Source organism: Anolis carolinensis, chromosome 2, assembly GCF_035594765.1.
Source record: "Anolis carolinensis isolate JA03-04 chromosome 2, rAnoCar3.1.pri, whole genome shotgun sequence".
NCBI lineage: Eukaryota > Metazoa > Chordata > Lepidosauria > Squamata > Dactyloidae > Anolis > Anolis carolinensis.
The window spans coordinates 157394045-157505042 of record NC_085842.1 but is presented as its reverse complement, the minus strand read 5'-3'; the positions used below and the strand labels follow the sequence as shown (position 1 = coordinate 157505042).

Below are 110998 nucleotides of genomic sequence, written 5' to 3'. Positions count from 1 at the left end.
CCAACATCTCTTTGCATGTGTGCTAAAACAACAACAACATAGACATTGGAGAAGGGCAAACTTTGGAAAAAGGACCCCTGCAGCCCTTGCTGGCATCTTTGCTGTAACATAGCCTGTTGTTTTGTGTGTGTAGTCTTAGTAGGAAGTCCCGTATTATACACATGCATACCTTCCAACTGTCTCAATTGGAAAGTCCCGATTTATTATTTGTCAGCCAATGCAAATGCAAAAATCCTAAGAAACAATGGGAGGAAGAACGAATCCTTGGAAATGAACTTTTATATTTACTCTTCCCTTCAATAGAGAAGCTGCACTTGCTCTTTGTTATCTCAAGTACACAGCTCTTCAAATAGTGCTGCACTCAATGCAAAGTTACTCACCATCTCAGATTTCTGTTCCCATAACAAATGACTATTGATCCAACAATAGTACAATCACACAGACAATTACAAAGCAAATTAGTGTGTCCAGGGAACGATGACAAAAAAGAGGGTGCAAATTAGCATCAGAGTTGGATATGCCTATTGCCTTGGGACATTTAGAAATTAGAGGAATATTGAGAAAATATTGCTAGGTAACCTGAAGGGAAGAATTCATTACTCTAACACACAAGACTATGATTAGATGACTTGTGTGTCAGCTTACTCAGCCTGAACTCCAGGCAACAACTGTGAATATAGAAGGATTCTGCTGGGCTCCTAAACTGGGCTTGAGCAGGCAGTCCTTCAAATAACAGACTGCCCTGTGTAATGTTGAACACAGGGCCACCTCACACCTGCACCCATGGGCACACCAACACCCACTACATCTAGTCATGTTACCTACAAGTTGAATGTCACCTTATTGCAGGACTTGGATCTTTGTTAAATCTAATTCAAAGATTTTCCCCAGTAAGACGTGAATATGGAATACCAGGACCAATCAGGTGTCTTATAGATCAGGACAGAATCAAGGAGCCACCAAGAATTGGAAATTGCTTAACTGAGTTGTGTGCCAGTTAAACTTCAGTTCAAATAGAGAAAAGAGCAGAGATTACTCTGACAAAGTTTTTATTACCGGTAAATTAACCACCGAGGAGGTATGTCTTGCCTTCCTCCTTTGAGAACACTAGAACATAGTGCACCATCAGAAAAAAGTAGTGTGCATTATCTGTTATGTACATCAGAGATTTTGTAACAAACCTAACTAAATAACATGGTGTTCCCACAGGGAAACAAATACACACTATTCTAAAGTGTATCAAATTTAGGTACAGTACTTTTAAAAATGTGAACTTGATGTTGCTGGGAAAATAATTTTTCACATATTGATGCTTTCAGTAATATGCTTAGCATATTGAAATGTGTTCTGGAAAGTGTGGTGATTTTAGTGTCAAGGTCTCTTCCTCTCCTTCTGTCAGCATTTAGAAGCTCTAACTGTTCCAATATGTGATGCTCACTAATTTTGAGGGGCTGTGATGGTTTACCATCACAGCATATTGTCCGGTACTAACAATTTATGAGTGATAACTTCCAAATGTAGAGAAATGAATCCAGTATTGTTTCCTTGCCATTAAACAAGGTTAAGTAAGGCTCCGCTGTGTGTTACTAAGCTATCCACAAATACTGGAAAATGTTTAATTTGGTTTACACTAGGAGGATATGTTTGGGGAACATTATATAATAATGTTTTCTGCAGAAAATCAGAAAAGGCTCTTTCTTGTGATAAAGGCATCTCACTGACAGTCGTGTACTTGTTTTGCTAGAGGTGATCCTACAGTATCTGCCTGGAGCTGCTCTCTTGGGTGATTTTGACATATGGACTGAGGACCCTTCTACACTGCCATATAAAATCCAGGTTATCTAGTAGATGCTTATTTTCCCATTGTGTTTGTCATCCTTCTAGCCTTCTTCTCCTGCCTTTTAGATTCTTGTGCCTTTTCCAAAATGGTGAAGAAGGGTTGTAAAATGAATTATTTTGTCCTTGTTTGTGATTAGTGATACAGTTCTGGATCAAGAAACAAATTTGAAATCTAGTCTGAATGCATTTGAACCAGTACCATCCTTTTTTTGCAGGCGAGTGGCAATTCTTGTTCCTTCTTCTTCTTCATTCACTCAGTCATTTCCGACTCTTCGTGACCTCATGAACCAGTCCACGTGAGTTCCCTGTCGGCTGTCGCTGCCCCCAGCTCCTTCAAGGTCAAGGCAATCACTTCAAGGATACAATCCATCCATCTCACCCTTGGTCGGCCTCTCTTCCGTTTTCTTTCCATTTTCCCCAGCATCATGATCTTTTCCAAGCTTTTCTGTCTTCTCATGATGTGGCCAAAATACTTCATCTTTGCCTCTAATATCCTTCCCTCCAGTGAGCAGCCGGGCATTATTTCCTAGAAGATGGACTGGTTGGATCTTTTTGCAGTCCAAGGCACTCTCAGGATTTTCCTCCAGCACCAAAGTTCAAAGGCATCTATCTTCCTTCACTCAGCCTTCCTTGTGGTCCAGCTCTCGTAGCCATAGGTTACCGTGGGGAACACCATTGCTTTAATTATGCGGGCCTTCATTGCCAGTGTGATGTCTCTGCTTTTCACTATTTTATCAAGGTTGGCCATTGCTCTCCTCCCAAATCTTCTGATTTCCTGGCTGCAGTCTGCATCTGCAGTGATCTTCGTGCCTAGAAATATAAAGTCTGTCACTGCCTCCACGTTTTCTCCCTCTATTTGCCAGTTATCAATAGGTGTAGTTGCCATAATCTTGGTTTTCTTGATGTTTAACTGCAGCCCGGTTTTTGCACTTTCTTCTTTCACCTTGGTGATAAGGCTCTTCAGCTCCTCCTCACTTTCAGCCATCAGAGTGGTATCATCTGCATACCTAAGGTTGTTAGTTTCTTGTTCCATAGCAATGTATAATTAGACATAATAGACGGACTCATGCCTATAGTGTTTTAATACCCAAATGTGACATTTTCTGCAGATGTTATAAGAACAACACTCAGGGGGAAAAGAGACATCTTTTTGGATGTCACTTTTTTTGGTCCCTGACCTAACCTGCTTGCCTTCAGTGTGTATCTGGCACTCTTACTCAAGCTCCATATTGGAAAACCACCTAACCAAGCCCTATTTTTGAACTATGACCAGCCTGTTTCTATCAGACTGTTGCTGAACCACTTAACTTTAAGAATTGATGTATTTTTCCCCCAATGCAATCTTTTTCATTTTGTGCTGTACCCGTTTGTGCCATAAAGCATGGGGGAGAGGAAGGAATGTCTTGTTTTCATTCATGTGGAGTAGAGCTAGAGTAGTGTAATGGTTTGATTTAGGACTCGTGAGAAACCAAGGTTCAGATCCCTGCTTAACCACAGAAATCCACTGAGAGGTCTTGGGCAAGCCAGACTCCACCAGCCTCAGCATCCTAGTCTGCTGCCCTGCAGACTAGGACGTGGAACAATGGCTTCAAACTACAGGAAAGGAGATTCCACCTGAACATCAGGAAGAACTTCCTCGCTGTGAGGGCTGTTCGGCAGTGAAACTCCCTGCCCCGGACTGTGGTGGAGGCTCCTTTCTTGGAGGTTTTTAAGCAGAGGCTGGATGGCCATCTGTCGGGGGTGCTTTGAATGCGATTTCCTGCTTCTTGGCAGGGGGTTGGACCAGATGGCCCATGAGGTCTCTTCCAACTCTACTATTCTATGATTCTGTGATTCTATGAGGACAATAATGACTCCTTCAACAAATTATTTCTTAAATAGGTTCACCTTTGGGTCCCTTTCCATTAGAAACAAGCCAGAGAGCAGGATGACTAGGACCCAGAACAATGGCTTCAAACTACAGGAAGGGAGAAACACCTGGGGACCCACAGCTTGAGAACCACTGTGCTACATGGATCAATATTCAATTTCATTTAGGGAAGTTTCTTCTAACCCAGATAATGCAGCCTTAATTTGAATAATTTTCTCAGTCTCCCTCCTCTTGAGTCTCATACACCAACCATGTAGGCAGATCCTAGAGTCTTGAAGATGAGCATTGAGTACTGATACCACAGAATTTGCATACAGAACATGTTATGCTTCATTTCCCATTGTCTGGGAGCACAGGCAAGGATAAGGAAAACTTGACACAGACCACATTTTCTTTCTCGCTTTTATTTGCTACAAGATGTTACAGTGGTGGCGGCTATGAGAGGCACAGGTGCCAGAAAGACACTCTTACACTAAAGCCTGCTAGAGTAAAAGCATAAGGCGGAGCCTCGCTTTGGCATGGAAGGCAGCAATGGCTGGGCTCCTTACAGGCACATGCAGTCGTCTGTCCCCCCAAATGATGACATGCAGTTCTGGGGTGAGCAGAGACAGATTCAATGAGGTGGTGGTTTGCTGTGTCAAACACATTTGCTACAGTTCTAAGTGTAAAAATAAGCCATTAAAAAGAACAACTCTTTGTAAATAGACCACAATAAATGTAGATGGGGACTGTTTTTATTTTTTGGCTTCTTCAAAAATGTGAGAGCAAGTGTACATGAGCAAAAAAGAAGAGGGAAATTAGATTTCCTGTGAGCTGGGGTTTTTTTTACAAAAAGAATTTGCCTCATTGGCAAAATCTGTGTACAGTTGAAGTTCAGAAAGGATGGCAAGGAAATGATTTTCATGGGGGAAGTCCATAAATCCTGTGCTCCAGATCTCAACATCTAAAAATGCAGACAAGAACTACAGTTATTAGGAGGCATATTTCAGGATTTAGCTTCCTGAGAATTTATCCCCATGATTTAAAAAGAAAAATCATGAAAGCAGTATGATTCTTTCTCATAGCAACACTGTAAACAACAATTCTCCACAAAAGCCAAATCCCAACATTCAGCTGCCAGAAAAAACAGGGGAAGAGATTCATGCTGCTCACATGCTTTATGGAAGGTGTCCTCAGCAAAAGCTCAGCACAAGGGAGAATTGCATTAGCATGAAGGCAAGGCAAAGAAAGCCGCCTTTATTAACGGTACTGATGTGGTGTGTATGTATGAGTGAGTAAGGTGAACACTATTTTAAATAGTGTTCATTCTACTTCTCCTATCCATCCCAAGCTCACATAGCAGTGCAAATGTGCAAGCAGCAATTTCTTGCTCTAAAAATGAGGACAGAGCTCTTTAGTTCTTAATGCATAGGAAAGACCTAGAAGCTCATGTTTGAAGTTCTTCATGCTGCAGCAGAGAAGATGTTAACAGTCATGCTTTCCGTATATGTTCAGTAACTAGGAGCAGGGCTTCTGGTCTTATGTCCCACATCTGATGTCTCCTTCCTTGAAGCAAACCACCTTTGCTCATTGACATCATGTCCATTCATTCCCCCACCACTTTACCATTCAAAATATCAAAGTAGAGTCAAAATGTAATTATTGCAAATTAATCTATGTATAGTTAAATAAATTCTGCATCACTTAAATCTGATTTGGAGCATGGAATCACATTTTCCTTGCTACAGAACAAAGCCTTGAAGATTTTGTGGGGAGGGGTGAGGTGGAGGAGGTTTTTCCACTCCACATGCCCTGTTCTGGGACTGGAGTGCAAGAAGGCACCAAACAAACATTCATTTTAAAAACAGCACTAATAAAAGTGGCACAAATAAAGACATTTCACAGAAGCTCTCTGTCCATCTGGATTTAGCAGCAGACAATGGAATGACACAAGATACTAAACAGACTCAACTTAAAGGAGTTGGGACAAACTAGGAACAGGTTCTGTGTAGCCAGGTGATCCTGAGCTGCTGCTCTTAGGGGACAGGAGTTGCAAAAATACAACATAAAAAAATAGAAAAGAGAGACAGTGCAGCTTGGGGCATCAGGTAAATGCAGAGAGGTCAAAGCCATGGATCCCCAAATGGGATGAGGCAGAGCGCAAATAATTTTTTTAGCTACTTCAGCTCCCACTCTACATCTGTTTTTAATCCTATCATTCAGTACGACTGAATGCCACTGGAGAACCATATTAGCAAGAGAACGAGGACAGCATCCCAACCACTTCTCCCTGGTGAGCAATCCCAGAACAGAGGTTGTATAATGTTCCCTTTCTAGATAAAAACTGGACCACTGACCCTCTTAATGTGTGAAAACCCTTTGCTTTAAAAGGTTATTTATCCTCTGCTACTACTGAGAAAAAAAACGAATTGGTCCCTCCAATGCTTGGCCTCCTTATGCTTCTGTAGCTAATATGTCACACCTTGGGCTCAGTTTACTGCTGGTCTTTTGACCTTCTCCTCCAGTGTCTGCAGAAAGCACCTGGAGGACCTAGGAACATTACCCTCAAGAGAAGGATGAAAAAGGCCCACTTCTTTGGTCAATAAAAAGGCAGCGTGTGGCTTGAAATGTTGAGAGAAGCACAAATGGTGAATGCAGGGGGCAATCTTTCCTGACTTTCCCCTTCCTCCCCGTATCATCTCCTCCAACAAAATTGATCCAGAAGTAACTTCTCTGCTCTAAAGAGCTTTACATGGGAAAAGTTGATTTTTTTAAAAAAACAACAACACTATGATTGCTTAAAAACAAAACACTGAAAAGCCCACCCAGCAGGGGCAGAGGGCGGCGAGCTTGCGACCCTGCAGTGAAAGGTGGCAGCGGGTGGTGGCAGCAGTGCTCATGCCCGCTCTTTAACCCCTTGGATGGATAAGTTTCAAGAAAGGAGGCACCGTGGAGACTAGGAGCTGGCTTTGTCATCTTTTAAGTCGTACCTGTAAGAGAAGGAAAGCACTTTAAGAGCACAAGAAGACGCGGCTTTGTGACTAAGCCTTTGGAGAACTGGTGCAATAAATAGATACAAAAAGATGTGCAATGACTATTGGAATGGCCCTGGCTATGTTTGTGGATCATGTGATTAATTGTATTGGCATTGTTTTAAATGTGTTTTACTTGTTTTACTTGCATTTTGTAACTCTATTTTAAATGTTTATTTTATTGTACACTGTTTTTAAAGGCATCGAATAGTTGTTTATGTTGTAAAGTCGCCCTTCGGGGTTGAGAAAAGCGGGGTAAAAATGCCATAAATAAATAAATAAATCAATCAATAAGACGACTCCTGCTGGGATAGACCAAAGACTTGTCTGGCCCATCACAATTTCCACAGTACGGAACCCCTGGGAAGCACATAAGCAGAGCCTTTCCTTACTTGACCTAAAATATCTCCAGAGGAATTGTTGCCAAGATTAAGGCAACACTGGAAGTAGAATTTCCCAACTGAGGATTCAGTATGTGAAACAACTGGTGAGGTAGTCTAGTTTACATCCTCCAGCTGCCCTGCTTTCCTAACAAACTCTATTCAGAAGAAACTATTACACTCATAAAATGGCCTATCATAAACAAGTCGATTTTCACCATCTTTAGGTCTAGCCACACTGTCTTGACCTGGAACACAAGTAGTCTGATGCTGCAGGTTAACAACCATACTAATACATGGCTTGTCATGCATTTTGCAATCATCTGTTCTAATTGGAGAATTCATGGACTCTTAGTACATTTTTGTTTTGGCGAGATTAACAATTATTTGAGTATCTGATAAAGAACACAGCCCCAAATGTTTTATGAATAAGTACAGTAGAGTCTCACTTATCCAAGCTAAATGGGCCGGCAGAAGCTTGGATAAGCGAATATCTTGGATAATAAGGAGGGATTAAGGAAAAGCCTATTAAACATCAAATTAGGTTATGATTTTACAAATTAAGCACCAAAACATCATGTTATACAACAAATTTGACAGAAAAAGCAGTTCAGTACGCAGTAATGTTATGTTGTAATTATTGTATTTACAAATTTAGCAGCAAAATATCATGATATATTGAAAACATTGATTACAAAAATGGCTTGGATTATCCAGAGGCTTGGATAAGTGAGACTCTACTGTATGTACATCCAACTCAGAAAATCTGGGGATTGTACATTTAGAATGTAACTTTCCAATTTTGGGTTAAGAGTTTATTTTTACAAGCTTCCATGGAAAAGATCAAGTGTGAAAAGAGGAAAATTATGAGTTGCAGCAATATTCCCAACTTTCAGCCCTGGCTTCTGGAATGATCTGTTTTCATATTCAATTCTCAATCCTAACTTTGAATCATGATTTCTCCTCAATATATTATTGTCCGTGAACTTCATGTCTCACAGTACTCTAAGAAAGACTCAAACAAGGACAAGGATCAGTCTACTTTTCCTCAGGGAGGAAAATGGTGTGTGTGTATGCACATATACTGACACATTGTCCAAGCTGACTGGAAGCTATCAGTTCTGGTCTAGTTTGCTGGAACCCGAATGCTATGTCCCGATTCTCCATTGTGTGACCTTACTAGATGGGACACCCTACTCCATATGATCTTCATTTGACGTAATTTATGCATGTTGCCTTTGCCAAAGGCAACTGCACTGCATGCTACTTTCCTTGTCCTAATGAGTCCCTGACTTCCAACTCTCCACCTCAAGAACTTTCTCCAAACTCTCTCGAGCCTTCCTCCCTTAGTGCACTGTGTATAGGCAAAACATGACATGATACAGTACACCGATGGGCCAAGATATTTTCTGCCACGTTTCTGACACAGTAAAGGATAAAAATACAAAGCTGTTCTGGCCATTGCCCAAGTGCACACATTTTCCTGTCCGTTATCCCTGCTCAGGCAGTACTCACCACTGGGCAGCACCCTGTGTCAGGTCCTTCTGTGAGAGATCAATGTGTACCTGGGAAACAAAAAGATTGGGGATTAGTCATGTGCCTCCACCTCTCTTGCAAGGACTCCATTGGCTATTAAAGCTAAACTCTTGGCAATCACCACATCCATCCCCTACCTTTCCAATTGGCTCTCCTCGGGACATAAAAGAGATGCTGTTTTTGATGTAGGCCTCCAGCTTTCTCCGTTGAGCTTCTTCCAATGTTAGGTCCCATTCAAACCTGTTCAACAATGTAATTGTATGAATTTAACTTTTATTTTGTTTTATCATTTGCTCTTTAAAAATGCCAGCTCTCCTAGGTTCTTTGTAGATCCAGGGGGTTTTAAGTTTTAACAAAATAAAAACAAAATAGTAGGTACATTAAGACCTCTGTGTCTTCAGTGAAAAACTGAAGGTATAACCAAATGTCCATAAATTACCTTACTTCTGGCCCTAGCATACCATAAAGTTGCACTGGAAGACCTAAAGAGTCTGAAGCGGTATCTTATCTAGGAATTCGATAAATCTGCCAATGTAACTTTATAGCGACTTCCAGGAGAAGTATACCATCAAATCACCTGGAGGACCCAGCAAATTCCTAGGGTGACCATTTTCTCACTAGGCTTAAGTATTTTTTTCATGTCAGGAGCGACTTGAGAAATTGCAAGTTACTTGAGGTGTGAGAGAATTGGCCGTCTGCAAGGACATTGCCTAGGGGACACCCAGATGTTTGATGTTTTACCATCCTGTGGAAGTCTTCTTTCATATCCCTACATGGGGAGCTGGAGCTGACAGAGGGAGATCACCCGCTCTCCCCAGACTTGAACTGCCGACCTGTCAGTCAGCAGTCCTGTTTTCTGCAGTTATAGGGGTCTTACTTAATCATAGCATCATTTAATACGAATTACCTCACCTGTCCTTAATTTTCTTTCTGCAAGCTAAATAGTTGCAATCACCATAAAAGTGTGACTTGTCCCCTTACTAAATTAATTTATGCTTACAGTTATAACATGGAATCTAATGAATGTTAGCAACTGCAAGTATGTATCTAGAGCAATCAGGAGCAAGGGTAAGCCAGAAACCATCCACTCCCATCTTTCTTCCATCCTATAAACATGCAGTCAGACTTTGGGGGCTTTACCTAATCATTCACTGCAAGACCTTTCTTTGGAGTAGAAGATGCTACTCCGTGTTGTTATTCTGCTCCAATTCTTGATCCTATTCTCCTGCCTCCCACTGCCTCTGTTTTCCTATCAATATATGGTCTGCACAACAACAAAAATAGATGATTTTATTTTATATCTAGCCTTTGCTTCACAGAGCAAGGGAGAAAGGTGTGCCCAGCCAATAAGGCTATATCTTGGTCTTTGCCACTGGACTAATCAGGCTCAGGAGAGAGGATGCGAGAAAGGAAAGAAGGGAGGGAGGGAGGGTTGCAGTTTTTTGGTCAGCTATACAGCATTTCCTCATTCCTCTCATTCTCTTTGTTCAGCGTTTCTTGTTCTTGCCTCACTCATAGAATTATAGAGTTGGAAGAGACCGCGTGGGCCATCCAGTCCAACCCCATTCTGTCAAGAAGCAGGAAAATTGCATTCAAAGAACCCCTGATAGATGGCTATCCATCCTCTGCTTAAAAGCCTACAAAGAAGGAGCCTCCACCACACAGCAGGGCAGAGAGTTCAGCTGCTGAACAGCTCTCCTTAGAGTGAGGAAGTTCTTCCTAATGTTCAGGTGGAATCTTGTTTCCTGTAGTTTGAAGCTGTTGTTCTGCGTCCTAGTCTCCAGGGCAGCAGAAAACAAGCCTGCTCCCTCCTCCCTATGACTTCCCCTCATATCTTGATTCATGGCCCTCATCATGTCTGCTCTCAGTCTTCTCTTCTGCAGGCCAAACATACCCAGCTCTTTAAGCTGCTCCTCATAGGGCTTGTTCTCCAGACCCTTGAGAACTCTTGGCCTTTCCTTTCCAGTCACCCACCCACCAAAGGATTCTTTCTTACTTCTCATTGAACTCTGGGTTAAGAGTCTTCTTCCGTACAGCAGTCTTTCTCTTGGTGACACGGGATTTGTCAGGTAGCAGAATGAGGGAGACATAGGGGTCAGGAATATCCTTGGCACTTGACTTCAGATTCCTGGAATGTGGGAAATGCAGGGGAAAAGGAAGTGAAGCTTAGACATCACAAATAGCAACTCAAGCTGTTTGGGATCTACCAAGGGTAATCTTTCACTAATTAAATACATTCCTTCCACGGCATCAGATGATTTTTAAAAGCCACCTTAAGAGTGGATCTTCTGCACTGCAACATTCAAATACAGGACAGCATTCTTACAGCCTTGGAAAATCAGCTAAACCTCCCTGTTTTGGGATTAAAATATCTGCACTACCAGAAAGTTTCATCATATATCAGCTGAGATCCTACATTTCCCAGCACAGCATAACTTTGCTACTAACTGTCCCCAGGTCTCATGGTTTTCTACTGCGGTTAACTAGGGTCTTAGTGGAGAATGTCATCAGTTTGCACCTGGCTCTGATCCCATATCCCCTACCAGCCAAAGAATGATCATTTTAGGGGGGCAATCATATAAAACCTATGAGCCTGGAGGGGAGGAAGAGGGGTGGAAGAGAATATCCTCTTGCAAAGGGTGGAAGAGAATATCCTCTTCCACAATGTTTTTTTTTAAAACTCTACTGAGGAATGTGAAAAACCCAGCAAGTTGACCAAGAAGTATCTTCTGGTTTTCTAGACAAGCAAATGTAAGCACCAGAGCTTTCACTTTCCCATCCTATTCCCTTGTCCCAAATGAAACCACGTTTTGTTTCTCTAGCCAGTACCTGCAGGCATGTATGATGGCAATGAGTTTGCGGGCATCCATGTTGTACCAGACGGTGAGGTGCAGCTGTCCCAGGGGTGAGTCTGAGAGCTCTAAATTGCTGCAATGCAGAATTACAGACAAGCATAGAGAGACATTAGCAAGGTGTGTGGGTGCGTCATAGTAACATGGAAGGATCTGGGGTGAGGAAAAGATGGGACATTTTTAGACACTTCTTGGTGGCATGGATGGCTAGAGGGAGGAAATGCAATGGCATAAGAGATACTGACGGTAACACACAGATGAAAGGAAAGCACAGTCTTTTCAGAGCTGCTTCAAGAGCATGGAAAGAGAATCCATGGCAAGATTCTATGTTTTCCATGTTGCACCCACAGATGCAGACAGAGATCAATGAGGCGTGTAACTGGGGCAGCAGAATGTCATCAGCCATGAGAAGTTCTTTAGGTAGTTGTAGCTACCTACACAAAACAGCAATGCAAGTTGGTGGGAAAGCAAGGCCATGGAATTTTTTTCCTGCAGCTTAATTTTGCTGCAGAGAGAGGGAGACTTGCTGGTGTTCCCAAAGCCCAGATGAGCATTATGCTTCAAGATGGAGGAGTGCTCACCTTTCAAAGTATTAAATATATTACGTACATAAACAGCAAGCGTTGTCTGTCTCTTTCTGGCAAAAAGCTCCAAGACCACTCATCCGATCTGCATTAACAAGATGTTATTCAGGAGCCCACAGTTGTACTGGCTTTAGTTTCACAGGCTGACCCTAACCCTTTCTAATGCCCCTCCCCGCAAAACAGTTACCCCCCAGCAGGCTGCAAGGGTCCTCTGTGACACTGAAGAAGCTAGATCAATAGAAAAGACAGGGGTTGTAATCACCACTAAAGCCTTCCCTGCCAACACAAAGCCACTGAAAGGTCAGAACAGACTGAAAGCAGCAGGGCTGGCAGAGAGGAGAGAGAGGCCAAGATCCAGGACATCCAATGAGAAGGAGGGAGACACAGACGATTAGGAAGGGGGTTGGATAACCCACTGCCAATCATATAGACACATCCTCTGTTGGCATTAAGTAAACTGTGTATCTAACAGGTACTCAGTATGGCACTGGTGAAGATGGGGAATCAAAATCACTCAGCACCATTTCTGTCACAGGCAATATGTAATAAATGGCCATCATCTCTCTGTTTGGCAAACATAGGTCATGGAGCTGCCTTCTAAAGAAAAGAAGATGGCTCTTCTGCCTGAAGGAAGAAGATAATATCCTCAGCAACAAGATATTGGATTCTGAGTGCTCCAGAAACATGGCATCCTGGCCACTGAAGCACTATGTTAAGGAGAGAGGTGTTTGTCCTGTACAAGGAATGCATAGTTAAACAGGAATAATCAGATTGTGGGGTGGGGTGCTAGCCTTCTGAGATCCACTCTCTGTCTGGCCACACTGGGTTCCATGCTCCGCCAGGGAGCTTTCTCTACCTGTTGGCATGTGGCATGCGCTGGCGCAGCTCTTGCATGGATCTAGAGTCCCCATCCTCCTGGATGTACAGCTCTGTCTCGGAGCCCTTCAGTGAGCTCTCCTCATTGTCTTCACCCATCACAGCATGAAAAGCCTCCACTCCAGAGTGCTGAGAGACCAGAAGCTGTGGAGAGGAGAAAGAGCAAGGTGGTCAGAGTGAATCCACAATAAAGCCTAGGTTGCGTCCTGCCATTCACTTAGAGATATGAAGAACTGAGGTGGGGGGAGGGGGAAAGCGGTGTAATGCTTTTTCTTCAAAATCTAATGTTCCCAAAAATATAAAATATAGATGGTGGAATATTTGCATTTTGAATGATGAACAAAACATTGAAGACAGCAGATGAGATCTTCCACCATCTTCCACCATCAGATATAAGTAGAGATCTTCCACCATCTTCCACCATCAGATATAAGTACAGTAATGGAACTCTGTCATCGTAATTCCTTCTGATGAGGTCATCTCCAAAATAGTTCAGTTTTAGCCTGGCAGCTTTTCTTCCTAAATGTTTTTGGGTACTGGAGGTCAGGGTGATGGAAATAGTGTCTACTGCACTTTTTTGCTGTGGGCATGTTGAGAACAGGCAGCTGGAGAGACCCCACAAGGTTCTACCAAAACCACTTGTCTCTGATGCACCTCGCTTATGGTTGTTCTATTATATTTTGTTATATTGTATTGTTCTGGGCATGGCCCCATGTAAGCCGCCCCGAGTCCCCGTTGGGGAGATGGTGGCGGGGTATAAATAAAGTTTATTATTATTATTATTATTATTATTATTATTATTATTATAATGGTAGAAATGCAGATGTCATTGTCCTGCACCAGGATCTGCAGCTCCTTTAAACCTGCTAATTGAGACACTGGCCAGCTTGAATTGTAGGTTGTTGGGGGTCACGTTTGGCCATTGAGACTATAGATGTGAATGTCCAACAGTTATGGGATCGCAAGTGCAGATTATGATCCCATACCTACCTTCTGAGCAAGATGCCAACCAATGTGATCACATATACCCTGCTTCAAAATAATTTCTATGAATTATGCAAGAGGAAGACTTTTAACCAACCCCTTGTATAGTACCAGATCATCACAATTCCTGGTCTTAATTTTCTTTTCTCTATAGAAAAAAAACCCCATTATATCTTGTTGGAGATGGTGGAGAACTATAGGAAGACAAAATATTTTTCTTGTTTTATAACGTAAGTTGGTTTTTTTTTGCCTGCTCCTCAAACTGGAAAACTGAAAAAGGTTCCTTACAATTCAGGACCTTATAGATCCGTTTGTAACAAATAAGAAGACCCCAAAACTCTATGGTATGCTGGGATCAGAAATCAGATAATATAATTGTGTTTGGTTGTATCCTCAGTTTAGGGGTCTGGCTGGGAACACATCCCCCATGGATATAGGGACCTTGTGTATCTACTAGTAAGTGTATTATGAATTTATTGTACTTTTAATGTAACAAACATGATAATTTTATACCCTGTTTCCCCGAAAATAAGACAGGGTCTTATATTAATTTTTGCTCCCAAAAATGCACTAGGTCTTATTTTCAGGGGATGTCTTATTTTTCCATGAAGAAGAGCTCACATTTATAACAACAAAATGAACATTTATTATATACTGTAAAGTAGTTGTCATCACAAACCAGCATAACCAGACAAGCTATGAATCCTATCAAGAATTTCTTGTTACTACCATTATTTACATGTACAACAATCTATGGTACCTCTTGCAGTTTAGGTTTCACAAGGTTTCCACGCTGATTTCTCTCTATTCTAGTTTCAATGTAGTCATGAATGATGAATAATATAATATACTATAATAATAATATGATAATATAATAATAATATAATGATATACAATATATTAATGAGATAATATAATAATAGGATATAATAATAACAGAATATGATAATAATATGGTATTAATAGGATAATATAATAATGGGATATTATTATTATTATTATATTAACAGAATAGCATAATAATATAATAATAATATGATAATATAATAGAATAATAGTATAGAATATAATGATATAAAATATATTAATAGGATAATATAAAATGGATTATAATAATAACAGAATAATAACATAATATTATGAAAATATAATAGAATAATAATATGATATAATAATAATAGAAAAATATAATATAATGATATAAAATATATTAATAGGATAATATAATAATAGGATATAATAATAGTAACAGATATGATGATAATAATATGGTAATAGAATAATAGTATAAAATAATAAGTTTCATGGCATAGGATAGGAATAAGGATGAGAGGAGAATCCCTATGCGTCCTGTACCTTTAAGAAACAGAAAGAGCAGGACGAGTGGAAAGCCCTCTTCCTTCCCTCCCACTCTCCCTTGCCCTGGCTCCAGGAGCCAATCAGAAGCCTTGGGGGCGAAGGGAGCATGGCCAGGACGGAGCTTTGTCTCCAAAGGAAGGAAGAAATGGCAGTGCAGCAGCAGCCACGGAGGCTGGGGGACAGGCAAGGCAAGGCCAGCAAGCACTTTCTCTCCCTCCTTCCCTCCGGTGTGTATGTATGAGTGCTGCTTCTGCCCTGCAGCCATGCTTCCCAATGGAACTCTGCTGCAGCCTTAGTTGCTAGGTCTTACTTTCAGGGGAGGCCTTATATTTGGCAATCCCCCCAAACCCCTGCTAGGTCTTATTCTTTGGGGAGGTCTTATTTTAGGGGAAACATGGTAGCAAAGCAAGTTATATGTAATGCATTTTTAAGTTCTCAAAGTAACAAAGTGAGTTTCATTCAGTAAAAAATGCTAAAATGGTGCGACTTTTCACAAAAAAATTCTGATGTTTTTCTGAAAAAAATTGTGTGGCAGGAACTGCTTCCTCTTATGGTTACACATTTTTGGGAAATTATACATCTCTACCCTTACCCCAAGCTGTACTCTCATTAGGATCTGGGTGGTAGGGCTGGCATTATTGAGCTGGAACCATTGGTCAAGGACCAGTCCTTCTGCTACCAGTAGTTGTGTCAGTGGGAGGGAGAGCGACCCCAAGACATGCCCGTCATCCTTGACCTGCAGGTGAGAAAATTGTAAGGGAACCGATCTTCCTTCTAGGGTGGAAACAGAAAGACTGAGTCCCATGAAGTAGGGCAGAGCCCAAGCCCTCTTAAATTACACTATGTAACAAGAATTGGTTATAAATGTCATTTCCTAATTGGTTCTTTCATAAAAGCATGGAAAAAGTTTATTAAACTTCAAAAACTTTGTTTGTGAGGGACATCCTGCAGCACATTTTGCTATAGCTTTTCAATGAATATCTCATAGACTTTCAATCAATTTAAAATAGTTTGTGGCAGCCACAAAAATGAAGTTTCTGGAGTAAAACAACTACTTTCAATGTAAGTACTGCACAATTAAATAGGAAATAACACTTTCAAACCAGGAACAGAAATTTTTTCAAAAGATGTTACATAGAGTTATGCAGAGACAGTTCCCTAGTGACATAAAAGAGACATATTGAGGCAGAGGTGGAGAATATCCTGTGCCCTTTCCAAGGACATTCCTCCTTCTCTCTAAGCTACAAGTGTGCAGTTCCCCACAATATCTGACTATACACCATGTTAGATGGAGCGCCTGGGAAAATGAACTACCAAAATTTCTGGAGGACTGAAAGTTGAGAACATCCGTTTAGAGGAAAGACCCCTTCCTTTGCTAATAAATGGATATTTTGCCAGAGGAGGACTTCTTTTCCTGCTTTTTGGTCCTACACTAAAAGAAAGCGAGCAGTAAGTATAACCTACAGTCTTATACCCAGTTTTGGCTAGTCAGGGATTCCTACATCTGCACCACTATCTTACCTACCAGCACGAGGGGAGTACACATGTACAGTCCTTAATCACCACCATTTTCTGTATCTGATGGTCAGGGAAAAGGAAAACCTTGCCAAACACATAGTCTACAAAAGCAAATGTCTTGATAGAAATCCTTTCCTACCCTGCATCCCTCATTCCCAGTTTAGGCTTGCATGCTCAACATCGTGCGCAGTGGTAATGATGACCATAAATATTTATATAATACTGCTGATGTGTGTGTATGCATAAACTTTACCAACTCATTTCTTGGAGAAAAATTACATTTGGAATGGATGTAATGAAGATGTTTTTGTCTTTCCTTTATTTATAGTATTTGCAAGGAAATGCATGAATTTAAAAATGAATAAAAACTGTTACATGAATGGAGCAGAGAAATCATACATGAAGCCCTCATAGTACTAAATAAGCCGGCAGTACAGATTAAGAGTTCATATAACTGTCCATAACTGAGTAATTAATACTTAAAGCAACCCAACTTCACTACAATACAAAAAGTGACCCCAATGCAAACTTATGAGATTGTGGCTAAATCATGCAAAATACCATATGTAATAAGAAGTAGCCTCAGATCTTGGAAGTATTATTTCTCTGAAACCTCATCCTTCAGCATCTTCCTACTGCAGATATGGAGCTATAGTCCAAAAAGTAACTTCACTTAGTTCTAGAACAGTGGTTCTCAACCTGTGGGTTCCCAGGTGTTTTGCCCTACAACTCCCAGAAATCCCAGACAGTTTAACCGCTGTTAGGATTTCTGGAAATTGAAGGCCAAAACATCTGGGGACACTCAGGTTGAGAACCACTGTGCTAGAAGTAGCCCTTTGTCTACTGCTTTGTGGATTAGGTTGCAGCCACTTCACTTGACAGCATCTATAATTCCACTTTTTGCAGGTTCTCTTTGTTTAGCTGGGGGCCAAAATGATGTATTTACCTTGGGTTGGGGGGAAAAGATGGAGAGACAGGAAGACAGACATAGGGTAACAGAGCTCTACCTGCAACTCCAAAGATTCTGCGTGTGGCTTCTTGATAAGGAAGGAGAAAGCTTCATCCCACACTGGGTCAGCTGTCTGTGAGGAGACCTGAGGGCAGAGACAGAGGCCACAGAGGCCAGGGAAAAAACCTTCCACATTTGGAAAATACAAAACAGAAGAAGATACCCTGTTTTAAAGAACAGTTCCTGCTTTCCTCAGGAGGATTTACAAAACTGGTCACACACTAATAAAATGAAGAGCAAGGTCATAACTCAATCTCACTAAGCTTGGGAGAGCCAAGAGTGACCTATCTGGGCCATGTCTGCTCTCAGTTACAAGGATATTTGATTAATATAGTTGCTTTTCACTTTGATATAAAGTTTGTGGGTAGTTCTTATTATTTAACATTTATTTGATTTATCCAGGATTTTTGTTTTTGCTTTTCTGTGAGATTGGCTCTGGAACCACAGTTTCCAGAGCCAATCTCAAACCACTACACCAAACTGGGTCTCATTTATATTGACATATGTCAATACAAGGCCGTTATTTAGAGTCTTTCAATCAAGTACTTTAACATTTCTACCTCACACTCTGTTTCAGAGCTCAGACGTTTTCCTTCAAGATCAACAGTACTTTAGTGTCTTCTACATAGGCCTAAGGTATACAGCCATCAACCAAATATTCAATTTTAGTTCAAGCCAGTTAAATTATTAGCAAACATGGCTTCTACCAAGCTATCCTGGACCCTTTTGTGACTCCATATTTTTCCATCCCCACACCAGCAGCTTTCTATTGCCTTCCTTCCACCTTTGTTCTTGAATCTACAAAGCAGTAATGATCACCTGCTGTAACTTGCACTTTCCCTTGGGTACAAATGCTTTCCTGTGTTCCTTACCTTGGTCTTATAGGAGATGCCACGGACAGAGAGGCTGACAAAAGGACTTGGGGGTTTTGAGCCCTTCCGCATCTGGGAAAGACAGAAAATGAGCACCGTTAGTGTCAATAGGATGCACCTTACAAAGGCAACAATAGGTACTGTCCTCCTAAACACATGTTGGTTCTTGTGGGAGTCTCATGGCTATAAGCCCAATGCTACACAATACAAAAGGAGGGGAGGACCCAGAGGGAAGGATTTGTACAATGAATTGTCACTGGGTGGAGTGGGAAGATTATTGCTTTGGGGGACAATAGTGTAAATGCAGAGTTTTCACTGGGAAAATAATTAGCTTTGTTTTTCCCTCCTCACAATGCAAATAATAGATCTTTCCACCTTGTCTCCGGATACAAATAGGAAAATCTGCTGAACTAACAGGAATCTGAGTCTGTGCTCAGGAGGAGCCCAAGTGTGTAAAGCCCAAAACAATGATCCATGTTCCACCTCTGCTCTTGTTAAAGGAGGGTACTCTTTTTTTAGCCTGTCCAGGTGGAGATCAGTCCTGAATTTGAAGCTCAAATGACCTCTGGTAAAAACAAAGCGAGAAAGCAACTCATAGGATTCAAAGCACCACTCACTGGCAGGTCTGCAGCCCTGTCAAGGAAGACTGAGAGCAGAGCAGATGACAGTTCCTCACTTTTCGGCGTCTGGATCAAGCTGTTCACTATCAACACCTGCACGAAAGGGAACCACAGGACTATGCTTTAGGCATGGCTTTGCATGGTCCACTCACCATTAGTGAGCACTCTACAGAAAATACACTCAAAACTTTGAATGTCTGCATTCATCATATTGTGTAGCCATTCTGTTTGCAAAGAGAGGCATCCACAAGTGGAAACATCCCAGGACACTATTGTTCCCAACATGCTTTAAGGATGTCCATGCAATATTCAGCCCCTTTACAAACGAAGAGTCATCCTCCCTCCACAGGGAATCTTCCTGGTGGCCCCATTACCTGCTCCAGCTCTGCAGCACTGTATGTGGGAGGCAAGCACTCCAGCTTTACGTGGAGCCGCCCTGATTTCACATCCTCCAGGGGAAGCCACTGAAACAGAAAAAGGGGGTCAGATCAGCAGAACTGCAGCCTCCAACTGGCATCCCCAGCCTCCAACCAGGAACAAGGGATGAGGAGTGCCAAAGGTTGATTCATCTTACCTCGTCGACGAACTTGCTACTGAGCACTTGCCTCAAAGGGATCTTGCACCTAAGGGGTTCCAAGTGGTAGAGGTCACTTTTGAGGCAAACACTTTTCTTTCTGATACAAAAACAATTAATTGGGTGCCTTGGATGGAGGGATAATGCTACAAAATCTAATCTTATTCCATCGTGAGTTAGTTCATGATGGATTGTGAGGGGACAGATATTACAGAGGATTTTTTGTTTTCATTTTAAGAAATTAAAATTTAAGAAATACAGTTGGATAGTGATACTCTGGGTAAATTTTGCTTAGGTTTTTTGGATTCTACTGACTGGCTACATCTGGACTCTTGATGGAATTGCCACCCATGTTTTGAGTGTCAACTGCTGTTTCCCCAACCTCCCGATGTTTTGGACTACAACTCCCACCCTCTAAAGTTTTCATGGCCAATGGTGAGGAATCATAAAAGTTGAAGTCTAAAATTTCTGGCCATCAGTAGGGTGGGGAATATTAGGTTCATGGAAGTGTGCAAATCACTTGGAGTTATTTCATTTCCAGTGTGTTCTTGGCTCACATGCTCAGACTTGAAGCCCAGTGAGGCACACCCTGGAATGGATGTTATGGGATTGGCTGAAGAAAAAAGAAATTTGCCAATTCTACCTTCTGGATCTGATAGTCTTATAAGTCTCTGCATTCAACCCTTTAGCACTGTGAAGCCTCTACAGATATCGTAAGACCTGAACCAAAAGCAGAGATTCAGGGACCCAATTCTAGCATGGTGTATGGGGTAGAAGATGAGAAAGAGATCACACTTATAGATGAGCTAGGTGGCAGAGGTGGTATGTGTTCAGTTTTCATGAAAAAATATCACATGTTATATTATGAAAACATAGAGGGGGAACATACACAGAGTGTTTTATGCTACTATTCTGTAAGAAGTAAAATGTACTCAATGGATGCAAAAACATTGAGGACTGAACAAATATATATATATATTAATGTAATTTTCTAATGTATTAGACTACTTATATTTAGACCTTTCCTGTATCACACTGACTCAAAACTAGCATAAAATCAGTGGCTGTGGGACTAGCAAAAATTGATAGGACAGGAATGTTATATCCCTTCCACTCACTGCCTGAAGTATGCTGGCTATCTAAGCATTTTCCCGTTCTAATTTAGGGGCTAAGAGGAGTGCTTTTTCTCTTCTGTTGCATTATTCCTGCTTGTCCCAGACTTACCTTCCTAAGAAGTCATCCTTATCCACATCTTTATCATATAGGTCAAACTCCACTTCCTGTCCTGGGATGTCACTCACAACGACCTGGAGAAATGGGGAAAGTGGGTCACAATACAGACCAAGGAAGAGAATTGGCTAGATTAGGAGTGAAAGCCAAGGGTTCTTCTGTTGTCAGTTCTGCAATATGGCCTAGTGCATTAGGCCAGGAGCGGGTGATGGGGCATGGAGTAGATCTATACTGTGCAGCTATAGCAGTTTGAAGCCACTTTTATTGCCATGGGCCCATTCCATAAAATATTACAAACTGCAGCTTTGTGAATGAATTCTTGGAGTTCTCATTGACAAAGGATATTGAGCAACTTCCCCATCAAATTACAAATTCTTTGGGTTCAACACAAGATAGAGTGACAACAGTAAAGGTGGCACTGGACTCTAATAAACTTTGTAGCACAGATATACTCCTGACCGCCTAGATTCTGTCCTCATGTTTTTGACAGGAGAAAGGATTTATGTTTCACCATTTACTTAATTTATATATAAAAAAAACTTTTGACAGATTAAAAATATGCCATTGATCAAATTGCAGACTAAACGTTGGAAAGCGACTGTTTTTCTATTTTCATTGAGTGGGTGATCAATGAACCCAATTAAGGGGTCCATTAACAGAGTGAGAGAGTGAGAGAGAAAGGAATGCCTTATTGATCTATTACCTGTTGCTGAGGCCTAAGGCAAATAATGTTATGCTGGCAGTCAACTAACAACTATTGAAGATACAACTGATACAAATGTATTTGGTTTTCACTTGACATTGTCTAAATTATAGAATTGTGTGTACAAATCCTGAGGATTTCAAGTAACAAGACCTAAATCACCATGGGACAAAAGTTGAAATATATACATTTGGAAGTACAGAAGGAGGAAGGGGCAGTAACCTCCTTTTCTGAATAGCAGCTGAATACTACAGATGGACACTGCATTCATATAGAAGTGTGCAAATCACTTGGACACCTCACTCTTTTTTTAAAAAGTAGGGTTAGTTGATCACTGTTTGGAAGAGTTTAAGGTTAGAGGGAAAGATATGTTGTTTTATAATAGATTTAGGCAACAGCACAGTTTCCAAATGTTTCATCTGGGCTGTAAGAGAAATGCCCAGTGATTTCTAAATGTTCACATTTGTTGTTTATTTGTTCAGTCGCTTCCGACTCTTTGTGACCTCATGGACCAGCCCATGCCACAACTTCCTGTCGGCCAAAGGTTCACATACATACTATTATATATTCATACATGGAAGTAGTAAGTGAAAATGAAATACTTGGAGCCACACGTGACCACATGTTCCATACAGAAATAAAGTATATTCTTAAACAGATCATATTTGGGGTTTCCACAATCTGTGCCCTTCCAGATACTTTCTGTAGCACAATTAACCAGAACCATACTTTGCTGTGCAAGCATCCAGTGCCCACTTCTATTGGAAGAACAATACAGAAGTGGGTGATCATCCACATTGTGCATTAGGAATGGTATCAGTCCTGTTTTAAAACAGAATCATTTATTCAAGATTAGGCAAGATGTGGGTCTTTGAATAAAATGGCAGCAAAAGTGTCAGCAGCCATGGCTAGTACAGTTCAGTATCCCATATCTTGAATCCTCTGAAATCCAAAATTGTTCATAAAGTGGCTAAGATGGCGATACCTTTGCTTTCTGATGGGTCAGGGTACAAAAAATTGTTTCAAGGACAAAATTATTTAACATACTGTATATAAAACAACTTTGACACTATGTGTAAAAGACACATTGGAAACATAAATGAATTTTGCGTTTAGACTTGGGTTGCATTTCAAAGATTTCATATACGGTATATATGTATGCAAATACTCTAGAAGAGCTGGGCTTGATAACGGAGTACACTCTCACCTCGTAGATTTCACTCCAGCGCGGGTTCAGGTCCTCCTTGATGACGCGGCTGCGGAACTTCTGTCCCCCCAAACGCACTTTGACATATGGATCCGACTTGCCCTTGATCATCCCACCCATGAAGTTATCCTTGGCAATGAGATTCTCAGCTTCCAGCAGATGAATGCGAATTACACTCTGAAAGCAGAATTAGATGTCAAGTGGTTTATAAAGTTTGCTTGGCAGATCTTCCACCACCGCCACCCTCATCCAGTGCAATGGGATTCTCTATCTGAGGTGCCCAAACAAAACTAGGACAAACAACTATAATCTGGATAACTATTCTAATGGAGCATTCCGTTACATGTCATTTGTGCCTTGTCCACATCTTGATCCTGATGGTATATTGTTTCTTATTTTTTCCCGTCTGTTATTTATTTGTATTTGTTCTTGAAATTCAAATAAATATTAATTACAAAGAATTTTATGTTATTGCATTTTAGCTTTCATAGCTCCAGCCTATGGAATCCTGTGGATTATACATTGGGGAGGCACTAGATGTCTCCAGATGAGAATTACAAGTACTGTCCCCCAAAAAATGCATATCGCATGATCCCACAGAATGGAATCATGGCAGTCAAAGTGAACACAAAGCTATAATTTTATACTGTGAAAGGACTCCAAGTTTAATCTTTATCATCATAATCCAACAGTTTTCAGTAGAAGAGCAAATCAGGTGGGTCGGAGAATGGAGACTTAACTGATAACTGGAGTATATAGTATACAGGCTTGAACAACCCCATAGAGATTAAACCTATCAAAGTCCGCTAGCTATGATGATTCTATATAATGCTACCATTAAATAAAATGTATTGGGGGCAACAATGGAGGAGAGTTACTGCCCTTATATTCTGCTTGTAAGCTTCTCAGAGGCAACTAGATGGCCTTTGTGGGAAAATGGAGACTGATCTAAATACAGTAGAGTCTCGCTTATCCAACGTAAACGGGCTGTCAGAACGTTGGATAAGCGAATATGTTGGATAATAAGGAGAGATTAAGGAAAAGCCTATTAAACATCAAATTAGGTTATGATTTTACAAATTAAGCACCAAAACATCATGTTTAACAATAAATTTGACAGAAAAAGTAGTTCAATATGCAGTAATGCTATGTAGTAATTACTGTATTTATGAATTTAGCACCAAAATATCACAATGTATTGAAAACATTGACTACAAAAATGTGTTGGATAATCCAGAACCTTGGATAAGCGAGTGTTGGATAAGTGAGACTCTACTGTAGATGGACTCAGGAGAGCCAACCAGATTGCCTGCATGAAGCGTATGTACTTATTTTTCATGACAGTAAAACTATTTATGTTTCCATGGCAGGCGGAGGTAGGTTATGTGAGGATCACTGTCACTGGGACCACTGAATAAACAAAATATCTGGAAATGGTCAATGGTTAATGTTAACAAAAGGTTATCTACTGGGGGAGGGAGACCCTGGAAGACTGTTTAGTGAGTGCTTCCAATCCCACTGGTTTTTCCTAAATGATTTGTAATGGCTTTCATTTGTACAATTGCTTTGTACTTTGCTGTCAATTTCTGCATAAGGTATTTGGTTATTTAGATCTTTAAAGGCTGTAGAACAGAATAAAAACAAAATTCAGTCTGCTCCTGAGTTTGGTTATGATAGCCCCCTCTCATTATTCTGCACTGGGGTGGAGAAATACAAGGTCGCAGGGCTACATCCTGTCTTATGTGGCTCCCTGGAGGGCCATGCCCACTTGCTATGACCTTTCCACCTATTGTACAGGCCCCCTCCTCACTCAAAAGGATTGAAATCCCTCTCCTAAGGGAGCAGTTCTCTATATGCATGAGGGAAATTTCAGGTAACATCAGCTTCCTGGAGGGGATTGTCCTTACCTCAGTGCCAAACTCGGCATCCGGACTGGCTTTGGTGGGGCGAGGAGGCTGGTCAACGCTGCTGCCCAAATTGGCACTCTCAATGACATCCAGTTGTCCTGGGGGACATGGTCGGGTCTTGATGCAAACTTCAGGAGCATCCAGATATAAGATCTACAAAAACAATAACATACATACAAGGAGGAGCGGGTCTTTCTTCAGGGCCTCTGTGATACACACATGTTCTGCCCCATACCAAATCTTATTTGGAACATACTGATGTGAGGCTATTTCAGTTCTACCCAATACTGAAATGGAGAAGAATGCCACCAAAAAGGGAGAAATTATCAGAAATATTACAAATTAACTAGGTATTTTTAATTACAAAAATGTGAGTCAAGCACTGAAAGGGTTAAATAAGCTAGCCTGAGGAGAGTGAGTAGGCTGAAGTGTGTTACAGTTAGTGGACCAAGTCTTGTGTCCTCCTGAGGTGTGTGAGAATGCCTCAGCATGAAGAAGGCCTAGTGTGAGGAAGCCTCAGTGTGAGAAAGCCTGGTCTGTAAAGTTTCATGTGGGAAGCCCCTGTGTGAGAAGCTTCGGTGAGAAAGAAGCCCAGCGTGGAAGCAAAGATGGAAGTATAAAGAATCTGCGTTATGGAAACCTTGTTTTTGTAAATATGTGCAAGCATACTATTTTGCTATAAAGAAAAGCCTCTTAAGGAAGAGATAACATTGGTTTGCGTGTTTTTGTTCTTTTTATCACTTTTGGCTACTGGTGCTACGTCACGCTGCTGCTAATAAGTTACTCTGCTGTCCATTTGTGACGAGAGTCTTTTGTTAATAAGCCCACTCGCCCAACAGAAAAAACAACTAAAGTCAACCAACACTTTCTGAAATTCCCTTATACACAACCATTAAAGGAAGAGGGGACCTCTTTGGTTTCCACATTGGCAAACCTATCACCATCTGCCCTTCAAAAGGCAAGCCAGGGGTTCATATTCTCTGAAATTTCTTTACCCGCATAACAACTTTCATGTAGATGCGGCTGTTGGGTCCAGAGTTCTCCAGCTGGAACCACTGGTCGAGGGTCAAATCATCAGCGTTCAAAAGACGGGACAGATGGATTGTGAGAGAGCCCAAGGTGGTCTGGCGGTTGTCATCTTTGACCTGCAGGGAGGAGAAATAGGGGTAAAAAGAAGAGTTGTTTTTATTTCCCAAATGGCAAGAAGGTGGAAGGTAAATGCAGAAAGGGTGGCAAAGTTTACCTGTATATCGATGTCTTCTGCAGTTGGGTCTTGCAGGAAAAATCGGAAGGCATCATCCCAGATGGGAGAGACGGTGTTGTAAACAACCTGGCAGAGAAAGGGAGGGGAGATATGGGAGCAGAAATACCCTCTAAGGCAAGGACAGAAATACCTAGGACCCATCCAAGATATCAAACTGACTGAAGCTGCATTAGTCCAAAGAAAGGGCAGGGAGCACTGCGGATCCCATCCATCACAGCTCCAGACGTAATTTTGGCTGAGAACACCTCCAGTGAACAAATTTAATTCTAAGGCTTTTACTGTCAAAAGGACTAAGAATAGCAGTCTCAAATCATCACCATTTCCACCTATCCATCTTGCTTACAATACAGTTCTCCCTGTGGAATTAATCACTTTATTGGCTATATGTTAAAGAAAGAAAAGGGATCTGAAAATCTGGCAAGTACCTTACAGACTCTATGATTCTATATCTACCAAAAATACTGAAATGGTGGAGGAGCCTGGTAGGCACCATTCAGAGCCAAGAATGAACCAGTCCAAGCCCTTACCTTGCTCTCCCGGGTGACATCGTGGACAGAGAGCTGCACCATAGGGTTGGGCTCTTTGCTGGATTTCTTCAGCTGAAGGGAGAGAAAGTATTGCTTTACTCATTACTAAAATTAATATCCTGACTTGGAGATTTCCATGCCACATATAAAAGCCAACTGGCGCCTGACTCCTCAACTTTGGTGATGGGACAGTGTTCTTCAACTGCACCACTTAGGAACAAGATGTGTGGCACCTAGTTTTCTCTTCCGATTCCTTCCTACTGTTGCTTCTCAGTGTTGATCACTCAAGGCAAATATGAAATGACAGGGCCAGCTCTGACGTATGAACATGGGCTTTGTCAGCTTGTGGAGGAGAAAGCAGCTGAGGTGCCACTTTTGGCCTCCTGGGCCACCAGCTGTTACCTTTTTGATCCCCACAGCTGTTACTCTGCTTAAGTGCTGTGGGTGCTGATGGTGCTATAAAGAGTAAAAGCCTCTCAGACATCACTTTCTGTTTACATGTTTGGACAACAAGGAAACCCAGAAACACATTCTTATAATCCTCTCATAACTGTGAAGAATATCCTCTACCAAGGCCCAAACATATTCTGAAAGTGGGTAAGTACTGCTATTAAGAGATCAAGAGACTTGTGACTGTATCTCTTAAAGTAACATATAGTTTAATACATAAAATCATTCCATATGATGGAAGGAATATATTACAGTATGTGTTGTTGTTCATCAAATGTGAAAATAAGTGACATTTTTCATGGCTGGGAGAGGAAAATAACTCCAACAAATTTGGTGTCCATCAATGTTGCAAAAATGACTAGAGCAACGGTCGTCAAACTACGGCCCGTGGGCCACATGCAGCCTGCCAAAAACATTTATCCGGCCTGCCGGGTGTTCTTGCTGCCGCTGCCTGTCCTGTGGGTTTGTCCCCATGGTGGCGGAATTTGTCCCCATGGCGGTGGCGTCCTCCTCCTCTGCTGAGGAAAGTGCGTGCAGCGCAAAGGAGAAGGAGGGAAAGGCTTGCCCTGCACACACCTTTCCCGCCGCTGAGGAAAGTGCGCATGGGGCGAGGGAGGAAAGAAAGGCACATGCTTTTCCTGCCTCCTCACTCGGCCCATACGTGTGCCTTTCCTGTCTCCCCCCTCACTTGGCCATCGAGGAAAATGTGTGCGGGGTAGGCGGGAAAGGCGCACAAAGGCAGAAGGGGGTTGGACTAGATGGCCCAAGGGGTCTCTTCCAACCCTCTTTATTATTTTTATGATGATGATAATAATTATTATTATGATTAACATTGAGGCTGGGTGGCCATCTGTCAAGGGTGCTTTGATTATGTTTTGGTGCACAAAAGCAATAGGGGGTTGGACTAGAGGGACCAAAGGGTCTCTTCCAACCCTCGTTATTATTTTTATGATGATAAAATGATGATGATGATTATTATTATTATTAACACCGAGACTGCATTTGTTACCGTTTTATTTTTTTACTTCAAAATAATATATGCGAAGTGCTTAGGAATTTGTTAATAGTTTTTTAAAAAAACTATAGTCCAACCCTCCAACGGTTTGAGGGACAGTGAACTGGCCCCCTGTTTAAAAAGTTTGAGGACCTCTGGGCTAGAGAGATGTTTTGATATTGAACAAAATAAGAAATTCAAACTCTGATCTACCTCAACCAAATATGGCTACAAGAAGAGACAATTCGAGGTTTCAATAAATCTATTTTAAAATTAAAAGACCGCCCTTCATTCCAAGGAGAATGCCAAATTTAAAAACTGAGCATTAGTGCAATAAAACAAAATTTAAACAAAACAAAAACAGAAGAACCAATAACCATAAAATGATAATCTGCAGGAAACACAAAACTGTATTTTAAAATATAAAATTGTTCCATTTTTAAAAATGCCTATGAAACTAAAAAAGGTTTTTGGCTGCCTACCAAAAATCACAGAGCTGGGAAAAAGTAACGCTTGGAAGGGCACTGGGGCACCACTCCAGAAAAAGGTACGTTCTATATTGATTATTATAGGTGTATTTCTCTTAAAGGAAGTACGGAGAGAAAGAAGGGCCCTTTCTGATGTTATTTCATGGGAAGGTGGAGATCTTCAAGCAAAAGGTTTCTTCTAAGCACTTACTGGGAGTTCTTGTGCTCTATCCAGATAGACAACCAGTATGGCAGCTGACGGGGGCTCTGGCTTGGTGGAGAGAGTTTTGTTCCACTGAAGAACCTTCAAGTAGAAAATAAAATATAATAATTCAGCTCCAACATTTCTTCCCAAGATATCTGTCTATCATTCTGTAGGCTGTCTCCCCAGACAACTACAAAACAATTGTGGTTTACAACTCAAAATGAATCTTCACCAAAATGTATTGTTTATCTTTCTAGTTATCTGCCCATTTAAGCCCAGGCTATATCATCCCTACCATAATGTCTTCAAACCCAGCTTCTTAGTGAAAATCCCTGAGCCTCCAGTGATGCAATTAAACCCTTGTGCCGGCAAGACTGCTGACTGACAGGTCAGCAATTTGAATCCAGGGAGAGTGGATGAGCTCTCTCTATCAGCTCCAGCTTTCCATGCAGAGACATGAGAGTAGCCTCCCACAAAGATGGTAAAAACATCAAACATCCGAGTGTCCCCTAGGGCAATGTTCTTGCAGACGGCCAATTCCCTCACACCAGAAGCAACTTGCAGTTTCTCAAGTTGCTCTTGACATGAAAAAAAAGTGAAAATCACAATTGCCTCATGGGAATTGAACTATATTCACATCAGGATTCTGCAGTCTGTTCAGTGACAGTTTCCTCCCACCATGTTCACTTTCAGAAGAAATCAGTCTTTGAAAAAACACTTCACAGAAAGAATTGTGGAGGGCACTAAACTATCCCAGTGGGTTTTGTTGTCTCCACTTTAAAGAGAACTCTCATATTCTTGTTGCGAAGGAACTCTTTCTATGAACATGCAGAAGTAATGCTAATCAGAGTAGATGACACTGGACATGATTTGTTTGCATGAGGAGCAGTGACCCTTCTGCAGCCCACTTCGCAGAAAGTGCCCTGGACTCTCCAGTTTCCACCACCACAAATGACAGCACTCACCTGATCCAGCTTGGAGGTATCAGACATAAGTGTGTGCCACTCCAGGCGCAAATGCACACGTGCCCGGCCACCATCTTGCAATGGGAACCACTGCCATGGAAGAGAAAGTGAAAGAGAATGAAGGACATGGAGCCAATCTGCCAATTTTAACAGATATGTCTATTATCTTGATTATCCCGCATCCTTGGGCACCTTCTCTTTTCAATTTCCTATCTGGGTTGTACCTAGTTCTCTCACTGTTAGGGTCATTTTAGACTGGTTGGATTCTGCCATTTGGTTTTGTGATACTTTTTTTTTTCGCTTTACTTTTATTTTTCGAATGTGCATACGCATTTATATGGCTATCTTAATTTCAACACACCATTTAAACACATGACCATACATCAATTAAAGTGTATTTAAGCAGTGTTTTGCATACATTTCAAGTCCACATTTTAAAAATGTGCTCATGTTTGGCCAACATTCATAGTTGGAAAATTCTGGACTGCAAGTTGCATCTGTCCTGAGGACACTCCAGGAATGGCCTGCATGGTGAAGTTCATTAAAAATCGTTTGTCAAAAGCCAATTCTTCACACATTCAGAAACTGGAAGGTCCTTCTCCCTTTTAAGCCATGAGTTTTCCTCTAGCCATATAGTCCAGCAAGGTCAGACAACAGCTTTTCTATTTTAAATTTGGTTCCCTCTGTCATTCATAATTGAGTCCACATCCCACTCCACCTGATATTATCCTCAGGACACTTCACCATACCACTACAAATTGCCATTCTTCATTGGACAAGTCATAGATACTTTTTCTAGACTTAAGAAATGCCAGCCTTGTACTTATTTCAGTGCTCACCTCTTCTAGCACACGGGCCTGCATCACTTCCCCAAAGTCTAGCTTCATCCTGAGAAAAGAAAGAAAATGACATTTTTATATTGACTGGTGAACAACACTGAGGTGTTGCAGATCAAATTACCTTTGTCTAGACTAGGCATGGGCAAACTTCGGCCCTCCAAGTGTTTAGAACTTCAACTCTCACAATTCCTAATAGCCTACCGGCTGTTAGGAATTGTGGGAGTTGAAGTCCAAAACACCTGGAGGGTCGAATTTTGCCCATGCCTAGTCTATACAAAGGAGCACCCAATGACATGGCGGGTTAAACTGCTGAGCTGCTGAACTTGCTGACCTAAAGATTCGAATCCAGGGAGTGGAGTGAGCTCCCACTGTTAGTCCCAGCTTCTGCCAACCTAGCAGTTTGAAAACATGCAAATGTGAGTAGATCAATAGGTACCGCTCCATGCAGTCATGCCAGCCACATGACCTTGGAGGCGTCTATGGACAACGCTGGCTCTTCGGCTTAGAAATGAAGATGAGCACCAATCCTCAGAGTCAGACACAACTAGACTTAATGTCAGGGAAAAAACTTTATCTACTAGTCTAGACAATCTCTCCAGGTGCCAGTTCACTACAACAATCTAACCTTCAGAGTTGGAGATGAAGCCACTGACCCTGAGACTGGGGCCTGAACTGTCCGGACTCCATCATTGGTCTCACTTCAACCTCTCCGCACCAGAAAAAAAAGCACACAACTCGGTCTCCCAGTTCCTTATCCAACTAGTTCTCACTCCTCTGCTAAGAGATGGGAACAGGACCAGTTGCTCACCTGCCCAAGAAGTCATCTTGGTCGGGATCCTTGTCAAAGAGCTCCACCTCCAGCTCCTGCCCAGGCACCTCGTGTACAATGAACTGTGGGGATAGTGAGGTGGGGGTCAGAGCAGACAGCGCCTACTGTGTAGGCCAGTGGGGCCCTCTTCAGACAGAGAAAGGAAAGGAGTGAGAGTTGTGCTGCATGAAGAGGTAAAGCTAAGCCAGGAGAGAAGGACAGAAAGGAGGCGAGCATCTCCCTAAAGATCCGCACTGAAACGTTTCCAGTTTAGTCGGCAGCCAATTACCTCATACATCTCATTCCACTTGGGGTTGAGGTTTTCGTCAATGACTTTGCTGGTGAAGACCTGGGTTCCCACACGCACAACGGCATATGGGTCTGACTTGCCCTCAATCATCCCCTTGATGTACTTATCCTTGGATTGCAGGTCCTTAGCCTCCATTAAATACACACGAACAATGCCCTGGAAGGGAGAAAACGGAAGGTGCCTCATGTATAGGGTTCAAACCTCTGAGGCAACACCTGTCCCTCTCACAGAAAAAATGTCTTGCCTTACCCTCGGAATTGGGGAGCGGAGCTGAGCTGCTTCGTGGAGATCAGGGACCAGGGGGATGAGCAAGCGGTTGGGGAGGACCAAGAAAGAGGCAATGGAGTCCATGATCATGGTGTCAGACAGTGAGCTGCGGAGAAAAGTCTACCGTTTTATTGTACAATATCCTCCATTCTGTCACACCATTTATCTCCTCTGAAATGATGCCATCCCAGAACTACTTCTGTTGCAACCACACATCCTTCCAATCCCCCAGAAACGACTCCCAGACCTACTTCTTGAGTCACAGCAGTTCAAGTGGTGTCGGAATGCATTCCTTCCACAGTGAACTCTTCCCTTGAACAAAGTTTCTCTTCCCATTATTATTATATTTATTTATACCTCACTCCCCTCTCTGGTTGGGGCACAAAGAGGCTAACAACTTAAAAAGGGATATATGTTAATCAAAAACATTTAACATGTAAATATTAAAATAGAATTAAACCAATTCAGTTTAGTTAAATTAACTGACCCTTCAGATTCTCTCTATAGAATTCCCCCAAACAGAAATGACACAAATCTCAAAATGCTCAAGAGGTCTGCTTAGGTTATTCAGGTAATAAACAGAACATCTCAAGTATTTTGTTTCACTTGTGAATTTCACTAAGCATGATTATGTTTTTGCTTGTTTTATCAAATTTCCCCACCTGTGTCCCCATTACTCAGCAACTATGTCACCTTCATTAAAGGAAACCCAAATAGTAAAATGAGGCATTGTAGCCTCTTTATGAGTCTATTCCACGTTAATACTCCATCTTTCTTCTCACTGTAGTACATTGAGGAAGCATGTCCCTCTCTGACCCTCTCTGAAGGCCCTACAAAAATTTTAAGGCAACTCAAGAAACATGTACCTCAGTCCAGGGATGTCCAAAAGGTTGGTCATTCCAGTCCAGTTAATGTCCAGAGTCTGAGAGGAAAGGAATAAGGTTCAGAAGTTAAACCAGTCACAGAACATTGTATAGGAATTGGTAGTTGAGACTGGAGTGGGGAAATTGATCAGGGCTGAAGATGCCATATAACTCTTCTCTCAACATATTGTACTTGGCTCCTATGGGGCCTGATCAGGAAGTTGGACTAGTTTACTCTTGTGGCCCAATTCTATGATAACTTTATTTGGGGAATTTGTAGCTACGTAATTTAATGAAATGCATGGAAGTTTCTTTAATCAGTTTTGATAAGGGACTTTTTGCAAGTTGCAAAATTAAAAGTTTGAATGAAACTGCTTCACATCAGCATTTGTTGTTCAAGTGTAGGTTACTGTGACAGAACACTTACTGGCCGGCGAATGAAGAACATGGTGAGCGCTCCTACAATTGGGACATTGCCAATGAGGGGCTCCAGGATCACACGCAACATGCCATGCAACTGAAAAAAAAAGGAACACATTGAGATCCAGTTCACAGTCAACAGGATTTTCATTCCCCTTCTTTGAATCAAGCCCAGGATCCAACTGCAATTTAGCCCAATGCTCTAGCGATGCAGCTCCCAATGACAAGCAGCAGAGGGCAATCTCTCACACCCCACTTAGCACAAGGCAAGCTTAAGTCTCATTTCGGGAACTGTGTGGAGTCGAGGGGATTTGTTATGACTCATGGCGTTTATGCAAGGAAAGGATACCAATAAAAGTATCCACTCAATGATCAAATATGTGTGGCACGACTTTTATCTTCCCCTCCATGTGGTCACCAAGCCTTTGAATGTGAAATGTTTGGCCACATATCACGATTTCAGGCTTTGCAGTGATTCATCTTACCTGCATGCCTTTCACCCCAGCCTTACAGAAAAACTTCTTCACTTCCACGTCAATCTGGACATCACCTGCATAGCTGTTATCCAAAGAGCACAACAAGAAAACAAAGGAACCCAGATTAGTAAGAGTGAACAAACATGAGCCTGAGGTAAAGGTGGGCAACTGTGGAAGAGCAGGGGACCACATTAGCCTCCCAGGAGACCTTGGAGAGCAACAGCCCCTCCTGCTTGCTCCTACAAAGAAGAAAGAATAAATGCCCCAAACCCTAGATGCGCTCTAGAGGACATTCCCCCCATTTTTTGGGTCATTTTAGGCACATGAGAGGCTTATTTTTAAAAATCAGGAAGTGAATACAAGTTAGTTGCTATTCATGTCCTGTTTTTTTTTTAAGATTTCTATTGGGCCTAAATTAGTCTAGGTGGAGCCAAAACATATTGAAAATGCCTCCCATCCTCCCTAAGGGGCATTTTGGGGGCAAACAATAATGTGAAAGTTTTTTGTGAAAAAGCTGGTTGATCCCAGGAGGATCCAGGAGGCCTCTAAATATGGAGAAGTGGCCTCCACTTATGCCCCCAGATGGCATTTTGCAAAAATAAATGAGATGAAACAAAATCCAGACCTCCTAGACAGCTCATAATAACCACTCTCTCTCTCACACACACACCATGCAGCCTGCAGGGAACATTTAAGCCACTCCTGTTGTAAAAGACCAGTTCTCTCTTAACACTTACCCATTTGAGGTGCTTTCTAAAGGACTGCTGATGTTGAGGTTGAAAACATTATCGTAATTTAAACAACAGCTCCTGCCTGAATGATTCTGGGAGTTGTAGCCCCTAACATCGCTTTTGCAAGGTCTGGTATGTTCTCCTGACCCATCCCAACCCCATCTGAGGGAGCAGACATTTGTCATGCCCACGTACCGTGGGATACCATGAATCTCTGTTCTGCTCATAGAGAGGAAGTTTGCATGCCTCAAGGCTGCCTCATGGAGGCTCATTCAATGGCCTTCTTTCTCCTTCTAATCAACCTGTCTCTTTCAAAAGAAGGCCACCTAATAAATGTCCAAACTGGGCTGTCCCAGAGGAAAAGAAATTGTCTTTCCCATTGCAATGCAGATCAGAGATCTTGGTGCAGAACAAAATTTGCCCTCAGGGAATGTGCTCTTCCAAGAAAAGGTGCAGTCCACACCCAACCACCATAATACAACTTGTCAATGTGACAAATACTTTGCTATTCTTGCAGTAACAAACACTCCATTTTCATTAGCTCTGGTTATTGACACACTGGAACGTGTCCAGAGAAGGCCAACCAACATGGTGAAAGATTTGGAGGCACAGCCCTAAAAGGAGTGGCCTAGGGAGCTGGGTGTGTTTAGCTTGGAGAAGAAACAGTTAGGATATGATGTGATACTAGTGTTTAAATAATTGTAAAGATGTCATACAGAGGACAGAGAAGGCTTATTTTATGCTGTAGAAGCAATGGATTCAAATTGCAGTAAAGGAGATTCCACCTAAACATTATGAAGAACTTCCTGTTGGTAGGAACGGTTCAGCAGTGGAAAAAACTGCCTTGAAGCGTGATGGGGGTCTTCTTCTCCAAGGACCTTTAAGCACACTGGACAGTCATTTGCAAGGAGTGCTTTGATTGTGTAGCAAAACCGGTTGGATTCAATGGTCCTTGAGGTCTCTTCCAACTCTGTGATTATATGTTCCGAAAATGAAGTTAATACAACAGTATAGAAAATAATAATATTCACCTGATATTTAGATCCAGCAAAATTTGCTTTTTGTTCAGGCCAGTGTGGACCTTAACTCCAATGACTCTGAGGGGCTGTAAGTAGAAGAAACATATGGTAATTACTGGAACACCTTTTTCAAAAGTGTTTGGCATTACTTCCCACCCTCTTTGCCATTTTCCTCAGTGTGTTTGGACAACTAAGTCATTGGCTATGTATGCATGATTTCATTTGACTTTGATAACTATTTGGTTCCTGTCCAGTTCATGGCTGGACAGGAACCAAAAAGTTTGATAATTATTTGAATCCTGTCCAGTCACCTCTGAGCGGGTCAGTCAATGTGAGAAAAGATGCTCTCCCTGTCTGGAATATAGGTTGCTAGTTAGGGCAACTATTAAACAGCCATTAAACAATAAATTGATAGCTGTATCAGTGAGATGCTAACACAGTCCATTTCTATGTTCATTACAAACTTCATTCTCTGTGTGTATGAAAAAGCCAGGAAAAGGTAAGGAAAAGGTCTTCTTTTTCATTCATACAGAAGGACTGTGGTATGACAGCTATAAGATGTAAGTCTGCTCATTAGCAGAGTTTGGAAAATATACTTTTTTGGATTACAACCCCCAGCTAATATAGAGTTGTAATTTTAAAAAGTTTTTCCCCCCAGAAAGAATAAATCAAACCAGAGAAAACAAAGCAACACAGCAATCCTTAGAAGAGGGGGAGGAGTAAATTAGCAAGCAATTTACAATCTTAAAGCCCTGCTGGCTTCTTTTGGTTAGGGTCACAAGACCTTAGTCCATGGCAGTGGTTCCCAACCTGTGGCCCATGAACCACCAGTACTCCCCAAGAACTAAAATATGGTCTGCAGCTTCACCGTTACTACAGCGTTGCAACGAGAGCGATTGGTCTCGCAGAAACCTCTTTTAGTGCCGAGGCAATGGGGATGTTGGGAGGGGAGAGGCCGATTACCCACGAAAGCCTCCTGACTGCTGCTTCTCCTCCTCCTCCCTCCCCCTCAGCGGAGCCATTCCATGTGGCATATGGAAGCAGGGGCACCTTGATGTCTTCGTTTTTAGACATGTTCCTAGGGTTATTTGGGGTGCTGATTCAGAAAATTGCATTAGATAGACCACACCAGCTCTAGATTATCAACTATGGATTTCTGTGGGTGAGCAGATGGCGACTACTGGATGGTATATGTTCTATCTCAGAAACTAGAGCTGATGTGGTCTATCCAATGTAATTTTCTGAATCAGCACTCCAAATAACGAAACTGAATCTAAAGTTGAATAAAAACTCATTTGTAACCCTTTTGGTAATAATGTTGGAGAGAGGTCCCTGATCAAAGTGGTTCCCGGTCAAGTGGTCCCTGGTCAAAAAAAGGTTGGGAACCACTGGTCTATGTGATTTGTGTGTTTGTTTGCTTGTGTATATTTGTTTCTGCCTTCAATGGGGAGAGAACTAAATACACCAGCTCTAAACTGGTATCATTAACAGACTTGATCTTTGAATAGGGAAGGGATGCTCTGGATCTAAATGTAAGGCTATCCCTGACAAGTTCACAGGACAACTTGTTTCTGTAGCCTCCAGCCTGTGGAAACACTACTGGTGATACTCCAAATGCCTACAAAGATTTTCACAGGAGCTGTAGTGTAATGTCTCTATAGGAAGGCAGCTTTAACCTCTGTATTGTACCAACTAATTTCTATAGCAAAATTCTACATAAGCCACCATTCCTTGATGAATGTATTTTACAGTGATTATCCAATTTTTCAACTTCTAAGAACAGAAGATCAAGACATCAAACCTAAGGGTGTTATAAAACCACCATTCAAATATAGTAGTCAAGAGGAAGAAATAAGGAATTTTATAAGAGCTACCCAAGTCTAGACATTGGCTGTACTGTTCAGGGGAATCAGAGCTTTTGAAAATATTCTCAACCACTGGATCCTAGTCAGTGTCCAGAAGACATTTAACAAAACAAAATACAACTGCATTGAAAAATACAAAACAAAATACAACTGCATTAAGAGAAAGCTACTATATAAATGCAGTACATTAGTGAGTAATTGCTTTTGACATGAAATAAATAAATTAGTGAGTAATAAACAAAACATGGAGTTTTTGTTCAGAACTAAATTTGAGAGCAAAATTGCAGATATGTGGGATTTTATGTAGCCTTACAACTAATGTGGAAACAGGAGGAGCATAAATGAGATAATGATTATATGTCTAAACTAAAAGAGGAGGATGTGAGATTGTGGCTCTCGGTCCATTAATATAGGATCACCACAACCTGAGGAACAAAAATAATCATTATGCAGCAAAATTGTAAAATTCAATAAAACTAATTGTACTTTCTGCAGTGATTCAAAATGTGCTGGTAGCATTATAAAAGAAAAGAATGAACGTAGAGAAAATCTGCAAGAAAAGCAAACACAAATGCTGATATTACTGATAGTATCTCAATAGGTGAAAATCAGAATCGACCCACAGCTCAAGAAAAAGCCTTCAATGTTGTAACGGGATTTCAAGTCATTTCCAACTTAGGGGGACCCTAAAATGACCCTATCATGGAGTTTTCTTGGCAAGATGTATTCATAATGGGTTTGCATTTGCCTTCTTCTGAGACTGTGGCTTGCCCAAGGTCTTCTAAGTGGGTTTCCATGGCTAAGCAGGGATTCAAACCTCGGCCTCCAGAGTTGTGATCTAATGATCAAACCGTACCACACACTGGCTCTCAAACTTCTTTAATGCTGGTAGTAAAAACACATCCAAAATGGAAGAAGTCCACATCACAGCTTTTTCTTAGTTAGCAAACAATTTCATTCAATGTATAGAAGAAGCTCATTAGACTGGCAAACTTCCACTAGACTGTCAGTCTTAACAGTAGTAAGCTAGTTTAGTAGCCCAGGCTATGTGGAATCCATTTGTTTTCCCTCCAAGGAGGGGGATGGCTGATGACTCCCACTGTTTTCCAGGTCTAATCTAAGGTTTGTTACCACCTCTTAATATTTCTTGCCTTCGAAAACCCTATTAAATTCAGGGAGTTGCCATAAGTCAACAGGCAACTTGAAGGCACATGAGCACACAATGTAACACAGCTTTAGGGAAGGTTGGTAATTATCATGTAGAGAATTACAAAGCCATGGTAAGTTTGAGAAGGATGAACATTGACTATTACTGAGGCTAAACACAATGTGCTTATTCCAAGGGTTTCTTGTTTTGAATGAATACTTTTTTGTTGACCATTACCTTCTCTCCCATGTCAATTTTAGAAAAGGTGAAAGTCTGCAGATGGGTGTTGGAGGCCCGGATGCTTGGGGCAATGTTTTCCACCAGTAACTTCTCCATGTATTGGCCAAAGAATGGCCAGGCCTGGGCCAGAATCTACCACACAGAAAAAGAAGTAAGGTGCTGTTGTTAGTGCTGTCATCCAGCCACGGCTGGGGAGAAACAGTTGGCGTAGGTGCACCCCTTCTCACCTTGTTGAGCCATTCAGCTTTCTCAACATCTGGGAAGCTGACCTAGAAAGAAATATAAATATTGATTAGCTTCAAGGTTGTGGGCTCCTGAACACAATAGGAACCCTCCTGTCCCAATTCTCCATCTCCTTCTCATGCACACATGACTCCTTAATCATTCATGCTATATCTGGAAAAGGGCAAGATAAAAATACAGCAAATAAAATCAATATTCTTACAAAATGTGTACAGCAAAATCAGCTGGAATTTTCCTTTTATCAACGATTTTGCTACATAGGACAGCCTTTCTCAACTTAGTGTCTTCCTTGTGCTTGTTGGGAACGACTGAATACATAACATAACACTTCCAGAGGGTACTAGGGTAGGTAAAGGTTTTCCCCTGACATTAAGTCCAGTTGTGTCCGACTCTGGGGGTTGGTGCTCATTTCCATTTCTAAGCCGAAGAGCCAGCATTGTCCATAGACACCTCCAAGGTCATGTGGCCAGCATGACTGCATGGAGCACTGTTACCTTCCCACCGGAGTGGTACCAATTGATCTACTCACATTTGCATGTTTTTGAACTGCTAGGTTGGCAGAAGCTGGAGCTAACAGAGTGTGCTCATTCCACTTCCTGGATTCAAACCTGCGATCTTTTGGTCCAGAGGGTACTAGGCTGATTTAAATTAGGAATAGATGTCTTGTAAAGGAAGGAAATATTTTCTAGACCAGTGGTTCTCAACCTGTGGGTTCCCAGGAGTTTTGGCCTACAACTCCTAGAAATCCCAGTTTATGAGCTGTTAGAATTTCTGGGAGCTGAAGGCCAAAACATCTAGGGGCCCACAGGTTAAGAACCACTCTTCTAGACTGAGGGTCAATTTCAATTCCAGCAATACACTTGGGGTCCCCAATTCAGGGCTGAGCAGGGCCAAAGTCAAAAGGGCAGAACCAAAAATAAGGACATAGTTTAACCTAAAGTTCTCATTGCCACTTATGAAGCGTTAGGAGAGGCAAGACAACTTTTTAGAATGTGGGAAAAACCTTTTAAACCTGGCAAAATACCAAATAACTGTGTCACGGGGAGTTAGCGGCTCTGGAGGATCCTAAAGGATCAAGATTTGAGCTTCCCTGCCCTGATATACACTGGCAAGAGGGTCCAAAGCTTCCCAAAATCCCCAGTACTTTTGTGCTGTTGCTTTTTAAAGCCACTTTTTAAAGAACTTAGCGGTGGGTGTGGGATGGGGAGTTTTTAGCAGCTTGTTCCACATTTGTCATGCCTTTCCAATACTGTCAGCATCCCTTTGTTGCTTCACACTTTGGAAAGTCATACACCTCTAAGTAAACGATGCTCTTGGGAAAACATTATCATAAAGGTTGCAATTCAACATATACAAGCTACTGGAGGGGAAATCTCACTGGAGTTAGTGAGGCTTACTTTTAAATAGATAAACAGAGAGAGAACTGTATGCCTTGCAATGTCTTGCAATTTTGGATTGCACTATCTTGTTCAGCTTCTTTTAGCAAACACAACCCAAATAGCTCCAGGTGCAAAGGGCTGGCCTTGCTCAAATTCATAAGACCTTCTCCAAACACGCAGAGTTCAGGACCCACAGAACAACCAGCAAGGCTATCAGGGAGTGATAAAGCGGAACAAATGGCTGGAATGGGAGGCTGAATGCCAAGCGAGTCCGCACTGCTTAGTCACTCATTGTCCATCAGTGGATCAGCTGCCTGGTGAAGCAGCTTTCTTAATCTGCTGCCTGATAACTGAGATGGGAGGGGAGGAAGGGGGAGGCAAGAGATGCAACTTGGGGGATGACTGGTGACATGAGAAAAGCAGCTGATCTTCAGATTCCCAAGCCACAGGGTTTTTTTTAAACTTAGAGCCAACACCCTTCTTGTTCCCCAGCAAAAGACTGCTACGGTTGAGGTTGAACAGTTCACAGGCTCATATGCACAGAAAGATGCTCCTGAGAAGCTACTGTACAATTGTGATTCTAAGTGTGATTATGTATGCATGCAAGCATGTGTGTGTATGGATAAGAAGATGGTGGTACATTACAAAAATAAGAGTTGTCCATAGAGAAAAATGTGAGGAACCCATGATTTCTGGCAGAATATAAATGGGTAGCTTGAGGGCACTTTCTTTTTCTTGCTCCTCCATAAGAACGTTAAGCCATGGCTTGGATCAGCACCACCACACAATGATAGGAGAGAACCAAAACGTCCCTAAGTTGGTTTTGCTTGCAAATTGCCCTTACATTTATGGCCTTAATGTGGAGAAAAAACTCAATCAGGATCAACCGAGAGTCTTCCTCTCTTTTTAACCTCATGAATGGAAAAAACAAAATGGATATATGCATAGGCTTAAAGTCTCTCCTACTTTTTAATGGTGGTTTCTTTCTTACACAAGGCGTTCAGATTTCCCAGTAGCTGTGGCTGGGCTTTAAAACAAATCTGCGTGGCTGGCCAGCCAGTTGGCCTGCCTGCCTCTCTACCTTACAGATTTCTCCACCAAGGCATACGGGAGAGGGCTGATGCCTTGGTAGGATAGTCCTGATTTGATCTGTTCTGCTAGAACTGTCGCTTGTGCATGCCAACTGTCTCTCTGCTCCTCTTTTCATTGAACACAGGTCTGAAATTAAACTGGTCTGGCGAGCCTTCCATTTTTAAGACGCCTCTACAATTGTTGCAATGTTTGATCCATATATATATATATATATATATATATATATATATATATATATATATATAAAATCTGAAGTGTTCAAACCAGACTTGCTACTTGGGAAAAGTGCAAAACAGCCCAAGTGACATATATAAAAAAACAAACCAAGAAGCAATCAAAGAGTTAACTCAATTTCATCTTGATTTTCACCCCCCTGTGCCTTCCCTCTTAGGTTAGGTTTAGAGATGTAAAACAGTGTGGATACAGGCATATGAAGTACCAGAAGCAGCTTGCGGTATATTCTCAATTCACTTCTGACACAATTTTTAAAAAGTAGATTACTGAGAATTTCACTTATGTCGTAATCTCATAAATTGCATGGCACAAAGTCAGTCAGGAATAACCCCATTTCCACACAGGGAAGGCTTGCTCTGAGTAGACATGACTAAGATTTTGGCTATTCACCCAAACTGTTTTTCTTTACTCTGAAAATGCAGTGTTTCGGAAACAACTCCCAATTCACAGTGGTTTATGCTGCACAGAAGAATCTGGCGCTTTTACAAAGAGCACGTATATGTTATTCTGGGATGCATTAATTGAAGGATCACAAGACAAAGAGAAAATGTAACCATTTTGCAGAACCTGATACCAACACATCTGAAAGAGGCAAGATTATGGGAAATGGTACTGATGAGTTTATAGGAGAAGGGTGAAAATATTGACTTCATTAGAAGAAGAACTTGCTTGTATGCAAACACAAATCATACACACATAGAATGGTGCATAATATTCTGTGTTATACAGACAGTCCCTAAGTTACAAACATCCGACTTACAAAATGACTCATAGTTAAGAACAGAGGTGAGATAACAGAAAGTGAGAGAAATCTACCCCTCGGAAGGGAAATTCACTTCCAAAAGAGTTGTCATGGAGAAAAAATACCTCTACAGAAGCTTTATTACCGATCCTTGTTTCCACAACAAGCCAAATTTTCCAAAATCCAATTATCACAGGGACAGAAAGTGAGGTGAAATCATCTGAACAGGGGCACAAGCAGCAAAACAAGCACCACAGGGGTGTTAACTCTACCCTATGTTATCCAAAATGCTCTCTCTCTCAATCTCTCTGGATTGGAGTATTTGGATGGAGTTCCACTTAATAAATGTTTCAACTTACATAAGTCAGCTTAAGAACAAATCTATAGAACCTACCTTGTTTGCAACTTCGGGACTGCCTGTATATTCTTCAATTAAGCAATCTAGATTATATTCTTCAGTGTGCGTATATTGCTTTAAATCATCTGATGATTTATGCCGGCCCTATGAATTTTGTGGGGGCTTTCAAGACAAGGAATATATACAGAGGTAGTTTTTCCCAGTTCCTTACTCTGAAATATAATCTTTGAAACAAAACAATCCCTGCCCTATGTATTCAAATTGAAGAAAAACTAAAACCAGGATTGTATATTGTGCATGGATGATGCCCTATGTGGGGGTTTCCTTGGCCTTTGGGACCCACATTGAGACCCTCAAAGGCCCTGGCACTCTTGCCATTTTTTTAAAAATCCTAAAGTCATGTTGCAACTTTTTAAAAGATTCTAGGATGCCAAAGCACTCATTTGTGATGTTGTGTAGTGGGTGTGTCCTACCAAAACAAATCTCCAAAATACAGCCTCTGGACTTTGAGGATGTGACTACCACTGGTTAAATACATGGGGAAATAGCTGGAATCCTTTCTGTGTACATTTTATTCCATATGCAGTTGCAGGGTTTTGGTTTTTTTTTTGTTCTTGTGCAATGGATATAGTTGTATTAAGTGGTGTTCCACAAGCATAACCATTTTGCATGATCCTAAATCCTATTGTTAGTTGTGTCTAGACTAGAGTTGAACTGATGAATCCTGATGAATAATGTGTTGACTCGCCATTCAACAACTGATTCAATGGGCCTACTCCAGTAACAGGATTCCAATCATGCAGCTGCACGTACGCTAGCATGCCAGTGCATGCTAGCATACTACTTTATTCACTTGAATTGAAGAAAAGCCATTCGGCTTTCATGTCCAACGGGAAAATAAACAGGCGCACTAGCAGATACTCAATTGATGGTACAATGTAGACATGCAGAAGCGCAGTGTAGTGCAACTCATACATGGATGACACAAGGCTCGTGTTAGCTCCCAAAAACATCTTCTTGATGTAATCTTAAAATGCCAGAGTGCAGATCAACAGGGACTTTAGTATATTGTGTGTAAGAGAAGATGGAGCCCTGGGAAGACCAAAACAGCCCTGTAGGATCAAATCAAAGGACTATCTAGACCAGCATTTTGTTCTCAACCAGTTGCCCCAAGATAAAGCCTCCAAAGATGAATGTGAAGGAAACTGCACCCTCCTCCTGATGTTCCCCACAACAGACAGAGGAATATTAACCCCAATACTGAGGGCAATATATAGCCATCACTACAAAAAGCCATTGATCACATTACTCATCATCCACTTGTTTAAGCTCCTATTAGAGCTGTTTCAGTCGGTGATTTACATCTACTTGTGGTGGCAAAATCCCAAAATTTAGTGATGAAACCTTGGGTAATTGAATAGGCCCTTGGTATCTGCTGGGGTTTGGTTCTAAGACCCCCCCCCCTCTGTGGGTAACAAAATATATGGATGCTCAAATTCTTTTATATGCAATGGTGCAGTAAAACTGTTTCCATATTGTAAAATGACAACATCAGTGTTTGTTTTTTGGATTGTGTTTTAATGTTTTCAAACCATGAATGGTTGAATCAATGAATGCAGAATCTGTGGATATGGAGCACCGATTGTACCATGTGCCATTCCCCAATCCTATCACTTGTCCATAGGGCTTGTCTCTTTATTATTTGACCTTCATGCCTCTGAATCACACTGCCGGCTTCCATTTTTAAAAGCCCAGTTTAAAAAATAACAACGAAACCTTGGCAGCAGAACAAATTCTTGGCACGGAATGTGGGTCACCTTGGTGCAGATACTGGGATGAGAAAGGGACTTCTTTTTTGGCTCAGGAAGCTCAAATCTCTGTCTATGGTTTATGTAAAAATACTCGTTCCAGGAAAGATGATCAAGCAGGTGGATGCTAACTTTTTACTTCCACACACTTGAGAAAGGACACTGCAAAAAGGCAACACTGGAAGCTTTCATGCTCATGGTCAAACATCCTAGTTAATGAACAAAGTTTTAGGGACTACAATTTTGATATCCACTCAGTTAAGAGGGTTGTTGACCTTGCTTAAAATGGAGTGGCATCTGGAAGTCATTAAGTCCAAAAAGTAACTTTTTAGGGTCTGGGTTAATCATAACAGCATCTGGCTGGTGGGAAATGTGGTATTTCTATTTATGCAACACATACATGGAGGTGGAGCCCCTGGTGGCGCAGTGCGTTAAACCACTGAGCTGCTGAACTCAGCAGTTCGAATCCAGGGAGTGGGGTGAGCTGCTGCTGTTAGCCCCAGCTTCTGCCACCCTAGCAGTTTGAAAACATGCAAATGTGAGTAGATCAATAGCTACCACTCCAGCGGGAAGGTAACGGCGCTCCATGCAGTCATGCCAGCCACATGATCTTGGAGGTGTCTATGGCGTCTCTTTGGCTTAGAAATGGAGATGAGCACCAACCCCCAGACGCAGACACAACAAGTTAATGTAAGGGGAAAACCTTTATCTTTACCTATACATGGAGAATGGGGGGAACTGACTGAAAAGAAAACAATTAAGACTGGTTTGAGGAGATAGACACTACTAGGAATGGAAGAAAAAATGTAGGTGTAGGAAGATGGCACTGACAAGATGTGAAGTGTAGGAAGCCTGGCAGCTGCTCTCTGGCAAGGCGTCTGGCACCTGTTCCCCACTCGGTGACGCTTCTGCATTCTGGTGCCATACCTGGTTTCTTGCAGCTGACTTCCTGCAGTTAAACTGCTATGGCAACAAACAAATACAATGATGCCTGAGTGCAGATGGCAAAGCAACCGCAGGCCCTTACAGTTTAATCAGAAGTCCAAAACCAGTCAAAATGAAACCAACGAACACTCCCTCCACACTTCATTGGGCTAGATTTCTTTGGTTTTAGAGCCAATTCTAGATTACAGTTTGATCTGCCTGCTACTATATGTGGGATATGTTCCGAGATGCCTGTGGAAACCCAAAATTATGGATAATCGTGAACCCTATATTTTTACTGTAGTTAGGCCAGTAGTGTATCACAGAATCACATTGAAGGGCCTAGAAATGCCCACAAATGTTTCCAGGGGGAGATTTTTTTTGGAGTGTGGAAATGGTGAATATTGGATCTATGGTTAAGAGAGTTTATTGCATATTATAAGAACAACATTTATTTATAGTATCAAAGATAAAGACAACAAAACACAACACTATAAATATGCATAAACTCCCCAACAGCAACTGTCCATCTCAGCATATTTTAGGTCAGTGTTTCTCAACCTGTGGGTCCCCAGATGTTTTGGCCTCCAACTCCCAGAAATCCCAGCCAGTTTACCAGCTGTTAGGATTTCTAGGAGTTGAAGGCCACAACATCCGGGGACCCACAGGTTAAGAACCACTGTTTTAGGTGAACTAGGTTTTACAGCTGTACAGAGGCAAGTAAATATACAGTAGAGTCTCACTTATCCAACATAAACAGGCCGGCAGAACGCTGGATAAGTGAATATGTTGGATAATAAGAAGGGATTCAGGAAAAGCCGATTAAACATCAAATTAGGTAATGATTATACAAATTATGCACCAAACATCATGTTATACAACAAATTTGACAGAAAAAGTAGTTCAATGCTCAGTAACGCTATGTCGTAATTACTGTATTTACAAATTTAGCACCAAAATATCACAATGAATTTAAAACATTGACTACAAAAACATTGACGACTAAAAGGCAGACTGCGTTGGATAATCCAGAATACTGGATAAGCGACTGTTGGATAAGTGAGATTCTACTGTAATATGAAATAATTACTGTGGTAATCCAGTCCAACCCAATTCTGCCATGGAGGACACAATCCAAGCACGCCCAACAGATGGCCACCCAGCCTCTCAATAATAATAAATAATAATAATAATAATATCATACAATCATAAGGTTAGGAGACACCCCTAAGGATCATCCAGTTCAACTTCCTTCTACCATGTAGGACGACACAAACCAAGCACTCCTGACAGATGGCCATCCAAGATCTGCACAGTAATAATACAAATCGAATCATAGAATCAGACAGTTAGGAGAGACCCCTAAAGGCCATCCAGTCCAACCCAACTCTGCCATTGGATGATACAATCCAAGCACTCCCAACAGATGGCCGGCCAGCCTGTCAATAAGAATAAGAATAAGAATATCATACAATCCTAAGGTTAGCAGATACCCCCTAAGGATCATCCAGTTCAACTTCCTTATATCATGCAGGAGGACACAATCCAACCACTCCTGACAGATGGCCATCCAATATCTGCACAATAATAATACACATCGAATCATAGCATCAGACAGTTAGGAGACACCCCTAAAGACCATCCAGTCCAACCCAATTCTGCCATGCAGGACACAATCCAAGCACTCCCAACAGATGGCCACCCAGCCTCTCAATACTAATACTAATACTACTAATAATAATAACAACATCATCATACAATCCTAAGGTTTGGAGTGATCCCTAAGGATCATCCAGATCAACTTCCTTCTACCATGCAGGAGGACACAATCCAAGCATTCCTGACAGATGGCCATCCAGCCTCTACATAATAATGATGATGATGAAAATAATAATAATAATAATAATAATAATAGAAGCATAGAATCCAAGACTTTGGAGAGACCCCTATCCAGCCCAACCCTTTCTACTATGCAGCAAGACACAATCCAAGCATTCACAACACATGGACAACGTATAAATACTGTACAATACTACACAGGGACACAGACCCCCTCTACCCTCACCACTTTCATAGTACACAAACAACCAAATGCATACTAAACATAAAGACAACCATACAACAGACATTCAATACCACCACTACCTCAACAATTTCTCACCAACACCACCAGACAACGCCACAGCAACGCGTGGCTGGGCACAGCTAGTTTTATATAAAATGGAAAAATCAGGGTTTGTTGTTGGGAATAATTTTATAAATATTTTCAAGCTGTGAATGGTTGAATCCATAGATGTAGAATTTGTAGGCATGAAGGGCTGGCTATATTTTGGGGACAGATTTCAGCACTTGGATTATGGCTCTTCATTGTTAACACCAGTTTCAAACCCAGTCTTTCAACTCTGACTTGGTAGAAAAGGAGAAGCTATGCTTTCTGAATTCAGGTGAAACAGCAATGTTTCTGCCCAAGTAAGGCCCTAGTGCAGTGGTTCTCAACCTGGGGTCCCCAGATGTTTTTGACCTACAACTCTCAGAAATCTAAGCCAGTTTACCAGCTGTTAGGATTTCTGAGAGTTGAAGGCCAAAAACATCTGGGGAGCCCAGGTTGAGAACAACTGCCCTGGTGAGTCTAGCCAAGTCTGTAGGATTTTAGGGGAGGTTTGCAAACACCAAAGCTGCATTTCCATATCTCAACAAAGGCAGAAATGTTCAGAATGCTTTTTTTCAACTTACAATGTGCAGGGAACACGCTATGATTTTAAAGGTCCAGAGGTTTCAAGGAATTATCCAGTTTTTAATGTCTAAAAATATTGGATAGCCTCTTGACGCCACAAGAGTAACTGATGCTGGTTATGTGCTACCCACAAGCCATCTTTTGCCCACTCGCAGTCTACTCACTTATAGGAAGAACCAAGTGGGAGCAAAGAAGCAACTATATTTGTTTAAAGATAGTAAGTCAATTCTGACTTCAGATTTTGAGCAAACACAGCTGTTCAGACTCAACACATTTTTTGTCCAGTGATCTTAAAATTTATATTTAAAAGGTCAGAATCAAAACTGAGGAAAAAGTAGGAACATAGAGCTTGGGGTCCCCACTCCAACTTTGAACAGAGATTATACAGTTTCTTGAGTTGCTTACTGATCTCTAAAACAAAAACTTGGGAAACGGAGAAAGCAGTAGAGTGGGTGGGGGAATCATATGAATGCATGCTTTTCTGTTTCACAAGCCAGAGAGGTTGTCTTGCTCCATGGAAGAACACAGCCTTCCTATTTCAAAAGTCCTGCATTGTGAATTAAATTCCTCGAAGAGCTCCACAAAAACTCTTCATCTAAAAAGGTATCCATTTCATAATCTAGAAGGCCACAGTTTTGCCACATTACTGCACAATGGGGAAGACTGCAACCTGGGCTTAGAGAAAGAGTCCCTTTCATCCATCCAGAGACAGTGGCCTTTCTCTGTTACAAAGAAGAGCCTCTAAATGTGTCAACAGACTGGCCAATACCGCAGACAACAGCCACTCCAGAGGTTTGTCTTGTTCCCTGTAATGATAGGAAAGAACATGCAGGGCAGAAGCCATTAACAGACTCCTCTGTCCTTAAAGAGACAAAAGGAGGCTCTGTTCCACAAGTGGAACAAGGCAGTGGGGGTTGCATACAAGGCAAACTGAAAAGATCACAGCCACCAGTGCTCCCAACTGTGATCCAGGGAGGCAGCTGGGCTCCAGATTTTCAGGCTGTTACCCTGACACCTTTCTTATTCAGACCCATAAAAGCAAGGAAAGAAAACCACAAAAATCCCCTAAGCCAGGGAGGCAGTCTCTTCCGAGCAGCTGCTTTGTTTCCTCTCTTCTCAGGAAAACCATCAAGGCAGAGGGAGAAGGAAAGGAGGGGGAATGTGCAACCAAGGACAGAAAAATTGTTTATAGCATGGTCTGTTAGTTAACCGCCAAGGGCAGAGGATAAAGACTCAGATCTAAAGCAAAATCTGTGTCACTGCTCAAATTCTTCTTGTGCAATCCTAGGGGGGGTCTACACATAAGTAAGCCCACTGTGTTTACTCCCCAACTGAGCATGTTCCATTTTTGTTTCTTACTATCAAGCTGCTCCTTGCTGGTTGCTTATTCACTTGGTCATCTGCAGAAGGTTTACCAACTCTTGCTTATAAAAGGTGAGAACCAGTATGGTTCACTGGGGGGAGTGTTGGACTAGGGCTCTAGGAGACACTGCCCAGTTGTGGAAATACCCTGGGTGACCTTGGCCAAGTCACACTCTCTCAGCTTCAGAGGAAGACAAGAGCTTACTCCCCTGAACAAATTCTGACAACACCCCTCCCCATTACAGGTTCACCCTAAGGTTGCTGTAAACCAAGGTATGATATGAAGATACACAACAACCTTATAACACTGTCTCTTCTTTTTGCTATGTGGTCAAAAAGGTGAAAACTGAATACAGGAGGGACAAGCAATTATTTCTCACAATCTCACAAGGAGCCTCCGTGGCCTTGGGGATAAAAGCCTCGTGACTTGAAGGTTGGGTTGCTGACCTGAAGGCTGCCAGGTTCGAATCCCACCCGGGGAGAGCGCGGATGAGCTCCCTCTATCAGCTCCAGCTCCATGCGGGGACATGAGAGAAGCCTCCCACAAGGATGGTAAAAACATCAAAACATCCGGGCGTCCCCTGGGCAACGTCCTTGCAGACGGCCAATTTTCTCACCCCAGAAGCAACTCTGGTTGCTCCTGACATGAAAAAAAAAATCTCACAGCACTGGCTCCGCTGGTAAAGACTGATGGGAACTACAGGACAAATAAATAAAATCTAAACCACCCCATTGCCAGTTTACAAAATCCATAAGAAGGAGACAGATAATATTGGAAATAGGATTGTGTGGGTGATTATGAAATTATGTGAAAGCAAGGGAAAGAACAGCTGAAGGCTGAAGATTGCAAAATGGTTATTTTTAGAGATATGTACAAATATTGATAAAGCTGGGAGAGAGAGATAAATGGGTTGGAATGGCAAGAGTTGAACAAAATGTGCTTACATTAGCCTTGAGTACAGAGGAGGCAGGATTACGACTGGTGCTTGGGACACAATTCCCCTGTGCACACCTCACTGAAATGGAGCAAAACTTATAAACAGCCATCCCAAGGAAGCTTCACTCATCTCAAGAAGAAAGCAGGAAGTTTCTCCAAGGACTGTGCATCCCTGACTATAAAAACAACCATTGTATTAAGTGCTGTGGAAAGGTTGTTTAGATTTATCACACCTCCTGTTCTCTACCTCCAACACAGGAAAAAGCTCTCTATCAATGGATTCAGTATACACAGCTTGAAAATCCCGCCTACCAAACAAATATTGATTTTGCCATTTATATAAGACACACTACTTTTACTATTCCATTGTGTATAATAAGGGATTTGAGAATTTACAAACTCTGGTAGTCTATGTGGGTTCCTGGAATCACACCCCAGATACCAAGAGGTCATTGTATAATATTAAATCTCAGGGATATGATGCAATTTAGTGGTTACTGTGGCAAGGGACAGAGTGCAACATCACAGCTGCAAATGCATACCCTGGATTTATGTGCTTTTGACTGTTATATATTCATGTTTATGTGCCATGTGTCATAATCACTCATGTCATGCAACTATGACAGCAGCAAGAATATCCCTGTGGGCAAAAGGATTAGGTAATTCCAACTGGATGGTCCCCTACGAGGGTCTTCCTCCAGGGACAAATCAAGAATGGGCAATTTGGAAGTCCCTGAATAGACTCAGAAGTGGAGTTGGCAGATTCAAAGACAACCTGGCAAAATGGTACTACCTAGAAGAATCCTCCACCTTGTGCAATTGTGGAGCAGAACAAACAACTCAACACCTGTATGCTTGCCCTCAATGCCCTGCCTCATGCACAGAGGAAGAACTGTTTAAAGCTACAGAAGATGCAGTCACTGTTGCTCGTTTTTGGTCTAAAATTATTTAGTTGCTTGTGCTCCCTTATTTTATCAGTTTTGTACTTATTTATTTATGCAATGCTTTTGACACAAAATAAAAAAAGACCCCCCTGGTACTGACATATAGCACATGGCCAAAAGGGGCGAAAGGATGCTAGAAGGGCAAATGAACCAGCCATAAAGATCAATTGCCCTGATGTAGGGGAATGGGATTTTGATATGCAGGAAAGGGCTAGCATCAGAGGATTTCAGTGTTTTATGACATTGTAGGTAAAGTCCTTAACCCTAACCCTACATCCTCCAGGAAATAATGTCCAACTGCTCACTGGAGGGAAGGATACTAGAGGCAAAGATGAAGTATTTTGGCCACATCATGAGAAGACAGGAAAGCTTGGAAAAGATCATGATGATGGGGAAAATGGAAGGAAAAAGGAAGAGAGGCCGACCAAGGGCAAGATGGATGGACGGTATCCTTGAAGTGACCGGCATGAACTTGAAGGAACTGGGGGCAGCGATGGCCGACAGGGAGCTCTGGCGTGGACTGGTCCATGAGGTCACAAAGAGTCAGAAATGACTATGTGATTGAGCAGCAGCAGGTAAAGTCCTATATATAGAATAATAGAATCAGAAAGTTGGAAGAGACCTTGTGGGTCATCCAGTCCAACCCCCTGCCAAGAAGCAGGAAAATCACATTCAAATATGGGCTGTAGTACAAGACTCTTGTATTCCGAACAATAAAGACATATGGTATCTTCAGCCCCTATGCGTCTTGGAGTATTATTTCGAGAGAAGACTAAATCCATAACAACACAGGAGAAGCAAAGGGCCATTACACTATATAGGGAATGTGTTAGTCCCCAATCTCCACTCACTGGGCAACCACTGCTGCAAATGACAGGGCTCTGTTCCCCAGTTGCTTAGGAAGCAGTGGCATCCTCATATGTGAGTGATCTCTAGCACAAGACAGAACAGCAATAGATACTCTGTTTCTTTCCTGTTGCAGTAGGGATCATTCCTGGGTGGGGATAGAAACAGAACCATATACCTCCTGAGCAGCAGGGGAACAGACCCCTGTTGCTCAAAGTGACTGCTGCTCAGTAAGTGGGTGGTTCTGGGATTCCATACATAGCACTGTAAGTGTGGTGATTACACATGAACAAATGCTTAACAAGATGAAATCTAGACCGTATTCCCAAATATTCCAATACAATGGGCTGGTTGAGCTTACATCTGCTACATTATCTCAGCCTGATCTATCTCAGTATTATTATTGTGAGACTATAGTTTGGACAAGGAAGAACCCTGAAACACAGCTTTCGCTCACAGGATTGGAATGCAACTAAGAAAACAGTGCATTCCATAGTTTTCCCCCCATTATGCATCACTGTTGCAACAGAAGGGGAAGAAACAACTGTAGAAACTAAAAATCCTGGCAAAGGAAATGATTTTGGGGTGATCTTTTGCCTTCCCCCACACGTTCAATCCCTGAAGAAAGTGTAGCCCCATCCCATAGAATTGGGCTGACTTTGGCTCTGCAAGCAGAATACTTAATTGTTTGGAAGCAAACAACCACATAAAATCAGAAGCCGGCATCACAAATCAGTTAATCCTGGGATAATAACCTCTATACACAGTTCTGATCTGTATGTGTGTCCCTGGCTAAGTCAGAGTCTGGAGTGAGTTTAGCAAGAAGTTATCAGGTCATAGACAGATCAAAGATTTTTGACTGCTTCTAATTCCCTCTATGACATTTACTTAATAGAAACACAAGCAGGATTATCACCCCTGAGGGAAATTCACAGTTCTCTGGCGGCATTCTGTAATAGACTTAATTGTCAGGGATCCAAATCATAAGTCCTGCCAGGCATTACTAGATTGCGACTCCAAGCATTTCTCACCCAGCTCTGTGGGTTGGGTTGACTGTTGCCATTCACCTTTCATTCAGAGGAAGAGCCCTCCAGGTGTTGTTGAACTCCAACAACCAGCATCTCTCACCACTGCCTATGCTGGGTATGGCAAATGGGAAGGTTACAAATTGCTCATCCCACTTTACTACAACTGAGGTATCTTCAAGATAGGAAACCAAGTATATTGATTCTAGTTACTGCAAATCACAGCTAAGACATCTCAAGTTTATCTCAAGACATACAATTGAACGTGAATGATGCCCAGGGCAGAATTCATACTTGGATTTTAAAGGAAGCCATGGGGAAATATTTCAGTTGGGAGGCGCAACCTATCTCAGTCACTCTGCAAGCATGGGTAATATCTGAATCTCCAAATGGCACAAATCCTGGTGTCCAAAATCCCTCGTGCCAGTCCCATAAAAAGCTTTAATTTCCTGCTTTTTCCTGGAGAAATTCTGCTTTTTCAAGGCAAACTAAGAACCATCACTTTCTAGAGCCGCTCCAGTGGAAAGGAATTACAAGAAAAGAGCCTAGACAAAAATGAAACGCAGAAAGGGAGTTTTTGGTAATTGCAGAGCACTTGATTAATTTAATGCACAATTTCAATCAGGCCTTGGATTGAGGCCTAAAGTACACAGAGAAAGAAGGATGGAAGGAAGGGCCATCTGTTCCTGAGAAAGGAAACTAAGCAATCCTGGAACAAAAGCCAGCAGGTTGAAAAGGGACCAGGCCAAGGGACTATTGCAAACAGAGTCTGGGCACCTTACAACAAATCTCAGGTCGCACACTTTAGAGGGAAATCTGTATCAGAGAAAAACCTGGTTTGCTGGATAGCTTGCTCATTATTGTTCTTCTCATTGAGAAAACTCTAGGAAGTTTCCAAATATCTCAGGGTTCCTTCTATGATACTTTTGGATGTGTGAGAAAGGTGCAACAATATATCATCAGTAGGAGGATCTAAGAAAGGTTCAGTATGAGGGTCCAGGCACTGGAGGCAAACAGAGCTTCCCCATATCTGTCAGTGAAGGGCCTCTGCTGGTCTGAGACCCCTTTTGAGGAAAAATAAGCACTATGGAAAAGCAAGCCAACACTATTAACTGACCTCCTCTTGTGGGCAACCAACCAGCTTGTGAGGGTTAGATAAATGCAGCATCCATGTGTAAAATGTACAGAGATACACAAAAGCCACTGCCCCCTCTGCCCCGCTCTTTTAGCTTTGCCTCAAGACTGTTTAAACGAAGCATGTAAGTGGGGAAAGGAGTGCCAGGAAGCAAATACAGTCCAGGTCCCCTTCCAAACCTGCCAGGCTTGTTCTAGGAGGACTAGATTGACTGTCAAAGTGTTTGCTTTCCTAAATGAGGAAAACAAATTGAACACACAGAGGGCTATGGCAAAGTTTCTCTCTTGGAAAAACTTGGCTGGGATTCAAGGCTTCTAACCAGCTTCTTAAAATCCTGAATCAACTGCCGGTCTCATGGTCTCATCATTGCCCTGGGCAAGTGCCATTGTTCAAAGCTGGCTCAGGGTAACATGGCAAGAGTAAGGACCCAGAAGTCATACAAAGAACAATTCATGTGTATTTGGAGAGGAGTGAGAGTTAGTGTCTGGGCTTGTGTTGCTCCCTGCTACAGATATAGGTAAAGGTAAAGGTTTTTCCCTGACATAAAGTCTAGTCGTGTCCAACTCTGAGGGTTGGTGCTCGTCTCCATTTCTAAGCTGAAGAGCCAGCTTTGTCCATAGACACCTCCAAGGTCATGTGGCTGGCATGACTGCATGGAGTGCCATTACCTTCCCACCAGAGCAGTACATATTAATGTACTCACATTTGCATGTTTTTGAACTGCTAGGTTGGCAGAAGCTGCAGCTAACAGCGGGAGCTCACCCTGCTCCCTGGATTTGAACCGCTGACCTTTCGGTAAGCAAGTTCAGCAGCTCAGCAGTTTAATCCACTGCGTCACCGGGGGCTCCGCTATAGATATACCTGGATGAAAAGACGTTGATGTTTTTTATCGAGGGCACTGAATTGTTGCCAACACTGTGAACTGCCCTGAGTCATCTTTGGGGTTGAGAAGGGTGTTATATAAATACTGCAAATAAATAAATAAAAGAGGCACAACAACTATGCCACAGTTACACACACAAAAAAGCCACACATACTCCTCACCAAGCCTGAGGCTTCAGCTGCAAAGCAACAATAGGAAACACCAGACATGAAGTGTGTATGGGTGGATGGACCTGGACAACGAATGAAATCAACAGTCACAAAACCGTCAAACAGTGAAAGAAATGAGAAGCTTGCCACTGCCTGCTTTCTCATATCAAAAATGATTTGCCTGGTTTGTTGGTGGCTGCCTACTGAATCATACTGTTATAGTGGCACACAGAACCCTTTTAATGTTTCAGGCTTTTAAACATTAAACTAGTGTTTTTCCTGCCATCACAAAGCAGCCAACCTCATAAGACTCCTTGGAGGACTATTTTACTCCATCATCCTGTTCTAAGGAAAGTCTGTGTGTTTAAATGGTTTTCCACTGCTGTGGATTTCAAAAACGTAGCCGTGTTAGACTTTTGCAGAGTACCAATGTGTGAGTGGGATGAAATGTAAAAAGGAGCATTTTTCTGGATCCTGTTCTTTATAGCTAGGATGTCTTTTGCTGACCCTGACCAGCAACTGAGCTAGCTCAAGAGGAGAAATGTTGATTTATACACACGCACTAAGCAATGAATCTACGTACAAACCTCCTCATAACCTGCCTCAACCCAAGACTGCAGTTACTCATCAAGTCATGCATAATTCTTTATCTCTCTCTTTTTTTAAAAAAAAAAAGGAGTAAGTTTTGCATCCCTTCATATAGTAGCTTACTTCAGCCTATTATAATAGTTCGTCTTTACCCTGGGGTCACAAGGTGTATGTCATATTTTAATGTTTTATGAAGACTGCAAATTGAAGCACTTTTAAGATTGAGTATCTGAGCTGTTTTTAGAAGGCACATATTAAACATGTCAGCCAAAAAAATCCAAGAAGCAATCCCCTATGGAAGGATGTGGATATCTATTTTCATTGCTTTTGTTTAATTGTGTCATGATGCCAGGAAATTAAGGCAAGTGTTTTGTGTGTGTTAAAGCTCAATCTAAATGCTGAAGCATCTCACTCAAAAAGGGTTCAAAACAGCAAGAAAGATGCTAGACTGGCTTATATTTAGAAGCTCCCTTGTATGGTGTGCTCCAACATTTACACCCACTAATCTTAATCATTTGGCTGCAAAATGAACAGAGGCAACAGCGTTTCCTCTGCAAAAGAAAATAGAGTGGGTTGTAGGCTGTGAGTCAGACAGAAGCATTCCCAAAATACCACTGTCGTTAGACTTGAGAGAGAGAAAGGTTACCAGCCATTGTCGTTCTTATATTTTGAGGCCTTTCGACTGCAGAGGTTTTGCCTTCCCCATTATATCTCTATATATAAAAAAGTGATGGAATCCTGGCGAATGACAAAACAACAAAACTACAGGCCCCCCAACCTCGAAATTTGACAACACAACCCATCATCTAGGTTGATACAAAAAAAGAAAAGAAAAATAAAGTCCTAATTAGAGGGGAAAGGAATAATTGTTTTTATCCAATTGCTGCCATTTAGAAGGCTAAGCTCTGCCCACTTGGTCTCCTAGCAACCAACTCAGCCCAGGGAACAGGCACAGTTAGGCCTCTTCCACACTGCCTATAAAATACAGATTGTCAAATTTTATTATATGGCAGTGTAGACTCAAAGCCCTTCCACAGAGCTATATAACCCATTTATAATCTTATATTATCTACTTTGAACTGGATTATATTGACTCCACACTGCCATATAACCCACTTCAGTCTGCATTTTATCCAGCTGGGTAGAAGGGGCCTCATATAATTCAGTTCTAACTAGATAATATAAGATTATAAATATACAGTAGAGTCTCACTTATCCAACATAAACAGGCCGGCAGAACGTTGGATAAGTGAATATGTTGGATAATAAGAAGGGATTCAGGAAACGCCGATTAAACATCAAATTAGGTCATCATTATACAAATTAAGCATCAAACATCATGTTATACAACAAATTTGACAGAAAAAGTAGTTCCATGTGCAGTAATGCTATGCAGTAATTACTGTATTTACAAATTTACCACCAAAATATCACAATGAATTTAAAACACTGACTACAAAAACATTGACTACTTAAAGGCAGACTGCGTTGGATAATCCAGAACATTGGATAAGTGAATGTTGGATAAGTGAGATTCTACTGTAATATGAAATAATTACTGTGATACAATAATTCAGAACAATATAATCTCTAAAACCAGGACAGTAAATAAAGAGCAACACTCTGAAAGCAGGAAAATTGAAAATTCCACAAAGGAAACAATCAGGGCCAGCTAACACCTCCCAACAAAAAATTCACTCAGGGAAGAAACAGCCAGGCTTTAAAGCTGCAAGGCCATTACATGCTAATCATTTTCCCTAATTACAGCATTCATTCAGGTTTGAATTGGGGGAGCGGACAGAGCCCCCACTGTTAGCCCCAGCTTCTGCCAACCCTAAAGTTCAAAAACATGCAAATGAGAGTAGATGAATAGGTACTCCTTCGGCGGGAAGGTAACAGCGCTCCATGCAGTCATGCCACATGACCTTGGAGGAGTCTACGGACAACGCCAACTCTTCGGCTTAGAAATGGAGATGACCACCAACCCCCGAAGTCAGACACGACTCAACTTAATGTCAGGGGAAAACCTTTACCCTTTACCTTAACTACCAATTCCTCAGTACAGTAGAGTCTCACTTATCCAACGTTCTGGATTATCCAACGTTCTGGATTATCCAACGCATTCTTGTAGTCAATGATTTCAAAAGATTGTGATATTTTGGTGCTAAATTCGTAAATACAGTAATTACTACATAGCATTACTGCGTATTGAACTACTTTTTCTATCAAATTTGTTGTATAACATGATGTTTTGGTGCTTAATTTGTAAAACCATAACCTAATTTAATGTTTAATAGGCTTTTCCTTAATCCCTCCTTATTATCCAACACATTCACTTATCCAACGTTCTGCCGGCCCGTTTATGTTGGATAAGTGAGACTCTACTGTACTTTATTTCCCATACCACCGTACTTCACCATAGCAACGCGTGGCCGGGCACAGCTAGTATTTTTTTAAAATCCTACAGGAACTTCAATTGCCAGCTTATAGTCAGATTGGTTCAAGCCATATACTTTATTGGTTAATAACAATAGCATACAGTCAATCTGGGAGGAACTTTTTTATTGCAAACTTGGGAAGGAAATGAGAAAGCTGGCTCCATTTCATCCTTTCACACAGTTTTCTCATATACATGCAAAATAGGTAAAGGTAATATAGCCTTTAGCCAGACAAGTCTATAAACAACACAGCAAGTTTTTAGGGGATCTGCTTGTAAAACTGTGTTATTCTTAATATAGATGTTTTCGATATTATAATTGCCCATCCACTTCTATGGCTTTCATTACTTGCATCCTGCTGGCCTCAGGTGAGGAACCACGGCCTACGTCATGCCCGGTTCCTGAAGATAGGGCTGCCATTTGAACATTCACAGAACAGTCTCGCCCTCAAGGGGTGAGCTGGGGGCCTGTTTGGGAAGCGGGCATGCCATGTACTTCTCTTTCGCCAGCTGCTTTTCTTCCTTCCTTTGCTGGGGGAAACAGCCACTTGTGACACTCAGGAAGAGGAGGATCTGACCCCATGCATCACTTCACTTACCCTTCAGATTCCAGCTCCTTTCTCTTCCTGCCTGCTGCATGGGGCAAGTTTCTCAAATTCTTCCATGTGCCTTCTGTTCTACTTGATATCTCCATTCCTTCATCCCAGTGAAAGAGCTAATTGTGGCATGCAGGAAGAGGAAAAGGACTGGGATCTGCAGGGTAAATGAGGTGGTGTGCAGAGCCAGCTCCTTCTCATCTTCTCCTTGGGATCATGATAGGTTGTTTGCTCACAGTGGTGGTGCCCAATTTCCCTGCCAGAGATATGTGTTTCCCCCCCACTTTCACTGGAAGGAGCTGCACTCATAAATAAACCCCATGAAAGTGAACAGACAGCTACATTGCTGTTTAAGGGAGAAGGGGGCAACTACAATGACAGGAACAACAAGGGACCTCTTTCACAACATCTGAAAAACCAAAGGAAATTTTAAGCCATGAATGGGGATACCCTACAACCAGCAGGGGAACACATTACCAAGTACCACTAAATTAATTTTATTATTTACTATATTTATATTGTGTCTTTCTCACCCAGAGAGGACTCAAGGCAGCCTTACAACAGGCAGCAATTTGATGCCACATAACAATAAACAATTGCAATTAAAACCAAACAATTAAAACATGAATGATTAAAAAAAACAATTAAAATCATGCCAACTGAAACCATAATCCATGGCCGTTTCATTTGTCAAGCACATTGTTTGTCAAGCACTTATTGCGTTGCTCCAATGACTTGTCAAAAGCTTGGTTCCAGAGCCATGTCTTAAGTTTTTTCCTGGAGGTCAGGAGAGAAGGGACTGATCTGACCTCTTTGGGCAGGGGGTTCCATAGCTGAGGGGCCACCACTGAGAAGGCCCTGTCTCTTGTCCCCACCAATTGCGTCTGAGGAGGAGGTGGGATTGAGAGCAGGGCCTCCCCACATGATCTTAATCTCCAAGATGGTTCACAGAAAAAAAATACATTTGGACAGGTAAGCTGGGCTGGAACCATTTAGGGCTTTATAGGCCAAACCCAGCACTTTGAATTGTGCTCAGTAGCAGACTGAGAACCAGTGGAGCTGGCCAGTAGAAACAATATATGCAAGAATACTATAAAAAGAGGAATTGGGTTCCATGTAGCACAGTGGTTCTAAGCCTGTGGATCCCCAGGTGTTTTGGTCGACAACTTCCAGAAATCTTAGCCAGTTTACCAGCTGTTAGGATTTCTGGGAGTTGAAGGCCAAAACATTGGGGGGATCCACAGGTTGAGAAACACTGGCGTAGTAGGAAAGGAGGAAGGTTGCATTGCAATGAAGGAAGCCACCACCTTGAGTCTGCAAGGCCTGAGCAGTTGGTTGATGAGAATTCTCATTCATAGAGCTGCCATAAGTCAAAGTAGAATTAACTGCAGTTAACAACAAAGGCCCCCGATAGCACAGTGGATTAAACTGCTGAGCTGTTGAACTTGCTGACTGAAAGGTCGTTGGTTCAAATCCAGGGAGCAGGGTGAGCTCCCATTGTTAGTCCCAGCTTCTGCCAACCTAGCAGTTTGAAAACATGCAAATGTGAGTACAGCGCTCCATGCAGTCATGCCAGCCACATAACCTTGGAGGTGTCTAAGGACAATGCCGGCTCTTTGGTTTAGAAATTGAGATGAGCACCAACCTCCAGAGTCGGACACGACTAGACTTAATGTCAGGGGGAAACCTTTACCTTTACCTACTAACAACAAAGATAGAAGGCAGTAGGAAATGACAAAGGCTATGTTACAAGTGTGTGGACTCAATCAAAGAACCACTACTCTGAGTTTGCAAGAACTCATTCATAAAGTCTCCATAGGTGTAACTCAACCTGAAGACAAATAACAACAATATCAAAAAGTCTACATCTATTATATTATATTTTTAAATCCTATGTTACATCTATACAATATTGTAAACTACTTGGATATTGTACCTATGAGACCGCATATAATGATAACAAAGTAATATACAGATAAGCACTTTAACAGGTAATAAAACTCAGAACGTCCCATAAAACATCCAGACCTTTGCTGCCAAGGCTGTTGAGGAAACACTTAAGATTTTCTGTGTTTACTTAGACAAGAGAGATTACTGTATTTCTTTGATTCTAAGATGCACTTTTTCCCTATATAAACATCTCTTAAAATGGGGTGCATCACAGAATTACAAGTGCTTTTTATATATACAATTAAAGCTTTTTTATTGGTGGTACTAAAATTAGTACCACTTAGAATTGAAGAAATATGGTGTTTTCCCCTTGAACTAAACCCAGAGGCAAATTATGGGCATTTTAACCATAAATGTAATTTAATTGTTTAAACTTGTGTACCACCTGATTTTTAATTGAATCTGGTTTTTGATATAAGCTGCCTTGGGCACTTGTGTTGGTAAGATAAATAATTGCACATATGCATACATTACTGTATCCTTGTTACACTAAAAAAGGACAACTAAGCTATCTGCATACAAGAGAATCACATACATTGTGAGCGGAGCTGCTCTGGATATGGACTCCTGACTAGTGCTGAGCAGTCCCAGAACAGTGAGTCATACAGATAATTTACTGTACAGCCTTTTTCTAGAGCAAGGGAGAAGGAAGATGAGTAGTTCTGCTGCATTTTTTGCACTGGGCCACAGTCATGTCCACTGTAAAACTGCTTTTCCCCAGAAGACAATGAGAGAGCAATGAATCATGCCGACAAACACAAAGAAAACAGACCTACTGTTGGCGTCTGTTTTTACGTTAACGTGCAATTATATATCTCCCAGCACACTAGAGATCTTGCAAAACGAACTGTGATATATATATATATATATATATATATATATATATATATATATGGCTTGATCGATCCACGAAAAATTTGATTCTAAACTCGTTTCAAAACTAGAGGGGGGCAGCTTTTCGTTTCTGATGGTATTTCCGAATTTGGCCCCCCAAAAAATTCGAAATTAACGAAAATTCGTTATTTTCTAAATTAATTCGTTAATGGCGGACGCGCATGCGCAATTCCCAAAAACAGCACAGAGGGAGAGGACTTTACAGGACTCTCCCACCCTCATTTTTTGAGTGATCTTCTTCCAACTTGGTACAGTGGTAGAACACATTTAACACTGATAGCTCACCAAAATTTGGAACGTTTCCCTTATCCTCTGATTTTTGGCGAATTTTCATAGCTTTTATAATAAACCATTTTTTAATAATTGCAGAAATCTGTTCCTGGTTTGAAAGTCTTATTTCCTGTTAAATTGGGTTGTCTTTACTGTGAAAGTCATTGTTCTACTTCAGAAACTTTGTTTTTGTGGCTGAAACTTTGTTAAATTGGTGTGTGTGTGATATATACTGTATATATATATATATAGTCCCTGCATGTGTGTGTGTGTGTGTGTGTGTGTGTGTGTGTGGGTGTGTGTGTATAGGTAAAGGTATCCCTTGACGTTAAGTTCAGTCATGTCTGACTCTGGGGGTTGGTGCTCATCTCCATTTCTAAGCCCAAGAGCCAGTGTTGTCCATAGACACCTCCAAGGTCATGTGGCCGGCATGACTACATGGAGTGCCATTACCTTCCCGCCAGAGTGGTACCTATTGATCTACTCACATTGGCATGTTTTCAAGCTGCTAGGTTGGCAGAAGCTGGAGCTAACAGCGGGCACTCACTCTGCTCCCGGGATTTGAACCTGGGACCTTTCGGTCTGCAAGTTCAGCAGCTCAGTGCTTTAACACACTTCGCCATCGGGGCTCATGTATATATAATATACATACACATACACACAATGTGGAGAATATGTGGAAAGGTAGGTAGATAAGTTGGGAGCCACAGCGAAGGCACCTTCCTGGGAGCAAGGTCTAATAATAATAATAATAATAATAATAATAATAATAATAATAATAAAAAATCCCTTACAATATCCAAGATGGCTCACTGCTACAGAATCTTGGGAGGTTTAGTTTGATATGGTACCATTATTGGCAGAGAAAGCTAAGCTGTAGGAGTTGAAATCCAATCATTTATCCTCCCTATAGAATCAATTTTATATGTATTTTTAGCTACAGAAAAGCTAAAATCAGGACAGTAAAAGAACAACACCCAGAAAATGGGAATTCCAGACAGGAAACAATCAGGGCCAGCTAATACCTCCCAACAAAGGATTCCCCCAGGTAGGAAGCAGCCAGGCTTTGAAGCTGCAAGGCTATTCAATGCTAATCAAGGTGACCAATTGCAACATTCACACTTGCCTCCCACAGACAAGAGTTCTTTCTCCCACCCTGGACCTTCCACAGATATATAAACCCCACTTGCCTAGCTTCGCACAGACGTCAAAACCTCACCGCCGGGCCCCTCTCTGTCTCTCTCGGTCTCTCCATTCCCGGCTCCATCCGCCGCCTTCCCGCCTCACAGAGAGACACCAGGCCTGAGCTGAGGCGAGGCGGCGGCGGCCATTTCCCCCCTCCGTCTTCCTCCTCCTCCTCGGCCTCCTTCCCCCTCGCCCCCTCCCATTGGCTGAGCCCGTGACGCCCCTTTTGCTGAGGGGCAAAAGGAAAGGGCCTGAATGGTGGGAGTTTGGGTGATTTGCAAAAGCTTTTTTTTCCTAACGAAAAAAACGACGACATAACGAAAAACGGCCTCTCGCGATTCGAAACCGCGATATCCAGACGTGTGGACAACCAATGCTTCAAAATTGCTTCAAAACAAACGAAAATAACGAATTAATAACGGTTAACGGGGAAAACGAATTATTTGAGCAAGCCTAATATATATATATATGCTTCTCAGATTCTGTAACGTCAGTAACATAGGCTCAAGAAGCTTTGTCTTGAATCAGACAGGTGTGACTTACTTTTTAAAAATCTAGCTAAATTGATCATTTTGAATGCACCACACTAATCCCAGCTCAGAGAATGGGTACAAATCAAAGAAAGGATGCAGTCATCTCTGCAGAGAAGTTTGCTGCCTGTTACCAGACGAAATGCCAATGCAGAAAATTCAGTGCACATTAGTAGGGCGTGCTGCGATTTGCTTCCTGGAGAGCATCTTTTGTCAGTGCCAACCGGAAGGTTATCTCCAGATCCTCCCCAGCAAGATTATTCAAGACCACATCCTCTGTTTCTGATACATAGACTCCCAACATATCAAATGCAGCTGATTTGATCTTATCGGAACCCCAACAGGCAGTTTCCTTTGTGCTGCAAAACTTCTAATGAGACTCAGTGGTCTCCCCTCCCTTTCCAAACACTGCTGGGGAGAAGCTTGAGCTCATTAAGCCTGAAAAGACACAGATTATTTTGCATCCTCTTTACAGAAAGAAGCTTCCCAACAGCAGCTGGAGGGCTGTAAATCCACTGATTCAATGGGTCTGATGTAGGGGAGACTAACAACAGGGTTTGGGCAGGATAAAGCAAAGCCTAAGCACACAGGAGAAGGTATAAAACAGTCTTACCTAGCCCAACACCTCAGATGTGTTGGACTGACACACAACAGCCAACATGGGGTTTGGTCACACTAGTCAGGGATGATGGGATTATAGTACAACAGGCCAGTTTGTTGAAAGCTGGTATAACATTTATTCTAATTGAGAACAGTCATTCCAAGATTCCACATGCTAAAACTGAACCCAGCAAAAGAAGCTGACCAAGAGCAGCAGTTCGAGCTTTGGGAATCTGTGAGCAAACTCCAGAGTCTGATGTCACTAGTGCAACAAATAAGCAAAGGAAAATTCTCCATTTATGGCATGCTAGGAACACACTATTTTCCAAAGCTGTGTGCCTGCCTTGGTCTTTGCCACATAACATACACACACAGACAACACTCCAAAGTGGAAGGAGAAGGAACTACTTTCGTCTTGAAAATAAGTCTGCAGACATCTATGTTTATGTATCTATTTTAACGGGGTTCATTTTAGTCTTCTGATAAAATATCCTGTCTGAAATATTAAGAATCACACCATTACAGTCCTGACTGGTATACCCCCAAGCAGTAGTCACTACCAACATCACTAATAACAAAATAGGGGAGGGGGGAGTTTATAGATTTTAGGACTTTTTAGTGTCTTTGTCTTCACTGTCACTGTTTGACAACTCTTTCACCATTATCCTTGTCTTCCTATGCCATTCCATAAAATGCAGATATTTGCATACACTGACATTCACTGAGAATTCACTTCAAGGACAAAAACTTCTGAAGCACTTAGAACATGGCCTTCCTTCCAAACAAAGGTCACTGTTCAAGTGGACCAATCTATCCCATCCTTTTTCACATTGCACCCTCAGCAAGATATTAAAATAGATCCATCAGGGCACAGTGGCTTGAAAGTGTCAGCATCAGCAACTCCACTTTGCTTGTCCATCTAAGCCCTTGGGGTTATGAAATCCCAATGGAGAGCATTTAGTGTGCTTCCATGGCTCTGTGTATGCCACAATTCTGAACTTTTAAGAAGTTGGGAGAATGTTACCAGTTACAAACAGATAACACATTTCATTTTTTAAAAGTGAGTAATCAAACAATGTCAGCTAAAGTATTTGTATCCAAAGAGATCAGGGATTTAGAACTCTTGGTCTTTCCCATGATAGGCAGAAACAAACTAAACAAAGGACATAATTTGGGCAGTCTGCAGATTTTTGCTCTCCTAGCTTTGGCAGAGAGGGGAAGAAGCCACTTTACCCTGAACCATGCTACTCTGGGTCAATCAGAACCATGAGTTACCCTCCTTACATTTGTGAACTTAAATGCAAGAAAGAGAAGAAGCTGCTGGAAGCTCATCTGTCACTCTTTGATTACAGATTACGGAGAATTTGCGTACACATATCCTGCAGTGATTGTAGACCAGGTATGGGCAAACTTCGGCCCTCCAGTTGTTTTGGACTTCAACTCCCACAATTCCTAACAGCCAGCAGGCTGTTAGGAATTGTGGGAGTTGATGTCCAAAGCACCTGGAGGGCCAAAGTTTGCCCATGCCTGCTGTAGACTATTACAACCCTAAGGAATCAGCCCTCTCCTTTGTTATGCAACAGGTTAATAGTTGCACTGGGTTGTGAAGGGAAGGATTCATTTCTTCCATTTGCTGCTGCAGGGCAAGTAATGTTGGTCCATGTGAGAGTGCTGCCCTTTGTGGAAGTCAATTAAAAAGGCTATTCTCAGAGATGGGAGTCAGGTGATCCTGTAGATGTGGTCAATCTGCAACTCCTAGTACTTCTCACAACTGGCTATGCTGTCAAGGATTGCTGGTAGTTGCAACCCAACAACATCTGGAGGCCTGCAGTTCCCATCTCCATGCCACAGCCAGTGAGTTTCTGTATCATCCTTAAAGTACTAAATATAATTTTTGATAGGGTCTAAACACTAGCACCAGCTCCTATCTGATCTTTGAAGATAAGCAGGATCAGTCCTGGTTAATACTTGGATGGGATATCACTTTCAATTAATAATGACTGTTTATATCAAAGGTTTCCCTGCTTAAGTTTTAATAATGCTGTATTTACTTGGCTTTACCTGGTCCTAGTTATGCAAATGCCAGTCCATGCAGTATCTTATGTAGTATTTTACGGGAGTATCTCGTCATTTATATATGTAGCATTTTAATGATTTATATAGGATTTTAATTCTGTATTTTATATTGTATTTAATAATCTGGTTTTCATGTATTTATTTGCTTGCCTTTTATGCAAAAGACCTATGGTCTAAGAACTGAATAAACTTGACAAGACTAATGAATACCAGGTACTATAGGGCACTGCTTCTTAAAACTGTGGGTTCCAACCCCAAATGGGTTCCTCTTAGCTCAATGTTAGGGTCACAAAAAATTTCACAAAAGAGGTTTCTGAATGCCACTCATTTATACAAAAGTCTGTTAGCAACAACATGCAGTGGACCCTGCAGAAAATGCTTCAACTGTACTTCACAAAAAAGAAAATCATCCTATTTAGCAGGCATTACAAACGTTAATTTATTACACTATGTAACACAATTTTTGTTCCTGGGTTATAAATGTCATTTCCTAATTGGTTCTACCATAAAACATTGAAAAAGTTTCTTAAACTGCAAAAAGTTCTCTTTGTGGTTTGCCCAAAAGGCTAAAAATAGCAGCCACAAAAACAAAGTTTCTGGAGTATAACAACTACTTCCAAAGTAAGTACCGCACAATTAAACAGGAAATAACACTTTCAAACCAAGAATATAATTTTTTTTTCAGATTTTGTTACATAGTACTATCAGTAAATGTTTGGTTTAGATTACCTGCTTTATTTATCTTTATACCTATAGTCATGCTCAAAATTCTCAAGCTAAAAGGGGTTGCGAATAAGAAACCTACAATAGACTACATTTTAGAGGAAGGAAATAGCAAAATCACCTCTGAATATTTCTTGCCTAAGAAAAGACTACGAAATTGGTGAGTTTGTTATAGGTCAACAGGCCTGAAAAAATGCGTACACTCACAATTTTGTGTCAGTAACAAGATACTGGGTAAAAAGCACAGTGTGGAAATGAGACGATGTCAACAGATATCCTGTCTGCTTACACACCTCTGGTCTTGACCTTAAGTTAATTTACTCCACCTCTGACACAGAAGGGAAATCTGACCATTGGCAAACACTTCAAGTGATGCTGCTAAATGTAAGATTTGAAACCATCTATATATATAAAAGAGTGATGGCATCACGGCAATTCACAAAACAACAAAAGTACAGGCCCCCCAACCTCAAAATTTGACAACACAACCCATCATCCACGCCTCAAGGTTGATACAACAAAAAGAAAAGAAAAATAAAGTCCTAATTAGAGGGAGAGCAATAATTTTTTTTATCCAATTGCTGCCAGTTTAGAGGGCTAATCTCTGCCCACTAGGTTGCCTAGCAACCAAGGGACAGCCAGGTTTCAGTTAGGGGACAGGCAGATTTAGGCCTCACTTAGGCTTCTTCCACAGATTATCTAATTTGCACTGGATTATATGGCAGTGTAGACTCAAGGCCTTTCAACACAGCTATATAACCCATTTATAATCTTATATTATCTGCTTTGCACTGGATTATCTTGACTCCGCACTACCATATAATCCATTTCAGTGTGCATTTTATTCAGCTGTGAAGAAGGAGCCTCATATAATCCAGTTCTGAGCAGATAATATAAGATGAGAAATATACAGTAGAGTCTCACTTATCCAACGTAAACAGGCCGGCAGGATAAGTGAATATGTTGGATAATAAGAAGGGATTCAGGAAAAGCCAATTAAACATCAAATTAGGTAATCGTTATACAAATTAAGCACCAAAACATCATATTATACAACAAATTTGACAGAAAAAGTAGTTCCATGTGCAGTAATGCTATGTAGTATTTACAGTAGAGTCTCACTTATCCAACACTCGCTTATCCAACGTTCTGGATTATCCAACGCATTTTTGTAGTCAATGCTTTCAATATATCGTGATATTTTGGTGCTAAATTCATAAATACAGTAATTACTATATAGCATTACTGTGTACTGAACTACTTTTTCTGACAAATTTGTTGTCTAACATGATGTTTTGGTGCTTAATTTGTAAAATCATAACTTAATTTGATGTTTAATAGGGTTATCCTTAATTCCTCATTATCCAACATATTCGCTTATCCAACGTTCTGCCGGCCCGTTTATGTTGGATAAGTGAGACTCTACTGTACTGTATTTACAAATTTACCACTAAAATATCACAATGAATTTAAAACACTGACTACAAAAACATTGATCATGAAAAGGCAGACTGCGTTGGATAATCCAGAACAGCGAATGTTGGATAAGTGAGATTCTTCTTTAATATGAAATAATTACTGGGATAGAATAATGCAAAACAATATAATCTCTAAAACCAGGACAGTAAATAAACAGGGGAATTCCACACAGGAAACAATCAGGGCCAGCTAACACCTCCCAACAAAGTATTCCCATCATCAAAGTCGGGCAAATCCTGTTTTCTCAGGGCCACAGACAGTAGAAGCACATATAATATCGCAAACAACATCACTCTGAAAACAAGGGAATTCCAGACAGGAAACAATCAGGGCCAGCTAACACCTCCCAACAAAGTATTCCCATCATCAAAGTCTGGCAAATCCTCTGTTTTCTCAGGGCCACAGACAGTAGAAGCACATAAAATATCGCAAACAACACCACTCTGAAAACAAGGGAATTCCAGACAGGAAACAATCAGGGCCAGCTAACACCTCCCAACAAAAAATTCACTCAGGGAGGAAACAGCCAGGCTTTAAAGCTGCAAGGCCATTACATCCTAATCATTTTTCCTAATTGCAGCATTCATACTTGCCTCCAACAGACAAAAAAACCCAATCAGAAATATTGTATATTCACAACCTTTAGGAAATAATATCCCCTGATGGCGCAGCGTGTTAAAGTGCTGAGCTGCTGAACTTCTGGACCGAAAGGCCACAGGTTTGAATTGGGGGAGCGGAGAGAGCCCCCACTGTTAGCTCCAGCTTCTGCCAACCCAGAAGTTCGAAAACATGCAAATGTGAGTGCATCAATAGGTACTGCTCCGGCGGGAAGGTAACGCCGCTCCATGTAGTCATCCCACATGACCTTGGAGGAGTCTACGGACAACGCCGGCTCTTCGGCTTAGAAATGGAGATGAGCACCAACCCCCAGAGTCAGACATGACTGGACTTAATGTCAGGGGAAAACCTTTACCCTTGACCTTAACTACCACCAATTCCTCAATACTTTATTTCCCATACCACCAGACTTCGCCACAGCAACGCGTGGCCGGGCACAGCTAGTCCTATATAAAAATGACTTGTCCAGGGATTAAAATCTCCGTGTTGTACGTGTGAGGTCAATACACCATGTTGTGACATGGGAAAGCGCCTTCTTGGCCATGGCACCCCAAATGTGGAATGATCTTCCCTTGGAGGTTCAACTGGTTCCAATACTCATATCACTTAGGTGCCAATTTAACACCTGGCTGCTTACCAAAGCCTTTGGATCTCATTAATTCAAACCAAAGATTATTATACAGTGGGTCCTTGGTATTGCTGCAGTTTGGTTCCAGTACTCCCCTTGGACACAGAACTCTGTGGGCACTCAAGTCCCATTATATAAAACTCAAGGTTTGCTTTTTTATTTTCTAGCTGTGTTTGAATCCATGGATATGAACAGCCAAGCCTACATAATTATAAAACTTCAAAAATACAAAAATCTGTTTTAACTCATTGCATTGTTTCATACATTTTCAGTGTATATAAATTACCTTATTGTTTTTAGACAGTTTAACCTGTTTTAAGGCTATTGTAAGCCACCCTGAGATCTCTTGCTATGGATTAGTGTATAAACATTTAAATGAATGAGTAAATGAATAAATTAAAAAGTTCAGTTGTAACGCTCTCGATTCCTTATCAGCCCAGAAGAACCAGTGGAATGCAGCTCAAGGCAACAATAAATACAAGGGAGAAAATGTCTGTGAAATATTTGACTATTACATCACCTGAAAATATTACTTTTTTGACCACAAATTTCAGAATTCTACCGCCAACATGATCACCATTAAGGAACTTAAAGCTACAATATGTATTCATAGAATTATAGAGCTGGAAGAGACCTTGTGCGCCATCTAGTCCAATCCCCTCACAAGGAAGGAAAATTGCATTCAGAGCACTCCCGATAGATGGTCATCTAGCCTCTGCTTACAAGCCTCCAAAGAAGGAGCCTCCATCACACTCCAGGGCAGAGAGTTCCACTGCTGAACAGCTCTCACAGTCAGGAAGTTCTTCCCAATGTTCAGGTAGACCTTTCCTGTAGTTTGAAGCCATTGTTCCATGTCCTAGTTTCCAGGGCAGGAGAAAACAAGCTTGCTCCCTGTAAACATGTGTCAGCAGCAAAGACGGATTAAATCCCACCTTCTTGCTCTACTATTTAGGGCAAAGGGCATCTAAGTGTCCATACATCTGTCACCCTTTAAGATACCATAAGACTCTTCACTGTTTTTTTCCACAACAGATTATATCTTCCCCCTCTAGATGTTATTTAGGGTGATTTATAAGCACATTTTCCATTTCATATCCTAGGTATTTGCAGCTGTGATGGGGAAGGGGGGGGGCATAAATGCCATAAAGTTTAGCAAGACAATCAAATGTTTAGATGTTATAGAGGAGGAGCTTTGAAATAAGTCTGGGGTTGTTGTTTTTATTTGCCCATGCCATTGCTAAAAGGGATAGCTAGACACAAAAGAGTGTAATCCTTCAGATCCCCAAGGATTCTCCTCGCCCTTTGATAGCAACACAGAGCTTGCAAACAGCACACAGGTTTCGGTTCCATTAAATCGAATATGACTCCATATTCTCATTTCACAGCAAGCACTGGCGGGTTCAGCCAGCACATTCCATCAACTCTCATTTATTAGCTAATTGCCCCGGGGAGATAGGAGTTTGCGCCAGAAGATATAAGAGATCTGAAATACCAGCTTGGCACATCCAAATTATCATAAAAAAGCAGCAATCCTCACGAAGGAAATGATAACCTACAAAACGAGATTAGGTATGCGGAAGCCAAATTACAGGCACACTGCTGGTGATACTATTTTCAGGCCTCAATATGCCGCACATCAACCAAAGTGCTCCCTTAAAAATGAAGGGAGGATCCCTTCCTTGAATGCGCTGACTACCAGCTAGCCATCGTCACCTTCCATTGCCCTGGAGCATTTTGCTTTCAGGCAGCAAACATTGAGACCGGGCTAATGTTCTGTCATCACATCCAAACAGTGTATCCGTATCCACAAGGGAAAAGTTCCTGAAATTACTATCAAAATAGAAAACCTTGGATAATAGCAAACTCTACTGAAATGAATAACCTCCGCCAGACATTATTACAGAGTCACCCCGGAGAACCTAGACTCTATAGTAATTTCCATAGTGAGAATATCAACTGCCTGGAGGAACTAGAAAATTCATATACAGGACATATTTTGATCCTCTCTTTTGTAGATGAAATATTTGTCCTCTTTTCCTTGTTCACATGCACTGCAAAAGCGAAGAGAAGCCAAATAAGGGAAGAGAAGGACATAGAGCCCAGCAATGACACAGCAACAGAGTCCTATGAAACCTTAAAGCAGAGTTTTCCAAACATTTTATATTGACAACACACATGTTAGGCATGCATCATTTTGTGACACGGTAATTCAGTTTTGCTAACAAACCAGAGGTTAAGCCAACCCTTTGTAAAAGATATGGATGCATACATAAACTGTAATAATAAAATGTATGGGGATACAAGGAGCCCCCAATGGCACAGTGGGTTAAACTGCTGGGCTGCTGAACTTGCTGACCCAAAGATCAAAGGTTTGAATCTGGGGAACAGGGTGAGCTCCTGCTGTTAGCCCCAGCTTCTGCCAACCTAGCAGTTCGAAAACATGCAAATGTGAGAAGATCAATAGGTACCGCTCCGGCGGGAAGGTAGCGGCGCTCCATGCAGTCATGCCGGCCACATGACCTTGGAGGTGTCTACGGACAATGCCGGCTCTTCGGCCTAGAAATGGAGATGAGCACCAACCCCCAGAGTTGGACACAAATAGACTTAATGTCAGGGGGAAACCTTTACCTTTACCAATAGGGACACAACATTGCTTCGTGAAAACCTTTCATAGAATAGTAGAGTTGGAAGAGACCTCATGGGCCATCCAGTCCAACCCCCTGCCAAGAAGCATTTCATTTATATATTTAAAAATATACGACTGTAAAATAACATACATTTGCAAATGCTATCATTTCTTGTAATGTTCATGCAACACATTGGCACACTGCAGCCGAAACACCAAGGTGTCACAGAACACACCTTGGAAAGCTCTACCTTAAAGACAACCAATTTTTATCTGCTACCACAGATAAACAGGGCTAATCCTATGGAAACTGGTAGGAAATGCTGGCGATGAGGCCAAGGGCAGGAGGAGGAAGGCGGCATATGTGAGAGAAACTGTACATTGAACAGAGGAAGGACATCCATACATGTTCAGAGGATACAGCAGGGAGAAAAAGAGAAGGGAGATGAAGCAGGAAAGCCAAGTGGAATTCCCTCAAGAGAAACGGGGATCTAAAAGGATATTTTAGGGAGAATAAATCAGAACGTGAAATGGGAGACTTAGCATCCTGGTTGTGAAAAAGCATTGCAGCAATGGCAGGCAAGCAAACACATCAAGAGGGCTCGATACAGGAAGGTAACACAGAGGGATGCTAAATGCAGCTACCACTCTGCAAAAGGGTGTGTTCAGGACAAGCTGCAGCAACCAGCAAGGTGATGTCAGCTCCCTTCTTTGCCCTAGATGTACAAGTACAGCGGTCTTTTGGTGGGGTTTGGTGGTGCCATACACCCCTCATGCAGATACCAAAATCCAAGGACACTCAACTCCCATTGTACGGTACATAATGACATAGAAATGTGACATCCCTGATATAAAATGGCAACATTAAGCTTAGCTTTTTAGAATTTTTTTTGAGGGAGGGAGGTTAATCTAAAAGAATAGCTGAATCCACAGATACTGAATCTTGTGGACAAGGAGAGTTGACTGCACATTCACTCACAGCAGAAAAGGAAAGAAAGTTCCCAATCATGAACTCTGAATTCCCATACAGGCAAAACAGTTAGATTACAAAAGAAGAAAGCAAGGTCTGAATGTAGTCCAGCAGCTTCCAGACCTCCTAAGCAGGCCACCCAGGTTAAGGGTAAAGATTTCTCTACTGCTCCACTCTTGCACTTATACAGTGGATGGGACTCTGGTTAGAGCAGTGGTTCTCAACTTGGGGTCCCCAGATGTTTTTGGCCTACAGTTCCCAAAAATACCAGCCAGTTTACCAGCTGTTAGGATTTCTGGGTGTTGAAGGCCAAAAAACATCTGGGTACCCTAAGTTGAGAACCACTGGGTTAGAAGCTAGATGGACATCTTTTGGGAGTACCTTATTAGTATAGTCCTGCATGGCCAGAGGATTGAACTCACTGGTGCTTGCAGTCCCTTCCACCTCTATGATGATAGCATTGCCTTGTTCTAATCCTCACAACAGTCCTGTAAGGTAGGTCAGAATTATCCTTATTTTGAAAGTGGGTAACCCCGGCGACAGCGTTCCCTCCTTACTATCTAGGGCAAGAGATAAGCAACAGTATGGGAAACCCACATAATAACAAAGCTTACCCACAGACATTGGTATTTCACTCCTTTTCACACAGGTGAAACTCAATAAGGTTTTCCCAAGTCAACTAAGGAAGCCCACAAGGCAACTGTATACTGTCAAGGATGGAGAAATCTGCTTCTTAATCATCATGAAGCATAATGTTACGTAGGCCAATCTGAGATCACTGATGACCACAAATTTGGACATATGGTTGCTAATCTCACTCAAACGGTGTGGTGTGATCAGCCTGAAAGGTGGTGACTTTCATGTTGGAAGAGAGGTGGGATTTGATATGACAGTCATCCCTCCACATGGAGCCCTCAGTGGAGCAATAGGTTAAACCCTTGTGCTGACAGGACTGCTGACTGACAGGTAGGCAGTTCCAATCCGGGGAGAGTGGGTGAGCTCCCTCTGTCAGCTCCAGGTCCCCATGCAGGGACACGAGAGAAGCTTCCCACAGGATGGTAAAACATCAAACATCCGGACATCCCCTGGGAAACGTCCTTGCAGACGGCCAATTCTCTCACACCAGAAGCGACTTGCAGTTTTTCAGGTCGCTCCTGACACACACAAAAAAATCCCTCCAAAATTCTGGTTTTGATTTTTTTTGCAGATTTCATTATTCATGAATTTGATTAAAACATTATCTCAAGTTCTGCTAGTACGACTCTTATGGTCAACTTCCCCCAGTCATGCTTACGGATCCAGATTCTGGAGGTTTCTAGAGAACACCTCTCTAGGAATCTCTAGATCCTCTGTACATCCTCCAATGTGTTTCTATGTTTGGCTTCCAATGAAAGTTAACCAGAGAGTCATGATGGAAAACACTGGAACATAGTCATACTGCCCGGAAAAAGCACAACAACCCTGAAGACACAGACATTCCTGGAGAGGCATTCACACAGGTTAAATAAAACAACAATCCTTTCATCAATATTTTCCCACTTTTACAATGCCCCAAATTGTGTGAACGTGGAGGGAAGACTGTACTAAATAAAGATCCTCCAGGTGACCAGGCAGGAAAACTTTAGGATGGATTTATACTATGATATAATCCAGATTATCAAAGCAGAAAATTCACATTATTTCCTTTGAACTGGATTATATGACACTACATTGCCATGTAAGTCTAAAGAAGATCATCTGGATTTTGTATGGCAGGATAGACCCAGCCTAAGAAGGGAGATTTTAAAATCGGGATTCCTCTCCCACTAACACTAAACATTAGGCACATGACTGGACCTATTTAACTATGAAGGTAGAATTCCACTCCTCTGTCACTTCTCCCAATACTGTAATGCGTGTGTGTCTCCAAATTATCTATAACCTTGGAGCCCCCAGATGGCGTAGTGGACTAAGTGACTTGAAGGTTGGGTTGCTGACCTGAAAGTTGCCAGGTTCGAATCCCACCTGGGGAGAGTGCGGATGAGCTCCCTCTATCAGCTCCAGCTCCATGCGGGGACATGAGAGAAGCCTCCCACAAGGATGGTAAAAACATCAAAACATCCGGGCGTCCCCTGGGCAACGTCCTTGCAGACGGCCAATTCTCTCACTCCAGAAGCAACTTCGGTTGCTCCTGACACACAAAAAAAATAAAAATCTATAACCTTATGGTGATCCCATTAATTTTCATAGGATTTTCTTAGGTAAGGAATAAGTGGTTTTGCCAGTTCCTTCCCCTGAAATGTAGTTTGCAGCACTTGGTGTTTGTCAGTGGCCTCCCACCTTCAACCAGGGCTGACTTTAGCTTCTAAAATCAAAGGAAAACTGGTACTTTGAGAGTATTCAGGCCAATGGAAGCCCCCAGAAAATACCTTTCAGCATTATGTGTTAAGGAAGGATTCCCTCAAACCCACAGTCATTTCCAGCCACATGGTAAGAAAACCAACAAATCCTGAATGGGTGGGAAAACCAGATCTGAGTATTCCTTGCCTATGCATATCCTGAAATCCAAGGGGTTGTCATAAGTCAACAGGTGGCTTGAAGAAGCCAGGGCCAGAGGAGGGGAATTATACCTCATGCCATGCTGCACACCATCAAGGGCCTCATGATCACACTTGACTACTGATCCACTTTAATCCATTTTAAATGCTATAACTGCCTCCTGCAGAATTTTAGGTGAGAAAGGAGCCTTTAAACTGCTCATCCAGAGGAGCCCTGGGCTTCTCTATATTATGAGTCCCAGAATTCTGCAGGAGCAGCGACAGCATTTAAAGTAGATTGAAGTGGATAGATGCTCAAGTCTGATGATGAGGCCCTTAATGTGGATCCAAGACATGCACCAACAAACAACGCTCTGGGTGGCTGTGAGTTTTCTGGACTGTATGGCCATGTTGGAGAAGCATTCTCTCCTGACACATTCAGGGCAGGCGTCCTCAGAGGCTGTGAGGTCTGCTGGAAAATAGGCAAGTGGGGTTTATATATTTGTGGAAGGTCCAGGGTGGTGGAAAGAACTCTTGTCTGTTGGAGGCAAGTGTGAATGTTGCAATTAATCACCTTCCTTAGCATTGAAAAGCCTTGCACCTTCAAGGCCTGGCTGATTCCTACCTGGGGGAATTCGTTGTTGGGAGATGTTAGCTGGCCCTGATTGTTTCTTGACTGGTATTCCTCCATTCTTCTGTTGCTCTTTATTTACTGTTCTGATTTTTTTAAATACTGGTAGCCAGATTTTGTTCATTTTCATGGTTTCCTCCTGTCTGTTGAAATTGTCCACATGCTTGTTGATTTCAATGGCCTCTCTGTGTAGCCTGACATGGTGGTTGTTAATCACCTCTGAACAAAGGATTCCCCTTTGCAGGAAGCAGACAGGCTCTGAAGCTGCAAGGCTATTCAATGCTAATCAAGGTGGCCAGCTGTAACATTCACACTTGCCCCAGACAGACAAGAGTTCTTTCTCCCACCCTGGACATTATTCCACAGATATATAAACCCCCACTTGACTAGTTTCCAACAGACCTCACAACCTCTGAGGACGCCTGCCATAGATGTGGGTGAAACGTCAAGAGAGAGTGCTTCTGGGACATAGCCACACAGCCCTGAAAGCTCACAGAAAGCCTTCGACAACACAGATGGGGAAGATCTAGAATTAATGCCATTTGACACCACTTTTAAGTGCTGTGGCATCTTGGGAGTTATAGTTTGTCAAGGTCTGCCAAAGAGGACTGGTGCTTCACCAGACTACAACCCTCAGGATCCCATGGCACTTGCAGGGATCCTGGACCTCCTTAAAATACAAGTCCCAGAATTCTGCAGGAGGCAGTGGCAGCATTTAAAGTGGATGGAAGTGGGTGGATGTGTTGATGAGGCCCCTAATGTGGATCCAAGACATGCACAAACAAACAACGCTCTGCTCTGGATCCTCCTCCTCCCTTCCCATTTTGCATTAGTTCTGCTAGAGCAGGCATGGGCAAACCTCTGCTCTCCGGGTGTTTTGGACTTCAACTCCCAGCATTCCTGGCCTCAGGCCCCTTCCTTTTCCCCCTCAGCCGCTTAAGCGGCTGAGGGGGAAAAGGAAGGGGCCTGAGGCCAGGAATGCTGGGAGTTGAAGTCCAAACACCTTGAGGGAATAAGTCTGCCCATGGCTGCCCTAGAGCCTCACCCTCGGCGATGTGTCCCCTTCCTTACCCAGGCGGGCAGCTGGCTCTGGCTCTGTCCCAGGCTCCGTCCCAAGGCGGTGGCGCTGACGGCGGCCTCCTCGTCGCCCAAGACCAGCCCGGCGGCGCGGAGGGACTGCTCCTTGCTCCTCCGCCGGCCGCGCCAGCCCAGGTAGAGGGCCACGCCGGCCACCACGAAGCCCACGCTCAGCCCGGCCCGGCCCGCCAGGTACACGGGCAGCAGCCACAGCAGGCGCCGCCCCATCGCACCCAGTGCCGCCAGCGCCTCCGCCGAGCCCAGGCCCCCCGGCAGGCGCCGAGAGACGGGCGCGGGGGGCACCGGATCCGGCGGGGACGGGTCGCCCTCCTTCCCCGGGCTCCCCTCCATAGTCGGGCCGCCCCCCTTCGCCTGGCTCCTCTCCATGGAGGTTCCGCGGAGGCTCAGGCTCTGCGGCGCGGCTCCCGCGGTGGCTGCAGGCGGAGAAGCCGGAGGATTGGGGGAGGAGGGTCTATGGGCGGGGCTAAATCCTTCTCCTTAGCATTGGTGGGCATCCTAAGGGGAGGGGCTGAAGCGCGCCCAAGCCACGCCCCTCCCGCTCTGATTGGACGGAGGGCCTTCTGTGTTGAAACTCACGCGCAGTAACGGACCGAAGAAAGGCCTCGCTATGTTTCGATCCCATTGGTTCTTAACGCGGCGGGATCGGGGGGGAGCCAAACCCCTGTGGGCCAATCAGTAATCTCCCTTTGTTTTTATTGGTCCGCCGGCCCTTTAGTGGGCGGGGCTGAGGCTGGTTTTTGACACTATCTAGCACAGTGCTTCTCAACCTGGGGTCCCTGATGTTTTTGGCCTTCAACTCCCAGAAATCCTAACAGCTGGTAAGCTGGCTGGGATTTCTAGGAGTTTATTTATTCATTTACTACATTTATATCCCTCTCTTCTCACTCCGAAGGGGACTCAGAGCGGCTTACAAATCAAATGAACATACAATATATTATTAGCATAGCAGAATATAAGCATTAAATTACTATATTGTACTATATCATTGTATGGTAATATTATTAGTAATATTACATTTAATATATAATTAATAAGTAAAGGTAAAGGTTTTCCCCTGATGTTAAGTCCAGTGGTGACCGACTCTGGGGGTTGGTGCTTATCTCCATTTCTAAGCCGAAGAGCCAGCGTTGTCCGTAGACACCTCCAAGGTCATGTGGCCGGCATGACTGCATGGAGCGCCGTTACCTTCCTGCCGGAGCAGAACCTATTGATCTACTCACATTTGCATGTTTTTGAACTGCTAGGTTGCCAGGAGCTGGAGCTAACAGCGGGTGCTCATTCCGCTCCCGGGATTTGAACCTGGCACCTTTTAGTCCGCAAGTTCAGCAGCTCAGCGCTTTAACGCTGAGTAATATAATTAATATTACTATATTATATTATTAGTAGTATAATATTGTATTCCATTATAATATTATTATCAACTAGCTGTGCCCGGCCACGCGTTGCTGTGGTGAAGAATGGTGGTATGGGAAATAAAGTATTGAGGAATTGGTGGTAGTTAAGGTCAAGGGTAAACGTTTTCCTCGGACATTAAGCCCAGTCATGTATGATTCTGGGGGTTGGTGCTCATCTCCATTTCTAAGCCGAAGAGCCGTCGTTGTCCGTAGACTCCTCCAAGGTCATGTGGGATGATTGCATGGAGCGGCGTTACCTTCCCACCGGAGCAGTACCTATTGATGCACTCACATTTACATGTTTTTGAACTTCTGGGTTGGCAGAAGCTGGGGCTAACAGTGGGGGCTCTGTCAGTTCCCCCAATTCAAACCTGCGGCCTTTCGGTCCAGAAGTTCAGCAGCTCAGCGCTTTAACATGCTGTGCCATCAGGGGACATTATTTCCTAAAGGTTGTGAATATGCAATATTTCTGATTGTTTTGTTTTTTTTTGTCTGTTGGAGGCAAGTATGAATGCTGCAATTAGGAAAAATGATTAGGATGTAATGGCCTTGCAGATTTAAAGCCTAGCTGTTTCCTCCCTGAGTGATTTGTTTGTTGGGAGGTGTTAGCTGGCCCTGATTGTTTCCTGTCTGGAATTACCTTGTTTTCAGAGTGGTGTTGTTTGCGATATTTTATATGCTTCTACTGTCTGTGGCCCTGAGAAAACAGAGGATTGGCCAGACTTTGATGATGGGAATCCTTTGTTGGGAGGTGTTAGCTGGCCCTGATTGTTTTCTGTGTGGAATTCCCCTATTTTCAGAGTGTTGTTCTTTATTTAGTGTGCTGATTTTAGAGATTGTATTGTTCTGTTTTATTATACCACATTAATTTTTTTATATTCTGATTTTAGTGTTTTTGAATACTTGGAGCCAGATTGTATTCATTTTCACGGTTGACCGCAACACAATAATAATAATAATAATAATAATAGTAAGGATAGTAATGATAGTAATAATAAGGACTTTGGTAATACATAGTGCTTCACTGCCTTCTCAGCTTCCTTTCTGGAAGAATCCTTTCTTGGGAGGTGTTAGCTGGCCCTGATTGTTTCCTTTGTGGAATTTCCAATTTCCTTGCTTTATTTACTTTCTTTATTTCTTTATTACTGTCCTGGTTTTAGAGATTATATTGTTCTGCATTATTCTATCCTAGAAATTATTTCATATCAAAGTAGAATCTCACTTATCCAACATTCGCTTATACAATGTTCTGGATTATCCAACACAGTCTGCCTTTTCATAATCAATGTTTTTGTAGTCAGTGTTTCAAATTCATTGTGATATTTTACTGGTAAATTTGTAAATACAGTACAGTAGAGTCTCACTTATCCAACATAAGTGGGCTGGCAAAATGTTGGATAACCGAATATGTTGGATAATAAGGAGGCGTTAAGGAAAAGCCTATTAAATATCAAATTAGGTTATGATTTTACAAATGAAACACCAAAACATCATGTTAGACAACAAATTTGGCAGAAAAAGTAGTTCAATACGCAGTAATGCTATGTAGCAATTACTGTATTTATGAATTTAGCACCAAAATATCACAATATATTGAAAACATTGACTACAAAAATGCGTTGGATAATCCAGAACGTTGGATAAGCGAGTGTTGGATAAGTGAGACTCTATTGTAATTACTACATAGCATTACTGCGCATGGAACTACCTTTTCTGTCAAATTTGTTGTATAATATGATGTTTTGGTGCTTAATTTGTATAATGATTACCTAATTTGATGTTTAATCAGCTTTTCCTGAATCCCTTCTTATTATCCAATATATTTACTTATCCTGCCAGCCTGTTTATGTTGGATAAGTGAGAGTCTACTGTATATTTCTAATCTTATATTTGCTCAGAACTGGATTATATGAGGCCCTTTCTTCACAGTTGTATAAAATGCACACTGAAGTGGATTATATGGCAGTATGGAGTCAAGATAATCCAGTGCAAAGCAGATAATATAAGATTATAAATGGGTTATATAGCTGTGTGGAAGGACCTTGAGTCTACACTGCCATATAATCCAGTTCAAATCAGATAATCTGTGGAAGAAGTCTAAGTGAGGCCTACATCGGCCTGTCCCCTAACTGAAACCTGGCTGTCCCTTGGTTGCTAGGCAACGAAGTGGGCAGAGATTAGCCCTCTAAACTGGCAGCAATTGGATAAAAACAATTATTCCTCTCCCTCTAATTAGGACTTTATTTTTCTTTTCTTTTTGTTGTATCAACCTTGAGGCGTGGATGATGGGTTGTGTTGTCAAATTTTGAGGTTGGGGGGCCTGTAGTTTTGTTGTTTTGTCCACTGCCCTGATGCCATCACTCTTTTATATATATAGATATTATATGTACCGTGTTTCCCCGAAAATAAGACAGTGTCTTATATTATTTTTTACTCCCAAAGATGTGCTAGGTCTTATTTTCAGGGGATGTCTTATTTTTCCATGAAGAAGAATTCACAATTAATTTTGAACAAAAAAATTAACATTTATTCTATACTGTACAGTAGTTGTCATCACAAACCAACATAACCAAACCAGACAAACTGTGACTCCTGTCACGAATTTCTTGTTACTACCATTATTTCCATATACAACTGGTATCCTGCATGCAATGGTGTTTTGTTTGGCGGGCGCTGGGCATGCTTCCAAACAGAAGCTGTGCTAGGTCTTACTTTCGGGGGAGGCCTTATATTGAGCAATTCAGCAAAACCTCTACTAGGTCTTATTTTTGGGGGATGTCTTATTTTCGGGAAAACAGGGTATATACAATACAATATATACAGTATATACAATATATATGTATATAAAATTAGCATAGCATGTTGCTATGGCACAGGAGACAAGATGGAACTACCTTCCTGGCTCTCAGGTTGGTATGATGTCTTCCTGCCCCCCCCCCCAAAGTTGTAGACCAAAAACATCTGGGGGCCCCAGCTTGAGAACCACTAATCTAGCATGATTTCTGTTCCTGTTAAGATGTTCCTGAACATAATTGTGTTGTTGAAGGCTTTCATGGCCAGAACGCCAATGCCTTAAATCAAGAAATAGTTTTCCAAGATCTACAGATACTCGCAGGAACACATCAGCAAGCAAGAGTCCAAAAGTGGCAAGCTCAAACCCGGAACCTCAATCAGCGACTGATGCCTGGGCACATATAAGACTGGGTGACCTGGAAGGCGCTGAACAGATTGCGCTCTGGCACCATGAGATGCGGAGCCAACCTTAAGAAATGGGGCTACAAAGTGGACATGCGAGTGTGGAGAAGAGCAAACCACAGACCACCTATTACAATGCAGCCTGAGCCCTGCCACATGCACAGTGGAAGACCTTCTTACAGCAACACCACAGGCACTCCAAGTGGCCAACTACTGGTCAAAGGACATTTAGTATCATGCCAATTTTTTTTAATTTGGTTTGTGTTTTCAAATACATTACAACTTGTACCTTCAGTTTGCTTCTGACACAATAAATAAATAAATGGCCGGAATATGGAGCCTACGGTGGTGCAGCGGGTTAAACCCTTGTGCCAGCAGGACTGATGACTTGAAGGTTGGGTTGCTGACATGAAGGTTGGGTTGTTGCTGGTTTGAGTCCAACCCGGGAGAGCGCAGATGAGTTCCTTCTATCACAGTCCAAAACACCTTGAGGGACCAAGTTTGCCCATGCCTACTCTATCAGCTTGAGATCCATGCGGGGACATGAGAAAAGCCTCCCACAAGGATGGTAAAAACATCACAATATCGGGGCGTCCCCTCGACAATGTCCTTGCAGACGGCCAATTCTCTCACGCCAGAAGCGCCTGACACGGAAAAAAAAAAGGCTGGAATAACTGGGTTGTTGTGAGTTTTCCAAGCTATCTGGCCATGTTCCGGAAGCATTCCCTCCTGATGTTTGATAATAATAATAATAACAACAACAACAACTTTATTTTTCTATCCCGCCACCATCTCCCCGCAGGGTCTCGGGGCAGCTAACATGGGTCAAAGGCCCGAAGCAATAAACAAAGTACTACAAATAAAAACACATTACAATGAGTAAAAACACAGTAAAATCGGCATTATGCAAAAACAATACATTAACCATAAAATGTTTCACCCATATCTATGGCAGGCATCCTCAGAGGTTGTGAGGTATATTGGAAAAACTAGGCAAGGGATACAGGCAGCATATTATTTGAGAACGCAGAAATGCTGGACCACTCTCACAACCACCATGTCAGATTACACAGAGAAGCCACTTAAATCTGCAAGTAGGTGGACAATTTTAACAGAAAGGAGGAAACCATGAAAATGAACAAAATCTGGTTACCAGTATTAAAATACTCTAGAATCAGGACAGTAAATAAAAAACACTCAGAAAACAGGGAAATCCCAGACAGGAAACAATCAGGGCCAGCCAATAGCTCCCAGCAAAGGATTTCCCCAGGCCGTAATCAGCCAGGCCTTGAATCTGCAAGGCCATTTAATGCTAATTAAGGCGGCCAATTGCAATATCCACACTTGCCTCCAACGGACAAGGGTTTGTTCTCCCACTCTGAACATTCCACAGTTATATAAACTGCACTTGCCTAGTTTCCAACAGACCTCACAACCTCTACCATATATGTAGGCAAAAAGTCAGGAGAAAATGCTTCTGGAACATGGCAATACAGCCTGGAGAACCCACAGCGATCCAGTTTTTAATCATTGTTAATTTTTAATAAACTTTAATAAATTTTAATAAACTATTTTACAGATCTTAATGTTACTACTTTGATGGTATAATGTCCAACTCCAATATGTTCAAGAGATGAGGAACAGTCAAATAATAATTGTAAGTAACAGTTTAGCTTTTATCAAACCAATAGGCTTTATCCTATTTGCAACTCTGGTTACATTTCTCCCTCTTTCCCATTACCCCCACACATCAGCCACTGTGTCATTTCCTTCTTGCTGCTTGTTTATGTGCACAGCCACTTCCCTGCAGCTCAATTCTCAAGGGGTTGGCATCTCACTTCCTTAATAGATAGCGCTTTGTAAATGCCAGACAATTGGGACATTTAAAGTGCTTCTTCTGCCTTGCTTTTGACTGCATTTGCACTGTAAACATAATGCAGTTTGGTACCACTTTAACTGCCATGGCTCAATGCTATGGAATCCTGAGAGTTATTGTTTGCTGAGGCACCAGCACTCTTTGGCAGAAAAGGCTGAAGACTGGATAAAACTACAACTCCCATGATTCTGTAGCATTGAGCCAAATGGTGTCAAATGGCAATATTGCAGGGTTGCCGTGAGTTTTTCAGGCAATATTTCAGTTTGTAGTTGCTCCCTTTTGTGGAACCACAAAAGCATCCATAGAGGTTTTGCAAAAAAACTTGAAAATCAAATTTAAAATGGATTTAAAAATAAAACCTCACAAGGCCAACTATGTAATTGTGTCTAATGTGAAAGAAGGAAGATGGGGCACAGGTTATCTCTAAACACCTGTTTGCCAATGAAAGTCGTTTTTATCACAACCCAATATCTTAGGCCCATTGAACATGCGCAAAAGCGCATGGAGGATGTTGCATTACACCCCAGATTTAAATATTCCTCTGTTTTGAACATAGAGCCCAATTTCAAAACTACGTAAGTACAAAAATGAAACAATTCCATTCATGTTGTCGAAGGCTTTCATGGCCGGAATCACTGGGTTACTGTGAGTTTTCCAGGCTGTATGGCCATGTTCCAGAAGCATTCTCTATAGCAGGCATCCTCAGAGATTGTGAGGTCTGTTGGAAACTAGGCAAGTGGGATTTATATATACTGTATGTGGAAAGTCCAGGGTGGGAGAAAGAACTCTTGTCTGCTTGAGGCAGATGTTAATGTTGGTCAATTGGTCATCTTGATTAGCATTGAATAGGCTTTCAGCTTCAAGGTCTGGCTGCTCACTGCCTGGGGGAATCCTTTGTTGGGAGATATTAGCTGACCCTGATTGATTCCATAGATTGCCATAGATGCAAGTGAAATGTCAGGAGATAATGCTTCTGGAACATGGCCATATAGTCCGGAAAACTCACAGCAACCCAATTCCATTCATCACATTAGGTGTGTGACCAATATTTCCTTGAACCAAACCAAATGTTTGTGGTTTATATTTGAAATGTATCATCTTTATTTCCAAACATCCTATATTAGATAATACTCAGGCAGTAGTGGAAAGAAGGAAGAAATCTGTGGTTTCACAATGCTTAGCAAAAATCAGGGATAGAGTTAGGGTTCCAGCGGAAAAATATATTTTGAAGGGATCCATGATTGAAAAAGTTTGGGAACTGCTGCCCTAGGTGATAATTGACGGTCACATAACAGTTCACTAATATCAATGCATCATAAAGCCCTTTCTTTAAAAAAAGTTTAAAAGGCTTATGGAATAAAAAAAGGTATTTGATTACTGATGAAACAACAGAAAAGAATGGCCCAGGCAGGTTCATATGGGAGGTCAGATAGCCAAGACCTTAGGCTCTGTAGAGCATAACCAATACTTTGAATTGTTTCTGTAAAAAGATAAGCAGCAAGTGGAGGAAATTTTTTGTGTCAGGAGCAACTTGAGAAACTGCAAGTCAATTCTGGTGTGAGAGAATTGGGCGTCTGCAAGGACATTGCCCAGGGGATGCCCGGATGTTTTACTGTCCTGTGGGAGGCTTCTCTCATGTCCCCGCATGGGAAGCTGGAGCTGACAGACGGGAGCTCCTCCCGCTCCCCAGATTCGAACTGGTCAGCAGTCCTGCTGGCACAAGGGTTTAACCCATTGCACCACTGGGGGCTCCCAGGGGAGGAGCTGAAATGGGACTTGTATGGTCCCTGTCACCTACCTCAGTTAACACTCATGAAAATGGAAGGTCTTTCAATATAAATCCTGTGAATCAGGAACACAAAGAGCCTGTTTCTTCCTATGCAGTTGCATTCAAACTAATGGATTTAGAAGAGTTTAACTTTGCCCGGAGTCAAACTGAAAGCTGAATTTATTGTGGCTGCTTTTTTTCTCCCCAGGCAACTCATATGTGCAAGTTTCATGTAGCTCTTAACAGTAGGAAGATGTTTTCCTGTCCTCTTTCTAAATTAGTTGATTAGATTTCTCATCAGATTATTTTGTTAGAAGCATGTCTGTTTACTGTCTGTGACCAGGCCCTTCCTTTGCTGAGCAGTTACTGCATGATAATCAAATGAACATTTAAAAACATAACTAACAATTAAGACCATCTCATCTTAACTCTTTTATTCCCCTAGTACATACACACATCTCCAAAATGCTTTTCATAAAAAGGATATATTGACAATGCCATTAACAGCAGTCTTCAAATAATCTTAATTTGCTAGCAACAGTAGAGGTAGAGTATCATTTATCCAATATGCTAAGAACTGGAAAATGTTCGGGATACTGGAATTTTTGTCCCCAGATTTTGGAATACCTGTATTTTGCATATATGTGCATAATGAGATATCTCGGACATGGGTCCCAAATTTAAGCATACAATTCATTTATGTTTTACATGCACCATATACCTGAAGGTAATTTTATACAGTATTTTAAACAACGTCTCATGTACACTGAACCATCAGAAAGCCAAGTGGACAATTTTGAAACTTGGAGAATTCTTGAATTCCTGCTAAGTGGTGCTCAACTTGTAAACATCAAATCTGGGTGCATTCATATTAAATAATTCTGGTGTAGTAAAGGTCAAGGTTTCCCCTTGACATTAAGTCTAGTCGTGTCTGACTCTGGGAGTTGGTGCTCATCTCAATTTCTAAGCCGAAGAGCCAGCATGTGGCTGGCATGACTGCATGGAACACCGTTAACTTCTTGCCAAAGCAGTACCTATTGATCTACTCACATTTGCATGTTTTCAAGCTTCTAGGTTGGCAGAAGCTGGGGCAAATAGTGGGAGCTCACCCAGCTCCACAGATTCGAACTTCTGACCTTTCGGTGAGCAAGTTTAGCAATTTAATCCACTGCGCCATCGAGGGCTCCTAATTCTGGTGTATGAAGACCATATTATTGGTCTATTTATCATTGCTTTCTTAGCCTTTGTAACAATGGTGGAAATCTCTCAGTATAAAAAACCACTGGTTTTACTGGCAAGGGTTTGTGGGAGTTCCGCGTCAGGCTTCTTGCAGTCTCTCATTCAACATAAAGTCACCATTACATATTTGTTAATACATTAATGAAATGTAAACTGTTCTGGACATTTATTATTTATAAGATAATTATTAACCTCCTAAACAAACAGATGTATTTTAGTTTTCCCCTAAAGGCACAAGAGGAGACACAAGTGGAATTGTAGTGCTATGACTCTGTTGCCACTCTGAGACCACAGAGTGAAGAGGGGGCAGCCAGGAAGACACAGCTCCATTGTGTCTCATGCACCATCAGTTGGGATTGAGCCCCGGAACTGATGAAAGGACAAGTGGCTAGAAGGTCACAAGGGCTAGCAACCTGAATGACACTGCCGCAAAATTTAATTGCTAAAATACCAAAGTCACTGGAGGGAAGGATATTAGAGGCAAAGATGAAGTACTTTGGCCACATTACGAGAAGACAGGAAAGCTTGGACAAGATTGTGATGCTGGGGAAAATGGAAGGAAAAAGGAAGAGGGGCCGACCAAGGGCAAGATGGATGGATGTTATCCTTAAAGTGACTCTCTTGACCTTGAAAGAGCTGGGGGTGACCACGGCTGACAGGGATCTCTGGTGTGGGCTGGTCCACAAGTTCACAAAGAGTCGGAAGCGACTGATCGAATAAACAACAACAATGACCAAACTCGAAATATTATTCCGAATTTACGCTATTCGACCAGAAATGTAAAAGAATAGCACCAGATCATATATTTTGACAAATGGTAGATTTGTGTGAAGCACAAAAAGTGGATCGACACAAATTGGATAAAGGAATAAAGGATTCTGTTGCATGAAAGGGATCCATCTCAGTTTCTTCCAGAAAAGCTTGCACTGAGCTGCTGTTTATGAGCTACTATTTAGATCAAAACAGATATAATGTACAGTAGAGTCTCACTTATCCAACATAAACGGGCCAGCAGAACGTTGGATAAGCAAATATTTTGGATAATAAGGAGAGGTTAAGGAGAAGCCTATTAAACATCAAATTAGGTTATGATTTTACAAATTAAGCACCAAAACATCATGTTACACAACAAATTTGACAGAAAAAGTAGTTCAATATGCAGTAATGCCATGTAGTAATTACTGTATTTACGAATTTAGCACCAAAATATCACGATGTATTGAAAACATTGACTACAAAAATGTGTTGGATAATCCAGAATGTTGGATAAGCGAGACTCTACTGTACTTGCCTTTTCCCTCTTCCCTATCAATCTCATTTTCCTTTTGTGCTATGCCATTCAGATTGTAAGTCTATTGACAACTTGATTTTATTGATATTATGTAAACTATTCCAAGAGCCTTTTTGACGAATGAACAGGCTACTGGCTCTTGGGATTTCTGACGCACAAAGTCATGAGGACAGGACATATCCTTTTAAAAATAAATTTCAAAGACAGAAGAGACAAAATTGTCAGGAGCCAAACCATATGTCAGTACTGAATTGTGTGTTTGCCTGGAAACATATACAACTTGTCCATTAGCAGAAAAGGAAATAATTTCTAAGCTGTCCAATTCATACTACCCATTTGTGTATTTCTATAGAAGGACTGTTCTTCATTTTGTAAAATAAACATATGAAAAATCTGATTATGCCCACCTCTTTGTTACCAGTCTCCCAGTTGAAAGAAAAAAAATATATCAGGCTAAAATGGAAATAGTCTGGCTGGGCTTTTTACATTATTAAAAACTCAGTCATCATGGATGACAGCTTGTGACTCCATTCTTCTCACCCAATTGCTAATACTGTACCAGTATCACCAAGTTGTAAGAACGATGGCTCCATCTGATGGCAGCAGTGTATATGGCAAATTATAGAATAGGAAGGAAATGAGTGGCATTTATTTTGTATCATTGGCCATGGATTTGGGTAACGTAAGAGTTGTCTACACTGTAGAATTAATGCAGTTTAGCATCACTTTAACTGCCATGGCACAATGCTATAGAATCATGGAAGTTGTGATGCATCAGCACTCTTTAGCAGGGAAGATTAATGACTTTATAAAACCACAACTTCCATGCTTCTATAGCAATGTAGATGTGCCCGAAGACATCTAAATTATGGAGGATAATAGAAATAACAGGACAGGCAGAGTTGGTATCTTCCTTTGCTGTGCTTGGCATGATTAGAAAACCAGGCTCCCATGCCAGATTGCTTGCATACAAGAGTGGAAAGATGATTTTGAAGGTCGTTTCCAAAGTCACATATCTCTATGTACTGCCTATTCCTTCCCAAGGGCTTTGTCTGCCTAATGGTGCATGGGATCCAAACCAAAGCCAATATTTGCAGCTTAGTCCTGCACTGGATCAACTAAATTCACCCAGAGTGAAACTGAAATAGCATACATTCCTAAGGGTGGCTATAAAGGAACAAGGTTCAACTTGGATGGAGGAGGCATGAAAATTGGAGGAAGGGCCATCAAAAATTTGAGATATACAAATGGCACCATATTACAATCAGAAAATGCAAAAACATCGAATGATTATTGAAGAAAGTCAAGGCAGAAAGTGTAAAGGTTTATGGTTCAAAAATAAAGATTGTGGGTGTTTTTACATAACTTTAAAGTAAATGAGGAAGGCACTGAAATAGTTCAAGGTTTTGCATAACTTGACTTAGGCCGCTTTCCCAAAGGGAGATTTCAGGAGACAATCCACTCCCTCCATACCTGCAAAGGTCCAGATTTGCAGGTATCTTTTAAACCTGAAATAAACCTTGATAATCAGGTTTGTTCCAGGCTGAAATGGATTAGCATGAAACATCATCTGCGTGCCTCAGGCTAATCCGCTTCCTATCCCATATTATGGAGCTGTGTAGGTGGGGCCTCAGTCCTGAATCAGAATGAAAATGCAGGAAAGAAATCAGAAGATGACTTGGATGGGAAGCTATGAAGAAGCTAGACAAGATCCTAAAGTATCAAGATGTATCATTGATTACTAGGGTTAGGATGGTCCAAGCCATTGAACTGTCAGTTCCTAAATATGGTTGTGAAAGTTGGACAGGGAAGAGAGCAGATAGGAAGAAAATCAGCATGGGACAAAAGTGTGTCTTAGGGGCCCTTCCACACAGCCATATAACCCATTATATCATGGCAGATAATCCACAATATCTGCTTTGAACTGAGTTGCCAGAGTCCACACTGCCATATAATCCAGTTCAATGCGGATTTTATACAGCTGTGTGGAAGGGGTCTGAGAATCAAAGAAACACAATATTTAAAATGCAGAGTTTTTATCTGGTTTGATGATGGGTACAAATTTCTCTTGAGAATATATTGAAAATGTGATGAATATATTTATTGTAAGTTAATACATGACAGAAAAGAAAACTGGCATTTTGTTTTCCAAATATACAGTTTCTTTGTCAGTGTATTATGCTATGTTTAACATTAAAGATATACAGTACTGATTCAAAACAAAATAAAATCAGTGACTATTCTGAGTTCCAATCTTCGGTACATGTTATTGCTATGATACTACTATAAAAATTAAAATTATAAAACATATTCTGCCTCAAGACAACAAATATATTTTCCATCCAGAGTTAATTATGGAGATCACATTAAACAAATATGTATAACTTTGAACAACATGCCAGTGTGGTGTAAATATTTCGAGTATTGAACTACAAGTCTAGAAAACTAGGTAAAACTGATCAAGTCACACTCTCTCAGCCTCAGATGAAAGCAAAGGCCAACCCTCTCTGATTAAATCCTGCCAAGAAAACAGTATGACAGGGTTGCCATAAGTCAGAAACGACTTGAAGGCACACAACGACATTGGTATAAACAAATACAAATTTAGAAACGGTTTTTAATCATTTAGACAGAATTACAATGCCTTTCATCCAAATGGGGAAGATAATGAATTGCTGACTTGTTTGTGTGTTGTCTTCTGTTCAGAGGTTCACTTTTTTATCTCCTTGCTTTTGATTCTTCACTTTTAAATTAGACTCAGTATGCAACATGAAAGTTATGGAGCCCCCGGTGGCGCAATGGGTTAAACCCTTGTGCCGGCAGGACTGCTGACCGAAAGGTCAGCGTTTCTAATCCGGGAAATGGGGTGTGCTCCCATCTGTCAGCTCCAACTTCCCATGCGGGGACATGAGAGAAGCCTCCCACAGGATGGTAAAACATCTGGACGTCCCCTGGGCAACATCCTGGCAGACGGCCAATTCTCTCACACCAGAAGCGACTTGCAGTTTTTCGAGTCGCTCCTGACACAAAAAACCAAACAAACATGGGAGTTGTAGTTTTAGCTTTCTCTGCCAAGGAGCTACAAGTCCCAGGATTCCTCAGTATTGAGCCATGGCAGTTTAGGAGGTGTCAAATTGCATTAATTCTACAGTGTAGATGCACCCTTCGGCTGGACAGGGTTTCATATTAGGGTTTCCAGATTTCAAGCCTGAAACTTCTCCAGTCCTCTGAGTGAAAAATCTCAGTAAAGGAACACCACTTTGAAAACTATGTACATGCATTCTTTTCCTCATCTGTCAGACCTGTGGTCCTTTAACACTACACAATTATAGTGTGTAGCACCTTAACCTTCCTTCTTGTTTACAAGTTCCACTCAGTGCACTTTGCCCAGCTCATTTTATGTTTTTATAGCTGTGTTTTTCATGTGTTTTATAATGATCGTGATTTTTAATGCCTTTTAAATTTACTTGTGTGTTTTTGTAAAACCGTATACTGTATGCTGGTTTTATATCTGTAAGCTGCCCCGAGTCCCTCTGGGGAGATGGTGGCGGGGTACAAAAATAAAATTATTATTATTATTATTATTATTATTATTATTATAGCTGTCATTGCAGGATCCTGTGGCATCCTGGGGTTTGTACTCTGAGGAAGCACTGGCACTCTCTGGCTAAGAATTATAAATACACAAAACTGCAAATCCTGGAATTCCTTGGGATGAAACCATGGCAGTTCAAGTGGAGCCACAGTTCTTAAATGCTGAAATATTAAATGCAATTGTGGTTGGTGCTTAATGTCTCAGACTTACAGACACTGTCAGAACCTGTCCCCTGAGGCATGACAAGGGGTTCCCTAGGCAAAACCAAGTAGCAGAGGTGTTTTATTCATTTATTTTACCATTTTGGCATAGGGCTCTCAAAAGCAGATAATTGGAACTATCACCATGGGGGCAATGGCTAGGTAAATTATGGCTTCCTCCCTCCTCTTGGAATGCTTTTCATCATGCCACTTGCCAGTTCTGAAGAGATATTTCTAAACTACAAGATCTGCTTTAATTACGAAAATACAGAGACTGCTTTAATTCAAAACTTCTTAAACCAGGGGTCACGTTAATTGAATGTAGAGATGCTGAAAATCTTGACAGCAGTAAAAGGCTTATGAACATCACCTAGTAGCTATTTTAGACATTTCCATGAGTCTGTTAGCAACAATGCGGTGTTTATAGTGGACTATATAGAAAATACTTCAGCTGTACTTCATAAAAAGGAAAATCAGCTTGTGTTCAGGAAGTTTGTAAATGCTGATTTACTATTGGCAAATATTGTGCAAATATTTCTCAGGCGAAAAGGGGTCACAAGTTAAAAAAAATGTAAGAATCCCTGTTCTATCGTTAAAGGCTTTCATGACCAGACTTATTGGGTTGCTGTGAGTTTTCTGGGCCCTGCCATAGATGTGGGTGACACGTCAGGAGAAAATGCTTCTGGAACATGGCCATACAGCCTGGAAATCTCACAGCAACCCAGCCTGCATATAACTCTGGTTATAAAGAGCCATGAAATGGGAGTCATCACTTCACAAGATGGCAATTTCCTGGAGCCATATTTCCAGGATCATAGTATATATTTATACTAGCTGTGCCCGGCCACGCGTTGCTGTGGTGTTGTCTGGTGGTGTTGGTGTGAAATTGTTGAGGTAGTGGTGGTATTGAATGTCTGCTGTATGGTTGTCTTTATGTTTAGTATGCACACTGAAGTGGATTATATGGCAGCGTAGACTCAAGATAATCCAGTTCAAAGCAGATAATATAAGATTCTAAATGGGTTATATAGATGTGGAAGGGCCTTGAGTCTACACTGCCATATAATCCAGTGCAAATTAGATAATCTGTGGAAGAGGCCTAAGTGAGACCTAACTCTGCCTGTCCCCTGGGCTGAGTGGGTTGCTAGGAGACCAAGTGGGTGGAGCTTAGCCTTCAAACTGGCAGCAATTGGATAAAAACTATTATTCCTCTCCCTGTAATTAGGACTTTATTTTTCTTTTCTTTTTGTTGTATCAACCTAGAGCCGTGAATGATGGGTTGTGTTGTCAGACTTTGAGGTTGGGGGGCCTGTAGTTTTGTTGTTTTGTCTGCTGCCCTGATGCCATCACTCTTTTATATATATAGATTTATTTCCTATTTGTGCTATGACTTCTTCCAAAGACTCCCTGAGGATCTTCTATCCTTAGCGCTATCCAAAAACCTATCTAAATGGCTGGGTCCAGGCTGTTTGGAGGACTGTATCTTCCTATAGAAGTCTGCCAGTCTTTTCAGATTTTTGGGAGAGGCCTGGGGCATTAAGTAGGAATAAGGGAGAGGACTGCTTGGCGATAAGTCCCAGGCTTTGGGCCTCTCTCCATAGGGAGGCAGATGGCTCCTTCCTTCTGTCCTTTTGTCAGAAAGTGAATTTTATTCTATTCCAACAAGCATTTACGGGTTGACCTAAATGGGCTTCTAATGGGTGCTGTTTTGTTGATTTTTATCTTTGGTCTTTTAATGTGATTTTTAAATGGTTCTAATTCTATTGCAATTAACTAGGTCATTTAGTTTAATTGCATTTTAAGAACAACTTTTACATCATTTACTGATGTACTTGCATATATATGTTTTCACTTTTGTAAGCTGCCTTGAATTCCATTATTGGGTAAAAGGCAGGACACAAATGAACAAATAAGTAAGGGGGAAAAAGCCATTCCGAGCACGTCTTGTCAGAAAGGAGGACTAAAACCAGTTAATTGGTACAGACTCTCTCCACAGAGCTAGAAGAGATCTGAAGGACATCTTGACTTTCTTTCTAACACGAAGTAGAACTATCCATTTATAACCCCCCCAAAGAATCATATTCCAGTTACTGTGTACAACAACACAGAGGGCAAAAGCATCACAAAAGATTCACTCGTGTGATCCCACAAGACGAAACTGGCCAAGCATCACATTGTTAAGGATCTCGAGACCGTGTGGATTGAAACAAATGGAACAGAAAGAGCAAATGGCACAGATATGTACAATGTCCATGCCAAATGCTACTCCATGGTACCATATTGCCTCCATCCATAAGTGAAATAGATTGGTCCTATAAACACTAAGGATGTCATACAGTTCCTTGCCTGGTGATTACCTTCCTCCCCTAATATGAAGATGAGGGGCCTTGCCCATCTGGAGAAGGCACTTCAGAAGGCATCCTTGGCTGCCACCAAAGTGGCCATCACAGCCTCCAGGTGCTCTTGGGAGATGTAGGCCACCAGACCTCCTTGGTTGGCCCAGCGCTCAGCACCCACAGAGCCCTCCGCTGGCTTGTTGTAGGTCAGTCCAGGGAGCTCTTTGTGTTGCCCTGCCCGCCATGCCTGCAATGACAGCAAAAGATCCACAATGCCCCCACCTAGGGCACGCAAAATCGCATGGGGGCCACAGGAATCCCACTTGAAGGTGCTGCCCTCTGAGAGCACATAGGCATCTGCAAGGCCCAGGGCCACACACAGCATCTTGTACCCAGCCCCAGAGGCAAAGTAGAGCTGCTCCCCATAGAGAGGGGCCAGAGCCTTCTGCAGGGCTGGTTTCTCATTGCTGCTTAGCACCACGCGTGGGGAAGTCCGTAGTGGAGGCTGGCTAAGCGAGCTCAGGTTGGTGCCTTTGTAAGAGATGCCCCAATGATATTTGCTCTGCCACCTGAAAAGGAGAGTGGGAACAGTCCGTTAAAACTTATAAAAAAATGCAAAAAAAACTTTGAAAACCGTGCTGTAGGGTTCCAGGAGCTGTAGATGAAAGCAGTTTTTTTTCAAGTTCTGAAAAACATCACGAAATTAATAGTCCTTAGATGAGAGAGAAATTTGACAGCCACTCTTCCCCATCTCTTGCCAAGTCATTGATTGGGTCAAGGAATTTTGCCATTGTGTAAGACCGCTCTGGGTCCCCCTGGGGGAGAAGAGCGGTATATAAATAAAATAAAATAAAATAAAATAAACAAGTTGATTTACTTACAAATTTCATGTATTCAGCATATACCGTATATACTCGAGTATAAGCCGACCTGAATATAAGCCGAGGCACTTAATTTTACCACAAAAAAACTGGGAAAACTTTGACTCAAGTATAAGCCAAGAGTGGTAAATTTCAGAAATAAAAATAGATACCAATAACATTACATTAATTGAGGCATCAGTAGGTTAAATGTTTTTGAATATTTACATAAAGCTCAAATTTAAGATAAGACTGTCCAACTCTGATTAAATCATTATTCTCATCTTCCTCAATGTAAATGTGCTTATGTATTCTTTTAATAATAATAAGAGTAAAATAATACATGTAATAATAGAGTAAAATAGTAAATGTAATACTAATAATAATAATAAGATCAGAGTGAAATAATAAATGTATTAATAATAAAAATAGAGTAAAATAAATGTAATAGGAGCAACGATAATAGAGAAAAATAATAAACGTACCATATATTCTCGAGTACAAGCTGACCCAAATATAAGCCAACCAGAATCCTCATCTGAGTATAAGCCGAGGGGGGCTTTTTCAGTCTTAAAAAAAGGGCTGAAAAACTAGGCTTATTTATACTCAAATATATACAGTAGGTACATTTCTTATTGGTTGATAGTTTAAAGTCTTCTCTTCAGAGACTCTCTTCAGTCTATTACATTACTGAACATTGCGTGTAGCCAAGTGTGTGCTTGATGGACTTTATGTGTTTGGATGTTCTCTGTAGCTATGTCAGGAGATAAAGAAAGACATCCCATGTGCATGGCAGTAAAAAAAAAAAAGAATAACTTCTTCAAAACTAACATAAGCTAAACTTCACAGTATTAACCTTTGGATCAGGCCAAGATATGTGTCTGCTTGAGGTGCTGCCCCCAATCAAGGTATAAAAGCAATTTAGAAACTCTGGATGATAGTGCAGCCAACTAAAATGAATGACTCCTGCCAGAAGGTACCATAAAATTGTATTGAAGGACCTAGAAAATGCCTTTAAAATATCCCATCTAGCAATCTGCCTGGTTGTTAAAATTTCTATGGTAACTTCTGGGAGAAGAATACTATAAAATAGCCTGGAGGATATATTTTCTCTGATGTGGGAGGGTAAAAGTGTGGGTACCAGTCTCATGGTATGTGGGTTCTCTTGTGTGCACTGTGATGTATTTGTAAATACATATATGAGGAAACTTCTGTGGTGGTAGCATTACCTGTGTGTTTGAGGGTCTTCCTGGAAGAAAGGCTCATTGATGATACCTAGGACAGGTTCCCCTGAGTGACGATCGTACACCCCAATAAGCACCAATGCTGAGCGAAGCCCAGATGGATAGATGCCATCCACGGGCATCACATGGCCCCGCCCACGGATGTACTGATTGGTAGAATCTGGAGAGATAAAAAACCCATGAGATGAAACTTCTTTAACTTGCTGGAGCTCACATCTGGTCTACAATAAATCCTAGGAGGCATCTTTAAAGTAAAAGTGGTGGGTGATGGGAAACCCATCGGCTTGAAAGCCGCAACACTAGAAAAGAAAAGCAAATGGGTGGATCTGGTACAAGGCAGTTTCTGATGGTCAGCAAAAAGGGATTCCTCTCTGAAACTACTGGTCCAATCAAAAAAGGAGATACTGTTTTCCCAGGGCTCCCAAACCTGAAAAACCACAGTACAGTGCTTGAGCTGTTCATAAGGTGGTAGGAAAAATACAGCTCTCCATAGGTTTATGGACTGCAAATCTCAACAACTCTAGCCAGCATAGTCACAGGCAAGGAAGTAGAAATCCAGTAACAGAGAAGGGCGCATGGTTCATGTCCCTGATACTAAAGGTCCAAAGCTCATTCTCTCCCATGAAAGGACTGCCTCACTGAACACCAACAAAAGTGACCACCAAGGGTATAAGTTTTAGGTCATCACAATTCTCTGAGAAGTAAGCTTTTATTCTTCAGACATCTTTTCATTACACTCATCAGTTATACTGTTAGGGTTGAGACTTTTTAAAAATACAATGCAAGTATTCTTCACCTTTTAGAGATATTTTACTGAATGCAGTGGGTGAACAAGAAATCCACAGGAAAGTGAGGAGAAAACATCTGGCCATAATATGAAAGTGCTATCATGACAGCAGACAGCAACAGACTTTACATGCCAATGATCTGATTCAGAGCTTCTTAAACCTTTTTTTCACTTGAGAAATGTTGACATGACCCCAGATATATAAGTATATAAAATAGGTATAAAAACCAAACATTTACTGATAATAAACCAACATTTGCAACACTTGCTAAACAGGCTCATATCCTCTTCTATGAAGTACAGCTGGAGAATTTTCTGCAGAGTCCGCTGGAAACACTGCATGTTGTTGCTAACATATTTGTGTAGATGGGTGGTATTCTTAATTTTTTTTACTTTTGTCTAATCTTTTGTGATCTAATATTGAGCTAAGGGGATCCCATTTGGGAGCAGGACCCACAGGTTAGGAAGCAGTGATCTAATTTAATTTAAAGACAGGCTCTCTGTTATAAAATATGAGTTCACAGGTTCAGCAAGCATTCTCTGAAAAAGGGTTGAGGAACATGCAGTTTTCGAAATATTGTCAACATCTGGAGATGCAGACCAATATCTGGAGGCTCATATTTCTGCCCTCTATGCCACAAACTAAAGCCATATTTTCAGATAATTCGTGTCTCACACAGTAATTTCGCCCATTAGGTCACTTACCAATGGGGTCAATCCACACAGCTATGTTTTCTGTGGAGATTTCCACAGCCACTTCATCCACAGCTGGGTCTGAAAGCACCACCTCTTGATGAATGGCAGCAGCTAACAGGTCAGCAGCTGTCTGGTTCCGATCCAGGATTTTTTGCAGCAAGGCAGCTGTGTCCTCTTGGGTGGGGCAAACCTGGACCACCACAGTCTCCCCTACAAAGTATATAAAGCTCAGCCAACTAGACAACCTTTCCCTAGACCCCAATCTGGGGAAAACAAATAGTGTCCTCAACTATTATGAACAACTGGTAAATTACAGGTTGGACTGCAGTTTTATTTGGCCCGTTCAACTTACCTTTGGAGATGCAGGGGGACTGCTAGTACAAATACACTGGAGCAAGAAAGCATAATTAAAACAGACCAAGAGGAAACCTCTTTCTTCGGGAAAGTGTTTTATTGAAAAAAATTGAGATTGGATTTTTTTTTTGTCATGTCAGAAGTGACTTGAGAACATACTGCAAGTCACTTCTGATGTGAGAGAATTGGCCGTTTATAGAGACGTTGCCCAGAGGACGCCCAGAGGTGATACCATCCTGCTGGGAGGCTTCTCTCATGTCCCTGAAAGCTAGAGCTGACAGACGGGAGCTCGCCCCATCTTGCAAATTTGAACCAGCATTCTTCAGGTCAGCAGTTCAGCCGGCACAAGGGTTTAACCCATTGCACCACCGTGGCTCCAGATTGGAAATGAAAGAAGGAGAGTCAAAAATAAAGCATACCATTCCAAGCAGAGGTGGAAGCCAAAGAATGGGGCCAGAGATATATATATAGTAGGTTAAGGTTTTCCCCTCACATTAAGTCCAGTCGTGACCGACTCTGGGGGTTGGTGCTCATCTCCATTTCTAAGCCGAAGAGCCGGCGTTGTGCACAGACACCTCCAAGGTCATGTGGCCAGCATGACTGCATGGAGCGCCGTTACCTTCCCGCTGGAGCGGTACCTATTGATCTACTCACATTGGCATGTTTTCGAACTGCTAGGTTGGCAGGAACTGGGGCTAACAGTGGGTGCTCATTCTGCTCCTGGGATTTGAACCTGGCACCTTTCGGTCCGCAAGTTCAGCACGTCAGCGCTTTAATACACTGTGCCACCAGGGGCTCCTAATATATATAGATACAATCCTATTTAATCAAGGATTCAAGATAAAACAGACTGATACTTCCCTCCCCCACTGTTTCCACTCCCCAGTGTCCAAGGAAACCATCACTTACCAAGGCCATTTTCAAATTTGTTGGACTCTTCACCAAGAATATGATCTTCCAGTTCTGGAAACTGGGGGCAGAAACAATGTAAAATTAAGAAAAGGAAAGGTGAAATTGAGCTGAGTATGAAGAAAGTGAATATTATTTAATTTCTTGGCCGGTAAGTTCTAGCTTCCAACCCCACTCTGCCCACTGCACTGTCTTCTTGGTATTTTGCTATTCATGGGGACCACGGGGGTAAGGAAGTATCAAGCAAGAGAATGCAGCAATTGTTTGTACTTCTTCCTTTGTGCTCATCATTTCTAGGCATTATCACAGGCAGGACTGTAGCCATAATACTGAGTAGACAGAAAAAACAAGCAGACAGACATCTCTGTCAACTTGCTCACCCACTGTATTCCTTGTTGTTTTATTTTGCTTTGTTTTATCTGGGCTTGGCCCCATGTAAGCCGCCCCGAGTCCCCTAGGGGAGATGGAGGCGGGGTATAAATATAAATATATTATTATTATTATTATTATTATTATTATTATTATTATTATTATTATTATTATTAAGTACTGTACAATTAAACAGGAAATAACACTTTCAAACCACTTTTCAAATGTTGTTACATAGTGTAATTTAGAGGTAAGAAAGGGGGAAAAGAACTATGCTATCACCATCATGAGACAGAAGTTACTGCTTCTCTTGTTCTAACATCCACCCCAATCCTTGAATCAGAATAGCTTGGCGAGCGATACTCCCTACAGGAACCAGGGGCTCTTTGTACAGCACTTACCTCCTTTCCCACATCATGTTTGATGACTTCTTGGATCAACACATCTGCTAACGTCTTGAAGTCTTGCAGGAACTTCTTGTTCTTTTCTGCCCCTCGTTTCTCCTCAATGAGCAAGCTGAAGAGGGCTTCCTCCTGGCGACAGAGCTGGGCAATGTGGGCTGCCTTCTCTGATGCAGCAAGTAGGCTCTTCAGGAGAGCAGCCATGGTCTCAGTGGTCCCTGGACCAGCCTAGGTCTCTGAACTGATGTCTGCTGGTCCCTGCAAACAAAGAAACAATTGGAGGGAATGGGCATAAATGTCATGGCAGACGATGGTACACTGGGAAAAAATATTTTCCAGTTGTTTTCTCCCCACTCCTCATCTTATTAAACACTAGTCCAGGAAAGAGGAAGGAAGAGAAATGATATAAAAACAGAGGAGGAACGGAGAGAATAAGGCCTTCATTTTCTCATCCAAAACCCCATCCTGGCCAAGAAGCAATTAAACTGAAGACCTCAGAAGGTGGAACCAAGTTTATCAACAAAGACTTTTAATACTAAAATGCACAGCTGTGCTTAATACATTTTCAAGGAATCATAGTGTTGCAAGAGACCACAAGGGCCATCCAGGCCAACCCCCTGCTGTGCAGGACAAGCTGATTAAACTGGTCCATTTTTTCTTTGCCATGTTACCATGTGGAGAGAAAAAGTGGGGTATAAATAAACATAAGAATAAACATAATGATATCAACAAAGCTCTCAAAATTTTTGAATCATCTTAATATTCCCTCATAGAGGGCTGCCATATTAATTGTCCAAGTCAATCATCTTCCAGGACCCTTTGACAGGGAGAGCAGCAACCTATGGAGGATCTCTCTGGCAGAGGTTTCCATGGGATGTGGCCATGGCAGTTAAAATGGAATCACAATGCTATAATTGTACAGTGCAAGAACCTCAGGATTTAGCTCAAATGTTAAATGAGTGATCCAAGGTGCTGAACCACAAGGCTGCAATAAATAGAACATGTGTTTGTCAAAGGCTTTCATGGCTGGAATCACTGGGTTGCTGTGAGTTTTCCGGGCTGTATGGCCATGTTCTGGAAGTATTCTCCCCTGACATTTCGCTCACATCTATGGCAGGCATCCTCAGAGGCCTGCCATAAAACTCACAGCAACCCAATAAAGAGAACACCTTGGATAGCTCCTTATATGTTTAAAGTAAAAAACAAAAACAAAACCTAGAGCGGTTTTGTTACAGACATGAAAACCAAAAACTCAACCTTGATTTTTGCATTTTTATAAAGGACACAATTTTAGTATGCCATTGTATATGAGGCAACTTCAGCATCCACTGATTTTGGCATCCACAGGGGGTCCTGGAACCAAACCCCAGAAGCAGTGCCTAAAGATGCTTTATATCATCAGGGCCCAGTATCCTAGCATCCCTCTTTTGCTCTCATAACAAATCTGCAAAACAGTAAATCTGTAAAATAAGTGAGAATGAAAGGCAGTGAATGGTCAAAGGCTACTCAGCTAGCTTCACCCTGCAGCTGCCAAATGTGAAGCAACTCTAGCCATCTGCTCAGTCTCACATTATTAAAAAACCCCCCAATTAATTACAATTTATAACAGTACAGTAAAAGGAAGGGGGAAAACAAAACAGATAAAGAAAAAGAGAGAGAAGAAAAAAGGCTTTTGATCTTCCTCTGAGCAGTCATATGTCAATGTGCCTTCAAGTTACTTGTGGACCAACAGCCACAACATGAATTTCACAGGGTTTTCTTAGACAAGGAAAACTTACAGGTGCATTTCCCAGCTCCTTCTTCTGAAATACAGCCTACAACACCTTGTATTTCTTGGCGTTCTCCCATCTAAGTACTAACCATGAATGATCTTGCTTAACTTCTAATTTCAGACAGGATTTGTGCCATCAGGATAAAGCTTTCCAAACTGTGTGTTGTGACACGTCAGTGCCTCGGTTGCGGCGTGTAGGTGTCTCCTGTGAATGTAACACAGAACCTCGGAATCTATGTGTAATCAGCATGTATTTTTAAAAGATACATGAAAGGTTTCCATGAGATGTGTTGTGACCCAATACATCTTGTTGTTATAAGTTATGTATGTGTTTTTTTTTAATCTGTAAAGGAGTCGGTTTCACCTCCCATTTGCTAGCAAACTGAATGACTGTGTTTGAAATGATGCATGTCTAAAAAGTGTGCCATGAACATGAAATGTTTGAAAATCTCTGCTTTAGGATACATAGGTGAACTAAGCAGTTAAACATATAGACATATAATTACACTGTGTAACACATTTTTTGTTCCTGGGTTATAAATGTCATTTGCTAATTGGTTCTATCATAAGAACATGGATAAGAGAACTTCCTGTATTAGACTCAAGTGGAAACTTGCCTTGTATCTATTTGCAGCGCTCTTACCATTGTTCATATGTATCTTGCATTGCATTTAATTGGTCTTATCAGTTAATAAATCTGTTGGCAGTTGTGCACTTTTTACCGCTGAGCAAATTGGGTCTTTTGAATGTAATAAAGTTTTGACTGATTTGTTTATTTTTCTTCCTGGGTTATAAATGTCATCTCCTAATTGGTTCTATCATAAAAATGCGGACAAAGTTTATTAAACTGCAAAAACTTTGTTTTTGCAAAACACCCCGCAGCACATTGTGCTCTAGTTTTTCCATGAATATCTCATAGAGTCTCAACCAATTCAACATAGTTAAGGTAAAGAAAAAGGTTTCCCCTGACGTTAAGTCCAGTTGTGACCGACTCTGGGGCTTGGTGCTCATCTCCATTTCTAAGCCAAAGAGACAGCGTTGTCCATAGAGACTTCCAAGGTCATGTGGCCGGCATGACTGCATGGAGCGCTGTTACCTTCCCGCCGGAGCGGTACCTATTGGTCTACTCACATTTGCATGTTTTCAAACTGCTAGGTTGGCAGGAGCTGGGGCTAACAGCGGGGTGATCATTCCGCTCCCGGGATTTGAACCTGGGACCTTTTGGTCCGCAAGTTCAGCAGCTCAGCGCTTTAACACGCTGTGCCATCAGGGGCCCCTGATATATAGTTTGTGGCAGCTATAATAACGAAGTTTCTGGAGTAAAACAACCACTTTCAAAGTAAGCACTGTGCAATTAAATAGGAAATAACACTTTCAAACCAGGAACAGATTTTTCCCCCCCAAAATTTGTTACATAGTGTTATGTAACACTGAGTGCATCTATATCAGGCATGTGCAAACTTGGGCCCTCCAGGTGTTTTGGACTTCAACTCCCACAATTCCTAACAGCCTACCGGCATTTTGACCCCACTTTCACAGCTAAGGATTTCTGGGAGTTGCAGTTTTACAAGAGGCCTTGAGCTTTCCTTGCTGGGGCCTCCCTAAACTACAAACCTCAAGCTTCCATACCACTGAACCAAGGCAGGTAAACATCATTCTATACAGTGAGGCCCCTTTTCCTAGCGCCCACTCTGCTTCTCCCCAAAGGAATCAATGCTGCTAATCCTCAAACCTCCAACATTTTCCCTTCCACTATTGCCACGTCACGCGTGACGTCATCGCTGCCGGATCCACTGAACCCTTGCAGACGTCTGTTTCTCTTTCCTGAATCCGGGCAGAGGGAGAGAGGGCGGGCCAGTGGAGGGGCGTGCAGTCCCGGGGAAGAGAGCCCCTCGGCCTGCTCCTTACCGGATCTCGCCCGCGGCCTCCGTTCCTCGTTTCCACAGGCCTTCCCGGAGGCGGGCTCCCCGCCTCTCCTCCCGACCTGGGCGGGGATGGGCGCCTCCTCCGGCCTGCTCTCCTCTGGCTGAGCTCCCCCGCTTCCGGCCCACACCCGATGGGACTTGATGCAGGCAGGCAGTGAGTGCCACGACACTTGGCATCCTGGGAGTAGGCTGTTAGGAATTGTGGGAGTTGTAGTCCAAAACACCTGGAGGGCCGAAGTTTGCCCATGCCTCATCTAATGTGATATTGTCCTAGGACTCTGTCCAGACCTCCACTGGAAGCTGCCCATAGAATTGCTCTGGAAGGCCCAAACTTCTGAGAAAAACTTATTAGTGCCATGATTCTGCCACGACAACATTGTATGGAGTGTGTTGTCAAAGGCTTTCATGGCCGGAATCACCGGATTGTTGTGTGTTTTCTGGACTGTATGGCCATATTCCAGAAGCATTTTCTCCTGATGTTTTGCCCACATCTATGACAGGTATCCTCAGAAGTTGTGAGGTATATTGGGAGGTTTATCATGAGAAGACAGGAAAGCTTGGAGAAGAGAATGATGCTGGGGAAAAAGGAAGGAAAAAGGAAGAGGGGCCGACCAAAGGCAAGATGGATGGTATCCTTGCAGAGACTGGCTTGACCTTGAAGGACTTCTCTGGTTGGATTAGACTGCAGTGCCTTTCATGTTCCTTGATGTGTTTGGTGGTCCCTATGTAGACTTGTCCACAGCTGCATGGTATATTGTGTGGAATGCTGGGATTTGCAGTTTAGAATTCTCAGCCAAGGAGCTCCAATGCTTCCCCAAAGTACCTATCCCAGGTGTTCACATGATTAAACCATAGCAGTTAATGTGAAATCATAGTGTGATAACAATGTACTGTGATAGGGGCCTCTGTTTTCACTCTAAATACTTTTTGTGCAGCCACAGTGGGTCAAAGTATTTTCAAATCTCAGACTGTGCTGCCCTCTCCTGTTTTGTTGAATGTATTGTTCATAGATAAGAAGGAAGTGACATTGAGCTATATGTTTAGTATACTTTATACCAGGAGTCCTCAAATTTTTAGAGCAGAGGGCTGTCCACAATCCTTCAGACTGCTGAGGGGCCGAATTACCATTTTTTTTAAAAAAGCAAACAAATTCCTATGTACACTGCACATGTCCTATTTGTAGTGCAGAAAAACAACAACGATGAAAGAACAATACAATATTTAAAAATAAAAACAATTTTAACCAACATAAACCTATCAGGATTTCAATGGGAAGTGTGGGCCTGCTTTTGGCCAATGAGATAGTCAAGTTAATTAGTGGTGTTGTTGTTGTTGTTGTTGTTGTTGTGTGCCTTAAAAGCATTTCAGACTTTGGGTGAGCCTAAAACTGAGGACGGGGCCAGGTAAATTACCTTGGAGGGCCACATCTGGCCCACGGGGAGCCCTGCTGTATACAGTACTAGGCATGTGCAAATTTTGGCCCTCTAGGTGTTAGGAATTGTGGGAGTTGAAGTCAAAAACACCTGGAGGGCTGAAGTTTGCCCATGCCTGCTGTATACTATAAGTTTGATTCTACATGCTGAAAGTCTTATAAGCTGCAATTTGTGTTGGATGGTAGAGTGGTAAGCCTGTAGGCCAAGACATGAATAAAGACTGAGATTATACATACTATATATATTGGTAATGTCATGTGTCTTTCAAATTTTTAATTTTAAACTGGCATTTCTTTGCTATAGAATTTGATTATTAGTAGTGAGACATATAATTCCACTGTCTGAAAGTCCGACTTTCAGGTTATTTTGGTGCTAGCTCCTTTCAACCTTGCCCAAAGCTATAGACCACAGTAGCTACAACAAAAAATAGTAACTTGTAGGAAATACAGGGGAACTCAAATGTTATACAAATAATGTAGTTGTGATGTATCTAATGAGGTACCCTAATCCCTGAAATCTTATTTCATTCACAGATTTGTTAGTCTTCACACATAGATTTCTTTGGGCATAATTGTAATTAAACAATAGTGTTCTTTCTCCTGCTCCAGACAGAGGTAATGCTGCAATCCTACACAAATATAACCCAATAGATTATTTCTGCCATTTCTAGATGTCCTAGTCATCTGTAAACCACATCAACAATTGGGCCACACAGTTTACAGAAAATGTACACACAGAGAGAGATGCCTACATGAAAACTCCAACCATCACCCAGGTCAAAAAAGAAGCACAATGAAAGCCCTGGCAGACTGTGCAAAAGGAATCTGTGAACCCCACCTCCTCCAATGGGAACTGAACCACCTAAACTGGGCTCTACAGGCCAATGGATACTCCACCACAGACATCAGAAGAGCTGCAAGAGCAAGCAACGAGAGCAAAGACAAAGATCCACCCATTCTCTCCTGACGTTTTACCCACATCTATGGCAAGCATCCTTGTAGGTTGTGAGGTCTGTTGGAAACTAGGCAAGTGACCTCACAACCTCTGAGACCTGAATGAAACGTCAGGAGAGAATGCTTCTGGAACAAGGCCACACAGTCTAGAAAACTCACAGCAACCCAGTGATTTCAGCCATGAAAGCTTTTGACAACAAATCCAATAGACGTTATTCCTGACTATAAATGCATAAGATTGCACTGGAAAGCAGGAAGTAATACTAGTTCTCCCATCAATGAAGGAGATAAATAGCAATAGTCGTGTGAGTGGGTGGGTATATGTGCCTTGAAGACTGATGGCGATCCCATACATTTCATAGGGTTTCCTTAGGGAAGGAATACTCAGAGGTGGTTTTGCTGCTTCCTTCCTCTGAAATATAGCCTGTAGCACCGGGGATTTATTGGCAGTTACCCATCCAAACAGACCAGGAGTGACCCTTCTTAGCTTTTAAGATCAGATGGGATCTGATGTCTTATTTAGAAATTTAAGTGTGTGTGAGCATGGTTTGAGATCTGAGTTTGGATTTCCACTGGGGCATAGAAACCCACTGGATGACCTTGGGCAAGTCACACTCTCTCAGCCTCAGAGGAAGCAATGGCAAACCCTCTCTGAACAGGGTTGCTGTGAGTTTTCTGGGCCTTATGACCATGTTCCGGAAGCATTCTCTCATGACGTTTCGCCCAGGCAGGCATCCTCAGAGATTGGGAGGTATGGTATATTGGAAACTAGTCAAGTGGGGTTTATCTAGGTAGGTAATGGTTTTCCCCTGACGTTAAGTCCAGTCGTGACCGACTCTGGGGGTTGGTGCTCATCTCCATTTCTAAGCCGAAGAGCCAGCGTTGTCCGTAGACACCTCCAAGGTCATGTGGCCGGCATGACTGCATGGAGCGCTGTTACCCTCCCGCCGGAGCGGTACCTATTTATCTACTCACATTTGCATGTTTTCGAACTGCTAGGTTGGCAGGAGCTGGGGCTAACAGTGGGCGCTCATTCCGCTCCCGGGATTTGAACCTGGGAAATTTCGGTCTGCAAGTTCAGCAGCTCAGCGCTTTAACACACTGCGCCACCACCAGGGTTTATCTATCTGTGGAATACTGTTCAGGGTGGGAGGAAGAACTCTTGTCTGTTGGAGGCAAGTGTGAATGTTGCAATTGGCCACCAATTGGAATTATGGAAGTTGTAGTTTGGGGGAGGCACTAACACTCTTTGGCAGAGATGGCTTTATAAAGCTGCAACTCCCATGATGTCATAGCATTGAGCCCAGCAGCTGAAGCTGTGTCAAAACACATTCATTCCATTGGCCGGCAATATTTGAGCGAGACAACCCTGACGTTGCTCCATCCACTTCCGTCCACGTGCTCCTCCTTGCTGGCGGAAGTGAGGGCAGGGATGCGTCAAGCCGGAAGTGAAGGTGAAGCTGGGAGAGCAGCCGTGGCCGCAGATGCCTCCTCTCTTGTAAGCGGGGCGGGGAAGAGGCCGGCGGAATGGAGGCGGTAAGTGAAAGGCAGGCCGGGCGTTTCCTTGCCCGCTTTTGTTTCTCCTCATACCGGATTTTCCTTTGCTTCGATTATCTTCTCTACGGAGATCAGTGTCTTTACCAAAGGGGACTGGAGCAATTGGGATGTGCATTTAGGGCGCATCCATAGAACTGTTATGGGTAAGATACTTGCACCGCTTTAGTCTCTACCAAATGCGTCCAGTGATGCATTAGTTGCGGTTCTCAACCTGTGGGTCCCCAGATGTTTTGGACTTCAACTCCCAGAAATCCTAACAACTGGTAAACTGGCTGGGATTTCTAGGAGTTGTAGGCCAAACATATCTGGGGACCCACAGGTTGAGAACAAATGCAGGACGTGGATATCAGTCCGCCAATATCAATTGTTTGCCGGTTTCATTCCACTTATTTGGTGTAATCAGCAATTATGTAATATCAATATACTAATGCTCCAGGGTATCTGTATCATTGCATACAGTTCTGTAGATTTTTAGAGCTCGGATCAATCACAATTTGCACCCCCCCCCCCATTAATTATCCCCATATTGTGAGTGCACATCTACACTGTAGGACGAATGCAGTTTGAAAACAGAGGAATTCCAGACACAAATAAATCAGAGCCAGCTAACACTTCCCAGTAAAGGATTCCCCAAGGCAGGAAGCAACCAGGCTTTGAAGCTGAAAGGCTATTCAATGCTAATAAAGGTGGCCAGTTGAAACATTCACACCTGCCTCCAACAGACAAGAGTTCTTTCTCTCACCCTAGACCTTCCACAGATATATAAACCCCACTTGCCTAGTTTCCAACAGACCTCACAACCTCTGAGGATGCCTGCCATAGATGTGGGCAAAACGTCAGGAGAGAATACTTCTGGAACATGGCCATACAGCCTGGAAAACTCACAGCAACTCAGTTTGATATTGCTTTAACTGCCATGGCCCAGTGTTGTGGGATCTGCAGTTTGGTTAGGTACCAGTGCACTTTGGAAGGGAAGGCTAAAGATCTTGTGAAATGGCAGCTCCTGTGAAGAGTTCTTTTTCCTTGTATTTCAGATGGTGAGGATAAACCTGAGATGAAACAGTGGGTAAAATCATGGCATTTGAATGAGGGGCCTCTTGGCTCATGCTCTGCATTGGAGCCAAGTCTCTTGTGCCTGCTTTGCTTCTTCTCTCAATCCATCTTGAGGCAGGTCACTCCGTTATTTGACACTGCTTTGCTGTGTGCCAGTATCAGGTGTAATTTCACCCTATCTTTTACAAGCAAACAATGATTGCCCAAAGAAAGGGGCAGCCTCCTTTGTAAAGCTGTCCTCCAGCGGGAAAACAGTTGCATCTCCCCCTACGCTTGTCTTAGTGGAACTTTCTAATTGATATGGAAATAATAATAATAATATTTATTATTAATAATAATACAGTAATAATATAATATATTGATTTTTCTCCAGAAGAGACTCAAAGCATTGATCAGGGATATAAACAATACAACATAAAATTTTAAACCAAAAGACTATAGACATAAAAACATAATTAAATCTTATCCACTTATCCAACACTCGCTTATCTAACGTTCTGGATTATCCAACGCATTTTTGTAGTCAATGTTTTCAATACATCATGATATTTTGGTGCTAAATTCATAAATACAGTAATTACTACATAGCATTACTGCGTATAGAACTACTTTTTCTGTCAAATTTGTTGTATAACATGATGTTTTAGTGCTTAATTTGTAAAATCATAACCTAATTTGATGTTTAATAGGCTTTTCCTTAATCTCTCCTTATTATCCAACATATTCGCTTATCCAATGTTCTTCTGGCCCATTTACGTTGGATAAGCAAGACTCTACTATTTAAAACGAATAATTGAAAGCCTTAAAACCAATTTAAAATACAGGCAGTCTCTGACTTACAAACAACTCAGTTAAGAATGGGGGTGAGATAATAGGAAGTGAGAGAAATTTACCCCTCGGAAGGGAAATTCACTCCTGAAAGAGTTATGGGAAAAAGGATCTCAGCTGAAGTTGTATTACCAACTCTTATTTCCACAACAAGCAATGAGTGTTATACCAAAGCAATTCTGCCTTCTGTGCCAAGATTATTTCAAATGCCAGATCTATAATTTATTTGTATTGTTTAATTTTTAAAATGTGGTATGCCTGGGCCTCTCCAAAGTTCATATATGAGAAAATTTTCCAAGCTCCCTGCTTTAAAGGGTGCCTTTAGAAAAGCACTACCCTAGTATTGCTAGACCACATTACTACTGTAATATATGACTAAGGGAACACCCTCTCTGCACCCCTTCATTTGTTGCTTGGCTCCTTCAATGTGAGTAAGAACACAGGGACGTTGGGGCTCTTCTTCAGTATGGAGAATGCCTATGGGTGGATAGGTTTCTACTCAAACAAACAAAACATCAATACAGACAGTGGGAGCTAGCTTAGAATTATAGAGTTGGAAGAGACCCTAAGGGCCATCCAGTCTAACTGCATTCTGCCATGCAGGAAGACGCAATCAAAGCTCTCCCGACAAGTGGCCATAGTCTCTGCTTAAAAACTTCCAGAGAAGGAGACTGCACCATATTTCAAGGAAGCAGGATATTTTTTTTTACCCTTGAACGACTCTTAAATCAAGAAGTTCTTTCTAATGTTTTAGTGGAATCTCCTTTCCTGCAATTTGAATCCATTCCTCCATGTTCTAGTCTCCAGAGCAGCAGAAAACAAGCTTGCCCCCTCTTCAGTGTGACATGCTTTCAAGTATTTTAACTTCCCCCCTCTTGGTGCATTTAATCAACATGCTTTAGGAATGCTTGAGGAGGGCTATCTACTTGTCTGTTCCAGAGCCCTTGAACATCTGCGGTGGAATTC

General features: G+C 41.9%; 3 protein-coding genes across 9 annotated transcripts in view; 1 reads left to right on the top strand and 2 right to left on the bottom strand.

Moving 5' to 3' along the window:
• Positions 1-4097: 4097 nt before the first annotated feature.
• esyt1 (extended synaptotagmin 1) lies at positions 4098-78442 on the bottom strand. Of its 2 annotated transcripts, XM_003217006.4 has the most exons (32): positions 77972-78442; positions 39016-39057; positions 38786-38920; positions 35549-35622; positions 33796-33868; positions 33318-33407; positions 32894-32949; positions 32010-32133; positions 31740-31916; positions 31451-31533; positions 30643-30691; positions 29804-29893; positions 28845-28937; positions 26723-26794; positions 26175-26261; positions 25927-26076; positions 24932-25084; positions 23025-23201; positions 21109-21191; positions 19885-19933; positions 19685-19774; positions 19308-19403; positions 18691-18762; positions 17817-17903; positions 15884-16027; positions 12929-13092; positions 12098-12157; positions 11466-11564; positions 10633-10764; positions 8774-8876; positions 8616-8665; positions 4098-6678 (listed from the first exon to the last, which is right to left on the bottom strand). In XM_003217006.4, the coding sequence occupies exons 1-32, from the start codon at positions 78362-78364 to the stop codon at positions 6645-6647; spliced, it is 3381 nt and encodes a 1126-aa protein (XP_003217054.3). In that variant the 5' UTR covers positions 78365-78442; the 3' UTR covers positions 4098-6644. The 2 variants fall into 2 exon arrangements, with proteins under 2 accessions (XP_003217054.3, XP_062826992.1); XM_062970922.1 differs by lacking the exon at positions 12098-12157.
• Positions 78443-91838: 13396 nt separating this feature from the next.
• On the bottom strand, positions 91839-104353 carry inpp1 (inositol polyphosphate-1-phosphatase). Of its 3 annotated transcripts, XM_062970917.1 has the most exons (7): positions 104192-104353; positions 102373-102488; positions 100513-100770; positions 99743-99803; positions 98489-98689; positions 96982-97156; positions 91839-95461 (listed from the first exon to the last, which is right to left on the bottom strand). In XM_062970917.1, the coding sequence occupies exons 3-7, from the start codon at positions 100714-100716 to the stop codon at positions 94966-94968; spliced, it is 1137 nt and encodes a 378-aa protein (XP_062826987.1). In that variant the 5' UTR covers positions 100717-100770; positions 102373-102488; positions 104192-104353; the 3' UTR covers positions 91839-94965. The 3 variants fall into 3 exon arrangements, with proteins under 3 accessions (XP_062826987.1, XP_062826988.1, XP_008102215.2); XM_062970918.1 differs by lacking the exon at positions 102373-102488 and having other exon boundaries at positions 104016-104353; XM_008104008.3 differs by lacking the exon at positions 102373-102488.
• A 3641-nt stretch (positions 104354-107994) lies between these two features.
• Positions 107995-110998, top strand: part of prkag1 (protein kinase AMP-activated non-catalytic subunit gamma 1) — a 20930-nt gene continuing 17926 nt past the window's right edge. For 2 of the 4 annotated variants that reach the window (XM_062970921.1, XM_062970920.1), the window contains exons 1-2: positions 108030-108130; positions 110972-110998. The exon at positions 110972-110998 is cut by the window's right edge and continues 38 nt beyond it. Coding sequence is in view for 2 of the 4 variants with exons in the window: in XM_062970919.1 (XP_062826989.1) it covers positions 108122-108130 (9 nt within the window). In the remaining 2 variants the exon portion in view is untranslated. Of the gene's footprint in view, positions 108131-110971 lie in introns of all 4 variants that reach the window. The other 2 variants (XM_062970919.1, XM_003216949.4) reach the window with 1 other exon arrangement.

Excerpts from the sequence above, each read along its gene's own strand:
- esyt1 (XM_003217006.4), bottom strand. The coding sequence starts at position 78,364 with ATGGAGAGGAGCCAGGCGAAGGGGGGCGGCCCGACTATGGAGGGGAGC. Across the intron at positions 31,917-32,009 it reads TCCGCTCCCCAATTCCGAGG|GGCATTGTTCGTGTGTATTT; the intron begins GTAAGGCAAGAC and ends TCTCCCTTCCAG. Across the intron at positions 11,565-12,097 it reads AGACAACGCTTGCTGTTTAT|CAATTTAGAGCTCTCAGACT; the intron begins GTACGTAATATA and ends TCTGCATTGCAG.
- inpp1 (XM_062970918.1), bottom strand. The coding sequence starts at position 100,716 with ATGGCTGCTCTCCTGAAGAGCCTACTTGCTGCATCAGAGAAGGCAGCC. Across the intron at positions 97,157-98,488 it reads TGTGTGGATTGACCCCATTG|ATTCTACCAATCAGTACATC; the intron begins GTAAGTGACCTA and ends TTATCTCTCCAG. Across the intron at positions 95,462-96,981 it reads GAAGACCCTCAAACACACAG|GTGGCAGAGCAAATATCATT; the intron begins GTAATGCTACCA and ends TCTCCTTTTCAG.